The 108,376-nt window shown below is 43.1% G+C and overlaps 3 protein-coding genes and 1 long non-coding RNA gene across 15 annotated transcripts; 3 read left to right on the forward strand and 1 right to left on the reverse strand.

Moving 5' to 3' along the window:
- The first annotated feature begins 7,984 nt into the window (after positions 1 to 7,984).
- Positions 7,985 to 9,086, forward strand: LOC119697850. Its single transcript, XR_005255960.1, has 3 exons — positions 7,985 to 8,135; positions 8,340 to 8,341; positions 8,971 to 9,086. It is a non-coding gene; the product is annotated as an uncharacterized LOC119697850 (long non-coding RNA).
- A 2,650-nt stretch (positions 9,087 to 11,736) lies between these two features.
- Positions 11,737 to 62,563, forward strand: SYNJ1 (synaptojanin 1). 11 transcript variants are annotated; one of them, XM_038124297.1, is made up of 33 exons: positions 11,737 to 12,956; positions 14,223 to 14,368; positions 20,923 to 21,009; positions 21,405 to 21,672; positions 23,977 to 24,202; positions 25,422 to 25,505; positions 26,058 to 26,119; positions 26,404 to 26,500; positions 27,755 to 27,924; positions 29,651 to 29,732; positions 30,943 to 31,095; positions 34,126 to 34,291; positions 35,514 to 35,537; positions 38,529 to 38,720; positions 39,236 to 39,320; positions 40,352 to 40,492; positions 40,851 to 41,043; positions 42,239 to 42,397; positions 44,204 to 44,360; positions 44,698 to 44,815; positions 44,922 to 45,137; positions 45,778 to 45,856; positions 46,831 to 46,993; positions 47,598 to 47,804; positions 48,459 to 48,587; positions 49,196 to 49,234; positions 52,211 to 52,258; positions 53,791 to 53,829; positions 53,922 to 53,962; positions 56,120 to 56,228; positions 57,126 to 57,337; positions 58,935 to 58,955; positions 60,468 to 60,728. In XM_038124297.1, the coding sequence occupies exons 2-32, from the start codon at positions 14,245 to 14,247 to the stop codon at positions 58,950 to 58,952; spliced, it is 3,888 nt and encodes a 1,295-aa protein (XP_037980225.1). In that variant the 5' UTR covers positions 11,737 to 12,956; positions 14,223 to 14,244; the 3' UTR covers positions 58,953 to 58,955; positions 60,468 to 60,728. The 11 variants fall into 11 exon arrangements, with proteins under 11 accessions (XP_037980225.1, XP_037980132.1, XP_037980312.1 ...); XM_038124204.1 differs by having other exon boundaries at positions 58,932 to 58,955; positions 60,468 to 60,602; XM_038124384.1 differs by having other exon boundaries at positions 34,135 to 34,291; positions 58,932 to 58,955; positions 60,468 to 60,602.
- Positions 62,564 to 63,688: 1,125 nt separating this feature from the next.
- Positions 63,689 to 70,636, forward strand: CFAP298 (cilia and flagella associated protein 298). The gene is made up of 7 exons (XM_038124709.1): positions 63,689 to 64,016; positions 65,089 to 65,256; positions 66,411 to 66,478; positions 68,072 to 68,230; positions 68,563 to 68,694; positions 70,053 to 70,148; positions 70,238 to 70,636. Exons 1-7 carry the CDS (start codon positions 63,878 to 63,880, stop codon positions 70,346 to 70,348), a joined length of 873 nt encoding a protein of 290 aa, XP_037980637.1. The 5' UTR covers positions 63,689 to 63,877; the 3' UTR covers positions 70,349 to 70,636.
- A 153-nt stretch (positions 70,637 to 70,789) lies between these two features.
- Positions 70,790 to 107,444, reverse strand: EVA1C (eva-1 homolog C). Of its 2 annotated transcripts, XM_038124509.1 has the most exons (8): positions 107,096 to 107,444; positions 94,397 to 94,593; positions 90,911 to 91,034; positions 87,794 to 87,946; positions 80,407 to 80,550; positions 77,064 to 77,135; positions 76,328 to 76,420; positions 70,790 to 75,493 (listed from the first exon to the last, which is right to left on the reverse strand). In XM_038124509.1, exons 1-8 carry the CDS (start codon positions 107,220 to 107,222, stop codon positions 75,093 to 75,095), a joined length of 1,311 nt encoding a protein of 436 aa, XP_037980437.1. In that variant the 5' UTR covers positions 107,223 to 107,444; the 3' UTR covers positions 70,790 to 75,092. The 2 variants fall into 2 exon arrangements, with proteins under 2 accessions (XP_037980437.1, XP_037980511.1); XM_038124583.1 differs by lacking the exon at positions 80,407 to 80,550.
- Between the last annotated feature and the right edge of the window lie 932 nt (positions 107,445 to 108,376).

Here is a 108,376-nt window from a genome sequence, read left to right on the forward strand (position 1 = left end):
CCCAAATAAAAAAATACTGCCTATAAACGCCCACCATATAAATGCTCCTGTCCCCAAAGATAAAAGTAAAAAAAACCCATTGAACCAGAAATAAATTGAAATGTATGAGCAGTAAAACCATAACATTCAAGAAGTACACCCTATCCCTTATCATACACCAACTGCAAACAACATGAAACAACACAATTCTTAAAAACCACCTTAAAACCACTACATAAAAAAACCCTTCAAAAATTAAAAACTACACCGAACAAAAGCCATCCAATAAATTAACACCCAAAAGGCCAGCAGCCGAGCTGCCCCTACCAAATCTCTGTTTATACGTACAATAAACAAAGCCAAAATCCCAGTAATACCTCTCAGAAGTCTATTAAAGAAACCTGTTGAAATTAATTCTACCTCAAATACAAACCAACCCATCTACAGTTATCTTCACTCAAAAAACAAATGACACAGAGTTAACAATACCAAAAAATAACACACCATTCACCACCAAAGAATATCACATTGAAGGAAAAAAAAGAAATTGGCTTTTATTTAAACTAACTTCTTTTATTAACTGGAACAAAAGATTTCAAAATTCCATACATATCACAAGCAATGTGCAGTTCTGGTTTTTCCCCGTACCCTCTTTGTACAAAGGGCCCGGGCACAGCACACAGCCGGGATTCCATTGGATAAATGCATCCTGCATGACATTTCAAAGGCTCTCGCGCTGGCACCGCGGGTCGCAGAGCTGGACTGCCGTGCTCAACTGCCCTCACAGCCACATTCAAGCACAACCTACCAGATTGCTCAGAGAATTCCCACGAAAACTCAGGGATAATCATTGAGCAGAAAATCCTTCGGGGTTTAGCTCCATCTCTCAGCTGTTCCAGGCAGAGGGAAGATGGGTTTTTGTCATACATGGCAGCAACAGCAATGGATCATAGGGGGGTTTTTGGGGGGTTTTTTAAAGTAAAAAAAGGGTAATAAAATTAAACCAGGTGTGATATAAACATCTTGAAGTGCCATTCAAGCTTTTTAAACCCAAGAAAACCATCCTGATTCCTGAGTCCAGTCTTCCTCTGTCTCCTCGTTCTTCGCACTCGCACCCCGTTGTAGGAAGCTCTGCAGCCTTTTTTCCCATCCTGTATTAGAGAGAGGATGGATATCAAGGGCCTTTTTTCCCATCCTGTATTAGAGAGAGGATGGATATCAAGGGCACACACAGGCACAAACAGTCTTTCTGGTTCTTCAAATAGATAAAAATGCCTGCAAAAAAAAATTACATAAGTAATATTGTCTTTCAAACTCTTCAAGAAAAGGGAAGCTGGAGCTTTAATGTCCCTCTGAGAGATATGGAATAAAATCTTCCCCCTGAGTGTGCACACAGTAATAAAATACTGATTTTTTTGACCAAACAAGGTAGGTCTGCATGAGAACAGCTCAGGGGGCTTTCACAGCTCCCAGCGATGAGGACTGAGCACAGAAGAAAGTTAGAGATGAAGTGTTAGTCCCCTGAATTATTGCCCTGATGTAGCCTTTTTTTTTTTTTTTTCAAAGAGACATAACAGCTTCTTCCCTTTGTTTCTGAGTTTCCAAGTCACCCTGTAATTCGTAACCTGCACCAAGCTGACACGGCTAAGTGACAAATTCAGTTCCTGTGCTCCAAGCCGCATGTCCCTGACACGAAGGGAAGTCAGGAATACAGAAACAGCTGTGGAAGAAAGGTGAGAGGAAGATCAGAACAGATATTCTTCTAGTTCCCCACAGCATTACCAAGCCAAGCTGCTCGGTACCTCCAGGACTATGATTTAAAAGAGCTCCCTAACTCTTCTCCTAGCTGGAGTAGTGGCTTTGCCCATGCAAAGCCAACAACCCTACTCACGAGAAGGAATGAACCATTTTCCTGTTCAATCAAGCTGTTTGAGATCGGACCTCTCAGATGCTCTCACTGACCAGCAACAGGGATCAGCATCCAGGCTCAAGGGGAGTTGGGTTTTAAATATCACACATAAACTTAAATTAACAACAAAAAAATGATTCCTAACACAATTAACCCAAAATGCCTCAAACTATCAAAATAAAAATACCACCTAGTAATAAACTTGAAGGCAAAAGAGAAACGTAACCATCAACAGTATCTCCCAAAGGATCCCTAACAATCAAACATACGCTCCAATCAAACAATCCAAATAAGTAAAAGCCCTGTAAGATAATAAACAAGAATGTAATTGTAAAGATTAAAAACCCCTCACCAAGTAACTACATGACACTACCTCAAACCCACCGAAACAAACACTACATACTCACGCTAATAAAAGCCACCACAGCAGAATTCAAAACCTAACTTCTACTTCATGCTACCACCCATAAAACCCACTGTAAACCTTAAAAAACATAAGAGCGGGGGAAAAAAAATAAATCCGACAACAAAACTGAATTCAAAACAACCTACTCATCAACACCTGAACCGAGAACCATAACATTCAAGAAGCACACCACCACATCCCGTACCATACACCAACTGCAAACAAAACAAAACGATACCAAAAAATCCTAAAACCCACGTCAAAACCAGGACATAAAAGAACTTTCCAAAGTCGCAACCCGCGCTCCCGGCAGGAAAGCGGCTCCTCCGGCGGCGCCGCGCCGGGAGACCCCCGCCCGCTCCGCCCTGCCCAGCAGGAGCCGGCCCCTCATCATCCTCGCAGCTCACCCCTGGGGCTGCTCTGAGCCCTCGTTATCCTCGCAGCTCTCACCTGGAGCTGTTGCCACTCTCCAAGAGCGCCTCTCCCTCTCCAGCACACAGCCCACTTGTCACAGACACAGACCAAACAGAAATCTGCTACGGGTGGTAGCTTTTCTTAGTCCATCTGGTGACACGATTAAAACACATAGGTGCACTTGTGGCATTGAGGGGAAGCTTTCCAGTGGGGAAAACAGTCGTTCTGGTAGCACCCTTTGATACACCTTCAGAAAAAGCAGAATCAGCACCAACTCCTAAGACCCCTGCTGGGGAACCCAGCCCTCCTTGGACACCCAATGCAGCAGACCTTGAAAAAGGAGGGGAAAAGTCCAGCTCGGCGTGGAAAAAGAGAACATAAATACACCAGCCTTTAGAAAAAGCCTTCACTCAGCAATAGTGGGAACCTGTCACATTTCTTCTTTCTTTGCTTTCTGTGATGACATAAATATGAAGTAAAACCACATGAGACACAAGGCAGAGCTAGGATTTTACAGGTCTTCATTTTAGCACCCGGGATGACAAACGCCTCTCCTGGGACTGTGACACGATTTGGGGACTGGCAGAGAACGGAGGCAAAAGGTGCCAGAGAGCCCTTTCTATTCCCTTCAGCCCCTGCAGCTGTTCTTATGGTCTCAGGGCACAGCTTGATTCATTCCTAGATAAAAACGTTACGGCAATACTTATGTCTAGCCACAGTTTCCTACATTCCTGTATACAAATGAGTGGATAGAGAGAGGGTTTCTTCCCAAATGAATGTAGAGACAAATTCCTATTCTTTACCACTACCTTTAAAAACGAAAAACTTGACAGGTCTTAGCATTCTACACACACCCTCCCTGTGAATCTTGCGGCAGCTTTGGGTCCCTCTGGGGGACGGCACCCAGCATGAGCCCCCCTCATCCGCCACCCGCCTGCTCCTCCGCCGCAGCGCGGCTCCCTCTCCTCGGGACCGTGGGGTGCCCCAAATGACATCAGAGCCCCGAGACTTCACCGCCTTTTCCTGACCCCCAAAGAAGACACAGAACGAGTCAAGCTGCCCTGGACAGCAGCGCAGCGCTTCCTTCAAGCCCTTTCCACGTGTCCATCCCCCCAGAAAGGGACTCCGCTGCAACAAGAAAGGGGGGGCAGCCCCCAGAAGGGTTGAAGTTCCTCCCCAGCCTCGCTGTCACAGGCGAGGGGCAGAAGGAGGGAGTGACAGAGACGGCGGGGACGCGGAGGCACGGCACGGCACGGCACGGCACGGCACGGCACGGCACGGCACGGCACAGAGCGGGGGCCGCTCTCAGCGCGATGTCGGGAAAGCCGCAGGTCCGGCAGCGCCGGGCGGTGTGTGTGACCGGCATGGGGGACCCGCCGAGAGCCTCCGGCCCCGCGAAGGGACTCCTGCAGGGACCGAGCGAGGGGCGCCGGGCTCCGGCCCTCTGGGCTTTATTCTCCGGCACCCCGAGCCCCGCGGCTACGGGGGAAAGAAGGAAAGGTGGGACGGGAAGAGAGGAGGGAGAGCAGGGGATGAGAAATGGTAGGGAGGGAGGTCGGGCTGTGGAGGAAAGCGGGAGGGGAAGGGAAAGGCCGGGAGGGGGGAAGAAGGACCGTGGACAGAGGAGAGAGAGAGGGGGATGAGAACGGAGCAGCGGGGTAGGGACAGGACAGGAAGGAGCCGGGTTTGGGGGGGAGAGGGAAATGGGGGAAAGAGAGATAACTACGGGGAATGCGGGGAGGAGAAAGGAGGGGTAGAGAGAGGGGCAGGCGGGGAAGGCTGACAGAGCCCCGGCTCCACCCCGAGCCCGCCCCGGCGCCCCGCGCTGCCCGGGCTGCTGCGCTCGGCGGAGTTCGGCTGGGTTCGGCTGGAGTCGGCTCTTCGGCTGTGTTCGGCTCGGCTCGGCTGAGCTCGGAGCCGCTCGCTGTGTTTGGAGCAGCACGGTTCGGCTCGGCTCCCTGAGGGCGGCATGGGCCGGGCCCAGGGAGCCGCCGCCGGGAAAGCGGCGCCGCCTCACATTGAACACGCACAGCTCGGGGTTCTCCTGCTGCCGCGTCCCGCGGGCGGCCCGGCCCTCGCACGGACACGGACGGCACCGCGGGGTGGGCAGGAGCTCATTGGGCTGTGACCGCACTCTCGCTAATTAATGGTCATGAGAGCAGGCGGCTTGGTTCGGCTGAGCTCGTTCGACTCGGCCGAAGGCGGCGACGTTCGGTTCTGTTCCATTAAACTCGGTGAAATTGGGCTTGTGTCGGCTCTTGGTGTGAACTGGTTTCATTTCGGCTTTTGGTCTAAATTGGTCTTGTTTCGGCTCTTGGGCTGAAGCGGGCTCGGTTTGGCGAAAGTCGGTGATGTTCGGCGTTGGGTGTAAATTCGGCTACCCTCGGCTATCACCGGCTCTTCGGCTACACTCGGCTATCATAGGCTACACTCGGCTATTATCGTCTACACTCGGCTATCACCGGCTCTTCGGCTATCAAGGCTACACTCGGCTATTCTCGGCTCTTCGGCTACACTCGGCTATCATAGGCTACACTCGGCTATTATCGTCTACACTCGGCTATCACCGGCTCTTCGGCTATCAAGGCTACACTCGGCTATTCTCGGCTCTTCGGCTACACTCGGCTATCATCGACTACATTGGATTTTCCCCGCCCTTTTTGCCGCCATCTTGAGAAGGTCAAGCCAGTCCGCGACACGCCACTCTCAAGAGGGCGGCGAGAAGAGACCCTCGGTAGAGAGCGAGGCGTTTTTCGCAAATGCCTGTCACAAAGCCGCTGAAATACGCCCGCCCGCGGCGTCGCTGAGCCCACAGCCCGTCTCCACGGCACGGGAAACGCCACAGAAAATGCCGCGGGGCCGCGCCGCCGTCGGTGTGCTGTGTGGGCAGTCCAGTAGACGGACCACGGTCCTCGAGTTTCCCGCCATTTTGCCGCCATCTCGAGAAGGTCAGTCCAGTCCCACACGCCGCTCCCGCCATGCCGGCCGCTGCACGCCGCCGCCACACGGACGCCTTCCCGCCGCCGCCGCTCGCCCGCCGCCGCACGGCTGCGCTACCGCGCTCTGCCCGCAAGGCGGCAGCACTGCCGCCCGCCTCAGCCGGGCAACAAAAACCAACCGAGGCTGGCACCGCAACAGCAGCGCCCGCCAGAAACCAACAAACCAATGCACCCACAACGCCGAACGAAAAACCTGCCTCTAACCCAACAGGAACAAACAAAAAAACCCAAACGCCTTCTTTCAAACAATATTTAAATATATTTTATTTCTATATTTTTCATCTTTATAATCACATTTTTACGTATAATGTATATTTATGTATAATATAATTGATATTCTATATTACATCGTTTCTATTTATTTATATTTCTAGCTTTATACATATATTTATATATTGATTGTATATTTCTATATTTCTATATTTTTATATATATATATATAGTGCTTGTATTATTTAAAATAAAACCCATGCCTCTACTCACATAGAAACAAAAAAAGTTCTTTCATTTAAACCGCATTTGAATTTTATTGAATTTATATTTTTCATATTTATATTCACATTTAAATTTAAAATGTATATAGAGGTATAATGTTATTTATATTCTTTATTACATCTCTTTCTATTTTTTATATTTATTCATTTACATTTCTATATATCTATATATATTTGCATATTGATTTCATATTTCTATATTTATAATTATATCTAAATAATATGTATATTTATATCATTTAAAATAAAACCCCTGCCTCTAACCAAATAAAAACCAATAAAAGCCCCTTGTTTTAAACCGTATTTAAATATTTTTATATTTTTTCATAATTATTTTCACATTTGCATTTATTGTTTTTATTGATGTATTATATTTATAAATATATATAATATACATCATTATGTAATAATATAATTTTAAAATTTTATTATATATCATAGGTACTGATAAAACTTCTATTAGTTTAAATTTTAAATTTTTATATATATCTTTATGTATTTATGATACATTTCTACACTTCGATATCTACCTTTATTTTATTTATTTTTTAATTTTTATAATAAACCCCCTTCCTATTCCAAAATAAAAACCAAAAACTCTTTCTTTTAAACTATATTTAAAATTTTTATAGTGATTTTTTAAAATTTACATTCACATTTACGTTAAGTGGTAATACATTACATTATAATATATTGATGTACAATATTTAGATATATAATGTATGTGACATATAATATGTATAATATAGTAAGATATATACAGTATAACTTGTATTATGTATTGTATCGAGTTCTGTTTTATTTCTATTAATATTTATATACGTGGTGTATAAATGTATATATTGATATACATTGTATATAGTTCTATTTATTTAAATACAATATTTTTCCCCTTCTCCTTAAAATAGAGCACAGGATTGCCTGTCACCCCTGTGATACTACGGGGGAAAGAAGGAAAGGTGGGACGGGAAGAGAGGAGGGAGAGCAGGGGATGAGCAAGGGTAGGGAGGGAGGTCGGGCTGTGGAGGAAAGCGGGAGGGGAAGGGAAAGGGTCGGCTGTGGAGGAAAGCGGGAGGGGCGAAGAGGGACCGTGGACAGAGGAGGGAGAGAGGGGTTTCGGGAGGGGAGAGGGAAATGGGGAAAGAGAGATAACTACGGGGAATGCGGGGAGGAGGAGGGAGGGGTAGAGAGAGGGGCAGGCGGGGAAGGCTGACAGAGCCCCGGCTCCACCCCGAGCCGCCCCGGCGCCCCGCGCTGCCCGGGCTGCTGCGCTCGGCGGAGTTCGGCTGGGTTCGGCTGGAGTCGGCTCTTCGGCTCCGTTCAGCTATTGTCGGCTGCACTCGGCTATTGTCGGCTGTATCCGGTTGGAGTCGGCTCTTCGGCTGTGTTCGGCTCGGCTCGGCCGAGCTCGGAGCCGCTCGGTGTGTTCGGCTCGGTTCGGCTCAGATCGGCTCCCTTCGGTCGAACCCGGAGCCGCTCGCTCCGTTCGGCTCGGCTCGGCTCCCTGAGGGCGGCGCCGCCTCACGTTCCACGGAACCCCCCCCACGGAAACTTAGACAAAGCAGTTTCTATGTCAAACCCCTTTTTATCCTATAAGGAGAAAACTACTCCACCTCCTTCGTTTTCTCATTTTTCTTCGATTTCAAAATCAGAGTTACAAAAACCTACTGAAGGACAAGACTTAGTAAATAGTCAATAAAATAGTCCCGTAAATTCCATGACCTGATGATAAAGTTATACTTCCGTTTCCACAAAAAAGAAATCACACGAGATTCCTACTCACTGGGTCAAATCTTATTTAAAACACACCAAAAAACACCCAAGAAAAATAGTTAAACAAAACTTAAAAGCAACACTAACTAAAACCACACATCCAAATACAGTGTTTATCAGTCACCAATTCTAAAAATCCATTTTCTACATACATTGTTAGTGTGAGATACAAAGCTGTGTTTCGTGTCAGGTACATACAGGCAGCGTGTGTGCTTGTGATTGTGATATGTATGGAAACTGATCATGGGACAATTAAAGGATGAATTCCAAAAAAATAACTGAGGGAGTAAAGCATGAAAGAAGGCCTTTGAACTTATCCTTTGTTTGCAATTAACTTTTATAGCATCTGAAATAAAGCTTTAAAGATGTTGCTACTGGACAGGAACTTTTTGCACGTAGCTAAGCATTAAACAGCTTTGCAATAATAACCTTTTGAAGTATAATTTTAGAATATTACTTGTAGTAAGGAACTTTGAAAATATAAGTTTAGAATATATGTAAAGGAAATATGCTTATCTCAACACCTTAGCAAAACAGTAAAAAGCAGCTTGAGAAAGGAAGATGAACATCAACCCAAGGATTGATGGATTCGACCAAGGGAAGCTGGACATCACTGTTCTGAGATTTATAGTCTTTGCAATTACAAGGTGGGCCCACATCTGGAGTCTGGACCGCACCAGCTGGAAGACCTCTTTCTTCTTTCGGAAGTCGGACCCCACCATCTGGGGATACTCCTTTCTGGGGTACATCCTGAGAAAACTAACTCACAATAGTGTATAGAATTGTGACGTAAAAATTAGGAATAGAAACTGCTGAAAAAAGCTTATGTGTGCCCCTATAAATATCTGTACGCCCCAACCATCAGTGTGCAGTTGGAGGGAAAACTTCCCCCACTGTACCCAGCGCTGTTTTGCTCATACTTTACCACCTTAATTAATAAATTGATTGCTGCTTGAATATTGGCCTAGTCAAGCTTCTTATTTTTAACATTAGTAGACCTCTTAACACCTAACCTTATCCCTCACAAACTTTAAATTGTACATCAAAAAATCTAATACATAACAAACTCTTAAAATACCATTTATACATTCTTACCCAAATTACAGTTAAATGACTGTCACCCTGATTTTTAAGACTTTGCTAAGCCTTCTGATGTTTGCATTCTTGTAACAAACTTTCTCACACACAGTTCTGTAAATAACTTATGTTTTGCATTCTGTCATGGAGGAGGAGAGAATTGATGGACTCTTGGTCTGTCCAGTGTCATTGGAGAGGTGGCACTGTCACCCTCCAATCCACTGTCACTTTTGGAAAACTATAAATGTTGGAGTCAGAAAATAAAGGTCCCTCTTTTTTGTTCACCTGGAGAGCAGCAGTGTCCGTGTCGTCATTTCATGTCGTATTGCGACAAATGGCAAATTAAAATTACTAAAATCTTTACTAAAAATACTTGTGTAATATTTAGTTACAAAAAAACCAAACAAAAACCCACAAAACCACAAAGAAGTTACCTCAAAGTATCAAAAATATAATTGAATACAATCAACACAACTAAGACTCAACATAATAATACATTTAAAAAAGCAAAAAAACCAAACAGATTCATTCAAACACAAATTTACTCCTCAATATCAATTCCCACGAGAGCGACGAACCGGGTCTGTCGGCCAGTTGCTGAGGGGGTCTCGGCCTAATACCAGTGGATCGCCTGAAGCACACAAATAAGAATGGGGGCTAAGAGTTGCACCAGAAATCGAGACCCGAGCAATGCCCAACTGCTTCCATCCACTGGTCACTGCTCACCTTGGCCCACTTACCTTGACTCCACATATCCGGCTTTACTTCCTAAAAATAAAGACAAAGAACAAGGCTGTAACACAGAGCCTACGTTTACGCTTCCCCCACAAAGGCAAACGGCGACCGACTGGCCCTGAGCACCTCAGCACTGCGAGCCTTTTGCTTTATGTGGCCCAAGAGGGGCCACCTCTTGCACATCCCTGCCGCCAAAGCTAACTTACTGCCACACGTCCGGGGTCACCATTTATTACCGTGGGTCTTCTGGGCAGTCTGGACTTGCTGAAGGGAAGGAGAGATCTTGACTCCATTTCAGAAGGCTGGTTTATTATATTATGATATATATTACATTAAAAAAGACCACACTATAACTATACTACAAAGAACAGAGAGAAAGATTCATCAGAAGGCGAGACAGGAATAGCAAGGAATGAATAACAAAGTTCTGTGACTCCCAGAGAGTCGGAGAGCTGCTGCCTCCTCGATTGGCCACCAAGTAGAAACATCCCACACTGACCAATCGAGAAAGCACCTGCTGCATTCCACAGCAGCAGATAACACTTGAAGCTGAGGCCTTCTCAGCTTCTCAGGAAAAGAAAATCCTAGCAAAGGGATTTTCACAAAATATCACAACCACACTAACTCAAAAGCCCTCCCAGCACCTCGCTTTCATCCCCCCCAGGGGAGGTCGTAGCCCTCGACTTATCTCTCGGACCGCCGGGAATGAGAATCCACGTCGGGCGCGAAGGAAGGCCGCCTTTCCTGCTGGCAATTTCCCGCAGGCACCGGGCTGTGGTCCCTTGGTCAGCTACAATCAGGAACACCAAACATCACTGCACGATCTCAAATGCACAGCAGCCAAAACCCAACAAGTCTGCTACTCACCATTCTCCTAAAAACGCCCGGCTCCTCGGGCCGCACACTTCGGCTGCGCTCGGAGGCCGAGGCTTGCAGAGCTCTTCACAGTGGTATTGCCATGGAACCGACCCACCACCTGACGGCCTCAGTCAGGGTTGTGAGCATCTCTGGTCCTGGACTACAGGCATCTCTGGGTAGGCCAGGGTGGGAATCCTCCAGTTATCCCTGGGGGGATTACCTGTGGACCCTAACCCTCCAGTATTGCACCCTGTTTAGGCTTAACATCACAGTTACTGCGGGCACCTCTGAGGGGGTTCTGGCATTGTCCTGCATTAGAGTTGCTGTTTACAGTATGGGTTAGGGGTGGGGTGAGGGCTGGTACCCCTGTACTCTGCCTCATATCCTAATCTGTTCCCCTTATATTCACTCAGTGCTCTCTAGCCCTTGAGCTGTTCACCTCTAAAGTCTCTCTCTCTCAAGCCCACCTGCCATTTGTTCCTTTGTTCTCGGTCTCTCATTTATTGTTTCTGACCCCTGGCATCTGTCTATCATCCTCAAAACCCTGCTTCAAAACCCTGTTCGAGATGCCCCTCTGCCTCTCAGCTGCTCGGGCGGTGTTTAAGGTAAGGGCTAGGGGAGGGGTGAGGACTGGTGTAGCTATTCTCTACCTTAAATCCTAACCTGTACCCCATAATTTCGCTGTGTGCTCTCCAGCCCTTTACCCCTCTCTCTGTTCCTCAGCCTGTAGCGTGACACCCTCGAGCCCACCCGCTTAGTGCTGCCCCGCCAGCCCCGGGCGTTATCCCCACTTTTTTTTCTTTTGGTGTTGCGCTCCTCTGAGTGCTGTGATGGCAACCAGCTCTCCTGCTCACCGTCGCTGCAATGGTCAAACATGGGGCCGGGAACAGCCATATACACATATGTGTGTGTATATATATATATCTATAGATATATATCTACGTCTATCTATAGATGTAGCTATCTTGTCGGGAGGGGCGTGGCCTGCTGACGTATTACACGGCATCGAGGGGCGGGGTGACTTGGGGCGGGGCGATGACGCAACGGGGGGCTGGGCAATGTCACCATAAGAAGACGCGCGGGGACAGGGCGAAGTGAGGCGCCCGCGGGGCCTTCGGATACGTGAATGGGTGGTGCTTTGCTGGGGGAGGCAGCGACGGGAGCAGAGTTCTCAGGAGCCTCGAAACAAATCCTCCTGCCTGACGAAACCCCGGCCCCAGCACGGTCTGCACCCAAAGCCTGGTGACGAACACTGCCTTGGCGACCGGATGGGACCACGGCAAAAGAGCTACACAGCTGTGGGGGGAAACAAATAAAACCCCATCAGGGCCGGGGAGCGCGGGGGCTGCAGGGACGATGGAGCGGGAGCTGCGGGCGGTATCCGCAGGGCTGCGGTTCCGCCCCTGCCCACCGCCGTGTCCGCCCTGCAGCGCTGAACGCGGGGGTCGCTCTCTTCGGCCGCCCTGTTCCTGCCGTGCCAGCGGCGGCTGTGCCAGGAACGGGGAAAATCCCCTTGCCTCGGTCAGCTGTGGAGTCTGCCTCCGAAACTCCGCGCTCTTCGCTAAGGCCCTGCTGAGCCACACGAGCGGCCGGGGGTAGTGGGCTTGTCCCGCTAGAGAAGAGATTGAGCTGAGAACTCTTTAGGGGTCTTTATCTTCCTCCCCAGGGCTTGCTCTGATCTCTGTGAGCAGTGATGGGACCCAGGGAACGGCTGGAGCTCTGCCAAGGGAGGGTTAGGCTGCCTATCGGAGAAAGTTCTTCCCCCAGAGGGTACTGGGCACTGCCCAGGCTCCTCAGGGCATCGGCATGGCTCCGAGGGTGCCAGAGTTCCAGGAGCGTTCGGACAGCGCTCCAGGGATGCACGGGGTGGGATTGTTGGCGTGTCTGTGCAGGGACAGGGGTTGGATGCGATGATCTTTGCGGGTCCCTTCCAACTCGGGCTATTACACGGCTCCATTCCATGACTGCAGTTAGCAAGACGCCGGCTTCAGACGGCTCCCACCGGAGCCGAGGCGCTGTGAGTATCGCAGCCTTTGCCCAGCGCGGTGACTCGGTGGCGGCTCCGTCAGCACGGCTGTTCCTGAGCCTGTCCCTTGGCTTCTGCTCCTCTCAATAATCCCGCAGCGGAGCTCGGGCCTGCCTACGCTCAACACGCGGCTCGGTTTGTTTAAGCCACAGCTCCGTCCCACCTCGGCCCAGCGCCCGCCCCCCGGCACCTCCCCTCCGGGGCGGGCGGCGCAGTGCGGAAGGACGCGGGGCCGGGAGGAAGCGGATCCCGCCGGCTCCGCGGCACCGGGCGGGGCGGCCGGACGGTGAGCGCGGCGGTACCGGGGCCGGCCGGGGCTCCTGCGGGCTCGGGCGGCGGGCGGGACGGGCGGGCGCCGCCAGGCGTATCCGTGCGCTGTGCGGGAATGTGGCGGCCCGGCGGGGCGAGCCCCGCGGCTTGGCCGAGCCCTGAGCCCGCAGGGCGCGGCGGGGTCGGGGAGAGGCCGGAGCGGGCCGTGCGTGCTGCTCCGGAGGGCAGCGAGCTGCCGGCAACGGAGGGCGGAAGGCCCCGCTCCGGAATGAGAAATCCTCCTTCGCTGCCTTTTCCCGATCCTTAGCGCGAAAAATTGGGCTGCTCTCGCATTTGTTTATGGTTTGCTGCAGTGTGAGAGTTCTGTGGGGTTTTTTTAGGATCTCAGTCGTGTGTTGCTGGCGGGCAGCGTCACCAGTACGACACTGCGATGTTTCAGCCGCCGCAGGGCAGGGTTTAAATCCAAATCAAACGCTGCTTTCGTTTAAAAAAAAGGGGGTGAAAAAAAGCCAAAAATAGGTTGACATTTTTGTACTGTCCTTTAAAATGTCTTGACGGCTTCAGATCGTAAAATATACTGTCCTTTTGTACAAGGGCAGAATTAGTAAAATAGATCTAGAAATTGAAGGCTCCCCCTCTGCTTTTGGCACTAGTTTACAATTACGGTGGTTGCTACTCTTCCATATTGCTGGTAACTGGAAAACATTTTGTTTTTAAGAAGAAATCCTGTTCATCAAGTTTTGGGAAAGAAATTTAAACTAAAATAGAGTAGGATTAGATTTAGGTATGTTTCCTGAGAAGATGTTGAGGCCCTGGCACAGGGTGCCCAGAGAAGCTGTGGTTGCTCCATCCCTGGAAGTATCCAAGGCCAGGTTGGCCAGGGCTTGGATTAACCTGGGATGCTGGAATGTGTCTCTGCCCATGGCAGGGGTGTGGAACTGGATGAACTTTAAGGTCCCTTTCAACACAAACCAGTGTGAGATTCTGTAAAATTCTAGTTGTCTCAAAGAAGCTTTTAAATAAATCCAGATTTTGAAAGGTGTTTCTCTGTGTAGTTCTGGTTTTGAAACACTCTTATCCCATCTTTAGGTAATCCCTGTATTTTTTTTTTTAGACATAGATAAACTAAGTCTCATGAGGTAGAATGAGGGAGCAGGGGATTTTGTTGTTAGTTTTTGTTAAACAGGTGAAATCCCTAAGAAAGGCCGTGGGTCACACCAGCTTTGCAGGAGGTGTCTGGAAGCACAGGGAGGTTTCACTAACATCATCTTGTGTTGGACAGGGCTGCCTGTGTTTGAGGCAAAATGGCTTTCAGCAAAGGATACCGAGTCTATCACAAGTTGGATCCACTTCCCTTCAGTGTGATCGTGGAAACCAGGAACAGAGAAGAATGTCTCATGTTTGAGTCCGGAGCTGTGGCTGTCCTCTGTGAGTCCATCTGTTTTGGTAACTGCTGCGTTAGAAAGGTGGCAGACTTGACATTGTTTGAGCCATTTTACTTGAGGAATGGAAAGAAGCAACTGTTCTGTTTTTCTCCTTGCTAATGGAGAGGCTTCTGGTAGACATTTTCTTCATCTGTTGAGAGAGAATTTTGCACATTTAATTACTTTAATTTCTTTATACAGCTATGTTTTCATGTCCACTAAATTTTCTTATAATTGCCTCCAACGTCACCTTGTTTCTTGGGTTCTGAACAGCCCTATTTTGAGCATGTGATAACTCATTGATGAGCTAATTCTGCTATTCATAGCAATAAATTCCGTATTCTTAAGTGTTATACCATAATTTGGTTTTATCTCATTTTGTGTGATTTTTGATAGCTTTTTTTCTTTAGCTTTATGTTGTCCCTGTATTTTTAACCTCCCTCAAAACTCGGTATTGCTTTGTCTTGTAATAAAATGAGTAATATTTGGAGCAAGATGTCTTGCATTGCAAAGTTATTTTTACATGTTTTAAGTGAAAAATGCATGAGATATTTCCCTAAATTTTTGCCCCCCTCTTTTTTTTTTTGTTTTGGTGGAGGACACTAAAATGAGAAGTGCAGAAGAGAACCAGAAGGCCTATACGTAAACTTTTAAAATTATAAAATATGTTTGTGTTCTTTAGGAAGTTAAAGCACCTGGTTGCACAGCATTTCTGAGCTTGATTTTGCTCTTCTGTAGAAAGCTTTCATTCCATGGATGTAGTTTTCTCCTCAGCCAGCACCTGTTAGAGGCCAGGCAATGACTGACATGGTTGCTGCAGCTGTATGATGGTGCAGGTGAACAGTGGGTGCTTTTCTCCTATTTTTAAAATTCTGCTTGGGTTTTTTTTTTCTTTGTGGTACAGTTTCTTCTTACTATGTATTTAAGTAATCTCCTTGACTTTGGTAGCAGTATCTGTAACACACTGTGGTGTGGATTGGGAGTAAGTGTCTAGTCATAAAGGTAGCAAACAGGTTCAGTGCAAGCCATAAAGTGTTTTGAAGATTTTTGGAACAGATTGTTGTAGCCTGTGTTTAGTAATTATGGAACATGCTTGAGCTACCTAAGGGCTAACAGATGAAAAATTATTTATTCCTGAAGGTTATGCTCAAAAACGGCAGTAAGTCACTTCTCTTGCTGGGATACACTGCAGGCAGCTGGATAAACGTCCTTTCCTAAAAATTAAAACCATGTCAAAGTTCTTGCCCACTTCCCAACCTTGTTACCTAGCAGAAGAAGCCAGACCTGAAGAAGTTTGGAAGCCTCTCTCTTCTTGCGTTCTGTACTTAGTGATAGCTCATTATTAATCTGCAAAGCACTGTCCTTGGAATTCTAATTGGTAGGTTATATCATAGCAAATGGTCATACTCAGCTGGAAGTAGTTACTGAGTATTGTTTTCAGTAAGCTTAACCAGGAAACTGGTTACTCTTTTTCTGTCTGGTACATGGGCATAGTTTTCCCCTGGATATTTAGCAGTGGTATTTTTCTTTAATTCCCTCTCTTTTATTTCCACAATTCCCTGAATTCCTTAGGTGCTGATACTTTTCTTAATGGTTGGGAGATCACAATCTTAAACTGACAGCAGAAAAGGCCCAGGAGTGCCCTAGCTCAGGTTTCTTTCTTCTCTTTTTCTGCTTGCTGTTCCCATCTGGTATCTGTTTTTTTAAATGCATCTCTAAAGGAGTGCAATTATTAGTACTCAGGAAGATTTGTCAAGTGTTACTTCTCTATCCTGCTGGTCATGTCACAGAATCCAGCCAGAAGATTCCAGTCTGTAGCTGTACAAACTTACAGGTATTTGTAAAAATAATAGACAAAGTTAATGCAATACTACTGTTCCTTGGGGAGGATTTCCCATGTTTGTAAAATCTGTGTGAATAGATAGAAAAATGGTCAGATCAAGGGTGTATCAATTCAAATCCAGAACAGCATCACTTTAAACTGTCAAAAACTTCTGGGTTTTGATGATGGTGCTACCACTTTTTAGACTACAAAAATTAGCAATACTGACCTCAAAACTGTTAGACATTTTCCCAAATATTTTAATGAATAATGGAGTTGAAGTAACATGTTTAGCCTTATACCTGATCATAGTTCTTACCTGTATGTAGAGTGGATAATACATGCCCAGCCTAGTGAAATACATTTGAGCATTACATCTGATTCATGTGGCTCAGTTCTGAGAGCCTTAGTGAACTGCACCTCCTGGAATATCCACGTACAGAAATTTGGCTTTGAAATGGGCTAAGAGAACGGAATGGAAGCTTACTGATCTCTTCAGTGTCATCTTAAAGGAAGCACATCTGTCATTTTGCTGAGGGAAGGATAACTGCGTTAACCTTGCTCTCCGTGCCCTCGGTGAGGCTCTGCGAGATGATTCAGAGGATTCAGTTCAGCCTCGGTAGGAAATGCTGCATGGCTCAGGTGGTGGGTGATTTTCAGTGTGTGTGCCATGTGCTGTTCCAGTCAGCCAGGTCGGAGGGAAGCAGGGAAGAGGGTCGAAGGGATAGTTCAGAGGTGGTGGTTGTGTAACCCTCAGTCTGAACGTGGGAGCAGCCCAGGCCATGCTTCTCCTGGAGGTATTCTGTGTGGATTAACTAATGGTGCTGTGACTGAAACACCTGAGCCATACTTTGCTTTCCTTTGTGCATTTAGCACCTCTTTGGTCAGCACGGTCCCGGTATTGGGTTATTGGGAGTATGTGGGATCCTTCTCAAAGCCTGGTGAGAGCACCTGGGTTTAAATGTCAGCAGCTTCCCTGCTGATTTGTTTGCAATTTAGTGGGAGGTTGTCATAGATCTATTTTTCTTGCTTTCCATGTGAAATGGGCAGTGTGTTTATTCTTTGAAATAGGGCTCTGAGATGTCTTAACTGGAAAGGTTTCCCTGACTGGGCAGGAGTGTGTTCTCTCTCCCTCTTCCTGCTGGTGAGTCATCCCAAATGAGTGGTAAGCTGTCTTTGCTCCTGCCGCCTGCCACGGAGAACATTCTGTCTGGGAAAACACAGAGCCGTGAGCGTCACACGTGTCCTTGGACTTCAGTGTCACAGCAAAGCTGAGGAGAGGGCAGGTGTGAGCAGGAGGAGGCACAGGGCCCGCCTGGGCTCTCTGGAGCTGAAGTGAGAGCTGCAGTCACCCGTGTGCAGCGGGCACCCTGACAGCTGTTCACTGCCATGGGTAGCAGTGCTGCTCAGACCACTTCTTAGTAAGGAAATTCTTCCACGCAGTTCAACCAAGGCGGTCTCAACAGGCCTTGAAAAGCAATTTGGCAGGGTTTTCTCACCCCAGCATCCTGAGCTGAGCCAGTACCAGGGGTGTGTCAAAAAAAAAGGTATCAAAAATAATAAAATAGTAATATGGCTGGTTGATTTAATAGATGAAAGTGGTGACTCTGTTCTGATTCTGATGTCACCTCTGTGGTAATTTTCAGGTGTTAGCTTTAATTTAAATACCAAAAATCTAACTGTCCTAATGTGACAAAACCCTTGAAAGCCTTAGTCTTAAAAGATCAAAACCAAATTTTGTTCATAAATTTTCCAACTTTTTTCAGATTTTTCAGATTCTAAACCTTTTAAAATGACAGTTGTGTGGAATTTGTCTCATCTAATGTAATCTGGAAGTCTTGAGTCTGAAGGAAATGCACATAATACCAGAGTTGTGGTTTTGTTCCCAGCTCAGAGTCCCATATTCTACCTGGAAACTGTAGCCACTGTCTTGAAATGTGGTGTCTCATGGCCCCCTGTGAGCACACCAAGAAGAGAACCCAGCCATAGAAAGCCTACGTGGTGACTTTCAATCTGATCCTTTCAGTTGTTAAAACTGGGAAACTGATTTCTGGATCTGGAATGAAGCAGAATACATGTTGAACTAGATTATCCTGAAAACAGGATTGTTGATGGGGTTCCCTTTCTGTAAAACTGGGAGGGGTGACATATTCCCTTCAAAAATAGAGTTGTTCACCTTTCTTGTGAGAGTCTGTGATTGAGAAGGTGTGCTTTTTACAGGTGGCATTTTAAAGTGCTGTTGCCTGTTAATCCTCAATAAATAGAGACTTGAAATTTTGTTGTTTTTCTCTTGACACTGCAAATGCGGCTTTCTGGCTTTCTCCAGAGGTACATTACAAATTGATTTGAAAATCACTTTGCAAGTGTTGTGATTTTGTGGAGTTTTTTGTTAGTTTGGTTTCGGTTTCTTGATATTGCTTAATAGTGATAATGCAAGGATAAAATCTTTGTTTTTGGAGGGCTAAAGATAGGGGTAAGTAGGACTGGTGCCTTAGGCTTCTAGAGAACAGACTTTGGCCTGTTCAGGAGTCTGAGTGAGAGTCCCTTGGGAAGAGAATGGAAAGGAGTGTGGTGAAGCTGTGTCTTCCTGATTTCATCTTGGTTTTCAGAATAGTCTGTGCTTTTCCTTGATGTTGTAACACTCCTGACCACAGGAAGTTCCTTATTGGGCACTGTCTCAAAAGCAGAAGCCTGGGGCTGGTGGGCATGGACCAGGGCAGGATGGAGGAAACGATGCCATATTTGACATTTTCCCATGTGAACTTGGGCCTTAAAAAGCAAATAGAGGTGGGAAAAGTGCGGGCAGTGTGAGAGAGAAACACTTAGATGGTCACTGTGGAAAAGCTTTGAGTTCACACTGAATTGGGTCCAATGTAAATAGAAAACATGGCATGAGATGCTTTTAGTTGGTTCATGGGCACTTTTAAGAAAATAGTAATTGACTAGCCACAGTAAGTTGCTCTCTTTTTATTTGGTTAGTTGGTTGGTTTTGCAACCCTTTGTTGCTTTATTAGCCTTTTTTGCTGGTCTGAATTTGCAAAGCCCATGTTACTTAATTTACTTTGGGCATTTACTTATTAAGGCTTAACAAGGATATCCAGCATTCTCTGCAATAGAAAAAGAGAATAAATCCATGTAAGACAGAAAAGGCATTGTTCTGACATGTCACTAAATCCCAGCAGGCACCTTTAAGAAAAATTCTGCAGGAAGTTTGAGACGAAACCTGAACTTCCCATAATAATTTCAAGTGTGGAGGAAGAACACGGCAGCTTTCTGGTTATGGAAAACTGAGTTTAGAAGAGTACATTGGTATCATTAAACCCTTTCTCAAAAACAGATTGAAGGAACCAGGGTCTGAAATTTAGAAGTTTGTTCCAGCCCAGTGGTTTTCTGGTTAAGAAAAACACAGTTTGGTGATGCTCACAAAATCTTTTTAGATTAGCTGCAGGTTCTTAACGCTCACACTGGGTGAGGACTTTAGAAATACATCCTCATGCTGCTATAAAACTAATTTTATTATATCTGTATTACAGGAATATTAGTGCAGTAAGGTAAAGAAACTTTTTGAAAATCTGCTGAATAAAACATTGAATGGGGTTGGATTTCAGGCTGTGGTTAAATAATGGTTTAATCTATTTTAAATTGTCCGATCCACAAAAGAGCTGGCGGATATTTGAACAGAGGCAGTAGGCACAGGCAGGGCTGTATTAATCTTAGGGGATGCTTGTTAGAAGAGCAATTCTAAGTAAAATAGAGGGGTTTTTTATTCTAAATAAAATAGAGATTTTATTCTAAATGACGTAGCTAATGTGAGAGAGAGCACAACAGAATGCCAGGGCAGATAGGCATTTTGATTTACTCTTCATGTCATGTCCCGAGTTTTTTAGTGTCAAAGCAAAATGGTGCTGATTGTTGGTAACCATGCAGTCTTGATCCCTGCCAATGCAGTGGCAAGGCTGGAATTGTTGACGTTGCCCTTGCGGTGCAGTCCTGGTCATGAGCAGAAGCTCAGGAGGGGTGGGATCCTGCTGCTCTGCAGCCAGGCTGGTGGGCCTGGCTGTTAAAGTGCTGGTGAAAGGGCTGAAATATACACTTAACTCCCAGGAGAGCAATGGCAGATATACTTTAATTTCTTCTAAAATATGACAGGGTTGTTTTGTGGGGTTTTTTTCAAAACTGTTTGTGAAAATTGTGTCTTCCTAATTCATTAAGACATGGCTTTTAAATACCAGTTTTTGTGGACCTGCAAGAGTTTTGATCTGCTTGGAACATATCTAAGATAGTTAAAATGGACTTGTGGTAGTCTTGTTCAGAGATAATACTGCCACGTGATGGTTTTATTCTTGGAGAAAAAGGGTATTTTTTTTTCCATGAAAAAAGAAACATTAAGCACTAATTGTAATTACAGGAGAGCATTCTCAGGCATCTTATTTGTCTGTGCTGTACATGCTTTTTATAATGAGAAATGATGTTGTTAAAAATGACAGTGTTGTCCTTTAATATCACTTGGAGTTTTGCTTTTTTATTGCTTAAAAACATAGCATGATCATAGTTTGTCACAGAATCAAACCCTCATTTTCCATTATAAAGTGCCATATGCTCATACATTTTGATTTCTTTCCAGAAGCGTCATGTAAGCAGCTGCTTTTGTAATCGCTCAGGTTTTCGGTGGCTTGTTCTTGCTGCCATAGTACTGGGGTTTTTACATCAGCAAATCTTTCATTTTCTCTCCACAGCCTCTGCAGAAAAAGACACAATCAAGAATACGTACTCCAAAGTCATGGATGCATATGGGCTCTTGGGTGTGTTAAGATTAAACCTCGGTGAGTCAAATACATAAAATTTGAATTTTTCATTTGGGGCAGAATACTGTGCTGCTCCTGTAAGACTGGATCTTTGCAACAGGAACAGGGCTTTTTTTTTTTTTTCTCCTATTTATTTGTTTGGTTTGATTTTTTTCCTTTGCAGGGTAACTTACAAATTTGGAGCACTCCCAGAAATGAGGGAGTGGACAAAAATAACTTCTGTTTTTGCAATTGCTGTTCTTTGCAGAGTAGTTCCTCCTTCTCTAGAGCTTGGGAATGTGTTCTTGGCATTGGCTCTTTTTGTATGTTTTTCAGGCAAACTGGGGTGGGCTTGTGAGCTTTAGCCCATGAATGAATCAGCATCTGCTCTGCTGAGATCCATTCTCTTCCCTGTGCCCTTTCTTGTTTTGCAGGAGACACACTGTTACATTATCTGGTTCTAGTAACGGGATGCATGTCTGTGGGGAAGATCCAGGACTCTGAAGTTTTCCGGGTTACTTCCACCGAGTTTGTGTCACTGCGACTTGACCCCACGGACGAGGATCGCATTTCGGAAGTGCGCAAAGTGTTGAACTCTGGGAACTTTTATTTCGCCTGGTCTGCGACTGGTGTCAGCTTAGACCTGAGTCTCAGTGCTCACCGCAGCATGCAGGAGCACACCACTGACAATAGGTTCTTCTGGTGAGTTCAGAATAATGAATTCTGCTACAAACTAATGCCTGGCAAGTTTTTATCCTTGTCTTTCCCCGCTCTTTCTCCCACAAACCTTGAGATGGAATAGCATTACTCAAACTCCAAGGGCAGAAGTATATTACTAATGACAGGATGTTTTTGTGACCGCTTGGAAGTTTCTTAATTGGAAGACACAGATTTTTCACTGCTTATATTGTATTTTCTTCTGAACATCTCCTCTGATGTTGTGTTTCAGTTTTAGTGCCTCTTAATTCTTCATCAATTGTGTCAGTTTTTAAAATGGGTGTGGTTATGAAACTTCAAAGAAAAAAATTACTGTTTTTTAGAATGTTCTGGATTCCAAAATGGTGTTTATAGATATGTTCCAAGGGGATTTCCAACATATGAAAGCACTTTGAAAGTTTTGTTACTCAAAAAACTGTGATATTGCAGGTTTTGTTGAGACAGCTGGTAGGCTCTGCTACAAAGGGCACTTTGCTTGGCTGCTGCACTCACTATCATTTTACTGGATGTTTTTTGAGTAGAGTATAGTTTTCACACCAAGAGTTTTTGGTGAGAGGAATACTGCTCTTTCTGTCAATCAGCAGCTGAAATAATGCCGGTAATGCACACTGACATGTCAGAAATTCTGTTCCCTTCAGCTTTTGTTAAAAATGCTCTGTGTGTCCAGGGGTCTTGGTAGGGTGCTGAAGACTTGGCTTTACACTGTTAGAACAGGTGAAAAGCTACATCCATTCCCCTCTTCTGGCCAAAATACACCCAACCAGCTCCAGCATATGAGCCAATGTCTCTCTAGTCTTAGCTGCTATTTTGGTCAGATAGGGGAATCTGATCAGAGTGAAATGTAAGAAAAATTATTAAGGTGGGAAATAAGCTCAGGTCTTCAGAAACATTATTTCCTTGATGTAGCTTTACAGGGGTTGTAGAAACCTTGCTGTTTGTCTGTGCATCTGTAGAAAGACTTGGCTCTCCATTGATCATTCCAGTACCTCAGGGCTTGAGAAAGGGTGCCTGTTGACCCTGTCCAAATAAGCTGGGCTGATTCTGACCCCTGTTGTAAAACTTTAGCAGTTACTCTGTTCTCTGGTTTTTCTTGTAAGGACCAATCCTCCCAGGAGGTAGGTGGAATGTCCAGAATCCAAGATCTAGGAATGTCCAGAATCCAAGATCTAGGAATGTCCAGAATCCAAGATCTAGAAATGTAACTTCTGAAAGTCAAGAATGGGAAGTATTCTGCATATGCACTTCACTGAGCTTGCTGGGGATTTTCTGTGCCAAACATCTAGGCTCAGAGTGCCCAGGGAAAGAATATTGTTTGCTTCCGGTGTCCTATTGTAATGCACCCGTATATTTAGGTTTAGGATGAAAAGGCTAAAATCAAAGAGCTTCCACTGTTACAATGAACATGCTGTTTGCAATTCCAGTAGAGAATTCCAGAAAAGATGTCTGTCACAACCAGACATCTTCCTGGAGTTAGCTTTTCTTTGCTGTGCAGAAAACTTTGCTCCCTTTTTATACTAGTGACTATTTCCAAAGAAGATCAAAAGCCACTCGCTAGAGTGAGGCAAACAAAAAATTTCACAAAACCAGGACTTTAGTCTTTCTTACTTAATACAGCATTGATTAGTGCTGGTAAATGCACAGGTACATTCAAACTGTGGATCTTCCTTTCATGTGAGCAGTAACTGCTATTAGGGAATCATATATGCAGTACATAAAGTACCAGCACTTAGCCCTGAAATTGGTGTTTAAAGGCATTTGAGAGCTAATTGGCTGGGAGTGTATTCCTGGAAGCCTGTCTGGTGACCAGGTTAGGGTTAGGCGGCATATAATGATGGCATATAATGTGAGTATATTGATAAGAATTTCTGTTCTGGCTTTATTTTGTGGTGGTGTGAGATTCAATGGTGTTTTACACACTACAAAAAAAGTAACCCCATCCTGTTATGCTTCCCTGGAGTCTGTAATCTCTGGCTTCTCAAAACAAGGCTGAGCAGAGAAGTATAAACAACTTGGAGTGTTGTTTTTTTTTGATGGGTGACAAGCAAGGGCTATAAGGGTTATTATTTTAAGGTCATGGAAATTCATAGCTTCACCCCATCTTCTTATTGTGCTATTTGCTATTTCAGGGAGATTTAAGTGAAAGTTATATCACAAAACTATAGCATGCCTATTTTCCTGGTCTTATTTGTGTTAGTGGGTGTGAAATGTAAGGAGTTAGTAGTTAGCTTAAGAGTTTGAGCTGAATTGTAATTCCTTCTGGTTGTTTGATGGTTGTTTTCTCCCTGACAGGAACCAGTCACTGCATTTACATCTGAAGCACTATGGGGTGAACTGTGATGACTGGTTGTTACGACTCATGTGTGGAGGAGTGGAGATCAGGACAATTTATGCAGCTCACAAGCAGGCGAAGGCTTGTCTCATTTCACGACTAAGCTGCGAACGGGCTGGCACCCGATTTAACGTCCGGGGAACAAATGATGATGGTCACGTTGCCAATTTTGTTGAAACAGAGCAGGTATGTTATGCTCCAGTGCCCGTAGCTTGGCTGACAAGCCAATGTAAGCCCCCGTGTGATGAGATTTTTGCTCTAGATCAATTGAATCACAAGTCAAGTCTGCCACCAGCAGATATTGGAATAGTTTCTCTGATGCTAAATTAGGAAGCTAAGTAGGTTATGCAATTTGATGATCTTGGTTTTTAGTGTGGCTTATGGTCAGGGCATGCCTGGGTCTGAATTGCAGTAGCTTAAGAAGGTGCTGAACTCCTGTGGGTGGCTGTGCTTCCCCTGAGCCCCTTGAGCTGCATGGCAGCATGTGCCACTTCTGGCCTGAGTTAATCTAAAGTAAAAGAAACGGGCAAAAGGGATTTTTGGTGAATACCAAAGCACTGGTGCCTTGTGGCTCAGGAAAGATAACAGTGTTCCACTTAGCACAGCTCCTCTGAAAGGCAGCTTGTAGAGCCACTGTCGTTCTTTTGCCTTGGATTTTCATGGCTCTGCCCTCATTACACAGAAATGTGGGAACCTGCTAAATCCTTCTTTGCTGGCTTTCCTTGGCTCACTTTCCATGGTAGCCTATTCCCAAGGGGTTGTTCCTGCAGCTGTGTCCGTGCTCCTGGGTTTCTTTGGCAGCCTCACTGACTCCTTCCAGAACCCAGGTGACTGAAGGAGGGCTTCATGCAGGAAGGGCTCTGCTTGTACACCTCCAGTGTCAGGAGTTTAGTCAGAACACTCCTGTTACACTTTTCTCTGCCTGATTTTCCTAGTGTGCCAGCATCGCTGAATGGCTGTGGTGTGTTATTCCACTTCAGTTTTCGTTTCCTGGATACTTCATGGACCATGATATGTTGGTTTGTGATGCAGAAAATATGTGCAAGGGTTCTGAGTAGGCTGCAGGGTGATTTTCTGTGCATTGGTGTTCATTTTAACTGTTCCTGCAGGAAAGTCTTACCAAGTTGTTTAAAACATCTTACTCCTAGCGCAGAAGTAACTCAAACCCAAATAATAAATGCTGTATTTCCTTACACATTGTGAATTGTGATTGTGCAAAGGAGCATGAGAGTGACGGAACTTTTTGTAGGAGTTGTTCACAGTCTTGGAAACAATATTTTAGTTTGTAATGTGGAATATGTAATACGTAAATATATTTTATTTGCTCCATGTTTAGTTAAGGCTAAGAATTCTAAAATCTTACCCTGTGATCACTATTAATACTATGCTTTACTTTCCTTAACAGGTGATATATTTGGATGACTCTGTGTCATCTTTCATACAGATTCGAGGATCTGTTCCATTATTTTGGGAACAGCCAGGACTGCAGGTAAGCAGGAGATAGATTTAATTACACAGGTAATTCTTACACATGTCCTTTCAAACATCATCTGCTAGCCTTTGGGCTCTTCTTCACAGTTGCCTGTGAGGATTTGGTGATCCTTTGGGAGCCTGTTGGTGCTATTGTGGCTCACCAAGCCTGCTTCTCTCAAGTCTAAAAGTTGCTTTGCACATGACTTGAATGTCCATTCTTTTTTCCATGTCTCCTTTTTGAAGTTCTTTTTCCTCTTTTAAATGGATTGTCTGAGGGCATCCAAAGGGGCTGTCTTCTTCTGAATTGCTCTTGAGGAGAAGTCTTTTCAAGAAGTCAATAAGGATCAAGAGTTACTGTAATAGAATTTCATCACAGTTTTCTTGAAAGAGGGACTGATTCAGCTCCTGCTACTGCGACAGATTTTTTACAGGAAAGGTTAAAAAAATTTTGTGCCTTACATGGGTTCTAGGTTCTTCAAACATACCAGCATTTTGCAGTAGAACTGCTGAAACATTCACATGCATTTTACTCAAAACAAGACAATTTAATGTACTCTTGGTGTTGTAGGTGGGATCCCATCGTGTCAGGATGTCAAGGGGTTTTGAGGCGAATGCACCAGCTTTTGACAGGTAAAAAACATCTAAAATATTTGCTAATGCACTAAAAACCTCTTAAGTTCTGCTGCGTCACAGAGATGGGATATGTTATTCCGAATGGGAGGCTTTGTCTGTACAAATGTGGAATTCAGTAAAGCTGGGAACTTCCTGGGGATTGCTTATGCCTTTCAATGCTTTGTTGGAAAGTGTGAATAAAATTTTTATTGGATACTTTGCAGCTTCTCAGTGTAGCAGGTGTTGCTGTTAATTTTTTGTGTGCCAGAAAATGACTGTGGATTTTTTTCTTCTGTTAACAGGCATTTCCAAACTCTTAAAAATTTATATGGCAAGCAAATTATTGTAAATTTACTTGGGGCAAAAGAAGGGGAGCACATGCTCAGCAAAGCCTTCCAGGTGAGTATGACAGTTCTTTCACTGTGCATATCCTTGGAATTTGCTTGTTTGCAATGAAGCTTTTACAGAGCCTTTGGAAACCAAACCCCCAGGTATGCTGTGCTCTGGGAGCTAAAATTGGGTTTATCAGAACAGCACTGCTGAAGATGGATGATGTGAAATGAATTGTTAAAAGCTCTCTACGTAATTCCTGTTTGATTCTGTTGAGATTGCTGTTATAACTTTCCAGTACAGTAACCAATGTAGACAATGTTGAGGGGTTTTAATTTTTAATTTTTTTTTGTATTTCATGCTTACTAGTGTCTTATTGAAAACATAAGTCTTTTTTACACTATAAAATTGATGAATGAATACATTATACTTTATGATATTTAATGCTGTAATGTTTCTTTTAAAGATATTTATTCTAAAATTAATGGGTATATCCTTTAAAATTAAAAAATATATAATTTATCAATTCAAATATGGAGCTGCTTCATGATTAGCAGGATATGTTTGTTCAGAAGATGTTAACTATAAGTGGCTGCTCTCATTAATTCCCACTGACTAGTTTAAAAGAAAACCCCGAGTTGCAGTTCATAAATACCGACTGTTTGAGGAGTTCTGTCTGAAGCCAGAGAACATGTCAGCAGCCATCTGTTACCTCCCTCTCCGTTCTCCCTCAGTATTGCAGAGATTGAGTAGCTGGGGCATTCACTGGGATATTTGCTGTACCCGGCTCTTGTGGTAGAAGACCAGAGTGCTCCCACATGTGCATCGATGCCCAGGGCTTTTCCAACAAACATTGTGAGGGCACTTAGGGATTTTTCAGGGAATGTTAGGGAAAGTTTTGCTCAAGCCACTCTCCACAGCAACCTAAATAATTTGGGTGGGGTTTTTGCTGGTAGTAGTTGAAGTGTTTACTTGATCCCCGTTGCTGACCAGCGTGTCAGTGACTGTTGGTGAAAAGGGGTTTCACTGAAACAGCCTTTTCCAAGTGAAAGCATTGGAACAGCAGAAGAGGCCGTGGGTTGCCTTGGTGACCCCTGGGGTAGTAAGGGAAAAGCCTGACTTTGTGACAAGGAAAGCAAAAATACATGTGAAATATTAATCAGTTCTGAGTGATTTGTTTCAATGGTGATAAAAGTTGTTTCATTTTTACCTAAAAGGTAATAAAACAACTTTAAAAATAGTTGTAATCTCTTGTTTAGCTCCTACTTCTGTATGTTCAGATACTGGTATATTTATACTTTTTTTTTCTGTTCACAATGCCAGAGCCATTTGAAAGCATCCGAACATTCAGCTGATATCAAAATGGTGAACTTCGACTATCATCAGATGGTTAAAGGTGGAAAGGCAGAAAAACTACACAGTGTGCTTAAACCTCAAGTCCAGAAATTCTTAGAGTGTGGATTTTTTTATTTTGATGGAAAGGAAGTGAAAAGGTTTGTGTGTACAACTTTCCTCAGATTAAATTGTGGTGCTGGGATGTGTTTCACCCCTCAGCAAGAAGATAAGAGAAAGGATATTGCCTCTGTTATTGTGGTTTTAGCGTATCCTGGGTGATCCTTAACAGCTGAAATATGAGTCACCTATTTTACTCTGGTAAGATCTTGTCTCATCCTGTGTATGCTCTAAAAATCTCTAAAGAAGATCTCTGTGAGGCTTTCAAGGGGCAAGAATTAATTTCAGGCCTTTCACCTCAGGATTTTGTGGAAATGATCAATAGTCCTTTTTCTAAGCGGGCAGCCACATGGAATTAATGTATGTTTTTCCATCTTCCTGTGTAACAGGCTGAGTACTTGATGGAACGTGCAATTTTCTGTGTGTTGTAAATGTTTGTGTTCAGGACAGTGTTTTTGACTGTGCCTGGATCCCCCATTTGAGAGGTTCCATTCTCTCAAAGCAGGATTGCGATGCACGTTTCCTGCTCTGCTCTGTACTTATTCCTGACTCCTGGAGCAATGGCTGTGCTTATCTCAGCAGGAAAAGAGAAGCAGAGATAGAAGTAGGCAACATTCCTTCTCTTTTCCCTTCCACACCCTTACTCCTTTTAACTAATGCAGAGCAAGGTGCTGAGTGAGGTTCTCCCTGAGAAAGAGTTGCTGAATGATGAGGGGATGAGCTCCAAAAAGGTTTAAAAGTGGCTTTTTTTTTTTTTTTTAATTGGGGTATTCCAATAATGCCATCACAAATCAAAATTCAACAGACTGAAAGCAAAAAAAAAAAAAGTGGTAGCTTGTGACAGCTCAAAGACTTGTGTTAATAAAAGGTTGTTATAATGCTTGTGAGTTCATGGAGTGTCTCCTTTGGGAAATGTCAGGCTTTTTGCTTTGTATTTCAAATCAAATGCAGAGATAGTAATAGCAAAACAAAAAAAAAAATCTTGAAGAAAGTTCTCCAGAACTTGCTACAGTTTGTGTAGGTCTCTAAGTAAAGGTGCTGAAACCATTCTGACTTGGGTGGGCAATGTGTGTAGTGGGAATGGCAGAAGTAAGGGATAAGTGTGTGTCCTTGGGAGAGCCATTAGAATTTTGTACTCCTAGCTGAGCAAGCAGAACATGGGTGCTGCTCAACATGATCCTTCTGAGAGCTTTCTAGCAGGAGTTACTGGGCTTTTCCCAAAGGCAATGGAGCAGTTCTGAGTGCTTTCGGGCCTCGAATATCCCTTGAGCTAAAGGGGAGAGGCTTGTCTTTGATTTTTATGAGCAAGTAGTGAGGCACTGGAACTGGCTTTATATCATAAAATCCTGTTACTTTTAGTTAAATAAAATTCAAGAACTGACTCAGTACTTTTCTTTTTCATTTTTGTTGTAGCTACAAGTTATTTCTCTCTGAGGTTTTTTTGGAAGTGTATTAGTTGAATTGTTTGAAAAGAAACCTTAATCTTGCGTGACACTTGACCAAGCAAGCAAGGAGGATTGGGAGAAACGGAAGCAGAAGGACTAATGTCATTTGCAGGAAATGCCTGAGCTGTGCTCAGTGAGCATTTGGAGCTCACCCTCTGTTGCCGCCTCTTTTATAAATGTCCTTGTGGGGCAGGAACGTCGCACTGACAATGCCCTGATTTACTGCTCTGGTTCAGATCTCCCTGTCCCCGCCTCTGCTGAAGAGATGTGTGCTAAATGAGTTATTTCAGTTGTTTTCCCTCTCCTGTTGTCCTTGGCACAGATCCCAGAGCGGCACTGTCAGGACCAACTGCCTGGACTGTCTGGATAGAACAAACAGTGTGCAGGCCTTCTTTGGCTTGGAGGTAGGACACCCACATCCAGCTGCTGCTTCTGGGGCACCTGGGCTGTAAAGGAAGCGTCACCTTCCCTAGGAAGGGTGAATGAGCTTTTCACAGGTGTATTTCTAGCGTGAGCTGTTTCTCGGTCTGACTTCCAGAGAGATCTTCAGCAGGTTTGAAAATGAAAAAATACGGAGGCTGCAGGGTCAAACCTAAAGAAATCATTATCCTTCTGTTTTCTGAATTTTATTAAAATTCTCCTCTTCAGAGGAATTTCTGTGACAACTTACAAGGCATTGGTTTTAAAACAGATGTATCTGATTCTGGAATATGTAGAGCTTGGCTGCTGCATTTGCACAAGTTTTCTGTGGCATAACAAACTCTTTTTACATTCTTGATGTGTAGAGTACTTATATGTCAAACATAGCTATCTAGCTCTGTTTTTTCCTTTCATATCCTTTTAAGAACTGCATAAATACAACTTTTTTTTAAACCAGATGTGCCAGATTTTTCAGCAATGACAATTAAAGTATGATTTCAGTTAAAGTATGAGAACTAAAAGTATACAACTAATTAATAGGAAGGGAAATGGTTAATTCTGAAGAACTGCTTACTTAAATTTAAAATTCTATTAAATGAGATATATGAATTCTTACTTTAACACAGTAAGTATTTAAAATAACAGGTACTGAACTCTAGATGACCCCCTAAAATTATAAGAGCAAGCACCCAATTTCTAAAACTTTGTGTATATTTCTTAATTTTGTTTTGCAAGTTTCCTTTTGTATCTTTTGTTGATTCCTGCCCAACCTTCAGGATTTTGCCTTTGCCATTCTGTGTCTATTATTTGAGGCTCCTTCTTTTTGCTGTCAGATACCCTAAGGTTTTAAAGATTTTTGAAAAGCTGTTGAAAATAGCTTTCGTGTTTAGTTTGGTGAACTTTAAGATGAAAACACAAATCAGCTACATAATTTTTTTTCTACCTATCTTCAAAGGAAAATGCAGTGTTGGTGCTACATTACATGTAGGATGCAGCCTTTCAAGCATGTTATGCTGATAGTTTGCTCAGAATGATATATATAAACCCAAGATTTGTGGGGTGTTATATGCATATGCTGAAAAATACCATGTGCCTTTTAAGAAATATATTTAAAGTGAGGTTATTTTTTGTTTGGTTGGTTTTGGTTTGGTTTGTTGGGGTATTTTTTGCTAATGCTGTCTTCACCTGTTACAGATGCTAACAAAACAGCTGGAGGTATTAGGATTAGCTGAGAAGCCTCAGTTAGTTACTCGCTTTCAAGAAGTTTTCCGATCCATGTGGTCAGTGAATGGTGATTCTGTCAGTAAAATTTATGCTGGAACTGGAGCCCTTGAAGGAAAAGCAAAGGTAAAGTACATCTTCTCAAATGCTTTAGCAGTGTTCAGTATGGGTTTGAATAAATTCTGCCATTACTATAGCCATGATGATATTTTCTCTTTAAAGAATGTGCTCTTTGTAATCCTAAAACAATCCCAAACAAAATCCAACCAACCACAAAAATTAACTTGAAATGGTTGGTTCTGTTGATAACCAGGTCATGTTCCTCTACATCCCTTTCTAGCCATGCTCCTGCCTCCCAGATAACACTATTCTGTATGAATGAATAAGTCTGAAATCTTCCATTTCTTTAGAACATAGTTCAGAAGAATGTATATTCAAATCAGCTTTAGTTTCTTTGAATATTTTTACTTTTCTCTCTGTACCTCTCCTGCTATTATTTCAGTTCTATTCACTATATCTCTCTTTCAAGTGTGTTTGTCGGGATGTTGTTCGTGTTTTTAATGTTTAATAGTGTTAATACTAATCTAGTGGTAGCCTGGTGGGTTTTGTTTGCATGTTTGTCCAGCTTTTTCTTCTTAGTTTTGCAGTCACTGAAAAAACCCCAAATTTTGTTTCTACCCTGCTTTTTAATGCTGTAAGATCAGTTCCATGCTCCATGACAGTGTAATGTTTCTCTTCAACTTGTCTGGGTTGATGCCCGAGTTGTTCTCATTTTCTAATGCTGCCTTTTGGTTTTTTTTTTCTTACAATGTTGCTTTTTTGTTTCCCTAATCCTGTCCCTTGCCCGGTGACACCAGACAAGGCAAATGTTGACCTGTAGCAATTTTTGCCCTTAGTTCCTTCAAGAATGTCTTTTCACACTATTCTTTCTGCTAAAGAATGTGCTGCTTCTCATTCCATGTTATAGCCCATGTACCCACAGCCAAGTGTTTTGGATTTTCCATCATTTGTTCATTCACACTGTGCCAGGGTCCTTCTCTGCTCATGTTGGAGGTGTCACAGCAAAATACATAAAAATGAAAGAATCAAATCAACTTGTTGCTTATTCTGCCCCTTGACTGGTGCATACAAGACTTCTTCATTTGGGAATTGCTTGTATTTTACCATAGAATGGAATTTGGTTCAAGAGGTTTAGTTTTATTTTTCTTACAAAAATGTCACCTAGACTGCCAGGAAAACTGCAGTAAGTATTTTATGGAGTGTCTCCCCTTGTCTTGACTTTGCCATTCAACCTTCTTAGTTCCTTTTCCTAAATTAATAAATAACTATTTAATCTAGTTCATTTGGCTATTTTTTTTTTACACGTTAAAGAAATGCATTTAGTATATACATTTCCATTTTTAATGTTTAAAACACAGAGTAGATGTCCTGGTTTCAGTTTGTTAAACCACAACACTACATTTACTCTGCTGTCTTTGGAATAATTCTGGATCCCTGCTCTGGGACAACTCTTAATTTGTACCACATCTCATAAATCAAATCAAATATCTCTGACACGAGTCCAGTCTGTTCATAGAGGATCTTTAATGCTTTAATGCAAAACCAATTAAACCTGACTCAGTATATTTTTGAGTACTCTGAGTATATATTTTAAAATGTAGTTTTTAAGTTGCATTTTTATTTCTCAAATGAAAAGTTTGATGCCTCAAATTGTTCTATTTCCTGCTTGTCAGTTTGATTCTTCAAAGCCCAAGAATACTTAGAAGTAAAAATATAGAAATTTCACATAAGAGAAAATTATTTTAACCTTAAGTGTGTTAATATATCTTTCTATACTGAAAACCAGTTCTTTTTAAAGTATTATACATCTAACTAAAGTATTACATCTAACTCCTTACCTGCTCTTTCTTTTGCTTTCTCGGGGTTCCTTTCAATTAATTGCCTGGTATGTGAATGGTGAGTGTGGTTTTTTGGATCACCAGTTGTACGTTGTCTGCCAGGAAGGGAGTGCATCCTGTCAAAATCCTGTTGCAATAGAGTGCTCCCCACAGCTCATCCCCATTGTCTGCCAAAGCCACTTAGCCTTGCCAAAAGAGTAGCTTCTGTCTTGCTGTCTAGTACAATTCACAGAACTAAATCCTAGGGTAGTTTGGTTAAGCTTTTGCCTTCTTTCCACATGCATTTAAGGGGCTTTCATGGACAGTGCAAGCTGTAAACTTGGGAGTATTTTTTTATAATAACACAATCCCTTGCAGCATCCCTGATGGATCACATCTGTATTTCACACACCTGCAGCAGTGTGTGTTCACAGATGCCTCACAGGCAAAGCACATGCAACAAGACATGTAATCAGAAAGGTGTTTTTGTGTGCCCAAGTCAACACTGCCAGGTTTGGAGTAGAGTACAAGACTGCATTATGTGTTAGCTGCATTATCCTTTAGGTGTGTGTGGACCTCAGGTACATCTGCATCAGCAGCACATTTTTCTGGAGACTCCTGTTCAGCCCGGGTGGTTGGGACACTGTTCCTCTGGACTGCAGTCAGGCCAGAGTGTGCAGAGACAGTGTCTGGGTGTGTCTGTAGCCATGGATTAGTGCCTGTGTTCCTTCTGGGATGCTGCATGAGACTTGCATGCTATTGCAACAAGTTAAGGGTGGTCTTAAGTCAAAGCTCTCTCTGTTTTTATCATGGATATTCCAGAATGTGAATTCTGAACTCCTAAGTGCATAAACATACACATTCATGTGTCATGCCATTTGGACTCGAGTGCTTGCTCATCTCTCACTATTTGGGGAAAAGCCCAAAATCCCTGTCATGGTCTAAACATGGCACTATATCAAATACATTTTTAAAGAGCTAGAGTTTAGGAAAAAAAAGATCCCCTCCCTGCAGTATTTTGTTTTATTTCATTTTGTTTAATTTAAATCTGCTTGTTAGATACGCCCTGTAGGTGTTACTGTATTTTTTTAGCATCTGGGGGTGGGGGGAAAGCACATGTAGTACAGTAGGCTCAGACAACTTGATTTAACACTTAAAGAAGAAAATTGCCTTAGCCCTTAAAATCATTAACACAGTTTACGTGTATCTACTGAATATTGCCAATGTATTGTGAGCAGTGTCCGACATAAAATATTTTATACATGTTCCTCCCTAACAGGCTGGAAAGCTGAAGGATGGTGCTCGTTCTGTGACCAGAACGATCCAAAATAACTTTTTTGATAGCTCCAAGCAGGAGGCCATTGATGTTTTGTTATTGGGAAATACCCTAAATAGTGATTTAGCAGATAAAGCACGGGCTCTCTTAACCACCAGCAGTTTACGCGGTATGTGTCTTTCAGGATTTTAATCTCTGATAACTATTTGGTCTAAGAAAGCTGTATCAAGTTTGTTTTCAAAGCACTGTTGGAAAGTATAAATGCTATTTTATGTTCTCTTGGCTTATTAAAAAATGGAAGTTACTTCTGCTTTACTAATAGTGCCAAGCTAATGTGCTGCAGAAATTGCTTTACCTATTTATGATTTTTGGGTGAAGTTCTACATCAAAACCAGAGAGATTTCGATAAGACTCTGCTTGTGAGAGCAGCCACATGAGCCTTGGGGGTTTTGTACCAGAAAGGTGCTTCCCTCATGAGAACAGGGTGCTGAACCAGCATCCTGCATCCCCAAAGAGGTGTAGCCTCCACAGTCCCCAGAACTGCAGTCAACCCCATCTTCTGCAAGTCTGGTGGGTAAGAAAATAGTGGGTCAGTCATAGGGCTGTGTTCAGTCCTCTCCTGGGACATCAAAACTATAAGAGCTCATATTTGGGCAAAGAAGGAACTTAAATTTGAGTCTTCTTTCCCAGGTAATAGATCCCAGGTAGATAATATTCTGGGTTACTGCAATTTTTAGGGAAACATTCTTAAATTTTCCATTTAATTTTTTTTCCCGGACACATCTTAACCTAGAATGAGGAAAAATATGTCAAAGCTCCAGTGCAAATCTCTGGCTCAAGAGGAAAATAGTTGCCCAGTTGTAATCTTCATGTTGAGGGGCCACATCTTCATCCGATGTGGAGGCCGAGGGAGGGGTATTGTCCCATTTGTTTAGCACAAGGTTTCATGTTATTGTGATTTTTTTTCTTATATCTGAAACCTGGTAAATAGGCCTCATCTCAAAATTAGTTAAAATTTGTTTTTGTTTCCTCTCACTTTTTCTGGGAATGCAAGCTGTCCTTTCTGTGTTTGCAGCTCCTGACAACTGAGGAGCATTAATCCATCTTCCCTGAAATCTCTCTGCATTCTGTGCCAGGTGGCAAGTTAACCAGTGGGGTACTTCAACATGTGTGAATCCATTGTTAATAAAGGAGGAAAAGAGAATTTGCTAATCCTCTTGTGAAACTTGGTAGATTTTGCAGCACAAAACATATGCTTTAACTGATGCAATTGGTTATGTGTAATAAATTGTGTATTAACAGCATGTTTTCTCACACATTGCTGGAAAATCCTAAAAAGCAATAACTTATTTGACTAATCTTTTCTTGTTTCCCTCTTACTGCATCCGTAGTTTCAGAGCAATCATTACAATCAGGTATAGTATAGTACAGTAAAATAAACTGTAAATACCTGACCAGCTGTTGTTGTTGTCCTCTGGCTTTTCTTGTGTCTGTTTGTGTAATATTTGGCTATGGGCTCACATTTTTCTGGTGGTGTTTGGATCTGGCATTCCTGTGCCCTAACATCCTTTAATCCAATGAGACTGAGAATATAAGAGGTGAAAAATGTTGCATTTGAGCTGGGATGCGAGTTAGGAAATGAGGTAGCCAATTTGCAGGGGTTTATTTTTTGCACATGCTCCAGCTGCAAAGGAATTTTCCTTTTTATCTGATTTGCAGGCTTCTGTGTTTTTGCTTTGTTTAGGATAAGAGGTGGAATTCTTCAGTAAAATTTGTAATTTCATCTTATTTGCTGCTAGAAGGTTCCACATGCTTGTGTTCATGCAGGAAACTTGTCAGCTGTGCAGCACTTCATGTTCTTATTCCCAGAAACCGTTATTTAAAATAAAATATTTCTAATGCTCTAAAATCTATTCAGATTTTACTGTGTGATGAGCAAATTTAAATGGCCTCTTCATTTGCCAATTTTGCTTTTTCTATATGTGTTTTACTCTACCTACTTAACTCTTAGTGACTATCTAAAGAATGGAATCTGAGTCACAAGTAATGTATGTCTGATATTAAATGATTCACTGGCATTTTGTCAGAGTAACCAAGTGCTTATTGGAATGACTGGTCACACTCAGTGATCTTAGAACTCTGGAAGAAGAGCCAACTATTTCTTATATATTTATCATTTACTGTTAGTATTATTATTTATGTCTAATTTTTGTTATTTATTAGAATGCCTATTTTTGTAAGAGTTATAAATCAACTGTTTTTTAGCATTTCAGGGTTTCAGCTGGGTATGAACTGCATGTATTGAAATATTCCTACAGGAATATGGATGTTGCAGTAAAACAGTTCTGTCAAGTTCCAACAGTTCCATTCAGTTGCACAGAATATTCCAAACAGAATTTTAAATTAGCACTCCCTTTGTAGACCTGATTTCCAAATTTCTGCTTGCCTATTAAGAGCAGCAGTCAAAGTATTTTTTCTGACACTAAAAGAAAATGTAACTGATTGGATTTCCAATGTTGTAGAGTGAGGCACGATTTTGCTGAAAAGATAAATAACTAGAAATATGTAGGAAAATCATAGTCTCAGGTGCTCTGAAAAGCACTTGGTTCACTCAGTATTTTGGAAAGCATAGACATTTTTATTTTTAATTCCTCAAATTTATTTAAAAAATCATTCTACAATTTAGGAAGACTGCTAGTTTAAAGATGTACTTTTTTTTTTTGTAATGTTTTCACTTCACTTCTAAAGTTAAGAGTCTAACCTGGTACGGCTTTTCACATTTGGGTCTCATAACATCAGGAGTTAAATAGGCAATAATGAAATTTTGCAGCTTTTCTTAAAAGCTGCTCAGTAGCAACTGAATGATTTGGAGTAACTAAAATGAAGCTGAAATCCAGTCAATTTTCAAAAGAAAAAGATGGAACCCCAGAGGAGAAATGTGCGAACTCTGCTGTTAAACTGGCTCAGAGTGCTGCAGAGGCTGATCTTTGCAGGCCTGCACAGCTGGTTTGGCTTCCTGGGGTTCAGCCAGCCCTTGGGATGATTTGGGTTTTTGGATGTGTTGTGGCTACAGCATTCCTGTGATGGTTTCCCTTCAGTGGCCGGGTGCTGAGGTAGCTCCTGTCCTCCACCCTCCGTGGCCTTTTGGGCATGTGCTGGACTTCCTGGCTGGAATCACCTGGAGTGTGGGTCAGAAGTACACGCTGTATTTGGCTCTTGCCTGTAGGGCTCAAGTTGGTTCCTTGCTGTTTCCTAGACTTCATTTCCCTGGATTTTGATGAAGAAAGCATGATCCTGAGCATAATCTGCTCGGAGCACCCCAGGGAGACACCAACCAATTCATTGTCTTTTCTGTGTGGTTGGTCCATTTTTGGAGGTGTGATTTGTTCAGCAGGGAAACCATTTGCAGCCAACAAACACAATATATTTTCTTGCTTCCTGTTTTTTTTCAAACCCAATAGGGATAGAGAATACCTGATTTTTGTTTTAACCAGGTAGCAAAGAATAACTGAAAAGTCATCAGCAGCTCACTAATCATCTTATTTGGGGAATTTAAATGGAAATATTGTTCCTAGTAACTGACTGTTTTTCAAGACAGCAACAAGTGAAGGGAAGAATTCCATCTCATATTGTTTAAATTGTTCTTTTGGAGTCTGATAACCATGCGAACATTCAAAATAGGTAAATTAATTTAACTTAGGTAAAGTACCTGAGCATTGAATCAGCCTTTTTCTTTCTGCATTTCTCACAATGTCCTTTACATATGGGTCATTCCTCTCTCTTCATTTGGCAGATAAAAACAAGGCACAGGGAAAGGCTGATGGGACAGAGAAATGAGATTATTTTGAATCCCAGCCTACTGTCCTCACTAAAGCAGCTCTTTAGGAATTCAACTGATCTAAAAATAATTCAGATTTGTGGCTTAAATAGATGTACTTGGATATGAAATAATGTACCATCTCTATTCTAGTACTTGTAGTGTATCAGCAACTTTTACACTTCCAGAAATTAATATATCTGTACGTTGGCTCTGTAACAGATTGTATTTCATGAATGTAATCTGTGAAAATAAGGCTGATATCCTTGTTGATATGTACAAAAAAATGGTTTCCCTAGCAAGTAATGGATGAGATGAAAGAACAACAGATATTTATAAAACATGGGAATTGTTTCCCTCATGTATTATTTCTCTCTATATAATTCTGGACAAATTGCTGCTGTTTTTCAGTCAGTGTCTTACCCACACAAATAGTGTGTATCTCTAAGGGTACTTTCCCCTGGGAAAGCTGCATTCCTTGTGCTTTCGCAGTTTAGCTTTGTCTTTGCACATGCATTGGGAAGATCTCACTGCCAAGCTTTCTGAAACATTCTCCATAAAAGTAATGTCTTTTCAAATGTTTTTGCAGCATCTGTAAAAGTGCTGAAGAGCATGTGTGAGAACTTCTATAAGTATGCAAAACCGAAAAAGATCCGAGTCTGCGTTGGGACGTGGAACGTCAATGGGGGGAAGCAGTTTCGAAGTATTGCCTTCAGAAATCAAACCCTCACTGACTGGCTTCTGGATGCACCCAAGTTAGCTGGAATCCATGAATTCCAAGGTAGGATTTGTGTGGTCATTACTTTTTGTTGAAAGCTCTCATTTTTCTAAGTAGATCACAAACATTGAAACAGGTATCACCCAAGTGTAGGACTGTGTAGGAAGGGACTGTAAAGATCCAGTTCCATTCCCTGCCAGAGAAACACCTTTCAGAATTTGGATTTATTTAAAAGCTTCTTTGAGACAACTAGAATTTTACAGAAACCCACACTGGTTTGTGTTGGAAGGGACCTTAAAGTTCATCCAGTTCCACCCCCTGCCATGGGCAGGGATACATTCCACTATCCCTGGCTGCTCCAAGCCCCATCCAACCTAGCCTTGGACACTTCCGGGGATGGGGCAGGCACAACTTCTCTGGGCACCCTGTGCCTGCCTCACAGGGAGGAATTTCTTTCCAAGGAAGGATTTTTTTTTTCTTAAAATGAATATATATATATATATATATATATATATATGAGGTCTTGATTCTTAAATTAATTAGAAACAAGAAATAACTTCTTTCCTATTTACCTCAAGATCGCAAAAACAAACCTGTGGACATATTTGCCATTGGATTTGAAGAAATGGTGGAGTTAAATGCAGGAAACATTGTGAATGCCAGGTGGGTGATCCAATCCACACAGTACTTGTTTGGCTGATAATCACCTTTTCCAAGTCATATGTTATTTAAAATTTTGCTTTCTCCAGTGCTTGCTGTGTTCTTCAGTTCCTGTGTCTTGTATTGCTGGGAACAGCAAATCCTGTGGCAATCTTTCCAAAAGCATGTGTTGTTGGTGTGCTGTTATGTATCAAGTTGTGATCTGTACACAGGAAGGCTTCCTTCCATACTGTTAGTTTTCACTGCCATTCCATGTATTGCATGGATATATTACTGTGGAGTTGGGATTTTTCACTCCTAGCAGACTGGGTTATGGAAATACACTTTTCCCAGTGGTGGGTGATACCAGACATTAATGTGTGTGTAGTCCTAGTATCGCATTCCCGTTGTCCATTTTTTTCTCTGCCTGCTTTGCATGTTTCCTGGTGTGTTAGGGAAGGTTTAACTCATTGGGAACAGCACATAAAGCCTATAATACTGTAGCCTTTGTGCAGATTTTTGTCTGTTGGGTACCAAGTGTCAGCTTGTCATCCCCTGATTTCACCCTTTGTGTAGTTAATGCTGTTTCCAGGCCTGATATTTTTCATTCCCATCCTGTGCTGGCTCTGAAAACCATGGTCTGTTAGGTCTCTAAGGATGCTTCTTCTTGATCTAAGACTGTGACACCTGTTTTCCAATATTGACTGAGCTCTAGGCTAGGAAGTAACTCTCTAAAACAATTCTTAAAACAATTTCCTCCTCTAGTCTAAGCTCGTAAATACAGCAAAGATAGCCATGGCTCCTGAAGTCACCTGAGGTGTTGGGAAAAGTGAGGCAGCGTATGTAGAGGCTGAATTTGAAACAATGATGGCATGACAGTCTAGAGTCTGTGTCTCTGCTGGGAGGCTTTTGAGCACCATTCCCAACTTGGCTTTGGTTTACTGCCTCAAGGTTTACTTCAGGTTCTTGGATGTAGCTTAGTCAGCTCAATCCCCAGCTAGAAACTTGCTCGGTTTGCTTTATTTCCAACCTGGTGTTTTTAATCTCACTGCCAGCACCACAAATCAGAAGCTCTGGGCTGCTGAGCTGCAGAAGACCATCTCCAGAGATTACAAGTACGTGCTGCTGGCTTCAGAGCAGCTGGTGGGCGTCTGCCTCTTCGTGTTCATCAGGCCTCAGCACGCTCCCTTTATCAGGTCAGTGAGTGCGGCTGGCTCCAGCTTGGGTCACCTTCAGCTTGCCTCGTGTTGGAAGATAACATCCAAATTTCCTCAGAGCCATGTGGGGCTCTGAGAGAGCTGTTCCATCTTCTGCTGAAGTAGTTGTTTAAATTCTTTTCTTAGTTTTTAAATGCCCAGAGAGCACTGGTTGCTCAGAGAGCTTGAAAAGCTGAGGTTTTATCTTGTCAATACTCAGTGACTGTTGGAACTTTTAAATTTTTTTTAAACTCGCCCTGTGGCTGGGAAAACAATGTATCCCTCCCAGCCCAGCGTCACACTCAGAGCCATCTGTGCCAGGCTCCTGGAAGGTTTAATAGTTGTTTCACTATTTCAGGGATGTTGCTGTGGATACTGTCAAGACTGGCATGGGAGGAGCCACTGGGAACAAAGGTGCAGTGGCCATTCGGATGCTGTTCCATACCTCCAGCCTTTGCTTTGTGTGCAGTCATTTTGCTGCAGGGCAATCCCAAGTCAAGGAGAGAAATGAAGACTTTGTAGAAATTTCTCGCAAGCTTGGCTTTCCAATGGTAAGCACGGTGTTCAAATTCCACAACAAAAGTGAAACCCTTGGAGCTCCAGCAGTGTCATCCCAAAGCTCCATTCGCATTTTTCCCCTTCCCCAGTTTCCTGTGGAAATCATATTTCCTTGGGTTAGAGATTTCAGAGGTAATTGAGTTCCCACAATGTTTATTAAAATAGGAGACTGCAGAAAGAATAGACCTTGCCATGAGTTCACTTGCATTTGGAATCAAGGACTTCGCATAGGAAAGAGACTGTAGTAGATCCCTGACATGCAGTAGAACTGTGGCAGGCACGGGAGACAATCACCTATGAGAAAAAAAATCCCTGCGAAACAGCGCTGTTCTCAGTACACAGGAATGATTCCATGCCATGTTCTCATAAACAAGCACAGTGTTCTCATTATCAAATCACCAAGTTGAAAATGTTATCGGTGCAACAAAATGCTTCCTTGAGACTTAAAGCTGTTTTAAATTTTGTCATCAAAGTGTAATTTGTTAACTTCTGTGGCACTGTGCAGGAGTCTTACATCTTATTTTACAGGGGTTTTTTATTTTCTAAATTTGTCCCCGATGTCATGTTTCAGTTTTCCTAGCAAGTGCTGTTTCCAACAGTTTCCTAAATGCTATTGTTTCAATCTGCCAGTGACTCTACTCGGTAGCAGTGGAAAAATCAAAACAAAGGGGGAAGTAGAAGTTCTCACTCTAAAACCTGGGCTTTGTTTAAACTAAAAAAGCCCTTACATCTCTTTCTAGTGATGAAAATCAGATGTAAGTGAAAAGTCTTCAATTAAATCTGAATGATAAAGCTCTGGATTTGCAGTCTGTCAGGAGACTGTCACAAAGTCCCAGGGGGGTGTTTTGTTCTCCTATGTCACGGGCAGCAGCCATTGCCTTTGACCAGACTTCTAAAACAGAAGGAGGAAGATGAAGAATGTTAGAATCCAATTCACTTGATTCATGTTTCTTTAGACATGGAAACTCCATGGGAAATGTCACTTCTCTTGTGTTCCATATGTAAACACCACACTGTTGCTCGTGTTGTTCTAATCATATGGACAATGAATACTAGGATGTATTTCAGTTGTCTTCATCACCCAGAAATGACACATACTTCACAGCAAAAAACTGAATTTCTGAACCTAGAAGCAGTAAATGCGTCACTCAGTTGCTTTTAACACCAGTGTGTGCTGCTGTTTTACAGGGAAGGATGCTCTTTTCCCATGACTATATTTTTTGGTGTGGGGACTTCAATTATCGAATAGATTTGCCCAATGAGGAGGTGAAGGACCTGATACGACAACAGAACTGGGATCCCCTCATAGCAGGAGACCAGCTTATCAACCAAAAAAACTCTGGACAGGTGTGTTCGAATGTCACCATACTTGAGAATACTTCATTATTTTACTGGTTTTAGCAATTGCTATGATGCTCCTGTAAACCTCTATCCTCAGAATGTAGTTTTCTAATTATAATATTTTTCTTTTTGTCAGATGTAACTGTTTTCAAAGAATATTTATAATGTTTGGTAATGTTACTCTTTAGTTAAATTGTAATAGGTCTAATGCTGTTACTGTTGGAAAAAGGAGTAGTCCAAATGGTAGCTTTATTTGCAAAGAAAACACGAAATAACACAGTCTGAAGAAAGCTATATTTTTTAGATTTGTAGGGTTTCTTGTTCTCTCTTTGCAGCTCTGCGTGGGAAGGCTGGATATGATGAAAAGAGAGACAGTCCTCTATTGTTGGTTCTGTCTGCTTGCCAGCACTTTGATCACAAGCAGTGCTTTTCGTGATTTAGAGTTCCCTTCCATTTGTGCTGGTATCTTGTGCACCAGAACAGGAGGCAAAACACTGGATATTTTTACTCACTTCATTTTTTTAACAGCTGTTTGCTAGAGAAAGCAAGGTGTACGTTCATATGGGCAGACAGCATTGTCTATTTGTCAGATTGTCTCTTAAGTGGATTAAAACATGATGTGTAGAGGTTTTGAAGACACTTCCAGCACTCACAAAGCTGGAGAAATCTATGGAACTGCCAGACTATGAAAAGGACTCCTGGCTGGGGGGAACAGGAGTAGCATTGCACTGTTGGGGTGATATCCCATGATTTAGAAGCTGCTGGCTGGGTACCAGCTGTGTCCCTGCTGTGGCAGGTTCACATCTGTACCTGCTGCCCAGGAAAGGTGTTTACATAGCAACTTGCTCCACAAAAAGTAAGTTAGAAAACAATTACTGAAGCCACACAAATTAATTGTCTCAGAAGTTGTGGAACTTCTAGCATTCTGACATTGATCTTCTGTTATTGACTTTTAAATTTACTGGATTTCAAATTGTGTTTTCAGCAAGAAAAGCAGGTCAGCCTGTCACTTGTGCAGATTTGACTGTAAGATCCAAGTTAGATTTCTATTTTACAGATTTCTGAAATAAAGGAAAGATGCCCATGGAAGGTTGAACTCAAGAATAGAGCTGACTGAGTTAGCTAAAGGGTTTTATGTTGTGTCCAGTTTAAACACTTAATGAGTGAGAAGCTCACTTTGAATAGATTGACTGTATTAAGGACTTTTTTTTTTTTTTTTTTAATAAACCTATTTATCTGAGAGGGCATCTTGGGTCACCTTTTTCCTGAAGGTGTTCAAGACCAGTTTGGATAGCACCCTGAGCAACCTGGTCTAGTGAATGGCATCCTTGCCCATGGCAAGGGCTTGGAACTGGATGATCTTTAGGGTCCCTTCCAGCCCAAACCAGTGTGTGTCTATGAATTTGTGGGAAAATTGGGCATGTTCAGGTAGATATAAACCATAAAATGTACATCTTAATTCCCTACTTTTGCTGACACAGGAACAAATAAGCACCAGATTACAATGCTATCTTATACAGCATCAGTGTTCTGGGTGACCTTCAGTTGGTCATGACGTTGAAGGAACAGTAGGTCGTTCCCTAAGCATGGGCTTAAAGATATAACTGCCGGCATACTTCTGTTCATTGATGATTGTCTGGGTCACTGTTTAGTCACAGTGTCAAATGTTTTCAGCAGACAAAATGAGGAGAGGAATCCATTTTAACAAATAGCAGGTTTTTTTAATTTTATTTTGAGGCGTTTGTACAGGTTGTCAGTATTAGAATAGAGAATTCGGATTAGTGTCAAGCTGTTTCCCTTCTGTTTTTACAGATTTTTAGGGGATTTCTGGAAGGGAAAATCAATTTTGCCCCTACATACAAATATGATCTGTTCTCTGATGACTATGACACCAGTGAAAAGTGCCGCACGCCGGCGTGGACAGATCGGATCCTTTGGAGGAGAAGGAAATGGCCGTTTGACCGCTCAGGTTTGAGGGTTTCCTTCAATTATTTGATATGCCCTTTAAGTGACTTAGAGGACCCATTTAGTGATGTTCACAGTGCCAGTGATGCTGAGCTCCTGCTCCTGGCTTGGTAGAATACAGAGCACTTGTAACAGACCTTCAGTAAACACAGTGAGGCTGAAGAAAGGGCCTCAGATCGGATCCCACTGACTGACATTTGAGGAGTGGAAAAGGAAACTTTGTGGGGCAGTTTCTGTAAGACACTCAATTTGGATTTACTTCCTATGTTTTTTCTTTTTACACATAGCACATCCTTGCAATCACTGTATTTTTCCTCTTTTGTTTTCATTGCTGATTGTAGCTGAAGACCTGGATCTCCTGAATGCAAGCTTTCACAGTGACAGTAATGTCCCTTACACATGGAATCCTGGCACTTTGCTGCACTACGGAAGAGCAGAGCTGAAAACATCTGATCATAGGTTGCAGTTCAATTTTATACATTAATTCCTAAGATTTAATACTCATGCTGTGTATTTTGTTGCTCAGATACTCTGCTGACAGGATTTTCTTGTCTATTTTTCCAAGGCCTGTGGTTGCACTGATTGACATTGACATATTTGAAATTGAAGCAGAAGAGAGACAAAAAGTGTATAAGGAGGTGATTGCAATGCAAGGTCCCCCTGATGGTACTGTGATGGTCTCCATCAGAAGTTCTTCAGCTGAAGAAAACTATTTTGATGATAACTTGATTGATGATCTTCTTCAAAAATTTGCAAGCTATGGCGAAGTTATACTTATAAGGTTAAAAAAACCCCTTACTTTTAATCTCTGCTTATAGAATCATGGAATTGTTTGGGTTGAAAGGGATCATCCAGTCCCACTTGCTGCCATGGGGACACCTTCCATGAGACCAGGCTGCCTTCAGCCTGGCCTTGGGCACTTCCAGGGATCCAGGGGCAGCCACAGCTTCTCTGGGCACCCTGTGCCAGGGTCTCCCCACTCTCACAGGAAAGAGTTTCTCCCCAGTATCCATGTTACCTTCTGGCAGTAGGAAGCCATTCCCCCCTTGTCCTGTCTGGACTTGGACCTACTGGAGCAAGTCCAAAATTCATCTTCATTGTTCCCACCAATTTCCTGAATAAAGTTATTTCCTTAGGTAGGAAATAACTTTTCAGTTATGATCTGTTTAATTTTTAACATTTGAATTTCAACTTAAATGTCTTTAGAATTCATTTTGCATACCTGTGTGTCTCAGTTTTCAGACATAATTTTTCCAGATACTCTTTATTTTTGAGAATTTTATACAAATCTTGAATTCTAGAATTAGGTTAGTAGTTTGAGAAGAACTGAAAATAAGGATGTTGCATTTGCACTAGGCTAGCAATTGTACTATTAAGTGTTGTGGTATTTTGCTGGTTACTGTTTCCAATGAACTTTGCAGGTTTGTGGAAGACAAGATGTGGGTAACATTTTTGGAAGGAAGCTCTGCTCTGAATGTTATGAATTTGAATGGTATTGAGGTAATGTAAAAATGACTGAACCTTTGTATAGCAAGAGAAAATCCAGCTTTTTTAAGTCTTCTTGAGTGGGTTGGGTTTACTGTTCTTAGAAGTTTTTTCTCTTCTGTACTAGACTGTTGTATCTTTTTTTTCCTTTAGATAGCCACATACCATATGTTGAGTTTCAAAAGCCATATAAAAAGTATCAAACTTAATTTCTCTAACAATACTTCTCCTAAAAATAAGTTAAGATCTACTGAGAGGCATCTTCATCAAATGAGGGGTTTGGAGTCTTTTGATTTAAAAAGCAGAGTTTAGTTCCTTGAATTAACCGGTTAAAAATCATTATAGCCTGAAGTTATTAAAAATATTGCACTTCTGTGCTACAAACTCTGAAAACCATCAAATTTCAGCTTGCATTGGCTTCTATGGGGTCAGTATTTAATCTTTGTGAAAATTTAACTTCTGACGTTCAAATTTTCAGTAGTCTGTGGCTGTTAAGACTTGGAATGTGTGATGTTTACAGATGGATCCTTGGATCTGCTGAGATGTCACTGGCAGTTCAGACAGGAAAGGGGCTCTGGGTAGAATGTCAGTTTGTCGAATGAAGACCTGCTCTGTGCCAGCCTCTAAAAATGGCTTTATTCATGTAGTTTATAAACAAGTGTGGTTTAAATAGTGTTTCTGTCAGAGTAAAACAACCCAGAAGCTTCCTGACTAACTGAAAAGGAGAACCTGTAGGAGATGACTTGCTAGGTTTTCTACAAAAAAAATTTAAATGGTTGTAATGAACAGTTTAAATTACATAAATGTAGTTACCTACCAAAATGAAGTGAAAATCCGAATTATTTTTGTTTAGTCACAGAAATTCCTATAACCTTATTTGTGATATTGTCAGGAAGTATTTTTTTTCTTTCTAACTCTAAAATGCTGAGCTTTAATATTCCTACTCATAACAACTTCTGTTTTGTGCGTACCTTTTTTTGGCAATTCAGCTACAAGGAAGGATTATAGATATCAACTTGAAAAATCCAGATTGGATCAGAAGTTTGGAAGATGAAATGAATCTAGAGAAGATTAATATTGGGCTGCCTTCGTCAACAAGCTCCACTTTGCTTTGTGAAGATGCTGAGGTTACTGCAGACTATGATATGGAAGGTTTGTTGAGATAAAGCATTCCTTACTTTGAAATGCTTACAGTCCTAAATAATGTGGTTAATTTAATGCATATATAAATATGTCTATGCCCATCTAAAACATTACAAATCACATTATTTCCAACAGTGTCTTGACAATCTGCTTCATTCTCATCTACATTTAAATATATTCTAAATTGACTCTTCAAAAGCACATCCATGTAGAGCCTTTTTTTTTAAACACCATTCCACCTTTTGCAAGCAGAAGTTGTTACAAATAACACATACCTTGAAATCCCCTGCCCAGACTTCTGAAGAGCAAGTGAAGCTTGCCATATTGCAAACCAAGGAAATAACCTGTAAAGCTAATTGTTTTAGATTAATCAACTTCACAGTTGCCACACTGTTGTAATTAACTTTAATGTATGTCTATAATATATATTATGCTCTTGAAGCTATTTTCAACTGGTTTGAATACATATGTATTCTTCATGTGTAATTTTGGGATGCAAGAATCATACTGTGGTTGCTGAGCTAATTCCTTAGAACTTCGGGGCTTTTCTTGCACAAAATCTCTTGCCCAGTTAGCGTTTATGTGCTTTTCTTCTCTGGGGTTTGTCCTTTAGGAGACATCGATGACTACAGCGCTGAAGTAGAAGAAATCCTTCCTCAGCACCTACAGCCAACATCGAGTTCAGGGCTCGGCACCTCCCCGAGCTCTTCCCCGCGTTCCAGCCCCTGCCAGTCCCCGACGCTGTCGGAGGGACCCGCGCTCCCGGCGAGACCCAGCCGAGCCCCAGGAAAAACTCCTGGACCTCCTGCTTCCACACATGGTGTGTACTGCACGGCTCCGCTGCCTCGAGAGCTGCCACACACGAGTTCTGCTGCAGTGTGTCTGTAGGATCCTGGTTCACCCCAGTCATACTCTCGGAATACAGCCCCTGGCAATCCCTACTCCTGTCAGCTCCAAGATATAAATTGTAATCAGCATATTTGTAAATTGGGAGCACAATATCAAAACTTCTGTTTAAATGCAGCCTTTTTTTTAAATTATGAAGTGACCATGTGAACACAGTGATGGTGCTTGGAATGGCTTCTTATTGAGTTTATTTTAACTGCTCAAATGCCTTGTAGCATTTGAACTGCTCGAATTCCCTTTGTAGCATTGTTTTCCAGAGAACTTAGTTCACAGGTCAGAGTCAAAATCAAAATTTGGAATGCTGCAATTGGTAAGATTGTTCAGGATTTCATGAAAAACATGAATTCATTAAAACATACGAGGCAAAAGTTTAGATTTAGGACATCTGCTTCTTTTCATCATTGATTCCTTCCTCTTGTCTTCCCTCTCTCAAAAACTTCCATATCATTATTTCCATGGCTGGGGTCTGACTGTCCTCTGGGTGAGAAAACCTTGCTATTAGAAAAGCTTTGCCGGGTTTAGAATGTTCAAGATACTAATTTTTGCATTGTTTTGTCATATCCTTCAGCTGAACTGCAGACTGGTGCCCAGCAGAAGGAGCCTGCCCAGAGCCTGGAGCCAAAGCGTCCCCCACCCCCTCGGCCCGTGGCTCCTCCTGCGCGTCCTGCTCCTCCGCAGCGCCCGCCTCCGCCCTCAGGTAATGTGGGGACCTTTCCAGGTGCTCAGGAATATCTGCTTTCAAGTCTGTGAGAGGGACTTGAAAGTGCAAACCCAAACTGCATTTTCCACTTTGGGCTCACTGGTTTTTTAACTGAAATGTTTAATTCACATTAAATGTTTAATGAACACTGAAATGTTACATTTAAAAGCAATAACAGAGTGGGAAATAACAGCATTTTTACCATTGAAATATTATTAGTGAATAAATCTATAAGAACTTTCACAGTTTTAAAAATGTGACATTTTACAGCAATGTTTACTCAACATTTTCATTTTTTATAGCATCTATTTTAAAATAAAATAGAAATAGCCTTGTGCATTCATTGGTTCATTGCTATTCCTTTAATTTTGGCATCAGTATATATGTGTTTTATCATGTCCAAGTTTTTAATGTAGAGTTCATTTGGATCATCTGACAATGTGAACAATTGAGCACTAAGAGAAACTGGATGTTCAGAAGCATTTGGGCAACGTAGTTAATAACAAACTGACCCTTATGATTTTTAACTTTCTCATTCTTTTTCTTCCCTCCTACTGCACTGATACTTTTCATTATTGCTGCATTCATTTCTTAAATACTGTCAGGCGGTAGGAGTCCTGCACCTGCTAGAAAAGAATTTGGAGGTAATGATTTTAATTGTTTTTGAATATGACTGCATAGCAAAACTGCTGTGGGGATCTGTTGTGACAATACTTAACACGATGATTTCCAAATGTGTAAAAATGGGCAATTCTCAAACTGGATAACTGACGAATGCCACTATTCCTCCTTTCTTCCCCCTCTGAACTACATTTGACTTTCTGGTGAAATAGTGTTTCTCCAGAAGTTGGTATTTTAAAGTCAGAGATGAAGGTTGTTCCAGATTTTTATTACTTTGTCCTGGGTGAATACATCCAGCTAACTTTTCTGTGAAGTGCTTCTTCAAAGTAGGCTTTGTTCTTCTCTGGCCACATTTTGCTGTCCTGCTTGGACTTAAATCAGCTCATCAATACATGAGAGAGGGTGAGAATTGCTAAGTGGCACTTCCAGGCACTGCCCTGTTGGTAGGAAAGAGGGATTTTGGACAAAATGCTTCAAAAGTTTTGAGTAATCTCAGAAAATACATAAACTATGAGCTAACTTTGGTGTCAGGCAAAAATGTACTTGGCTCTTAGATACTGGTGAGACAAGGAAGTTTTTATGCCCAACGTGTAATAGTTCAGATGAGTTAAAATGCAGAAGCTTTAGGAAGCAGTTGATAGACCACATTCAACATAGGTGAGATTTAATTCATTGTTGGTCAGTCCTGTGTAGTTTTCTGTGCACTGACACAATCCTGTTTGCCTAGTTTGTCTCAATTGTACAAAGACCTAGTCAGTTGTCTTCTTTTATCATCTTTCCCAACACAGCTTTCCACAGAGTTGTAACTTGCATAAAATCTGCTTTTTATGCAATCATTTGAGACTGTAGTATATTTTTTCATATATTATTCCAACCAAAAGCTCTTCACTTTTTTCTGCTCTTCATTTTCCACTCATGGTGTACATGTGTAAGCATAGACTGCTTTTCATGGGTATCTGAGCTCAGCTCCAAGCAAGTCAGCACAGGGCTGGAACCAAAATAAATGTCCTTATGGGTTACTTTAGTGGGGAAAGGGCACCTGTTTCTCTTCCCTAGGAGGAAGCCTCTTAAAGCTCTGTGGAAATATCCCTGTGTAGTGTGTAAGTGGCTCACACTTTTGGTTTAGACTTGCATAGCACATGCAAAGGGACATGGATCATGTTTTTAAAAGTTGTGCCTTTTAAATATTATTTTCCCTCACATGTTTTGACCTTTTTTTCTCCCAAGTGCTTCAGTCCCTTCAATACCCATGGCACTTTTTCTAATGGCTCAGTATGCTTTGAAGATGAGAGAAGGTTTTGGGCATCTTAGTGTTTTAGTTTGGTCTTATTTTATTATCAGAATTGACACAGAATTCAGGTGAACACGGCTCTGCACTCATTGCAGGGCTTTACAAAGTGTAGACCTTGTGTATGCTAATACAAAAAAAAATTCACTGAGGATTCTGTAAGCTCCAGTTGTTTATAGTTAAAAATTAAAATCTTGCACTCTGTTTACCCAATATTTTTTTAATACATTACAGATTAAATTTTCAGAGAACATTAAAAACTCTAAAGGCTGCTAATTGTCAATTGAAGTTAATAAATAACATTCGTGGGTTTTTTCCTTTAATATTAGTAGTTGGTTTTCCTGATTGGTTCAGCCAAGGCTTTTTTCATTGGTTTAAACTGTTTTTCATTGTCCCTAAGATTTGAAATATTCCCATGCTGCCGTTTGTGATAGCATTATCACAGCACAATAATTTTGCTTTCTCGCTATTGAAGAGTATTATGAGTAAGTGAAATCTCAGGTGTTTACTCTCTGTGCTGTTTCTCTCCCTCATGCTGAATGTTTGTTAACTTGCCAAATCCTCATGCCCAGAGATCTTGCTCCCTCTGTCTGGTGCACCACGTGTGCCCGTGTCTCTCTGCTGCTGGAAGGAGCTGGCTTTAGTCATCCTCCTGCACAAAACAAGAGCACTGGAGTGTTGTCAGGCAGTGCCCTCCTCCTGTGCAGCCTCTCCTCTCACAGTGTCATTCATGGCCAGAAGCTTGTGATGGGAATTGCCAGAGCCTGGGTCTCAGCCAGAGCAGATAACACATGCCAGGGTTTAGCATTTTTGAAAAAGATGTTCAGCCAAAGCAGAGATCTAACATCTCTGGAGACAGTCCCGTTTCAGCCCCAAGTGCAGCCTTCACTCTGCCCACTCTGTGACAGAACTCACAGATCACAGAGAGCTCCTGGGCAGATCTCACACATGGTGAGAAAGCAGGAGGCTGTCATAGCTAAGGGATGCCTTCAGTATTTTCATATCATGTCCTGCCGTGTTTTTGCCATACAGTTTTAAGAACCCAGTACATGCTTGATTATGATGCAGAAATAAAGTAATTCAGCATGGTTATGCATGATTGAGAATCTTCTTTCTCTCAATCTGAGCTGTTAAACCAATTGGTACAGCTGTCCCAAGTGCACAGTGCTGTGTAGAGGCAAATCAGTAATACAGCTCTTCAGGATACAGTACATTATATGGAGTGGGAAATATTGCTTTATCACATTTCTTATTCAGATGTACCATGGCAGAAAGAGACTACTCAGTGCTCTGAATGACAGGGATCAGGCCTAATTTTGCAGGGTGTGAGTGCTGTGCTCATTTATTCCCCAGTGTTTGAGTACAGGTCTGTGCTGTCCTTCATGAGAGGTTCAAGACTGGCATGTCAGATCACACTGGACAGCCAAACGTTTGTGGAGAGGGAACATTCTGAAGGAATGAAATTCACTTTCAACTGTAAAATTGAAATAGTAGATGTTACTAAACATGATTGTACTTGATGATTTGTAATTCACACCAGTCTGGTTCCCCGTGCTGCTGCAAGCAGTTATTTCCTACAGGTGACTGTAATCTGTCTAGACCAGAGTTAAATTGTGTAAAGCTGTCTTGTGGCAGTGCTCTTTCTGGTTTTTCTTTCTCAATCTACTGCTTTTCTTATGCTATGTACAGCTTCTCTTCTTTCTCTGAAAAGGTCTTGGAGCTCCTCCCAGTCCTGGGGTAGCTAGGAGAGAAGTAGAAGGTAACATAATTATTTTTGTATTCTAGAAATGGATTTCTAATTTAACATCTGAGTAATGTTATTGCTCTTGTGATACTAAAGGTGATTTCATGAATGTATTTATCATGTAGGATCTTTGTTCTTTTATTTAGCATAGCTTTCACCTAGCCAGGTTGCTTCCTGGTTTTCAGTGGTGGTGGGAATTGTTACAGAAGGCATTTATGAAAAGCTAAGTGAAAACTTAGAGAGCTCTAATCAAGAATGCTTTTAAGGCTGACCCTCAGAGGAAGCTGCAGCTGGCTGGCCATCAGAGTGACCATTACACCTGTAACTAAATCAGGGATCTAGGGAGCCTGACTTTTCATAAAGGACTATGTACATGCATGTATTCTGGGGAGACAAACTCCCATTTAAACAATTTGGTCTATAATTTAATATTTTGCCTCTTTCTAAAGAGCACAATGTAGGTATTTTGATTCTGATAGCCAGCTGTGTGTAACACACAGTTATGAGGAGCATTTCTCTTGCACAGTCTCTCTTGGTTGGAGCACATGGGATTACTGCTGGATGGGTCCTGCTTTAGCCATGCCAGCAGAGTCATGGGCTTGGGTTTCTTCCTTGTCTCTCAGGAATGTGTCCTTCACAGCAAATAGCAATACAAGTCCTAATAGAGTCACTGGCAGGGTTTCCTCCTGTATACTACAATTAATTTCGGCTGCATTGCTGGTTCATTTTTTTAAATTGGCAAAATCACTCTATGCATAAAATATTTGAGGTCAGAAGGCACCTTTGGTGGTTATCCACTCCAGCTTCCTGCTCCGAGGAGAGTAAATCAGCACCAGGTTGCTCAGGGTGGGAGCTGCTTCACTGAGAACAGCACCCAGAAACCCATTCTGACTGGTTCCAGGGCAGTCTGATATGATAAACTGTGTGATGCACCACAGAGCTCCTTCCGCCTACTGTCACTGGCATGTGACTTTGCCTTCCTGGGAAATATCAGCAGACGCTCAAGCCAGAATCCTAAACCTCCCTGTCTGTCAGAAATTGTGGACTTGTCTGAACTAAAAGTATTTTTTTAATCTCTTGCACTACTCAGTTTGAATGTTGCATCTGAAGGTTGCCATCAGCGTGGCCATGGTGAAGCTGGGCTCTAACACATTTATCCCATAAACAAGAAGAAGAGTAGGGTCAGGAGCTGTCATATCAGATCTTTGTTTTGACCACTGCTGGTAGAACATCTACAGAATATATCGCAAAACGAAACAGCTTCCAACACGATTGAGAACGCAGGGCACCTGTACGAGTGCGTGTCTATAGCTTGCAACAAATAGGATGTGATTTAAATAATCTGTAATAAAAAGGGTCAAATTCCTTCATGTGTGCCACGGGATAGGAGTGTGTTAGTGACAGCTGGTGGATATGTAGTAGATTTTTAAAAAATCACTGGTATCTCCTTGCTTACATTTTCAGTAGTAGTAATGTAACATCGCCCTCTAATATGCATTTGTGACTTATCTAACACAGATAATCTATTTGTTTTCCATGCTTCAAAGCACAAAAAAGCCCTGGAACACAAAGAAAAGATAACTTAGGTAACAGACACATGCTTTGTACTAATTATAATACAGACAGAAGTTGATTTTGAAATAAGTGCTAAGTCAGTAATCTCTAATATCTGTTGCAGTTCGTAATCAGCCTCCACATTCAGCGGGCACAACCAGACCGGTAGGTATTGTTTTAAGATCATTTTCCTGCTAAGTGTCTGCTCTTTATTACATCAAGGTTTCTGTTTGTCATAACGGATGTAAGAAATCTCCATAGTTGACTGGTCAGTTTACAGTTTCTATGAGTTAATTATCTCACCAATTCTTGTCTATTGACTGGAAGGACTGCAGGATGGGGGGGGGAACCACCATGTATGTTCACCATGGATGTGACTTGATTGTTTTGCACTCTGCAATCACATAATAGGCTCCCAAATACACATTTTACATCTCCTTTCAGATAACTGCAAAGTTACTCTTTTTATTATATGTCCTTACTGATTTGGTGTGATGAAATGCATTATCTTCTGTACTGGAACATAAATCGTGACAGCAGTTAATTGCTTACAGGCCATTAATGGATTACATGTGCATTTGGCATCTTATGATTACTTGGTGTGTTATGGAGTTTTGTACCTTGTTTGAAAGACTCATTTTCACAAGGGTCTTCATGTAAAAATGAAACATTCAACTGTTTCAGCAAATATTAGTACTGTGTTTCATTCCTCTATTTGTGGAACTGAACTGAAGGAAGGGAATGAAGGGATTTATGGGCATTCAAATGCTTCACTCCACACGGGAAATCAAGAGATGAAATATATCTGCCTAGCTTTTTCTTAAGAGTTGCAAGTAGGAGCCTTATGTGAGGGAAGAGGAAAGTGTTTTAATAGCTACAGGCCTTCTTGAAGAATTACTTGAGCAATGGGATTGTCTGTTGATAATTCTTTGACTTTGCAGCATATTCCAGTATTGGAACTGCTGAAATCTGCTGTTGAAAGTCTCCATTGAAGTAAATCTTACAGATTCATTTTTCACAGAGATTGTTTCTCACAGTGAACAATTCATGATCTTGGCTCCTTTTTTTTATTTTTTCTGGAAATGTAAAATGACCTCTTCTAAAATTTGGATAAAGGAAAACTGGTATATATAGGAAAGAATGTATTTATTTTTCACTGTGTGTTTGCCTATGTCTCAGGTGATTTTTAGATTTCATTTCAAGGATTTCAGGACCAGGGACAGTAGCTACAGTAGGTTCTGCTTCCCACTGAGGGATCCTGAGAGCTGGTTTACACTTTCTTTCTTTTCTGTTCCTTTTTGATATATTTTTATTTTTAAAAAATACATTTTGGTGTATAATCCAATTATCCTCCTGCCTACTATCAGAATATTCAAAGAAATAACAATATGCATCTTGGCAATCTCAGATCAGATTGGAGATTCAGAAATTCAGACAGGAATTTATGAGGTCAGGTGGCTAAAAGAGTTCAGAACGTCGGTAAATGGATCCAGCCAAACACAAGGAATCACATGATATACAAAGCCAGGGATATATCTAATAAAACGAAGATCAATGATGATAGTGTTTTTATAGTATTTGCTTGTTTCTAATTAATTTTTGTGTACAGTTGTACAATGGAGTTTGCTCTGAAAACCATTTCTAGAATGTCCTCTGGTACACAACACTTTACAGGAAACAAATCTTACAAACTTGTCTCACAATCCTTCCTGTCTCGCAGTCCTTTTTCCCTTGATCTCTGGCATTTTTATCCCAGGGCCTTTTATTCAGCTTTCACTGTGTTGTTTATAATTTACTCTGCTTCAGCTGTAATCCTGAATAGCTTCCTGTGTCTCTTTAAATAGTGATGTAGACTTTTAAATTTACATTCCCAGTATATTAACTTCTATTCCATCAGCCTCAGGAAGACTTCAGCCTTCAGATGATCAGAATATGTTTTTCATTAATACTGTTAGATGAGAAACAGGAGGTCTCCAAATAAAGTAGTTGCCCTAGTTGGTTTTGTTGCTTACAATTTGTGTACTTAGGTAAATTATCCTATTAATACCAGCAAAATAATAACTGTTTCTAGCATTATTGCACAGATAAATATATATATAACGTTGAAAAGCGTTATAAAAATCCTTTGCTTTGAACTGAACCATCATAATGTTTTGAAAATGTGTTCTTGGTTCTTGCATGTGCACAAAAAATCAGTTGAGCAGCTGTTATCAAAGAATTTATTTTTCACGGAATCCTGATTATTCTGAATCATTTAGCAGTAGATGACTGCAGATCCCAAGCTGAACTAAAACACTTTCTCTTTACCAACTTTCCTGTCAGACTATTCCTCCTCGAGCTGGAGTTATCAGTGCCCCACAAAGCCATGTCCGTCCCTCGGGGGCAAGACCAGCGTCTGAGACTCAGACCAAACCAGCTGAACCACCAAGGGGTGAGTTTCCCTTACAAGTTAAATACAAACGTCACCATTCAGTCAAGCGCTACAGTCTGTGGTTTGAATGCTTTGTTTTCAACAGATATCTCCACTTTTCACTAGAAATTAAGACTCTGGGATGTAATAGCATTGGCAGTTTCTGTTAAGCATCCACAAGTATTGCATTTTTAGATGCTAGTCTCAAGATCATAGATTTCATGGTATCAGAGAAACTGTGCAAAGATTGCAGAGTTTGGTCTGAGCACGCTGGTGGGTCCCATTCTGGCCATGGATCACCAGATTCTCTATGCATTGCTAGTTCTGTAATCACAAGATTTGGAACAGCATTTATGTCTGACTCTCAAAGCAACTTCCTAGACTTACAGCTTAAAAAACCCTTTTATCTTTGTATGTATAAAAACACACATTTTAGAACAGTGACTTCCAAAATACTTTCCAGCATAACTGAAGTACATTTTGGAGTGGCGTGGTTTGTGTTTTGTGTGAAATCACAGCATGGTTTGTTCTGGAAGGGACCTTGGAGATTGTTTAATTTCAAGCCCATGGGCAGGGCCACCTTCCACCAAGCCCCATCCATCCTGGCCTTGGACACTTCCAGAGATCCAGGGGCAGCCACAGCTTCTCTGGGCATCCTGTGCCAGGGCCTGCCCACCCTCACAGGAAAGAATTTCTTCCTGACATCCCATCTAACCCTGCCCTCTGTCAGCTTAAACTTAAGTAACAATTTTTAATGGAGACCTGCCGAGATTTTGATGATTTCCAGTCCCGTTGCCATGAACCCCTGCTGTTCTCACAGCCCCTTCTCTGCAGTTCCTTCTGGTGCTTCCCCATCCTGCCATCCTTAAGATTCATTACAATTCCTTACCATGAAAATCACTGCAAATGTGCTTCCAGGCTCGCCATTGCTTCCTGAACCACTAAAGCCTCAGGCTGCTGGACCTGCTCAGCCCAGCACTCCTGTGCTAAGGATGCAGGAGCCCCTGATCCCTGTGGCATCGCATCCGTCTCAGGCAAGTGCCCCGCAAAGTCTGGAGCCCCCCCAGCCGCCACCTCGTAGCCGCTCATCTCACAGTTTGCCTTCTGAACCTGCTCCCTCCCAGCAGCAAGTAAGTAAAAAAAACCCCTGCAGGTACCTTCTTTCACTGTGTGAATTAACACAACTTGTACTGGATGCTGCAGGCTTTTGAGGAACCCTTAAAGCGAGAACAGAAACAAAACTGAGGCTCCAGAGATTGGATTCAATGGTCATGGGGCTCTAGGAGGGTAATAATTGCTTGTGTATTGTCCATGAATAACTAACATCTTAAATACTAAGCATTGAATTTAGGATTTCTTATGATGGCCTCACAGTTTATGGACAGCTCAGTCTTAAAATTATGTTGTCATTTGGCAATTTTGTGTGGAAAAACACTCGATCTAAGAAATCTGATTTGATGATGGTATGTGCATGACAAGCTGTACAGTAAGTAGCTAGCACAGGTTTTAAACACTTGTTGCATTATGTGGTGCTTTGTGTTGGTGATCATTCATTGAAGGGAGATGATATTGGCAAATAAGTAGATAAATTAATTAAATATATTAATAAATACTTGAGAGAAATAGAATTCTCCCTGTTCCCCAGTGTCAGTTAAAATACAGAAACCTATCCACATAATGTGGAAGTTTCATACAGTAACATTAACTTTCTGTTCTCTGGGATCATTTAGTTTGTTATGATAAAAAACCACCAACTTTGTTTAGGAAAAGCCATAGTTTCTTACTGCTGCTTAAAAATGCAGAAGCAGGTTTTCAGTGCTGCTCAGGTTTTTTCTTATGCCTGTATCTTAAGCCCTTTTTTGCTACAATAGTTAATGCCTATTTTGTACCACAGCAGTAGCCAAATTCAGTCCTCAGTGAGCTGATTTTTTAATTCAAACTGAAAAAAAAACTTGAAATGCTTTTTCTTTCTTTCTACTGAACCTCTTTCTTTGCCTGTGAACTGCCTTTCATTTTGGAAACTTAGACCAAAAAGTACAGTTTTCTGAGGAAAGGTCTTTAAAGAAGTGCAAGGTCTTTTGAGAGGTGGCTAATTCCAAGGCTATTCTTCTATGCAAGTCTTGATTATGATATTGAAGAAATGAAATCTGTTCTTATAAAAATAATCACTGGTACAGTGTGAATATTCAGGACTCTATACACTCCATACATTGAAAAAGAGAATTAGTTATTGTAAATAGATCTTCTTTATTGTAAAGAAGGGAGATTCTAGAGTTCCACAGAGGGAGAGGCATTATGGTTTTTTTTTTCAGCTTGCAAGACTATTACTATAGATGAAGGATAATACTGACACAGTTCCCAGAATGAGAGCTGTGGAGCTTCTCATGTTAATGGATGACTAGAATTAGACCATCCATGCTCAGATTCCTGTAATTGTGCTACTTTTTGAGATTAATCAGCTGCACAATGGCTGTCTGTGTGGAAATATCATTAGAATGGACTTGAGTTGGTTTTTTTATGACTCTTAATGGTCGAGCTTACAGTAGAAGACAACAGAAATTGAAAGTTTAGTGTAGTGTGTAGTAAATACTTATGGTGTGTATTCACAGCTTAAAAAAATGGCTTTGTGAAAACTTCTGAAAATATTTTTAACATGAGGTTGCTTTGTTACTTGGATTTTCTTCCTAATTTTCCTTCCTCTGATATCTGTTTCTCTTTCACAAGCAGGAGCAACCGTCAGGGTAACAGGTATCTAACTATTTACCAATCTTGTATGTGGTCTCCATCCATTCGAGCAGAAAAGATGTATGAATGTTGTTTTCATACATCTGCAGTCCCATCCCTGTTAAAAACCACCTGTCTGCATTCATGGGTTGACTGTCATACCATAGTTTGCTTTTTCCTTTCATAGTGCATTTGAAAATGAGACTGCTTTTATTAGGGCCAGAGCAACTATTTTGTTGTCATCATCTTTTTATGAAACAATTGGACCCTCATCTGCGTTGCTTAGTCACTGCTGAGCCTCCTGATCTTGGTCTGTTCGGGGAGAAAAAGATCAGTGTTGGCAATAAATGTTCTCTTTAATGCAAATAAATCCTGATGCTATTGCACTGCCAAATTCTTTTTCAAGATAAACCTCATATCACATTTCTCAAGGAACAAAGAACTTACTGTGACCCAAAGCAAAACAAACTGTTACAATTTTAAAAACACTTGGTTCCAGAATTACTCAAAGCAAATATTTACTTAGAATGAGGAGCAATTTGGATTCATAGTTTCTTTGGGATCTTGTACTTTCAAAAGACCACAGGACTTAACCAGCTGGTGCCAGGCTGCATTTGATTTCTATTCCTTCTACAGTTCAGTTTTTCCCTCATTTCCCTAAGTTACTCAGTGCCTTTGTTTTAATATTATTCTGCCAAAAACTTCAACTATAGACAGTCAATTAAATTGTTTTGGTATATTAAATTTATCTGTTAAAATAATAAAATCTTTTTGTGACATTTGAACTCTTAAAAGCCATTTTAGCTTAAGCTTAACTCATTGGATAAAGGAAAGCTCCAAACTCTGTTCTGTCAGTGTGCATACTGAACAAAGTAGGTACTCCACCTTTTTGGACAGCTTGTACAAGGTAAAAAAATACCTTGCATTGTTGTTTGAAGCAGTGTATAAAACCAGGAATGTTTTGGTTTTAAAAGCTGAGAAAATCTGTGGAGGAAACGGTCTTCTCCAAGGATGACTTGTTATTTTAATTATAAAACCAGTGATTGTCCCTTTTCATGCCAAGAAGAGATACTGCCTGTCTACATAGAAATGTCTGACTGCATATACTAATAACACTAATGTTTCCTTTCATTTTGGTGCTTTAACGCTGCTTGTAACATCAATATGATAAACTCCCAAACAATGTAACCTGGAGCTTTTCATTTCGTAGTTGTGCTGGGCTATCCCTTGCTTAGAATACAGTATCCCTTGCTTAGAATACACTTCCCAAACATTTTCTTATGCAAAGTTCACTTAGTATTTTTTGCCGGGATTGGGACCTGCAGGAAGTAGGTTCCATCTGCACTCACCACCGAGGAGGGGGGAGTGGTGTTTAACAACTTACAGGCTTTTCTTTAGACGGGGGGTTCAGGCTGTTGTTTCCGTTCTAGCTGAAACAAAACTGGGTTGAAGTTTCAGCTGAGGAGTGAGAAGGGGGGCAGTAGGAATAACCTGGAACCAGCTGCATGATTCCTGAGCACGTTGTTTCCTTTGCAGCTGAATCCCAACGGGACATACGGCACTAACCCTGAACCCCAGCTCAGCAGTGACCCTTTTGAAGACCTGTCATTTCAGCTGCTCGTGTCCAAGATGCAGACATCTGTCCGAACATCACCTGCTCCAACCTTAAACCAGAAGGAGTTGATACAGTTGCCTTCAGCAAGGCAAAGAAATGCGGATAATTCGAATACTGTAAATTGCATGTCAGCAACGCCTCCTATTCCAACCTTGCACTCATCCCAGGAACATCAGCGCAGCTCTCCAAATCCATTTATTACTGGGCTGAACTGCTCAAATCCATTCACGGAAAGAACTCCTAATGCTGGGAACCCATTTAGGACGGAAACACGGGAGTCCAGGATAACCTCACAAGTACTGGTAGGACCTGCTGCTTCCCACCCATTCCCTCTTCTGCCCCCTCCCAGCTGTAACACAAGCAAGCCTCTATTTCCTGTGGATGCAGCTGAAAATGCGTTTTGCCTGCGAAGTAAATCTCTCAAGGTAGAAAGCGTACAGCCCAAAGGGTGGGTGACGTTTGACGAGGACGAGAACTTTAGCACGAAGCTAAAGCCATCTGCGAGTGTTCCGGATTTTAAGCGGCTCGGCTCCGGGAAACCAGCTGGATGCCCAGGTTTGCTGGGAGCTGAACACAAGACTTTCCTTGGTTCAGACTTCAACTTCGATGGTGACTGGAGTAAAAGTGCTACTGATTGCTTCTGTACAATGCCAGCAAGAAAGCCACCTGCACCCCCTGTGCCATCCAGAGCAACCAGCAACAGGTCCCCTGCAGATCCCTCCCCGGCACCCAAGGTGTCACCGACTCATGGTTTTACAGAAAGATAGATGGTCAGAGATGCAGAAGGTTATATCTGTTCCTACCTTTTATCCAGTAGAATAATTGGGCATTTGAGATTATTCTGTGTGCAATAATTAATTGTTAAATGCACTGAAACTTAACTCTGCTCATAAACAGCCACTTCAGCTTGTGTATAAATTTTGAATGTGTATATATGGTAGAGCACAAAAAAATGGTCTGAAGTTTAATAAAATCTCGGTGTGATAGTATTTGAATAGACAAAAAGAGAAGGGTGAGCTACTGTCTCACTAAAACCTGTCAATCCTGGACACAGATTTTGCTTAGGGAGCTCTTTCATTTCTGTTCTCCTTTGTGGAATTCCACAAGAAGAGGCTCCCTGCTGGTAGCCTCCCCCCTCCCTTTTGACTGTTTTGTTAGCTGATATTTATAAGTATTTACCAAAGAGCTGCCAAAGTTTATGGAGATTTGAATGTTGACAAGTATTGTTTAGAAGCTGTTTAATTTATAACAGAGGCTAATGGGTATTTGTAAGGCTTATATTTGAATTTGAGGCACTACAAAAATAGTTTACTTTCAAAATAGAAACAAAACTTTGCATATTAATATATTCAATTAATCTCCTGTGTCAGTACATTTCAGTTGTTAAATCCTATTGTGACATACACTCACTAGCACTAATTCAGAATAATTGTTCCATATCATCCATTTATTCATTACTATTTTAACTATGCTTCTTTTCTTTTCCACAAACTGGAAACAGCTGATACAGCAAGCTGGAAAAAAGCCCCCCCTTGGCTTTTGAGATACAAAGCAGTATTTGCCAGTTGCAGACCATGTAGTCTGCCAGCCAGGGGGTGACACAAAACGCTTAGATTGTATTTAGAGTAGTGAAATATCCCAGGGCAGCACGCTTTCGAAATCCTCAGACGCTCTCACAACATGATCCATGAAATAATCCACTATTCCTTCGGACAGCCCCTGGTTAGCCACGAGCTGCAGCCGCCTAGAGGAGTGATAGTGAGTTTTCTATTGCGCTTTTTTCTGTTCAGGTCATTCCAGTTGTACATTTGGAACAGCAGTGGTACTACTTGTGCTTCGGTGTGTGAGTTACCTTGTTTCACGCTGTTGCTGCAAACATCCGTGTGGTTGATGTTTTGGTATATCCTGACATTAGCAAACCAAATTCAGGGGGGAACTTTTGCTAGTGGGAGTCACGTGATAAATATGTTGTCAAATATTTAATTGCAGTGATTAAAAACTATCTGTCTGAACTGTACCCGGCGTGCGGCTCCTCTGCACTTCACAGGACTGTGGGGACCACAGGGAGTGCTCCAAAATTTCAGGGTCTATACATATATATATGTGTGTGTATGTGTATATATATATATATATATATATATATATATATATATATATATATATGAACTGTAGTAAGGCCCTGCCATGTGTTGATGGGAGCAATGAGCAACACTAGACGCTCTGAAAAAACGGAGGATGGAGGGATGGAGGTGAGACCCACTCCCCACGTGTCCCTGGACTCTCTGTGTTCTCGCTCACCTGTCCATGGCTGTATCCCCCGGGACACCCAGGTATGCCTGAAATATTCCCGCCCTTATGGTCTGGGTGGTCATTCTCTCTCTGTGCCCCTCTCTGTGTTACCAAATCTTCCTAAATCATCAGGATGAATAAAACTCTCTACAAACTGTCTTTTTAGTGTCAGCAAGCCAGGCATTCCTTTATTCTTGGCCAGGGGCTGTGTGGCTGACAAAATTTCGGCCTCCACACGCACACTGATGTGGAACTTTATCACTTATTTATACATTTTTAAAAAACAAAGACATTAATGTTCATTGGTTCTAAATTACATCATTATCTTTATTAATTAGTGTTCTGTCATTTTTTGGTGATTGATTTCTCACTTCTTATGCTAATTAGTCCATTTTTTAGTCTTTTTATATCTTTCCCTTTAGTAGCAAATTTCCAGTGCATATACTGAGTTTTTATCTGCTATTTTCTGCACAGTGTACTTGTGCTCCATAAATTCTGCATTCTAGATGTCCAACCTCCCCAGTCCCTCTTTCTCTCCCGGACTTTGTTCATTGGAAATATCAGAGTTAGTTTCTCTAAACTGACTGTTTCAGGCCTTTTCCCAAGCTGTCCCTACAGAAGTAGCTTGTAACAACTTCGATAAATACCGCCTGAGAGTAATTTAAGAATAGTCCACTGCTTATAACTGATATAGATATAGGTGATGATTAATTAGAGCAATTAATTTAAGAGGTAATTCAACTCCTTACCTGCAGTTAGTAAGACGCAGTAAGACGGGGCGGGGCGCGCGGGCCCTTTAAGCGGCTCCCGTGCCCTCACGGGGTCCCGGAAGGGGAAGCGGCGGCGGGAGCGGCGGAGGCGCCGTTGCGGCGGCACCGGAGCGTCCTCCCGGCGGATCCCGAAGGATCCCGGTGCTACCGGCGGGGGCGCCTGCGGCCTCCCCGCCCCCTCAGGGCCTCCCGAAGCGGCGGGCGCGACCGCTCCCCGCGCTCCCTGCCTGCCGCCGGTATCCAGGGACTCGGCTCCGTTGCTGAGGCCGGCCATGGTGCGGCTGCACGTCAAGCGCGGCGGCGAGAGCCAGTTTCTGCTGGAGGCGCCGGGCAGCGCCCGCCTGGCCGAGCTGGCGCCGCTCGCCGCCCGCATCCACAACGGGCGGCTGAAGGTGCAGCGGCTGTGCTCAGGTACCGCCTGGGGCCGCGGCGGGCGGCAGCGGCTCCTGGCAACGGCAACGCGCCGCCTCCGCTCGTAACGGGGTCCTGTGAGCGTTCCCGCCCTCGGTGTTTTGTGAGGGCGCTGCAAAGCGCTGAAACTTCTGCCGCTGCGTGTGCCCGTAGCGGCTGCTTAAATAAGGGTATCGCGGAATGGTTTGGTGTGGGGGGGACCTTAAAGCTCTCGCAGTCCCACCCCTGCCACAGGCAGGGACACCTTCCGCTGTCCCAGGTGCTCCAAGCCCCGTCCAGCCTGGCCTTGGAGACTGTTAGGGTTTTAGGACCAGCCACAGCTTCTCTGGGCACCCTGTGCCAGGGGCCTCAGCACCCTCACAGGGAAACATTTCTCCATGGTATCACATCTAACCCTGTCCTGTGGCAGTTTGGAGACATTCCCCTTGCCCTGTTGCTCTAGGCCTTGTCCAGAATCCTCCTTCAGGGCGCTGTGAAGTGCTCCCTCCTGACCAGCAGTGCCCCGACGTGTGTGTGAGGTTATACTGGCCAACACCAGCATCCCCTGCCATGTCATGGGGTCAGTGACATGTCTGAATTAGTGCTCACTTCACTTCTGAGGCAGCTTTAAAAAACATTTCCCACCCTGCTGTGGGGCTGTCAGAGCAGAGATTCCTGTCAGGTAAGCCTGACCTGGGGGTGCAGCCTGCCCATGCCTGCTGTGCAACAGCCACAGTGTTTGTGGGGTGTCTGAGGCCATACTGATGCTGCTCTGAAATTTTAATAAATCTGTCCAGAGAAATACCAAAAAGAAAAGGTTTGCGGCCTTTAGTACCATGAGGATTTACAGCCCTGTGCATGTTATTTGTTACATTGTTTTATGGGTACGTAAAATGTATAAATTTCCACATAATTACACCATCTGTATCGATATATGCGTGTTTATAGCCCTTATTCTTTATTCCCTATACTTACCTGTTTAGAAGCGAAAAGCTAGGGGTAAGTTTTGCCTGCATGTACATCATGTGAAAGGCTTTTGTAAATGGACTATAGTAACAGAGACTTTCAATCTTGTTCTCTAAACACCCTCAAGAGATGGAGGAGCTGGCAGAGCATGGTATTTCCTTACCTTACAATATGCAAGGACTGACAGATGAGCAGATTGAAGAGCTGAAGTTAAAGGATGAGTGGGCAGAGAAGTGTGTCCCAAGTGGTGGAAGTGTCTTCAGGAAGGATGAAATGGGGCGAAGAAATGGATTTGGTAAGTCAAATGTCAATGCTTTTTCCTTCTCTTCAGACACAGACAATCCGTAATATAATAGGGAGCAACAAATCCCTAATTCTGCAATGGGGTAGCCAGACTGTAAGTTCCACACACAGGAATTCAGTCTTGGGTTAGAATCTGGGGTAATGCTGATTAACAAGCCTGAAGAGCAGTATCTCTTTTCAGCACATAAACAATCCCCAGGAGCAAGTTTGACTGTTCCAGCTCAGTTTACTCTCCCCATTTGTAGATGTACGCTTGAGAACTGGGTTTTTCCAGGGACTCCAAGATACATTAACAGGTTGCTTTTCTAATAGTTCTCCTTTTTTCTCATTGACTGGGATTCAGATTCACTGAGCATGTTTTTGTAAGTGGGAGTTTAGCCTTGTGATATTGACAAAGTTAGGAGATTGAACAGTGTGTACATGTAAGCCAAACCAAGTGCCATCAAATGATGCACCAGGGTGGGACATAAGCTGGGAATGAGTATGCTTTAGCTGGATTTTTGTTTTTGAGGACAGGCTTTTTATAGCAATTGAAATAGATAACCGTGATAATGAAGTGTACAGTGTATTTGCGAAACTGTCTTTGTTGTTAGGTTGAGATTTTAATTAGAAAAGACAAGTCAGAGAGCTGCAAGCTGTTATGCCCAGTTAAAGCATGTCTGCCAGTACAGCCCACAGTAGTCCATCAGGGAAGGAGCCTTGGATTGTTGTGGAGGGTATGGGATTATGATTGTTGCTTTCTACTGAGGACCTTTGTCCCAAATGAAGTTCCAGATCATAGAATCACGGAATCACAGAATAGTTTGGGTTGGAAAGGAACTTAAAGCTCATCCACTTGCACTCCCCTGCCATGGGCAAGGGCGCCTTCCACTAGACCACATTGCTCCAAGCCCCGTCCAGCCTGGCCTGGAACACTTCCAGGGATGGGGCAAATGCCAGTCACATGTCTTTGGGAAAAGTCAGTTTGTTTGTCCCATGAAAAATACTGTTTATTTCTTAAGTTAGTAAGAAATACAGGAATGAACTATGTAACTCCTGCTTTATGATATAATACTGTTTCATTTGCTCACAGTGGAGTCTGGACAGGGTATGTGCTTGGTTTCTTTTCAGTAAGCATAGACTGTGAGATGTGTCTCTTACTTTTAGCTCCAAATGAAAAAATGCAGCAAATTATAAAGAAGACAATAGAAGAAGCCAAGGCATTAATCTCTAAGGTAAGTTCCCTCAAGTGATGTGTGGGGCTTTCCTAATAAGTGCTATGGAGTTGGGCATCTTAAATAAAATCAGAGCTTTTTCAATGCAAGGGCTGACAGTTGTTGAGAAATGCCATGAAGTGATGTGAATAGTCTAATAAAACTTGACATTTTGGTTAATGTTTTTCTTTAAAGCTTTTGGCAGGTGGTTCAACAGGTTAAGGAATCAGGTACTAAACTCTAAGGGAATGCTGGCAGCCGATCCCATGTGGAACGATTAAATCACATTCAGCTTTATCCTTGCAATTTGCTATTGATGTATTCTTTGGGTGAATGCCTGTCGTGCTTTCTGGTGAAAAATTAACTGTGTTCTGTGCTGTTCTCAGAGTTAATGAAGTCTTTTCACTTTTATGTGTAATTAATTGAAAAATGTGTTCTAATCTCTTGGATCATCACAGAATCACAGATGGTTTGGTTTGGGAGAGACCTTAAAGCTCATCCAGTCCCACCCCACTGCCATGGGCAGGGAGGGATACCTTCCACTAGCCCAGGTTGCTGAGAGCTCAATCCAGCCTGGTCTTGAATGCTTCCAGGCATGGGCAGGGGTTAGGCTTGGTTTGGCAAGCACTTGCACTCATGCTCAGTGCTGCTGAGAGAGAGAGAGAGAGAGAGAGTGTGTGTGTGTGTGTGTGTGTGTGTGTGTGTGTGTGTGTGTGTGTGTGTGTGTGTGTGTGTGTGTGTGTGTGTTCAAAGACAAGCACAAGGCTTGTCCTGAGGGCATGGTGCTCTCAGGCATTCAAATTCACATTGCCGAATCTGTAGGTGCTCTGTGTGGTGTTTCAGCTTTTGTATGACTTTGAAACACAAATTTAGTAATATTTATGAAAGGAGTTAAGGATAGTTTGGGAAGTGGTTTGTTTGGTTTGCCACTTTATAATGACAAAGAAGAAGAAACATGCCTATGTATTTGGGGTTGTACTGGCCGGTTAACCAGATCAAGAACGTCCACAAGGAGGCAACATTGCCTTACCTTAGTACTTAAGAAACTGTTAAATCTGCAGGAAAGACCTTTATCTCTTTTCTCCCAGGTGCGTCATGTTTCTCCTTTATCCTTGCAATAGGGTCTGGAATTATCTCAAGTCTTACAGTGGTCTGCATGAGCTGTGCAGCTTGCCAAGCTTTACACTTCTGCTCACATGTGCTCTATTTTTTTTTCTGAAGTTTTAAACCCCTTCTCCATCCCTCACTTGAATTTTGCTGGCTTGAATCACGTTCATGAATCCCAAGTGCTTGGAGCCAAAGCACCCCTGTCTGGTATTTGTGGTCACATGTGTCCTGGTTTGAGTCCTGTGTTCACGGGTAGTTGTCTCCTGCACAGTTCAGTGAAGATCTCCCTTTCTTGTTTTCTCCCCCACCCCACGTAAGCAGGCTAAACAGAGGGGCTAAACGTGAGAGATGTACTCCCAAGTCAGTATTCCAGTGAGGAAATTCACACTCCTAAAATCTTCGTGCAGCCAGTTAGCTCTGCTCAGATAGCCCATCACTTAACCTTTGAATTGGCCACTCTTTCTGCAGGTTTGCTTGCATTGCCAATGATCCCTGTCTGTATTTCAGAAACAAGTTCAGGCCAATGTGTGTGTTAATATGGAGACGGTGAAAGACGCCTTGGAGCAGCTCCGAGGGGCTGTCATGATTGTGTATCCAATGGGATTGCCTCCACATGATCCAATTAGGATGGAGTTCGAAGATAAAGAAGACTTGTCGGGAACTCATGTATGCAGTAATGTATTCCCATTGTATGTAGTCCTGGGTTAAACATAGCCTATGCTGTTCTTCTTCTTATCAGTGAAAGTTGTTTTCACCTCCAGTATGGAGAATTTATTGCCCAAAGTGTTTATATTAGATCAGGATTGCATGGAATATAAATAAAAATGCTACAGATTAGTATGAGGAGAAAGATGTAGAAGTAGAGTGTAAAATTACACTTCATGTTAGGAATTCTAGAAAGATTTTTTTTCCTGAAAAAAATCTGTTTTTGAAAAAAAAAACCAACAATAACAAGAAACAACACCCTCCAACTCTTCACCTTGTTTATTTTGTCACAGGCTGGAACTGAAGTTATAAAAGAATCAGAAGCACAGTTATGGTGGGCAGGAAAGCAGTTAGAAGAAACAAAGTTGCTCTCTGACTATGTAGGCAAAAATGAGAAAACAACCATCATTGTCAAGATTCAGAAAGTGAGTATTGCTGGGAGATGGCTCTACAAGTTCCTCACCCTTGGTTGTCTGTTCTCTGTGGAAGAGAACTATCCATAGGAGTATAAAATGGATTAGATTAGTTCCAGCTTGAGCATTTTAAAACTGTGCATCTGTTTTAAGGTTTGAATGGATTATACTCTGAGTTTTTCTTCAGTAATCCTTTAGCCTGTCAGTTACATACCGTAGTTGATATTTCTTGCTCCTTAGTGTTTTTGTGAAGTACAACAAAGAGGTATTTAAAGGGGAAATACAAACTGGCAAGTTTTATGGCAAATCTTGCCACCTGCAGTGGGTTCTGCGGTGCATCCCTGAGAGGTAAGTCAGGTGATTTAGGGGATTTATTTAGAATACCAGATTTGGTTTCTCTTTCCTCTCAGGGTCACTGGGAAATGGTGTGGCATCTCAATAGCCACTGAAGTGTAGGCTCCCAGGAATGCTGTCTGTTTAATTACTTGAAGGACTTGCTCAGAGAGCAAGAGCAGTACAGGGGTTCCTCTCTGCCCAAACTGCCTCAGACGCCGTTTGTTCTTGAGAGCATCCACCATCTCCACGCAAGATGCTGTGCTTACAGTTGCTGGCAGCATGTGTTTGCTGCTTTGTCCATCATTACTTCCAGGGGCACAGTGGCCTGGATAAGAAATTTCCTTTTATTTATAGTGGTTTGTACTCCCTTATTTCCCTCCCTGCTTTACTGAATCCTTTGCCATCCTGTGTCTATATTAGTAGGGGAGCTAAAGAGATATCTAGAGTGATCTTAAAACAGATTTATTATATCCTTTTAAGTGGAAATTTATGTAAAATAGACTTAATCCTATTTGCATCTTCCATTGATGTCCACAGAATTGACAGCATGATTCAGATACAGAGATGAAAAAATAAACCTCACTTGAAAAAATAACCCTGGGGGACTGGGCACAAGGGGGAAAGGTTTCCCACTGCCAGAGGGCAGGGGTGGATGGGATATTGGGAAAGAATTGTTCCCTGTGAGGGTGCTGAGGCCCTGGCACAGGGTGCCCAGAGAAGCTATGGCTGTCTCATCCCTGGAAGTGTCCAAGGCCAGGTTGGATGGGGCTTGGAGCAACCTGGTCTAGTGGAAAGTGTCCCTGCCCACGGAAGAGGGATGGAATTAAATGATCTTCAGGGTCCCTTCCAACCCAAACCATTCTGTGGTTTTATGAATGCAGCCACAGTTTCTCAGCATTTCTTTTCCTGTCCTGAGGGACCTTATTAAATTTGAGCAATCCAGTTGTCTGAAGAAAGGTTTTTGAGGTCTTTGTATAGCAGCTTCTCCTTGGTATCACAAATGCCATCAGCAACATTTACAATTTCCCTTCCAGAAAGGACAAGGAGCTCCGGGGCGGGAGCCTGTGATCAGCCATGAGGAGCAAAAAGAGATGATGCTGTACTACTACAGGAAGCAGGAGGAGCTGAAGGTAAGTGTTCCTTTGGTGCCCGAGAGCTGGGCTGCTCCAGCAGAGCTCAGGCTGCGTCCCTCACTGCCTCCCTCCCCTCTCTGCCACAGAAACTGGAGGAGGAGGACGACGACTCGTTTCTAAATGCTGAGTGGGCAGACAACCATGCTCTGAAAAGGCAATTTCACGGTGTAAAAGACATCAAATGGGGTCCAAGATGAAGCTCTGCAAACCCCTTCTTAAGCTGCTTGGTTGATGCTCTTGTTTGAAGCAGGGAGTTGTGTTGTGTGTGGTAGATTCTTCAGATAGCAGCTGAAATTGTCACTTCTGTGGCCTTAGATGTTCAATAAATGTTCATATTTCTCTGTGACTGCAGCAGCACTTTCCTCTGCAAAGAAATGAACAGATTCTCTTGACGTTTGGTATTTTATTAGAAACTTGTAATTTGGGTATGGAAATGTCAATCTGTTTCATAGGTAAGAGATGTAGTAAATATGCACTGGAATGTTTGGTGTTGTTCAGAGTGGTCTTTATACTCTCTTCTCATTCTTGCATTGCTATGAGATGGTGTGCTCTGGAGAAAGTAATTTATTTTATAGGAAATCAGTTTCACCTGACTAATCCAGGGAGAATTAAGGTTTTTTTATGTGCTTGTTCACATTTCAACATAGCTATTTCCAAACTGTCATTTTGAGATGAGTTAACCTCTTAATAATCATTTAAAGGAAGTGTTTTTATCTAAACACTTGTAACATCCTCGTGCTTAATTTTTATTCTTCGGGTTTAGTTTTTCTTGCTGGTATATAGAGGTTGGCAGTAATTTGTATACAAAAATAAGCATCATTTGCAGGTAGATTGGATAAACCCAAGTTTAATAGGACCAGCTCTTTTAGGATGGAAGTAAAAAAATCATCATAATTTTCTGTATTAGTATGGTTGAAGAGACACCGATCAAGTGCTGAACTTGCAGCTTGAAGTTGGATGCAGAACAGGTAATGAATGCTATTCAGTGAACTATTAATGGTGGTTGTGCTTCAATCACTGATTTTTTTTTTTCTTTCAGGGAAGTTTGGTGTCTGGTAGTTTTTCTTGAATCTCAACTTTACAGTAACATGACTTTTTACAAAAAGAAAAATCAGCACTTCTGAGTTGAAAAACTTCAAATATTTTTAATTTAAAATTTATTTGGAATTATTTCACATGGCAGAAAAGGTTTTTGAAAAAACACTTTGTTCCTCTACTTCCTAAGAGGAAAATCAGTGTCCTGGAGCTTATAATAATCTCATTTCCTCTCTGAAAGCAAGGAAAAAGCAGGCATCGGAAATACTTAACACAGATTCTGCACCTCTTTGACTGCTGTTCTCTGCTGTAATTGGTGCTGGTTTTTTCTTTAGCTGAGCAAACTTTCAGCACTGATCCTTTTTGGAGTTCTCACAACAGTGTTTGTGGATCTGCTGGATTTATTTGTTGTGGCTGAAATTGAATGAATTCACTGGAAGGTGATTAAAGAGTACTTGGAACCCTTTGGGTAAGCCTTTGGGTATTTAACTGTCCATGGAGATAATAAGATAGAAACACCACACATAGATTTGCAACTTTGCAAAAGCATTTTGTCTTTCTTCTAAAGCACTTACAAGAAGTTTGGAAGTTTTACAAGATTTTCGGAAGTTTGAGAGTAGCTGTACCCTTCCACAGAGAAAATCCATTCTCTCTCAAAGGAGGCACACAGCAGAACATTGCTAAAATGTTTGTTTTGTGGCCATAGCACCATCCTGATGAATGGATATGGTTCCCACACCTGGTTTTATTCCTTTTCTTTTCACGGTTTTGCTTTCCCACATTGCTCCATTCTCTGCCTCACCCAGGAATTGGAAGGATTTATTTATTGCTTCCTGCAACCTCACCCAGCGTTCCTGGCGACAAACTTGAGGCTGATTTCAAGGCAGGAGTGGGGAGTTCAAACAGCCACACCAGCACTGCATGTTGCCTTCCAGCAAGTTCAGATGTTGATGCTGGGTCATGTAATTTCCAGATGTGTGTCATGCCCACAGCTGTGTGTGGGGCACAAACCAATTAATCCAAACAACTTGCTGGCTCTCCTTTGCAGTACTTTCTCCTTAGGCTGCTCTTCTGGGAAATTGCAAGGATATTCCTGCTGAAACTCCTTCCCACAGCCAGCCCTGAGTGTCCTTCCCATAGCATTGCTGCTGCTGCTGCCTCAAGGCACCCTCCCTGTGGATACCTCAGCCCTCAGCCTGGAAAGATTCCAGCTATGGCACTTCAGCTGCTGGTGTTTTAGGGCTTGGGACAGAGAAGTGCATACCTCATTAATTTTCTCCTTTGTCTGCTGGATACTTTGGGTGTTGTTTCAGAAAGATCCAAATAATTCCATGTCTGTTTATCAGGTTTTTCTATGTTTATCTTCATTCTGACTCTTAGACTGCTGTCAACAGTGAGTATTTGGAAATGAGGTGAACCACTAATTGACAGTTATCTCCAATTAGACTTGGAAAGTTTATGCAAAAAGAATAAAATAGCAACTCAAATGCAGACCTATAAATAGCTCAGTCAAAGGAACAGATCCTGAGTGAAGCTTCACCTCCCAGCCTGGAGCAAAAGCTGCTCCCCTGCCCTGCTGAGTTGCTCCTGGTGCTGGGGTTTGGACAGGGTCTGTCACAATGTTTGAGGATCCATTTAAACAGGCATGCATTATTAAGCATGGCACTTTTTTTTCCCCTCAAAACACATTCCCAGTGTCTGTGAAATGCTCCATCTTGGGAAGCAGACGCTCCTCTGGCACCTGGAGGAATTTCTTATTGTCTGCCTGCTGGTGAGGGGTGGCAGGCAGGGAGGAAAGTCAGGAGGGGATCAGATCATCAGTTAAATCACTATTTCAATGTAAAATGTCTTTTTCCTCCAAGGGTGCAAAAGCAAGGAGAGGACTGGGAGTTGGGAAAAGCGAAACGCTTTGCCCCAAGGAAGGGAATAACTTCTAAGCTGCAAACTGGTTTCTGCTGATCTGCTGCCACTGCAGTTGTTTTGCCACCAGGAGTGAAGACCCTGGTTTCAGCTGGGAGTCCCAATGAGAGGTATCAGATGGACAGAGGTGTGGATGAAGTGAACAAAGTGGGGAAAGCACCTGTGTGCCCAGTGGCAGGAGCAAAGGCAAAGTGAAACACAAGAGGGTCCCTCTGAACATCAGGGAACATTTTGTCACTTTGGGGGTGGCTGAGCACTGGCACAGGTTGCCCAGAAGGGTTGTGGAGTCCCATCTCTGGCTGGACCAGGTGTTCTCCAGGTGGCCACCACTAGGGCATGCTGACTTTACCTTGTCTTAAGTGAAGTCTGAAGGAAAGGTAACTCCCAGCTTTTGTTAGGGTGTCTGCTTATGGGCTGAAACCCCACTGAGGCTTCCCAATAAAAAATGAGGGAAGAAAATGCACAAATTTTAATGACTATAAACATTAACTGCCAGACAGATAACTTCCAAAGAAGATCAGCTGGAGATCAGCTGGCCTGTGGGCCTCAGGCCCTCCAGAAGGGAGTATCACCAGAACTCAGAGTTTCGGGGAGCCCATGAGAGCAGGGGCCCCTGCCCTCAGCCCTGCAGGCCAGAGCCCAGCCCCCTCCATAAAAAGAAGAGGATCAGGTTTTTTTTCACTAGTGTGGTTTGTCAGCAGGAGGAATTGTTGGGATGTAGATCAGTCCCTTTAGATCTGATGGGAAATGGGTGGCACCTGCCCCGTGAATTGGGAGGAAGGAGCCAGATCTGGCCCAGGGCCTTCTCCAAAGGCAAACTTGCCTTCTTCCACCCTCAGGACCAAGGCAAGGGCTTCTCCAGACCTAAACCTGTTAATCAGTATTGTGCACAGCACAGGCTATGACAATTTCCTACTGAGAGGGGAGAGCAGGGGAGCAGCGGGATTGCAGCCAGGCTCTTGGGCTGTGCCCGGCCTCTCCTGCAGTTTCCCAGTGCTCTGGGTGACCTCAACCCTCCGTCCATCTCCTTAGCCTCTCTTCCTTCCGCTGATAGGATGCTAGTTGCTGGTGAGATTTTTCCAGTTGAGCACAGGATTGTGCCTTAGTCATCTGAGCAAGCTCCCTTCCTCCCTTTAAAGTTTTTCCAGGATTAATTTGACTTTGTATCAGCAGGAAATGACAAGCCACGTCACTGTTTTCTTTCCAAGTGTTTCATACTACACTCTACCTGGGCACACGGCATCTAAGTGGGGAAGCACAGTGAACCCATGAAGTATTACCAGTAGGAAGTGACATTTTTCCTCCTTTTGTTCAGTAAATTCCCTGTGGGCTGCAGCAAAAATACTGGAGACATTTTTAAGACAGGAAGGCTGTTCTGGTTTCAGCTTAGATACATTACTGATTTAATTTTCTCTCCAACTGAAACCAAATCTGACTAGTCTAACAATTTTCAAGTGAAGATTGTGAACTGATAAAAAATCCTGAGAATGTGACCTGCATTCAAGTGCTGGCTCTAACCATGCTTTAGGATCAGAAAAATGGACCCAGTGTTTCCCTTAAGTAAAGTATTCTTAGCGTGTGGCAACTTTGAGAGTCTTTTATGAAAGCAGCAGCCATTTTGAAGCTTGTCCTTCACAGATTTGCCAGCACAGGTAGCAGCAGGAGCACATCTGGGCAGGTCTGTTCTGATGGTTGAATACATCTGATTAAATATTTTCCACCTTTTTTAATATTCCTAAACATGCATTTGGCAGTTACAGTGAAACTGTAAATTACAGTGTAAAGTAATCTGTACCACGAGTTAAAACTGTAGACTGTTTTTCACAGAAGCATTTATAGACAGTCAAGGGTATGAAACCCTCTTTTTATTGTATATATTTCTTTTTATTTCACAAATAATTATATTCACTGATACAAATGTTCCTTCACAGAAGGTACATTTTTTTTTTAAAAAAAAGGGGTAGAGTGTCATCCAAAATAAGCCATTTATTGTTCATTAATATAAAATGTGTTCATATTTCTAGGGGGTGTCATATCCAAACCACTGTTCATCCAAATTTCCTGTATGATCTGCTCCCTGCGCTCAATCCTTTCGGCCAGTTCCGCTGCCTCTGCTGAGTTATAACCTGAGTAAGAAGGTCTGTAAAGTCCGTCTGTCTCCTCCTGGGTGTTTGAAAGGGAGGAATCCTCCCCCTCCTCTTCCTCCTCCTCCTCCTGCTCACTGCTCCTGTAGGCTCTGGCACTCTCTGGGACGAGCTGATCCCTCTTCCTGTGCAGTTTCCGAATGTCACCAGGACACAACACGCAGATCACTAAGGCACACAGCGTGAGGATTAATCCCGCACAAACACTGGACACAAACAGGAGAGCGACTCTTTCAGGGTGATCTGCAGGCAAGAAGGCCAGAGGTTAATCACTGTACAAATTGTCAAGGCTGGTTACAAACCCTCAGCAGCCATTCCCGCAGTGTTCCATAGCCACAGGGCACCCAAACCTCCCGACACTCACAGCCCAACCCTGCCAGCTCTGCCTCTCCAAACTGCTGGGCAAAAATCCATTCTGGTTATAACACTGTAAAATAACAACATGAGCCCAGCCCTTTATGGGCAGCTCAGTGCTGTTGTCAGCCAGCTACCAGAACTCTGCACACCTTGTTTGGTCTTTCCAGCCGTCCTGCCAACACGGGCCTTGCCCTCACGAACAGGGGGCATGAGAAGAGTGACTCTGGGCTCTGCAGGGCCTCGGCAGCATCTCCAGGCCAGGCTGAGGAGGGAACACTTTTCTTCCCTTGCACTTTAGTGTTGCTAAGTCACAGAACCTGCTTTGTCTCACAGCAGGTTTGGGATGGCTTTTTGCTTTTTTTGTTACTCCTTGATGATCCATGTATGTGTGCAACCCAACATTTCCAAAGATGGATGTCTCCACTGCTCTCACAGGTCAGGGCCAGGTTTTCAAAAGTACTGAACAACCAAGAGTTCCCATCCAAAATTGAAAAATATCTTGGCTGCAGTTGCTAAGAGAGTTTGAATCCTTCAAGGCGAGGAATATTCCCTAAATATCTACTATGCTGTGATTGTCTCATCCACAAGATGGTGATTATATTGTAATAATATCATTACCATAAACATGGGATTACTTGTTGTAACCTTTGGAGTTGATCCTCCCTTTTCCCACAATGCCATGATCTGGTGAGCCAAACAATCTCAGCCTCATTTTCCTACCTCTAATGTATGCAAAAGTAGCCAAGTAGTTAGAGCTAACAATAGTTCCATCTTTCTTTGGAAGTCTCGATTCCCTTGGATCAAGGTCGACACCTGTGACACGAGGAGGTAAAATAAATTCAATGAAGCTACTAAATTGATATTCACCCAGTAACTTTCCACCTAACAAGTCCACCCAAAACACAGGCAGACCAATGCTGTGCTGAAGGAACTGCAGAACACTAGATCAAGCAATGGTTGATAAGTTAAATGAAGTATAATTAACAAATTATTGAAAATATCAAACATCTAGAAAATGGCAAATTCATTTAAAAGAGTCTGTTGCCAAGTGAAACCCCTTGTGCCTATTCCCAGTGGGATTTCTGGAATAATTTTACTTCATGAAGCTTCACAGTTCTCCAGTGGCCTTCCCAGCCCAACCAGGCCATGTGGTCCTGTTACTGGGGACATGCATCAGCCTCATCCTTAACTTTGTGGCCTTGGAGAAGAGGTGGTGTTGGCATAACTTGTAAAAGATTCTCCACCCTGAAACAGCTACAATTTCACTTTTACTCTTCCCAGCATGCTGGCTCCGGGCAGGCTGAGCAGGTCGCTGTTCCCGCAGCTTTGCCGTGACTGCAGGACTGTGTTCACATCCCACTCCCACCCTGTCCTGTGCTCTCCAGCGGGAAGAGCAGCTCTTTCAGCAGGGGTTCCACTACTTCATCCCAAACCCTGTGTCTGTGGTGGTACATACCATCGCTCTGTTTGATGGAAGACTTGTTATCAGGGACCAGGGGGTTGACTGCCGTGAGGATAAATTTAGGAACTGCAAAGACAAAAGATAAATTGTGTTCTGTTAATTTTAAGAACCCTCTCCCCAGTTAATTACGAATCCCACTGCTAACCTTGGGTTTGTTAACTGGGTTTCTGACAGTGGTATTGAAGGTTGGACTCGATCTTGGAGGTCTTTTCCAACGTTAATGATTGTGTGGTTCATGTAAAGTCTGGGCAGCTCTGGGCCTGTGACTGGATTCACTCACCAGCCTCCTCCAGGAACATCAGTGCATCTCCATACAGCCTGGCAACCTGCCCCTTGTTTTCAGCCCCTCAAGGGTGTGCCAGCCAGTGGATGGAGACAAAATTGGCCTCTAAATTCAGCATAAACTGGCCTACAGCCAGATGCTAAGTTGCATCTAGATACTGGGTTTGGATGAGGATAATTCACTGTCGTTCTAAGATAAATGTTTGAAGTCTTGTGCGATGTCATTTGTTAAGCTTCTGAGATGGACAGTTGCTGAGGAAGCTGGGGAGGAGGGGAATAAATGAGCTACATCTTTCTCATTTAATTATTTTATTCCCTTGATAAGTGTTCACAGTCTTCTTCAAGTAATTAGACGAACTATAAGTAGGTGCATTGTCCAGGCATTGAGAGTTCACATATTCTGTAATGGATGAATGGGGCCTTCAACCACCCAGATCTTGGCACCTGTTCCTGTACTATGTGAAGGCAGATTGACTGATTTTCAGACTGGTGGTGGGGTAAAAAAGGAAGAAATTTCAAGTATGACACTCACCTCTGTCCCACATAGAAACATTTGCCAAGAGATAGTGTTGAGAGAGTTAAATGGAACAGAGGAGACTGAGGTTTGCAGCTTAGCATAGTTTTCGCTTGGAAAAAAACTAAAAATAGCATTTCTTTCTGAGCAGAACTTTTCTTTCTGTGTGGGCTCAAAGTCAGAGCTGTTTCCTTTCCTGATGAAGGAATCCTTCTGGGAGTCTTAGCTCCTGTTTGCAGTGGAAGGCAAACAGATACAGGGTAAATAAGGTCATTTCTATTTTGTCTTGTACCTCGTGGTAGTTTGTAGCTGTTTTTCAGCGGCAGAATACTTTCCTTGGTGTGTGGGGCAGACAGGGAGCAGGACTGTTTCCAGCCTGCAGTCTGCATTTGCAGGCCTGTCTGTTCTGAACAACATGCCTGTGTGGTGAACAACATCCCGGGAGGATGCACCTTCTCCAGTGCAAAACTTGTGTCACATGGCCTGGGACTCCGTCACCTGTGCTGATGTTCCGCCTCCTAGGGGGAGCTCCCCAGGGCTTCGCTTCCTCTTTTCCCCTATGCCATTCAAATATTTATTGCAGGGGAATGTTTAATTCAAAATGGCATGGACACTAAGAGCCCCTGGCTGCTGGCACTGCTTGTTTTCATTATGGTATCTTTCAGATGCAAGGACTTTGACTGGTATAGGCTACATCAGGTTGCTGAACAGAACAGATGGGACCAGGATAGGAATTTTTATTAAGATGATCACATCTGTATTACAACTTGTGCCAGCACTACTTTGGCAAGTAGGAATCAGTCACCTCCTACAGACTGCCAAAGGCAGCCCACAAAGGGACGCTGGCATCCGCGGAGTGCGAAACACCACGGGGCTGCAGGTGCCTTGTTTCCTGAGAGAGGATTCCCTGATCCTGAAGGACAGGCTCAGCAAGAGCCAGGAGGTCCCCCCTCGTGCAGACAGGAGATGATGCTGAGCAGATCGCTGGGGGCACTGACACTTCAGGAAACCAGCACCTCCCAGCTCCTGTCATGTTTTTACTGTCAGGAATGAACTGCAAGTGTAAGAATGCAGCCAGACACGCTACCCCTAAACAGCTGCTGACCACTGGGTGGGGAGTATGGGGTTTTTTCACACTCCTGATCATGGCAGAAATACTTTGAAGTGTGGCACAGCCCTGAGAACAAAACTGCTCTGCTGAGTTCCTGTCACTATAGGGGGAGATCTATTTGCATTATCTTGGGAAGCATCAGATTAGCAGGCGTCCTCTAGTGAGGAGAATGAATGGAAACTGTCATTCTGGAACATTCTGAAATTCTTCCCGTGTTCATTAGATGATCTGTAAAATAATCGGATCTGCAAATCATTGGCTAATGCTTCAGGTTGCACAGCCCAGTAAGATTTGGCAGAAGAAAAACTCTTCCAAATGTGCCAGCAACACAAAAGAACACTATTTGTTGCCCACGTGTTTTTGCAAAACCACATCCCTAAATAACAGAATGCATAATTCCAGTGCAAACAAACTCACTCTGCTTTTCTGGTACACAGACATGCAAAGAGGAATGACTTCTTGTAATTATGCTCCTGCTAATTAGAGACAATTACATTAGCTCATTCATAAAGGCAGCTGCACAATAATATAATGTATTGGTCCAATGGCAGATTCCCAGATCTCCAATAATAGGAAGCTGAATTACTGCACCACCTTTCATAGCTGACAAACCAATTCCTGGGGAGACTGAAAATCTCTTGGGGCTCATTTTCCTCTGATCTTCAGGTAGAGGTGATCTGGCCATCAATCTTACACTGTTGTTCTTAAAAGCATGTCTCAGGTAGCCTGTGCCCTTTGACCACCACTCACTAGCGATGCAGCCAAAGGACTGTGCAGTATGTACCTGTGGAGCTGCTCCTATTGAAGTATTTCAGGCAATTCTGCTTGCCTCTTATGAAATTATATTAATCTATAGCAAACAATATGGAAAAACTGTTCCCTCTTGTTTGAGGAATGAGCTGAAGTACTTTTCAGTCCTGCAAGGGATGTATAACCTCAAACCTTTACTTTTCATAAACCTTCACTTCCCTTTCCATGAGAAAGGAAACCCCTCTGTGAGGGAGAAGCTGTGGATGTACTCGCATGAATCAGGTTTCAGGACTGGGCTTGTACACAGTGCTTCAATTATGCTGGACTGTTTTACCTGCACTGATGCCAGGCAATGCCAGTTTATTCTTCCTAGCTCTGTTGCAGGTGAGCTCTGTGGAACAAACTCTTATCTTGATAGTATTTCTCAAAAATATTGAACTACATAGTTGGTATTTTATGGTCAGTTGCATTTTTTATAGCAAACCCCCCTTAATGCCAGAGTCTTTGTTAGGTGCTGCTGTGCCCAGGGGGTTGTTCATGTATTTTCTATGGCTGTGCCACAAACTGCCTGTGTTAAAGGGAAATGGATATTTAGGAAGGCTCAGTGCCCAGATGTGGACATGTGTGTGTCTCTGCAAGCAGAAATGAGGGCTTGAAAATGATTGTGCGTTTGCTCTTACCACATGCATAGCTGACATTTAGGTATTTTGTCACTCCAGGTAGGCACGGACTTCCAAAATCCTGACTAGTGACAATGATTTTGCATCTCTGTTTCCCATAACACCTTTTTGATAACACTTCCAGCGCTGTGTAAGACAAACAGTCTGAAAGGAAAAATACATACAATAAATATACAACACCCTCGTGTTATCTGAAATGAGAGCTGCTGGATGCATGACTAGAGATACAAATCTGCACCTGATCTCGGGTGCAACTTCGCCTTAGCAGGACTTCAGGGTTAAATATTAAGATTTGTCAATGCAAGGAAGTCAGCTGCAATAAAAATGTGAACTTGCAGCGAGGTAACTCTCCCATGTTGCCTTACAGGTGCATACTAAGGGTGCAGAAAGAGTCTCATCAAGCTCCAAACAGGTGCCCAATGTAAGGTCTCAATGTTCCATTCAGGATGTGTTTGAAAAAATAAGCACATCCAAATAGCTCTCCATCTATGCCATCTCAAATCAAGAGAAATGAATTGCTGCTTCCAAGTCTGTTTCTCGGCCCTGGGTTACTGAGATGAGTCGATTGGATATCCAAGTTCAGTTCAAGTCAGGTGAGATCAGTTTTTATGTGTTGCAACAGCTCAGGTTACAGGGAAGTTCAGGGTATTAAAAAGTAGCTTTTGATTTACTATGAAGAGGTCAAAATGGGCTCAATATTTAACCAGGGAAACATGTGGCTTCCAATAATGGGTTTTGCACTGGAGCCGAAATTATTTGAGTGGGAAAGTGTGTGAGTCACACTCTGCTTTAAAAAAAAGAATGTCTCTAAATGTGATTAAGTTCTCTGTATCCACATGTGCTAAACTCCAACCACAAAGCAAAAAACACCCCACAGTTTTGGTTTCTGAAGAGAAAGGATGCAGAAGGGACAAGTTTGGAGAACGTAATACTTTTCTGAATGTTTTTGCATCACCCCACACACTGCAGCTTTCTGTGTATGACAGGCATGTTTCACTCCAAGCTTCTGAGGCAAGGGGCTCTAAAGGTCTGAAATGTCATTCTCTGGGGATTAAAATAGTCCCTCTTCCTGCAATAAAGGATGGCCTCCAGACACCTGCCAACTGCAGAAGTTCATTTGTGCCTCTGTAGAGGAAGGACAAACACTGTTTGCAAAGATACTCCAGATCTGTTTGAACAGAAGAGAAAGTTTGAGACTGAGTTCTTGACATTTAATATTTGAAAATGGGGCAGATGTGTGACTTTTAGAGTTAACTCCCTGACACCAGTACTAACTAAGTCACATACCCGGGCAGAGCCATTGGAAGATACTGGGCTGATGTGTCTGGCAAAAGGCTTGTGGATTGCTTTGGACATGGATTTTAGGACAGAACTCTTTGACTTTTCAGAGACCTAAAATCCCAATTCCTGTGTGTCCTAAGAGAGTGCTGGGAAGGCAGGGAAGGGCTGACCTAAAGCATTGAGTAGTTCTGATTAAGTAATTCAGCAGTTTCAGTTTCCCTCCTTTACTCATCTGGCAATTCCAGATGAGTAAAGATAAATTTGGATGGATGTTTTAGACTTACTTTGGCAAGTACAAAACCAGCTGGAGAGTATCAGGAGTTGTTGAGTAATTCATAAATTAATAGATTGGGAGCACAAAAGGAAAGTGGCAAACTGAATGATGTTTTCTATAGAATTTCCTGCCCTGGGAGCTACTCTTGGTGCCTTATAAAACCAGGAGGATGCTGTGCTGGTGGTTTTCTACATATTCAGTGATATGGCAAGTGTACATCTCATTTTGCCTTTGCTCATGTTTCTGTGGGACTTAATAGCTTCTTATCTTCTCTATGCATGTTGGATTTGGCTCCTCTACCTGAGGAGCCAGTCATTATATGCCTGCGGGTTCTTGGCAGGCCAGTTTTTGGAGAACCTCCCAAGGCTTGCCTGGTGTCACAGGTGAGTAAATGCAAACCGTGGCCTGTTTCTTCTGCAGGACAGCACAGATGTTACCTGGAAAGTGTTATAACATTAAAAAAAAACTTATTTAAAACTTCTTGCATTCTGAAAAGGTTTTGGGTTTTAGTGATTTAATAAAAAATCCTGTCTGGTTTACATGTGGCCTTGCTAGCTTCCCAGTAGTTCTCCCAGCAGCTATGATGGGATTAACTTGAATAACTTCCCCTCCTCTTGGTCAAACACCTTATTCCAGTGACTGAGTGAGGCGAGGTCAGCACTGTGTTTTGAGTAAAGGAATCCCATGGAATGGCCTCAAAGAAACCATGAATTGGGAGATGAACATAAATACGCAATGTGGCTTCTTTCTGACTAGGTGCTTTTTGATCTACACAGATATCCCTGGGGCTTGTTAGACTGGTACATACATTTTCAATAACCTGCCTCTGGAAAGGCACATTCCCAGAATGCTGAAAGGCTGGTGGCATCCAGCGGTGGCGGACAATGCAGCAATATGTGGCTGGGAAAACACTCCTTTCTCCATGCCTTTCTCCCAAAGTTGCTTGTTACACACCAAGACTGTCGGTGGGTCTTTTGTACCAGACACTGCTATGGATGGCACGGGGACACGGGTGTCAAGACGCGGTTCTTAATGCAGTAATAAACTATCCAGTCTGACTGCAGCTATTTAACAGTTGGAGCAGAAAGCCTTGTTTCTGGAGGAAAGGCTCTTTCAGCTCCCTAATTAGCTTTGTTTTGGAAAGTTTTGGCATGCAAATGACATGCCATAAATCACACAGGCTTTAATGAGAAGTAATTTGTCTTCTGGTTTCTTAAAGCTGCTCTCAATTCAGACAGGAGGAGCTTTCCCTTCCTTTCTTTCCACCCTGCCACACAAAACCTGCAGGTGATGGAGCATCTTGTGCCAGGCTCCAGCAACAGCGTCCTGTCTCACCCTCTCCAAATGCTTCCAGCTGCTCCTTACGCCACTTTATGTGTTCTGGGCTGTGCCCACACACAGAAGAATAAGGAGCTCGCTTTTAAAATCAACTGAAAGCAAAGATTTCACACCTCCAAATCAGGATGGCTTGTGCTTTGTGGAGCCCAGATATCAGCTGTGGGGACATGAACTGACAAGGGGAAACTGTGGAGTTTGGAGCAAGCGGAGGCTGCAGACTCCTAAAGAAAGTTGCTGAAATAATATGGTAATTTATGCAAGAGCATGGCACACAGGGTCCTGCCTGTGCATCAGAAAAGGGCCACTCAAACTGCTGATTCCAGCAGAAACACACAATGTGATCAGCAGCACTTTTGTACAAAAAAAAACCCAAACTTGGTGTCTCTCTCATCCTTGCACATGCGTGTGCAGAGTGGGGGATCCACCCCAGCAAACACCAAGGGCGAGAGACAAGTGTGGCTCTCCATTTCCTGACAGCAGGAACCAGACTCCCTGCTCCTGCACGTGCATAGGCAGGAGTTCCTTGGCTCCTTTTAGACTTGAGGGCCAAGTGCACTTTTCCAAACCTTTCACAAATGTGAGCCATTAAAAAAATAGACCCAAGAAACCCCTGAACTGCTGGTAAAGAAAACATTACTGGCTGAAGTGATGTGTGTCTCAGCGTGCTCCAAGCAACTTCCACCAGCAAAATCTGTTCATCTCAGAGGAAAGTTATTTGGACTCTGAAATGGTGGCTGGTCTCTTCATGCCTTCAAATACTCACTCCTCATCCTGCTGCTGCACTGAAAACCTCTTCTTTTAAGGGAGTTCTGTCTTGACAACATTCACTGTGGCAAAGGGGTGCAATGGCTCCTACTGGCACCTCTTGGGGCCCAAAGCACCTATATAGCTTCTCAGTTTGCTCGGGCTGACACAGGCAAGGATGTTTTCATATCTGATGTCTGCATATAGAGAGAGCTGACTTAAGGGGTTTTGTGTGGAAGCAAAATTGAACTATTTTATCCTTCCTTTTGCATCAAAATTAATTTGATTCCTGTCTCCCATGCCCAAAGTGCCAAGGCAGTGTGGAAGCCTTTCCAGATCTGCCCAAAGCTGCTTGTACCTTCACTGCTGTTACTTCTGCTCTCAAGAGACCTTCCCAGGGGACAGGCTCACACCAGGTAAAGAGTACATCTTTTAGTAAGAGACAGAAATCAAAAGCTTTTCAATGAGTCAGTGAGTAAGAGGCCCTTTGAATTGGCTACAGTATCCAAGCAAACAAACAAACAAAAAGAATCACAGCATCATAGAATCCTGTTACATTAAAAAAATCATGACACCTAGTTGGACTGGAAGGAACCTGTAGGATTTTGAAAATCCCCCTTGCTTGACTTTCTCACCTCTTCTTACCTGAATTCTACGGGGAATAAAGAGGAGACTAGGACAAAGCCCAACCCCAGGGTATGTCTTGGCACAGTGCAGGCTGTGATGAGAGTTTGTGAATTCTCCACCTCCCCTCTTAACCCTCCAAAAGTGGGACCAAGTGAAAGAGAGGGCTGTACTGGAAAGAACCCCACCTTCCAGCAATGAGAACCGTTACAGGGGTGTAATTCAGGGCTCTGCTGGCCCCTGGTGCTTGAGGGAACATACATCTGACCAGCCAATATGCATCCAGAGGAATTTCTGGGAAGGATATTGCAGTGTTCTAGCTTGCAAACTGAACCTAGAGACGACCCGCTACCAAGCCTTCTTTCAAGTATTTTCATGTATTAACAAGTGTAATTTATTATTTGAGAGGTGTTTGTTGACCTGAATCTTCCTGGTGCTCTCTATGGTAACCTGTTCTGGCACAATTCTTTAACTTTTTTTGACCAATAAATTTTATGTTTCCTCATGCACATGTTAGTACAAATACAAAAGAGATAATGGGTCAGAAAAGGCAGCAATTCTCACAGGAACAGACTGCTATGGTTTCCTGCTTTGGTGCTGGGCACAATGGATTCCTCTAGGCAGAACCATCTGCTACAGAACCACACCCAGAATTTTCTTGTCAAGTTTTTGATAGTCTTAGTAAAACAGGAAAGTTGCTAGCTGGAAATTCTGTGCAGGCTTAACAGTGCCAGGCATTTGGACAGCTGCAGAAGCTGGCTTTTACCATCAAACTGGCACAGAAAACCAGTTGCATGAATAGATACTTATGCTAAATGTGGAGGGTGAGGCTCAGGATCCTACAAGTGCTCAAGGCCACACAGATACCTCCCACAGCACAGATGGATTTATATAGTTTATTTCCTATATGGAGAAGGGCCTTTATGCCAAAGAAAAGTTATGTTTTCCTGGGTTCCCTTTGAAGCAAAGCTCTGAAAATCTGTCAGTTGATTTGAAAGGTGGTTCACAGAAAAGTGATGCTTGAGAACCCATCTGTGCCAGCCCAAAGCTGCTGTCTGTCACTGCTGTCACACATATCAGCAGGGAGCAAAGATCTCGAGGAGCATCCCATTCAATACCCAGCACAGCTGGCAGGACCCTATAAAGTATGGAGAGATGCAAAACTTTTGAGCTCACCAGAAACTTTCTGGGCCTGTCATTAGGACCTGTGGGTAACTTCTCTTCTGCATAGTGCTAAAAAAATCACCTCACAGTTTCTCTGTGATGCAGTGAAAGAACTGGAATGGCTTGAGCACTGCCCTTAGGCTGAGTTGCACTAATGTGAGCAGAAACAATAATGGATGCGTGTTAGAGCTTTTCAGCTTTTGGTGCAAACATAAATGGGTACATGGGTTCTGATTCAGGAGGGAAGAGCTGTCTCAAGTCATAACATTCAAATTACCATTGTTTTCTCTGAGAGAAAGGTACACAGTCATTGCAGAAATCTAATCATGCACCCACTTACATCTGTAGGTGCTTAAACAACCACATAAATAAGATTCAGGCTCGAGACAGATAGATCTGGAGCCAGTTGGGTCTGGCTCCTAAGTGCCAAGTCTTCTGTGATAACTGAATGTGAACTCCCACACCACACAGGGGCTTTTGGAAATTCCAACACCTGCAGAAAGTCACTGGTACCACATAGGAAGAGGTACCAAGCACTTCCATTAAGGAGTAGGAAACCTATACAAGGATCTACCTTCTGTAGATCGACTTTGTGTTTGTCTCAGGTTTTATGCTCTCTGTGTTACGTGCTTTACGTAACACAAAACCAGTGCCAGCCAGGGTGTTGCTGCACAGGTGCTTCTACACAGGGGCCACAGCAGAGCTTGTTGCTGTTGCAGATTCTTTCTCTTTATCCCTGGAAACTTCATCCATTAGGAAAGGTTTGCAGAATTCTGATCTGTGAACTGTGAGTGCTGACATTAGAGGCAAGGGAGTGATTTTGAGAGGTCAGTGAAGTGCAAGACATGAGTGTGGTGGCAGCCTCTCTTGATCAGCCAAGACATCTCTGCCCTGCCTTGTGTCACCTGTTAATGCCACTGCCATAAGGGTTGTGGGGGCCTGTCAGAGACCTGCTAAAATGTTTTCTCCACAGAACAGACAGGCACAGCTAAGTCTGTGTGAAGGCCCAAGAGAGCCAGTGTGAAACACAGGCCTGGCAATATTAAATGTATTCTTGTCTTAGAACAGATTGCGATTTTCAGCCAGTAAATTTTTAATAGTATCTATGTAACTAAATAGAAACATTGGCTTGCAGACAAAAAGCTCTTAAGATTAATTATTGATCTCTTGTTGATATTCAGAGATGCTTCTCATAGGCAACATGTGAAGCATGTTTCTTAGGAGCAATGTTAAGCCTTTGCACAGGGCTTGCATCAGTCATGCAAGCCTTTCCCTGTGTGGTACCAAGGGGTTGGAACAGCACACTCATCTCGTGCTGGCCTTCTCATGGCATGAAAAGTTACCTTCATGCCCTTAGTGTCACCACTGAACCTATTATTCAGTTTAGTACTAGGAACATGGGACATTCCTGACTTGGTGCCAGAGAGAAGTCCTGGGTACATTTAACTTCCCAGTGTGCCACCACAGCCTTGGGGTCTGGTCACACAACAGCATCTAAAGCAATGGCCCTGCCCCAGGGACCCTCTCAGTACAGTCTGAAGCTAATGCAGGGAATATCTGGCAGAAGCAGGTATCAGAGAAGAAGGAGCAGTAAGACACAGTATCATGACACACGAGGTCACCTAGTCATTGTCAGAAGCTGGAGGAAGAAGAGAGACAAACAGCTGAAATTTATTATATGTCACCTAAATTCAAGACAGACAAGGGAACTAGTTTTTGATGCTAATCATACTAAGAACTGATTAACTATATGAAAGTTCATTACTTTGCTGCATTTCTCACTCTGTGTTCCTTCCTCATATTGGGCAATTTGTTTGAGTTTCAGAAATAATCTTTCTCACTTTGCCATCACAGATGCTTTCAAGACACCATTGCCCTTGCAGCTGAAGTTTCTCCCCACCTGTGTTCTCTCTTCCCTGTGCTCCTGCCTAGAGAAGGTCCCTCAGTGGTGCCCGAACATACCAAAGGGGGGTGTGTGCTCCGCCTTTGTTGAGCAGACGCTCTCCTCGTGTGCCCATCTGCCATAGGTGGCTGAGTAGATGATAAGGAACTTGGATTCCTGACAGTGGAGCTTCAGTTCCTGGTTTTCACATGCTGATTTGGTTTTGTATTCAGCTAAAGTAGAAGCAAACAGCAATATGATAGCGTGAGGCAATTTAAATAGCTGGGCTGTTAATAGCAAATAGCAGCAGGACAGAAACCAGCTTTCCTGCAAATGCTGTTGCAAGTGACACACGGCACCTGTACAGCTAGACACAAAGTCAAGAGCAGAGTGCTTCTTCCAAATGAATTGTGCCCAAGTGACTGTCTAGAGCCTGTGGCTCCGTCCTGAACAGAATAAAAAACACTAATTTTGCCAATCTCCTTTCCCAGTGAAACAGCCTCCCTGCTTTCCTGGCTTTCTTTCCCCTCCTGCTCAGCAAGAGAAGCTTCATCCTTCCCTTTTGTCTCCCCTGGGGACACTGTTGCATTCTACACGTGCCTCAGCTGCCTCTGCACGCTGATCAGTCTCGGGCAGGGCTGGCACTGCTCAGTGACAGCGCTGAGCGAGGCACAGACAATGGCAGGACACAAGGCCAGGACGGGGTCCCCATCCCAAGCCAGACAGTGCTCCCAGCTGTATTTGCACTGTTCCAACAAGGTCACTGGGTTTCCCTGGGTGGTACTATCCAGCAAGGGCTCATCTGAAAGTTTGGCTGGCAAAGTGATGTGAATTAGGTACCTGAAAAAAATCCCCCCCTCCCTTGCTCAGCTGGCAGAGGCACCCTGGCAGCACCCTCAGCAGAGGTGGGGAAGGCACTGAGCTCATCTTCATGGCTTATCCCTCCTAGGGTACCCCCGTAGACCTGCCACCTGGCCAACAGGGCTCTTCCTGGCCTAAGCAGCCGCTCTGTTGGTGGCACTCGACCTTCTTAAACCTTTCTGGTTCAGTTGAGGTGCCAAATTTTTTTATGGCAGATAAGGTCAGGGAGAAGAGTTTATTCTCCTCCAATTTTTTTGTCCTCAAAAATGTGAAAACGGGAAAAGAAGATTCCTGAGCTGAGCAGAGAAAAGTGAAACCTTTTCGTTAGCGAGCCGTATCCCTGTGAGTGGAGGGTGGATGGTGGTTCTTCGGGAACTGGAGAGAGAAAAACCTCCCATCTACTCATGAATGAAAACATTATTGTTTCATCCAAAACAGAGCAGATAAAACAATGGGTTAATGTTCTTGGTAACAGTCCAGTTTTTTCTATTCGAGCTCATCAACAGCCACAAGCTTAAGTGTAAAAAGGAGTGATTTTGAAAAATATTTTGAAAACAGTTTTGAAAACATTTTGAAAGATACTTGACCTACTGCAGGCTGTGACTTCTGCAGAAGCACCTGCCATGCTGTGCACACATAAATAGGCCAAAAACCTGGGGTCTGTGCCCAAGGACTGACAGCCTGCAGCTGGACTCTTGAGTTTGCCTGGCTATGCTGGAGGGGCTGTGGAAGTACATATAACCCCAAGTGGTACCGGACAAGGAGAAGAGCCCAAGATAAACCTCTGCAGATATGGCAACAATAATTCTAAATAGGTGAAAAACCAAGGGATTTAGGCAACTGCCTCAGTGCCCACTTGAAGGCAAGGAGACTGCAAAATATACTCGAAGTTATCCTGAAAGGATTTCCTGAGTAAGGGTGTTTTCCACTGCCAAGACTAACAATATTGGTATCTTACCTACAAATATAAATTTCCTGTCTCTAGAAATCATGTCATTTGCACTGGAATTGGACTATTCCTCAATTCTGAAGGCAGCAGCTGCTGTTGAATACAATTTTGACCAGCTTTATAAAAATTCAGATCACAGAAAATACTGTATACTCAAAGAAGCTCATCTCCCATGGGAAAAAATATTGAGCAGCTTCTGAAAGTAATAAACAGGATCCCAATTCACTTTTGATTAGCAAAAAGAGATTTCTAATGACACAGACACTGCTGTGATATTCAAACCCATCTACTATTAATAATGGACTATTAAGCTACTATTGGTAATTGCAATATACAAAAATAATTAAACTATTGATATAATAAAACAGATAATGAAAATTTTAAATTTCAGGCATTTTTCCCCCTAATGACTGGCCCACTGTATCTCCCTGCGAGTTCTTGAGTTCAGTGCTTTACCAAAGGTAACATCTGCCTACTCCCCTCCATCTCTCTGCTCTGACTTCCACTTTCCATTGCGAGCTGGCCCTTCAGTTTGCTTGCCACCTACTCCTGTTCTACCACTGATATCTATCTTAGTGCTCTGATCAAAGAAAACCCCCTTAGTGCTTTCTCTAAGGTTGGTATTTCTGTGTTGGCTGGTGAACCTACCCATAAATCATCATTCAGCTGTTTTCTTTGGGACCCATTTCCGCCACACCGGGAAAGAGCTGAGCCCCCAGGCTACTGGAGCTTGTTCTCACATACCATAGCAACAATGAGAACGATTAAAAACCACCAATAAAGGAAACCTCATGAGGATTATCTTAATCGTTCTTCCCCTTTCTCATGTTTACAAAGTGGATTCTCTTTGAGGCAGGATTTGTCCCTTCACATATTAGCATGCAGAGCACAGGTGATTCTACAATAAAAGCCTCTAACCAAGTCAGCACATGTATCTTCTGGCCATTATTCCATAAACAGGAGATATTTCTGAATCTTTGAAAGCTTTGGGCCTAGCTCCTTAAGTATTTTTTGCATAATCATTCCTAGGATACCTTCTTCATTTGGATCCTTAGCCCAAGCATCTGGTTTTGCTGTTCAGCTCTTTCTAATATGACATTATCATTGCTATCTCACTAAAAATAATTTCCACAACATTTTTCCTTTCTAGTCTGATGTCTGACATCTGCCCCTGCCAAACTACACTGGTCGTTAAACTGGCAGCAAACACCCTGAAGCTGCAAACACAATGGAGAGCTAAGGTAAAGTAGGAAAGAACAATTTGTTATCAATCCAGGAGCCCCAAAACCTCACACGGATTTATGCAAAGCCTTATGCAGTGGCATTTTAACCAAAACAAGCAACAAAACACGCAGAAAAACACATTTGCCTGATAAAGATTACTTACTAGGTTTGCATTTAAAGGAGACAAGGAGGAATTTAGTGGTCCCTGGACACAGATCAGGCCCAAAAACCCGACTATTGACAAGGAGTTGGCAGGATCTCAGGTTTTGGCATTCATCCAGTACTTTCTAGAACAATGGGCAGAAAGGATAGTCTTGACAACAAGGTATGAAGCTATACAGCAATGAAAACACTTAGTTGTACTTTGTTTTACACAGGAGAGAAATCACAACTTTTTGGGTATAAACATGCAAGAAACATCTGCATTACTGGATCTAGGCCATAGCTCTACTGGACTTGGAGTCATGGCCAGCTTTATGGGAACACATTCATCACAGCCACGCTCACAGCAAATGAGGATGTTACCAACTTCTTGTTGTTTGTCACTTTTCCCTCCGCCCCTGGGGAGGCTGGCCAAGCTCCCCTGAGTGCCACCACAGCCTCCATGGTGCAGAGCCCAGAGCACGTGGAAACACACGAAGCCCCTAGCTGTCTCACTGACATACTTCAGGCACTTGTACACTCCTGAGCACATTTATGGGAGTGCACTGTCCAGGGAAAGAATGGCAATAAAAAAAATGTCTTCTTATCCACTTCTTCTTGATCTGCTTACATGTACCTGGACATGTTCTGTAAATAATCTTCACTTGAAAGAGTTCTGACTAATGACAAGTACCACTCAAGCTTTAAGCCATGTGTAGGACCTCCTGCTTAAGGGACACTTCCTTCTCGCTTGCAGTTACACACATTATCAGGTATTTACTTGACTTGCCACAAGCAAATTGGTTTGATTGGATAGCACAGATGTGCAAGTCTATCCTCAGCCTCCTTGTCTTGTTTTGTGGGGTGTTTTTAATGCCGTTCTAAGGCCATATCTACTCCAAATTTATTGGCCCAGCAATATATCCTGGTTCTTACAGTGCAGCTTCCCTGAGAGTGGCAGCAGAGGAAGACCACAGACAGGTCAGTGTTATACACAAAGTGTTGTGTGGACTCTCTCCCAGTCTGGCAAAAGGACTGAGTGCCTGTACTGCTCACACTGGTGCTCCCACTCCAGCTGTGCTCTTGGAACTGTAGCTGCAGAAAATATGAAGACATTGCCAGGGCCAGTCTTTCCAGCTTTTAACACAGTCACAAGCCAAAGCAGCTAAAATCACCCAGTTTAAATGCAGCAATGCATTTAGGAAATTCTTATTCACCTCCAAAACTCAGTTAAAAGAGGGCTTTTCTGACAGTGTTTTTAGATAGTCTGTGTGGTTGTATACAGGATTCATGATGTTTAAAATCACAGCAGGCTGTGACAAAGCAGGGTGTTATCTCCAGGTCACCCCACTCTTAACAGGAGTAACTGTAATAAACCATTCTGATGGTTTTAGGTAGTCACTCAAAATCTTCGGCAATTTTTGCTTTTTTTCTCATCAGAAGAGGTCTCAGTCATACCAAGAGACCAAATCACAAATTTACCACTGTGGTGGCACAAGCTGCATTCCTATTTCCAGGCTGAGAGAGTTGGCAGTGGCTGGATCTCTGTTGTCATCACTGGAAACCTTCCCTCCCAAGCAGCAATGACCCACATTGGCTGCACATTGCAGTGATCCTACAGCTCCCATTGGCAGGGGAAGAGGACATCCATCCAACACCTTTTCAGCATTAAATGCACTCTAAAGAGTTTAAAAGGGAAGGAAAGCACAGCAGACTTAATTTTATCAGTCAATTTTCCTTTTACAGAGTTGCAAGTCAAAAAATAACTCCTCCTTAATTGGGATAGTTCTGGAAGGGGCCAGTGAAATAGAGTTACATCTTTAGTAAATAGAGATAGCTGTTCCCTGCTGAGCCACCTTCTGTTTGCACCTGAGCTGAATCATCTCCTGTGCATCTGTTTGTATTTTCTCCTGGCTAATGTGAACAGCAGTCGCATTTTCTGTCATGATGCTGTGCAGAAGCACGCAGCCACAAAAGCAAACAATGATACTCAAAATAGCACCGGGCAGTTACTGTCAGATCCAGCCAGATCCAGCTTTGCAGTGAGCCCTCTGACAAGAGTCTCTGTACTTTATGCCTGTGATGCTTCCTCCCAGCTACAGGGCATCATCTCAGCTGCCTGTGCAGACTGCAGATCCACTTCCAAAGGGAAGGGAAGGAGGGATGAGGTCACTGGTGCTCTTTTCTAAGAAATCAGTTTACAAGATGTGTTCCTTCTCCTTAACAGAACTGGAACTCCTTGAGATGCAGAGCATTTGTATCTGACACAAATTCGTGGCCCTTGCCAAGATGCTTTCATGCCTTTGATCAGCCACAGTGCCCAAATGATGATGGTAGTTTATATAACAGTTACCCCATGCTGTGTTTATTATATTCAAGGGAAAAAACTGCCCATGGAGACCTCACAAAGGCACTCACAAGCCCAAAATAATAGTTGGTGCCACTTCACTGCAGTCAGTTAATATAACAGTAAGGATGCATCTGGCCTGCTGTTTTTGGTGGAGAGATGTACTTTCACATGGCCCATAGGTCATGTCTGGAATGTCCTCAAAAATTGCAGTACATCATGGGTGAGCCACACTTATAAAATTGCCCTAATACTGTTTCTAGAGAGAGGATATTACTGCCAAACCACTTCATAATACCCTTCAACTCAGTATTGGTGGGAACAGACCAATTCATTCCTTGATGTCAAGAAGGAAGGTGTGGCCTACAGCCAGAAATGTTGCAAACTCCATCAAAACTTCTGTAAAGCATTTACAAGTTTAACAAACAGAACATGTTCAGATTCCACTGACTACTCATTTTTGCAAAGATTTACTGAATTTGGAACAACGCTGGGTATTTTTCACTAAGATGAAACAAGCCTTTGGCAGTACGGTAAGTCAGACCTTGTTACAAAAGTCTCCACAGCAGAAAGTAATAATTGATGAAGTAGAAATAATTTTAAGCTATACTGAAGCAGGCCCAGCAAACAAACTGTAGGATGTTGCTGATGCAAATCAGGTAGTCACAGAAATGCAGGTATCTGCAGAAATTCTTGGGATTTGCTGTTTAGCATTTGCTGTGCCTTTTCAGTGAGGGAAGACAGGCAAGCAACAAGCCAAATGCCAACCAACACGTCATCTATTCACTGGATTTGTAACCCCACTCTGTCCAGTGCTTGTATCCTCCTCTGGGGTACAGGAGGGCCTGTGTGATAGATTTAGGACTTGTCAACTCAGTCATGACCAGCCCTTGAATGGAAAGGAGCAGACTATTTTAGGGAACTTTAAGAATGGGATTTCCAAAGCAAGGTTCATTACAACGGAAGGCAATCTTCAAAGCTCTCACAATCCTACAGTAATACCCTGCTATCCAGACAAACCCTTCCATGTGTAACACTTTGGGTGGTAAACTGCCATAGGTACAGTGTTGTCTCATCCAAGGTGGAGAACACTTTCACAGAAACGGCAGGGAAACCATCAAAAACATTCTGTACCTTGAAAACCTTTACAACATGTGGTACCTGCAAAGAGGTGGGTGCCACACAGTTCCTGGGCTCTGCCATCCTGGTTTCAGGCTCCCAAGCACTGCACATGTCGGGGTCCTGCCCATAAACCGCTGACTGAACGCTGATGGTTGAGTGCCGAGGGCAGTGCAGGCTCAGGTGCTGCCCGTCGCAGGCATAGGCAGTGTGATTCTGCAGGAGCTTCGTTAGGTAACCTAGAAAATATTCAGCTCTGTTACAACTAGCACAGGAAATGACAAGCTCGTTAGATAATAAGAAAACCACAGTCAGCCTCCGGAAAGGGCATTGTAGTCAAGGTTATAGGTCTGGCCTCCAGCCACCCAGTTCTCTGAATGGGTCACCCCTTACGTGCTCGTAGCTCTCTGGGCTGGGAAACACAAGGTCTCGTGGCAGGGAGTGCAGCCCTCCCAGCACTCCAGCAGCAGCAGGATACGTTGTACGGACAATCTGTGGGCTCAGTCCCTTGCCATTCGTGGCTGCTCATGATCCCAGGGCGTGTCTGCAGCAGTCAGAAGGGTATTGCTGGGTTTTCTGGGCCAGGTTCTTGCATTCCAGATGCCTAAGGTATTCCTTATATGTCTTGTTAAAAGGATGTGCTGTACTTTTGGGCTCGTGGGCAGCTGTGTTTCACACACTCTTAAGTGTAATGGAGGAAAAAAGCCCCTCACATTTTCTTGTGGGAACATTTTCTTGTTGTGGCTCAATCAGGGGCTTTTTTGTATCGTTAAAACAAAACTTAGTTTTCTCAAAGAAAATACTGAAAAAAAGTTCACTCCTTTTAATTAATTAAAATTTGTCCTTAAATTAAAATGTGCCATTTAATTTTCACACTTCTGCTCTTCATAAACTTTCCCAAAAGACAAGAGATTTTCAAAAAAGTTCTTAAATAGAAACTTTAGTACTCCAAGCAAAAGATAGGAAAATCATGTAATCATAAAATGGCTTGGATTGGAAAGTTCCTTAAAGATCTCCTAATTCCAACTCCCCTGCTACCTTCCACTAGAACAGATTGCTCAGAGCTCCATCCAGTCTGGCCTTGAAGATTTCCAGGGATGGGTGAAGCATGTCAGTCCTCTGGCATCTTTTCCAGCTCCAGCTGTGCATCTGGATAATGAAAATCAGCTTCCCCGTCAGTTATTAAGTCTGGAGGAAGGAGAAGCCTGCTCCACTGTTATCTTTACTGTTCTCTGTCTAGAGCCCAGGGGAGGACAAGAGCCAGGCAGATGCACCTTCCAGCGCAGCAGAGCTGTAGCTGAGTTCCCTGCCTCACTGACCTCAGTCTGAGCACTGGCACTGGAACTGGCACAGAAAAAAATTCATGCCCTGCATTTGCACTCTGGATCTCAAGGAGACCAGTCCAGCAGCAATCCCCACAGTTTCTCACGGGTTAAAAGGAATAACCAACCCCACAACCAAACCCATCCCCTACATTTTCTGTGTAACTGAGATCACAAATAATTGAAGTTCCTTGCCAGAGCCCCTCCTCTGTCAGCCTGCTCCTGAGAGATGCCAGGAAAATGGGCCGAATGCCCGACTGCACCCAAGTGACTTCACTATGGCCAGTGCTGCAGAGGGGCCCCCTGTGGCATTTGCTGAATGCCTTTGGCATCACCATCGTGGCATAAAGGGCCACAGGGTCAGGGTATTCAGCCCTACATGAGCTGTGGGCACTCAACACCCTCACAGGTACGACCCAATATTTTAATCATTTCAATTCTTCAGGTTTTAAGTTACTTGGGGCTAAGAGTGCTGTATACAAAACAGTCCAGTATTCCCTAAAGAATATCAGCTATGCTGTGATTTGGATGAGTTCCCTGGCATCTTAACTGCTACTTTGATCCTGCAAATTCCTAATCCAGCATCTAAGCACCTTTGTCCAACAATTGCAACTATTCAATCCTTTAAGAAAATGTCTTTATAAAAAAATTTGCTCTGATTCTGTAGGAGCAATATGGTTCACTTGTAAAAATGACATTAGATGGACTGGTGAAAATAAGATATCTTGCTCTCCAGCCTTCCAAGCAGCCTAAACATGACTCTGCTGTTACTAAAATCCTTGTGGATTTGCACACAATAAGGGATAAAAATAGTAATGGAAATTGCTGAAACCTAATGTTCTCTGATAAGAGGAGTGGTGACATAGTATCTAAATTGCTCATCTCACATGGCAGACCACGTAAACCTGCATTTTTCATTACTGCAGACACAGACACGCGTGGAACAGTCAGTCCTTTGCAGCTCACCGCCCATGCTGAGGGAGGACTCCCACTCCAAAAGTCACCATTTCCTCTTACCCTTCTCTGAAAAGCTCCAGGTTCTTTCCTGTCCCCATGCTGGCCCTCTCCTCATAGTGGGGCACTGCCTGCCCTGCACTCATCAGTCTTCTTAGCAGCTGCTACTTCTCCTCCTTCCCTGGGTAGTGTGGCTTGTAGTCGCCCTGGCAGAAGGTTCACCTTCTCGAGACCATGTGTATCCCTATATTGTTACTGACTTCTGTTCAGAAACAGATTATCCTGGAGGGAGCAAATTCAGCCAAACAACAAGGTAAAGTTGGGGGGAAATCAGGTGTGATCTCTACCACTAATAACAGCTGTGATCAGGAGTGAGGGTTTTGTGAGCGTTGAACTCTTCCTGGGGCAACTTTCTGTCTTCTCCTTTTGTGCTTACTTCATCAATATCAGTTAGCTGTGAATCTGGGGAAAACTTGCTTTTACTATCGAAATATGGGAGCTGGACTACAGCAGACCCCCAAGTCCTGGTCCCCTGCATGTCAGAGAAGTCTTCCCTAGCTCCTGTATGGCCAATGAGATTCCTTTTCCCTGAAGAGCAGGGCAGAGGGAGGGCTGGAACACAACCAGCAGGGATGGAGTGAGGTCATGGCTCTGTGTTCACTTGGGCTGGGCAATCAGAAGACTTATGAGTTTTGGGGTTTCTTACCCTGCGCAAAGAGAATCATAACCAGACCCTATAAAAAAACCTGAGATTACTTAATGTTTTAAACCTAATATTGTGGTTTTTTTCTTGTTTTCCGGATTAGGTAATGGAGGGGGAGATGGTGTTCAGCCGCACCACGTGTCATTCTGTAATAAGGAGGACTATAAAGTTCCTCTTTTGTCAGAAATAATAAATGTCACTCTTTAAAACAATATGAAACTATACCAAAAAAGTTAACTACCATGAGAATTGTCTAAATTAGAAGACCTTGGCAGTACTGCAGTGTCCCAGTAACATCTCTACACCTCTGTGTGAAAGCCCCACTAGGCGCTTTCCCATTTATCCAGGACACACATTCATAAGCAATGTATGGAGTGCTCTGCATCTGGAATCATGTACGAGACGTTAGAGACTGGCTCAGAAGTTAAGCCTAAAGCACACGGGAACAAAAAGATCCCATTATTTGGAGGCCAGAAGGTATCATCTCATCCAACTGTCTGTCTAACCCAGACTACTCATTCATTGTAATCTTTTACTGAGACTCAAAACACCAGTACAGAATCCAAGCATAATCCTTTCTTCCAGAATTAGCCAAATTAGTCACAGCATCCACTGTGTTGACAAAGAACTTCAGCTAAAAAACATAGCACCAGAGAACCACACAAAACAATGAGGCCGAGCAGCTGAACAAAGCCTTACTGATCACTTTTTACTGAAAAGGGGAACTGATAAATGATTTTAAAAATGACTGACAAAAAAAAACTGGCGTAGGAGAATAAATAGATACTTCTTTGTATGAAAAAGAATTCTTAAGGGGTTATAGATTCTCATACTTAACCACTTGCTCCAGGCATAATCACTTTGAATAGCAATGATAAGGGTAGGAGTGGACCTGAAGGTATGGAAATCCAATCCAGATTTTTTTTTTTTTCTGCTTAAAAACACTGAGAATCTGGGAATTTAGAAAGTTCTGCATATGTTCAAACTCCCCAGATGCAAGGATCAAGGAGAAGAGCATTTCAGGCTGTGAGCCCAATGCCCAGCACACACTAAAAGCAATCTCAGCATTGGCTCAGGTAATGTCTTTTGGGTAAGAGAGCAGCTTTGCAGTGCAGTATTTTTAGAGGCTGAGTAGTCCACAAGCTGTGAAGGTTCTCAGAACTGGGCCTTCATACACAGATTTAGTAACATCAGTTCCTGTGTTTTGTTCAATTTAGTTTAATTAGCACAGAAATTTGCCAGCTCATTTTAAAGACATACCCATCTATTTTAGATCAAAAAAGATAGAAATAGCACACGTATTGTTGTGGGAGTCCCAGAAGGCAAATCCATCCGGTAAACCTCCATCAGCTCCCACAGTTCTGTGAAGAATTGTGCCAACACTCATTAAAAATACACAAACCAGCTTGGTGAATTTGAAGACAGATATTTCATGCAGTGATAGCAGAATACTTAATAAACTCTACTACAAACACCATTAGAAGCACGACTCTGATATTGATTGGTGTTTGGGATCCAGCTGCAGTACTTCTCCAGCAATATTTTCTCTGTTGGTTTGTGAAGGAAGCACTGAGGAGAAATTACCTCCTGAGTTTCAGCCCCAATCCCATCTGCCATACCCTCTGCTGCTCTTGAGGCAGCTATGCCACAGATCATACTCTGCCAGGGTTCCCTGTCCACAGGCACAAGGATCTCATGGCATTCCCTGTCACCTGACTGTCTGCAAATTGTCTGCTATGTTTCTAAAATTCATGACACTATGTTTCTTGCTTAATCATTTTATTCTTTTTTATCTAAGTGCCCTGTCAACATTCTGTTTGACTCATTCTAGCCACACTCCATGTCGCAATCTTTAATCGGTAAGAAATACACTTAGACAGAAGCATTGCTTATTCTTCTTGCTGCTCAGAAATTAGCACAATTAGCTTTACTCAGCACATGCACGTAAAAATCTGTAATTCCTTAATATCTGCCTTCTTGCATGTCACCAAGCTGATTTAATTTCCCTCCATGCCTTATTTTTTTCAGTGTGCCTTTTTCCACTGTTCCTCTCAACCCTTGCTCTCTTTGCTAGTGACTACCATCCTACCAATTTCAAACTTTCACTTCTACTGCAGAGATAGCAGGAAAAGTTAGTTTTCTGTGCAAGGAAAATGTTTTTCATATAATCACTCTATTTTTTGTATTATCTAATTTTTTTTTTGAGCAATGATAGATGTTTACTTGGAAAAACTAGGCATAATCTACTTTCACTAATAAGATAGTGACCACAAAACCCCATTCCATTTCTAAATGCCTACTTTGGTTTCAGAGCACTCAAAGTTGTTGCTTTTCTTAGAATCAGTCCTTGCGACTTTTCAGGTGCCCAGTTCTAAAGGATATGAAGCTTATGAGATCCTGACCTCTGTCCATCTGCCATTCCTTTACTCCGCTCAACACCATTTAAGATTAATGGCCAGTTTCAAACCTGATGGGTGCAGGGCTCAAAGAAATAAAGTTCCTACAAGTTTCATGGAAATTGAAGCCTGAGCTACCACTTTCAATTCAGTCTCAATGGCTAATGCTGCAAGTGAACTGGCAGCTGGAGAAACAGGATGGTTATCCTGGAGAGCCATCGGCCTGATGCCAATGGAGCAATTTGTTTCCACTGGCCTTAGTGACAGATGAAGGATTAAGTCTGCAAGAAGAAAATGCTCAAGTTAGTGGTGATGATGCTTTTGGGGTAGTATGGCAGTCTAAGCAGTGGTCGAGATACCAGTCACATTTTCCATGAACTGTTCTAGCCACACAAATGCTTTCCTAAGGAGGTTGTCTTCATTTTTTCCCCCTCATGGATCATAACATGAATCATAACCATCTTACTGAATCTAATTCCCACTGTGTGTTAAATCTGAAGGTCAAATTAAACAAGAGCTTAATTCTACTTCGGCCAGAGAAAAGGCCAGGTAGCCATCAGATAATTCAGCGCAAAACCTCATTCGCACTCCAGTTTAAACAGGGTTTATTCAGACAGCAGCAGCACACACAAGAAGCCAAGCTGTTAGCTCTTCCGAGAAAAACAAAGCCAGGCCATCATAAATAAAGAACAGACCTGTAACTTTTTGATCCCAGTTTCTCCAGGAACCACACAACCTCTTCCTCTCTGTGTCACTCAGCTCAGACTGGCAGTTAAGTGAGTTACATTTTTGCAGAGTGGGAAAACACATGAACCCTGCACTTCCACACCATATGCCTGTTCTGTTTCTCACATCCTCCCACAGGTGTTCTCTGTCCTTCATATCTACACTTTCCCATTCCCTTGCGTTGCCTCCTAGGAATGATGCCTAGGAGTTTATTGTATCCCAATGGCTTTCTGAGGAAATTGGAGAGATCCCTATACACTTCTGTTTTCTCACTCGCTTTCTGTTTTTATTTCCTTCTTGTGTCAGGAACAGGCAAACTGTTCTTGATCCCTAAAATCTTGGGTCTGTAGTAAACTCCACCCTGTCATCAGTTATATTTCTCTCAGCTATTCCATGAAGACAGAAGGGCAAACACTTGTCCTGGGACCTAATATGGAACTACTCCAGTAGAAAAGGAAGATTTTCTCCATCCCATCTAAAGAAGGCATGGGTTAGGGGGGACTTTAAAGCTCTTTTCTGCCCTTGCCAAAAATCTTCCTTTTAATTGGAGACAGAGTAGCCACTTCTAGTGCCATTAACAAGAAGTAACAAGAGAAAGGCTCCGTGGGCAGCAACTGTTTCTGGAGACAGAATGAGAGACTCTTTATGCCCAAAGACAAAAAACTTAGAATATTCCCAAAGACTGCAAGTGGAGAACCTCAGGGGCTAGAGGAAAATGTTTGTCTGAAAACTCAGATTTATGATCATGAACCTTCATGTTCCCCAGTAGAGCCAGGGGGCTGTTCATTGCCACCTCAGAAAACAAAACACAGGTTTTGTTTTGCAAACAGAACTTTGACTCAAGCTCCGCATTTTTTTTGTATCCCCACTTATATTGGAGATTCAGAAAAAAATCAGAAAATCTGAAAAGATCAGAAAAAATCAAAAATCTGGCAGCTCACAGATTTGCAGTGCTATGATGGTTTATAGTACAGTAAGTCCAAGCTAGAAAAGCAAAAATACACTCCCCACTTCACTCTCAGCACTTGATGATTTTCTTTACACCAACATTTCTTTGTCCTCTACTCAGTTCTAGCCCAAAGAAATGAAAAGTTAAAATACTGCAAAACTATTCTGAAAGAATAATTCTTGTCTTCCCATCCAAGACTAAATACAGTGAAGAAAAATGAACAGATATTTGTGGCTTTGAGACCCTCATTCAAAGCCCAGTGAAATCCTTGGGAATCCTTCCAGTGACTATAGGCTTTCAATTAGGTCTTATATAGTGAGTGATGTTTTAAAATTAATTCTAAATTAAGAGCCAAACCTCACTGGTATTTAATTTGTTGCCAGAAGCCACACAATAGACCTTTGAAGCAAAACTCTTAAAATGCCTAGAAATTCAGATTAAATGACTCACCAATGCTGAACAAATAAGGCGTAACCACGCCTCCTGCTCTTCAGCTCCCTTAAGACACTATTTTCTCTGTGTTGGGTAATATATCAAAATATTTCTATTTTAATTGTGGATTATGGCTGGCAGATGACAGAATTCTGCTAAGTGTTGACTGGTCAGACAGTGCCTTCTCTGTCTGGGGACACTTCCAACAAAAGCTGAGTATTTATCTGGAACAAGTCCGTAGTCCCTTTCTCTAATAAAGGTGAGACTGGAAACCCTGCTTTACTGGGAAGGATATCAGCAGCAGATGGAACAGGAAGGCACAGGGGAGCTAATCCCTGCTATTTATTTTGAATAAAAATAGCATATGGTATGTCAGGTGCCAGCAATCTGCCCAGGGAGAACAGAGAGAGTTCTGCCCCAAAATTGTGAGAATCTGATGGACTCAAACATGTTGGTCTCTGAGTAAGTGGAGCTCAGCAACTCAAGTTTTGTGTCTCATGTCTGAATTCCCCAACATCTGTAGGGGCAAGGGCATCACACTATCCTTTAATTCATTTTGGAAGAGCTTTGGGAGCAGCAGCCCTTTTGAGGATGAAGACCTAGCTTACTGTAAAGGCCTCATAAAATGTGTAAGAACTTGACAGGACCAAAGCTTTTTCCTCTCTAACAAGGATAACTAAATCTCATCAGAGGATTTAACAAAAAATATTAGCACATCTGAAATGTGGTTTCATAAGATACCCTTCCTCAGAAAGGCAAAAAACTGCAGGAAAAAGCCTGAAACAAAACCTTGGGTCTCAGCACCATGATCTAAACTAAGATCTCCATTCTGACACATGCCTCTTTATTCCACAGAACAAATCCCAGACCAAAGCCCACTTTACTCAGAGAAACTTTAAACCAGACTTCGAGGTTTAACTCACACATTACTGAAATGAAACACATTTCTAAAATGAAATGCTTTTCTTTAAGTAAAGCAATGAACACTTGACCTTTTCAAGGCAGTATTGAGAAGATGCATCATTGCATCGCTCCTTCTAGCACTTCTTTAAACATCCTGGTTGAAGGACATGCTACAATTGCCACAGTGAGTCAACAGAACCGACTCGAGAAAATTTGGATAGGATTTTATCTGACCAACACAAAGCCAACAGAAAAACCTCTGCATCATTGTGGTTGGTAGTGATTGATCCTGCCACATTACTACAAACAAAGCATTTGCTCAAAGCGTTTGTTTGCTTTCCTTTTACCTGGGGGAATCTGGGATGGGTGAATGCCACAGAACTTAATGGAAACTTTTAATGCAGAAAGGTCACAGGAGCAGACTATATTTCTTGGGTGAACTGGTTTGCTTTTTCATTAGATCCACTTGTTTCTGTGGTTGGGTCGGGAGACCAAGTCTAGGGAGTTAAAGCGAAGCTCAGTTCTGTCGGGACTGTTTTGCAAGAAAAGACTGAAAACTTGACACCAGTGGACAGAGATTAAAAGGTTCTACCCCTAAGCAGTGGCTGCTTTCTGTTAACGTCCAGAAAGTCATTCCTCACCCCAGTTATGCAATCACAATTACTTCATTTTTGATCTTCAGTTACAGCCTCATTTTCTTGAAAGCTGCCCAGAAAACCTGGCTGGGACTCAGGTAAAGAAAGGGAGACTGAGTGGTGAGTGAGCCAAGGAGGCGAGGTCAAGCCTGAGCTCAGAGCAGCAAGGAGAACAGAAAAAGAAGGAAGGAGCATAAAAAAGGGGTGAATGGATGTTCCTCAGTGTTGCCAGAGAGAAGGAGTTTGTTCCCAGATGGATAAGGGGTCAGTTCACTTTGTCAGCAGACAGGGAAAAGGTGGGAGAAGGAGTGGGGATAGGATGGAAAGCTGAGGCCTTTTCCCACTGCCAGCATGGAGAGCAAGGGGATGAGAGGAGATGAGGAGCAGTGATCCCTGCTCTTGGAAAGGTACCCACAGAATGCCATCATCCCCAGCCAAGCCAGCTCTCTCTCAGAAGCTGGGCTTTCTATAGCACCAGGACACCTACAGTGTGAAACACTGGAAAGAAGTTTGCTGGGTTTGCCAGCTCCTTGTTTGGCCTGTTTTGAGAACCAGTCCTTGAACACAGAGGAGTTGTGAGGAAATGGCTGTCATAAAGCCCTCGTGTCCTGAAAAATGGCCCTTCTGACAGGGTCCTGAGAGCCCAGGGTGTTCAGAGACTGGAGAACCAGCAAAATTCACAGCAGCCCCCTGGCATGGGACCTGATCCAAAATGTGAAAGATACTACTGATCACTGAGAAAATAAAGAAATATTTTAGTTAAAAGGTGTGCTTTGAAGAACAGGCATGAGGGGAAGAAAATTCGGTAGTTGTAGGATCACTCTCATATTCATGAAGGTCTAAGGAAAGAACTGTGAGATTAAATCTCTCTTCTTCCAAACCTTCAGCTTTCAGTTTGAATTTGGGCATGAATACTTGGATTCCACTTTGAAAAATTAATCACACTGAGGACTGCAGACCTCAGAGCACATCTCCACTTTCAGTAACTAATAAATATAGATTCATGGAATCATTAAGGGTTGGAAAAGACCTGCAAGATCATAGAGTCCAACCTTTAAATTTCTTGTCTGTTGCTTCAAGCTGCTCGAGAAACATAGATTAGCAGATTTTTATTGTGTCAACATATGAGAAACTATTGTGTCAAAATAAGAGAAATTCTTATTTCCAATAAGAGAAACTACTGAGTTGTTCTCACAGAGTTGAATTTTGAACTGCTGTTGGTGTCTTATTTCAGAACATTTTTCTCCCCTAGAAAATAGCAATCCTTGAAATTGTATTGCACAGTGAAGAAATGTCTCTCTTTAAAAAAACCAACCAAACAAAAAAGCCAACAAAATAGACAATTTTTTTTCTCATAGTTAAAAGCTAGACAGATGAGAACAAGAACCTCAGCTGTAGGTAGTAGAAAGGATATAGACCCCAAATACAAGTCAAACACTATACACTGCTCCCTGCTCCGCTTTCCAGAGAATCAAACAGATCCCAGGAGGGAGCATCTCTGGGTTGTTACGAGCAAACAGCGAGGTCTGGTGATGAACAAACAGGCTCTGGGCAGGGTGGAACTGCTGGCAAAATTAAGATTTGCATTAAGGGAACAACAGAGATTACATGGGCAGGTGTTGGAACCTGGCAGCAATGTAGGAAGGAACTCTGGAAAGCTGTCAGAATGGTGAGGAGAGGAGGAGAGAGGAAGAGTTTGGGCTGTTGGGGTAGAGGCCTCATTGCACTTGGCAGCCCCAAGGCACCTTTAAACGGGCCAGGTTTGTGGCCATGTATATTCAGCAGAGTTTAGGAAAGTCGAGTTGCTGTTCCTGCCGAGGGAGGGAGCAAATAAGGGAAATCAGCAGTTCCGCAAACTCGTCTGAAAGCTTCTGTTATTGAGCTTGTAATTCTTTAACAGTATTAAACAGCCTGAGGATGGCACTGCAGGGTGTCATCTCACCTCTGCCAGCTCCTGGGCCACAGCACCTGCTTTTGAAGCAGCTAAAAACTTCTCCCTGTGCTCTGCATACATTTGTTTTTAAAGGTTACAGTAACTTTTTTGTCTTTTTTGTCATTCTGGATTAGATCTCTATGTTAAAATTAAAATGTGATCAGAATTTGTTCAGGCCTGGGAGCTTCCCAGTCTGGTAGGAATTCTGGAGTCTGCTTTCCTTTTCTACATTTTATTTACTAAAACGTCTGCATGTCATGTTTAATACTGATCTCTGGGGCGAGATAGCCTTCTTCCCCAGGTCATTCTACCTATTTGGAAAGCTCAGCGCACAATGAATACTGAAGACAGCTGTACTCCTGAAATTAATATTGGATAACCTTATCTAAATAACATCATTTTTAAACTGAACACTTTTGTGAACACTTTCCTACATAAAGGGATAATTTTTAACTCAGTGGCTAGTTGAAAAGGAAAATTTGAACATTTGTTTTATGTTATTGTGGAGAACCACCATGTGATTCCAAAACTAACATCCCAAACCAGCAGTTAAGCAAAAAACAAAACAAAACAAAACAAAACACCAAAGAATGAGACAGCAAGCATTTAAAAGCCTTTTACATGTGAAAGGAATTTAATATGAGAAATGTAGCTTATCCAAATATGTAATTCTGGTCTTTATATTTCATGGCTGCTTGCTTAGAAATTTTCAGGCTTGTGGAGCTGGACACAATTTTAAAAATTACAAGCTGTATTTTTCTGTTGCTGAGGAAATAGTTTCTACAGAACCATGACTAGCATTTTGAACTGTATCAACACGAACTATATTCAAATGCATAACAACACATATTGGCTATTAATTATACATTAACTTTGTTCCAGTGCACTCGTCTGGCTTTTGGGAAGTTCTGCTCTGTTCAATATGGGTAAGGTTTGCTTTCTGCCCTAGAGGCAGTTCCTTAAGCTTCCAACTGCCAGGAATATGCTGTGCACGCTGTGACACATAGAGAGGAGAGAAACAACTCTTCTAAATAACTTTGTAACAGCAGTGCAATATCCTGGAGCACTAGAAATGTTAAACGAGTGCCGTTTTTACAAACAAAGAATAGAGGTTGCTTCCTCATCTTGATGGAAACAAGGATATTTTCCCAGTTCCTGCATTCACTTCACTTTGCAGTGATGCAGCACCTTCCCAGAGATCTGTGATTCCTGGGCAAAAGCTGGTGCCAATGCTCCCTGAGAAGGGACTCCCCTCATCCACTCCTCTCATGCTACCAGGCTTCCCTCCCAGCAGAGAGAAGTGCAGCACTTGTTCGCTCCCTCAGGGCCCGACTCCAAGTCAACAGGAGAAAGTGGGAACCTTTCCAGGGACTTCCACGCACTTTTGGTCAGGCCCTGGCCGATCCACGCCCAGCGTTCCCACCGCGCAGCGACAGCTCAACTCCTCGTGTCCCTTCCCACCTGGCCCCTCTGGAAGCCCTTAACCCTCTCCTCCTTCCTGCCTTCTTCCCGGCACATCGGGCCCGCGCTCCCCGGGGTGCAGGCCCGGGACACGGCCCCGCAGAGGGGTTACGGAACACGGAGCGCTCCGGGAATTCGCGGCTCCGCGCGGCGCCCCCGCCGGGAGCCCGCGGCCGCTGCCCTGGATGCGGCCGGTCCCCTCGGGGCGTTGCGGGGGGCTGACAGCCCCCGCCAGACCCTCCCCGCGGCGTGTCCGCCTCCGCCCGGCCCCTCGGCGCTCCGCAGCCTCTCGCACCCGGGAGCCGTCACTCGGTGCCCGCCCCGTACCTGAGAAGTCGGCGAGAGCCGCGACCTCCGCGCCGCACACAAGGACCACGCAGGACAGGAGGCGGAGGAGCCGCCCGGGCTCTACCTGTGCGCGGCGTGGGTGCTGCCCCGCATCCCCGTCCCTCATGGTGCGGGAGAGGGCGGCTCGGGGCGGGGGGGCAGCCCCGCCGCTTCACATGGTGCAGCCGGTCCCGGCTGGCGGTGCGGCCCCCCCGGGCCGCCGGGCGCACTCGGGGCTGCCCTTGCCCCGCGTGGGAGGAGGAGGAGGAGGAGGAGGGCGAGGGCGGAGCAGCCCTGCCAGCGGCCGCGGCGGGAGCGGGTCCAGCCGGCGCGGGCACTCGGGACGCGGGGGCGGCGGGGAAGGGACGGGAAAGGACGCGGGCTCCCGGCGGCGCCGCGCCGGGCACTGCCCTCGGCGCACATCGCGCGGCCGGGCTGACTCAGACCCGGCTGCACCTCGCCCGCCCTCCCCGGCTCTCCCCACCCCTCTCCGAGCCGTTCGCGCCTCCCTCCCGGTCAAAAGGCTCGGTTTCACCGTCTCCCCCATCATTCTTGCTCGGCAATAGTTGGAAGATTGTCACGGACTTACACACACACCGCGACTCGTGACCACATTTCCCCGCTTGTGTTTTTGCCGAGACAGGTGCAAGGTGCTCCCCATCACTCCCTGTCCCTCACAGCCCAACTTCCCTGCGTTCCCTACTCCAGACGCCCTGGGCTATCGTGACAGACCCTGTCAAGTCTGCTGCTCCAGCCCCGCTCCTGCCCTCACACCTCGGCTCACGGGTCTCTGAGGGAACCCAGCTGGGACCTACGCCTGCCAGGATCTCTGGATGGGGGATTTCAGTGGGCAAACAGCATTGGCTCTTCCATGTTGCAAAACGACCACCTCTGTTTCCTCACAGACCGTGCGTGACACCACCTTACCACAGTCCCGGACTCCAGCTCAGCGTGCCTTAAGTGTGTAGGCTTGGCTTAAAGCTTTCACTGCGAAGTGAGGAAACATCTTGAAGTTACTTTGAGAGACTTCAAGTCGTTCCCTGAAATCTTTTGTGATACAGAAAAGTGAACCGGTGAGAAGTTCAAACAAAGTGTCATTACTACCTGCTAAACTGCCTTCCAATGTAATTTGGTGCTGCTTTTAAGGTATGAGGGACTCAAGGGAATAAATCAGGACAGCTTCCAGTTCCTGTAAGAGCTGTCCTCAGGAAAAAGAGCATAGAACCAACACTGGAAATGGGGCACAAAAGCATCTTTTATCCTGGGGCTGTGGGTAAACGT

The sequence above is a fragment of the Motacilla alba genome, chromosome 1, assembly GCF_015832195.1.
Source record: "Motacilla alba alba isolate MOTALB_02 chromosome 1, Motacilla_alba_V1.0_pri, whole genome shotgun sequence".
NCBI lineage: Eukaryota > Metazoa > Chordata > Aves > Passeriformes > Motacillidae > Motacilla > Motacilla alba.

Coding starts and splice junctions, on each gene's coding strand:
- SYNJ1 (XM_038123479.1), top strand. CDS start 14,245: ATGGCTTTCAGCAAAGGATACCGAGTCTATCACAAGTTGGATCCACTT. Junction 26,501..27,754: donor TGCTCAGCAAAGCCTTCCAG/GTGAGTATGACA, acceptor TCACAATGCCAG/AGCCATTTGAAAGCATCCGA. Junction 45,857..46,830: donor TGAATTTGAATGGTATTGAG/GTAATGTAAAAA, acceptor TTGGCAATTCAG/CTACAAGGAAGGATTATAGA.
- CFAP298 (XM_038124709.1), top strand. CDS start 63,878: ATGGTGCGGCTGCACGTCAAGCGCGGCGGCGAGAGCCAGTTTCTGCTG. Junction 64,017..65,088: donor GGTGCAGCGGCTGTGCTCAG/GTACCGCCTGGG, acceptor AACACCCTCAAG/AGATGGAGGAGCTGGCAGAG. Junction 68,695..70,052: donor TCATTGTCAAGATTCAGAAA/GTGAGTATTGCT, acceptor TTTCCCTTCCAG/AAAGGACAAGGAGCTCCGGG.
- EVA1C (XM_038124509.1), bottom strand. CDS start 107,222: ATGAGGGACGGGGATGCGGGGCAGCACCCACGCCGCGCACAGGTAGAG. Junction 94,594..107,095: donor GGCTCTCGCCGACTTCTCAG/GTACGGGGCGGG, acceptor AATATTTTCTAG/GTTACCTAACGAAGCTCCTG. Junction 87,947..90,910: donor CTCCTTTAAATGCAAACCTA/GTAAGTAATCTT, acceptor CTTCTACTTTAG/CTGAATACAAAACCAAATCA.